We start from the raw sequence: 144,179 nt of genomic DNA on the forward strand, positions 1-144,179 counted from the left end.
TGTTGTTGAAGTACATGCATAGGCACCCATCTTTGATGAACACTGTAATTTGGTTGCCGATGTGCTTGGTGTTGAGGATTTCTTGTTTGTGTAAGCTTAGGGGACTTTGTGATGCGCTTGGGAACCCAAGCTTTGGTATTTCTTTGGTAGTACCCTTGTGCTTGCAATAGTGTTTTTGGTATCCACACTTGTTGCATTGGTGTTCTTTGAGGAACTCACATAGGCTTTTGTGGACTGTGTTGTGGAGTACTCTTCTTTTTCCTTGTCTTTCGAGTGCTTCATTGAGGAAGAGGTTTTGACTGTTGAGGCACCCAAATTTGATTGGCACCTTTATAGTAGCCTTGAGCTACAAGTAGCCGCTTCTCCACCCACATTTTGATACTATTACGATATCGAGATTGTGGGAGTCTTGGTGGAGTTTTCTTTTGGGGTGATGTGGAAGGTTTGGGGCTCTCCTTGGCTTTGGTTGGTGTCGAGGCTGCAAGTTTGAGACTCATGGGCATTGTTGATGATGATGAGGTTAGAGTCTCTTGTTGAGTGGCTGTCGATGATGACGAGGCCTTTGAGCATGTGGTTGTCTCCTTTGATGAGGTTTGTCGATGAAGATGCATAGGATCCAGGGCCTTTCCTTTGAGTTCCCTACTAGAGATAGATGGTTTGGCTGTGGGAATTTCTTCAGGAATAGATGTTGATTGCGAGGTCTTGGCATGGAACTTTGTATAGGTGAGGATGGGATTGAAGGAGTAGATGCTTTATCCGAGTCAGTCGTTGACGCAGATGGTAGGTCATTGTGTAGAGGGCCTTTTATGGAAGAGGCTTGTATCCTTTTGCGTTCAGTATCACATATATCCATTAAAGTTAGATCCTCTTCCTGGTAGTATGGTATTGTCAACTTTTTGTCGTTGATCGTCATGATGACTCTATCACTAACAAAGCACAGTGGTGCTTGGGCAGCAAACAGTCCATTTATGCCCCAAGATTAAATCTACTTCCATCACATCCTCAACCACAAAAAACTTGCAAGTAAGGGGGTTAGTTTCAATATACATTTCAATATACATTATATGTTTAAAGTACCCCATACATGGCATGTTCAAATCTTGTGTAAAGTTAATCCTTTCAAGATGTGCCGTGAGTGTTGATTGACCTAACAAATCCCATAGCTCAAGGGTCATGAGATTGTGTTCTCGTGTTGGATAAAGATGTGCTTGAGATGTGGTAATTTTATTCGCAATTTCCAATCCAACCACAATCATAGGGATCTTTTCAGTAAGATATGTTGGAAGTTCCGGCTCCTACAAGAGGTTTCTACTTCCTGTAAATAGCAATTGTACATTGCTTGCAGGAGTGTTCAAGGTGACTATTTGCCTGGATTCATCTAGTGAATACAACGATTCACTTATCCAAGGTCCACCAAAGATGACATCATACTCAAGGGAATCTAGGGTAACATGAAATGTAAATTCCATATCGCCACCCATCGGTTGTTTGAGCAGTGTATCTAAAGTAACCTGGAACTTCAATGTTTTGTTCATTGGTTCTTTTTGCAAGACTATTGCTTGTTGGGATGAGTTTAGGTTGTCCCAATGACACCCAAGTGTCTATTGTCATGATGTTATGACTTGCTCGAGGGCTAATCAATGAGCGTTTGCGCTGAACATCATTGCCTGTAGGGAAATCCAACCATACCATGATAGAATCTTCCAATGGAACCATGGGTGTTTAGGTTATTGTTTCAGCTTCAGATCATGTTTATGTTTCATATTCCCATTCACTTTCATCCTCTGTTTGGATCTGAGCTTTTTCAAGAGTACCCAATGCGTACATTGACACAGTTGGCCCTCTGACAATTCTTAATGAGGTCTGTTTGGAAACTTGTGAATCCCCACAGTCTTGGTTTATGTAGTTCGTTATGTTCTTGTATAACTCAGGTTGAGCCATTAAAGGTGCAAGTGTTGATGTGATGTTGGCTTTATTACAAGAGAAGAGCATTCCTCCGAATGAGGTTTTGAGAGATTGTTTTAATCTTGTAAGGGAATTATCGATTCCTCACGTGCTTTTTCAAGCCTATAGTTCGTACAGTCTATTTCAAATCTCTTCTGTAGAGAGTATGTCTTCCTCTTGAAAGGGGAAGTGGTACTCCTCTAGGTTTTGTATATTGGTTGCTCTTTTTGAGATTGGCATTATGAGGCTCAATCACAACCGGTGACCCTGTAAGATATTCAACCAAGCTAAGCATGCTCTCCTGAGCTTGCTTTTTGCATTCCGCATATGTCATGTGAGCATTATTATCCATTTTGGGGTGGCTGGGTGGGTTCTAGTTTCTTGATTGGTCTATGTGGTGCATTGAGCGAAGAGTAAAAACTTGCTTCATCCTCACTTAGTGATGTATTAGAACTTGTTTCAGTCTCTGATTTTCTTTGGTTTGTCGGTTTTTTCATTATGTTTACCCATGCGACGATATCGAATTTTCTTTTGGGTTTTTGTGTCCTGTGTCGCACGTATGGGTGTTGTGGTTTGCGTGGTGGTCTTTGAGGTGGATGATTCTGCATCATGTATAGCTTTTGGCTCTTTCGTGTTTATGTCCCTTTTTGGGTTTATGTCCTCTACAAGCTCCTTTTCTCTGCCTTTTAGCTCGACCTTGGTTTCGATAATTTTTTGTCCCTTGTTTTTCTTGGGTTTAGAAGGTTTTGTTTTCTCAGCTTCAATGGGTTGATCTTGAACTACTAAAGACAAAGGTTATATTTTGGTAGAACTTAGGAATTATAAACTCATAATGATGATTGATGAACTATGTTATCTATATAGGCCTGTATACGTGTGGCCCCCCCCCATGACATGACCGCAACGGTCCGTGGTCAAGTTGGTGACACCATTACTGAGTAGGCGTGACTCGTAAAGGTATACTAGAAATTTCTTTTCAAGGGGCTTTACCTCCCACGACCATGATCTTGGGCCTCGTTCGGTTCCCACAGGGCATCCAAGAGTAGAAGTATACGTACTCCATGTGTAGACTGTTATCTCAATACTATAGTAAAGTGTACCTACTCCATATGTGGATTGTTATCAGAGATAACGGTCTAGTGTAGCATACAGGCTATTTGGCAGTGTGTCAAATCTAATCCAAATCATCTCTAAACCATTTGGCCTCCTAGGCCATCTCTCAGTATGAATACGGGGATGTTGGGCACTCGGGTTACTTAACCATGACTACTTCTCATAATGGGAGTTGTACAAACATGAACTAGCCACTGGTGCCATGACAATACAATATGAGGGTGCATGGAGCATTGGTATCCAGCAGAAAAATCCAAGAGGTGGGCATGGAATGAGACGTAAGCGCATTTTTGCTGTTTGTGGGACCCATCTTAGGATCTTTGACACACAAGGTTGATCTTGAAAGGTGTTCAAAAAGGTCACCCAAGTTCATAAAAAAAACCTACAAACTATACACAACGAACCTACAACATTCCATTTGTAAATGTGAATTTTGTTTTCAAAAGATTTTTTTTCTTCTAATTCTACAAATTCTATAGAAAAATGTTTTATCCCCGAGACGTGTGAACCTACCCTAAGACAACAAACATCAAATGGAGGGAAAACCCTGAAAACCTCCTACAGCAAAGCCAAAACAGCTTCATAGCTTGAGCGGGCTTGGCTCGTGGGACGGCCATGGTTTCCCACAGGCAGCTGCTGCAGAGCGTGGAGGCCGCCCTGCTTGCCGGACCTCGACTTCCAGCCCACCAGCGCGCTGAGATCGCCCACCTCCTCCACATCTCGCTGCCGGATTTCCAGTCGTTCCTGCAGTACCCTGTAAGCTCCTCTTCCGGATTCTCCGTCAAATAACATTTTTCTTGTTGGGTGAATTTTGCGATCATCTCTCTCTCTCTCTCTCTCTCTCTCTCTCAATTTTCTTTTGAATTTGTTTAGTAGTGAACAACATTGTATAGTATTGTGGTGATTATGATGATGGTGCTCGGGCTTGGCGTGTGTTGTTTTTTGCCACTATGTCCGGTGCCAGTGGGCCAGGCTCATCTGGTGTTTTTAGGAAGCAGCCTGATTATTTTGGTCCATTTTGCCCTTTTGGAAAGTTGGAAACCCCTCCATACTGATTTTCCCCCCTTCAAATCCATTCCATGTTCTTTCATCAATGTCTCTTAAATTAAGACAATGTTTGATTGGTATAAAGTCAATTACTTTTGGATACGTCAGCTTCAGCCCCACCTCAGGCTTCCTCTTTTTAGCTATAAATTATAGTCCAGTCATAAATAGCCACATGACTCTGCTTGCTTTTCCTAATCTGAGGGCTCCCCTAATCTTGTTGGATTAGTCCCTAACCCCAAGGGCTAGCTTTTAGGTACATATCACAAATCGAACATGCCACAACAGATACACCCATGCAAACCTTGAACAGTCATCAATGAATGTGACAAAATGATGGTGTCCTCATAGAACCCGTATGTCACGGTGTATAAACTGTAATTTTTAGACAACACTCGCCAATCCATCCTTAGGAAACAGTTTCCAATGCATTTTGCCCAAAATACACCCCTCACAAACATGGCCAACTGGTGGCTCCAAATACGGCATATTTGAAACCATTTGAAAGCTTCAAACTACCAAAGTTCACATGCCCAAACCGAGCATGCCACAACTCTGCATCTTTCATTGCAAGAGTATTGGTAGTCACTTAGTATGCACTTGCCTCTCATATCTATCTAGCTAATATAGTTGATGGTATAATGTTCCAGATGTCATGATCAGATGGTCTTTCTCATGATCATTGACTGTACATTTGTCATCTTCAAAATTCACCACTAGATCTTCTCTAGCAAAGTTAGAAATAGAAAGTAGTTTCTTTTCAATTCTTGGAACATGCAACACATCATGAAGGCAAGGTCTCTCTCATTAGCAGCAATGAGTACAATCTTTATGACTCCCTTCACGAGATAAGAAGAGTTATTTGCACATGAGACTCTTTTACCATATGGTGCTGGCCTTAAGCTGATGAGCAGGTCCTCTCTGGAGATAATGTGTCTAGAGGTACCACTGTCAAAGAACCAAATAGTATCAGAATTCTTTGACGCACTAAGAGGCATGTCGTGCTTAGAGGGATCATAACTGCATATGAGAAAAGCCCAATCATCCTGCGCAAAGTTTGTAGACACCTCTTCTTTCTTGGCACTAGAATCCTCTGCAACTACATTGCCAGATGCTTCTTTTTCTCCTTTGCAAGTCTGATGTAGTGACCTCGCTTCCTTCAATAATGGCATTTGCCCTTCTTCTTGGGTTTACCTACCCAAATATGCATCTCTAGTCTCATTTATGGCATGATACACGGCGTCCAGAGTGTCCCAAGCTTGTTTGGCAGTCTTGCATGATGGAATATGTGGTATAATTGACCCCTTAATCGACAAAACTATGAGAGACATGGCTTGTGCATCCCTTGTATTCCATCTTCTTTGCTCTTGAGTCTGAGTAGGTGGTTCATGTGGTATCTGCACTTATGGAGCACGTCTCCCCTCAGCTCTTCACGGTGTTGCAAGCTATTGGGTACAACTGACGTGTATAGAAACCCTAGCTGTATGGATATAACAGTATGAACTCTATGGAGGAGGGTGAGGATGTATTGACGGGTACACACTCGCAGGTGTGTAATGACGAAATTCGGGCTGAGACAAGCCAGGTTAAACCTTGGGCTTTGATACCATTGTTGGGTATTGAGAAGGGAAAGAATGCAAACTCACACACACACAGAGTAGTCAACGTGTATGAGTTGTGGAAATGAGAGCACATTTCTTTCTTGGGATAAGGTGCAAAAATAGAAGTACACCCTAAGTACAAGAGTAGTGACGGTGGTCACACGTGTCACTATCTGAAAGTGTGTTTTCCTACAATATCATCATCCTCATCCATCCAGAATACCTAGCAGAGGTGAGTCTATGACTACTAGCTCTCCAACAATATAGAGATACTCCCACGATGAGCTATCGTGGACTTGGGGCCGTGGATATTGAGTGCGTTGTAGCTAGGTGGGTTGAGGTAAGACATGAGGCGACTAGACCTCCAGGGTAGATATGTGGGCATAGGTAACCTTTCTAGATCCTCGAATGGTGCTAGGTGATTCCAATGGGTTGAGATGGGACATGGGGACGGGTAGACCTCTAGGGTGGATCTGTGGGCATATGTACCTCTAGATTCCAATAGGTTGAGGTGGGACATGGGGGCTAGACCTCCAGGGTGGATCTGTGGGCATAGGTACCTCTCTAGATCCCCGAGTGCTGTTGCCATCCTACATTTGGAAGAAGCTAGTGATATTGTGGATGTGTAAGCTAAGGATATCTAACCAGATGATCCGATTAGTGTCTTGACGGGGTGAGGCGGATGACGGCGGCATCTAAACTAAACTAAAACGACATTAGGCGATCCATGGAGTCCTTGTGTGAGAAACCAATTAGTGACCCTCAAATACCATACGTGATCTCTGCTTGTTGTGGGGAGGACTCCCAAGCAACCCTTGATAACCTGAGTCTATCGGGGGTGTGGAGGCGATGTATGTACGTCACCATATGCAAAAGTGCATCTACCACCTAGGGGGCTTTCCCACACACTACCATAATGATAGGCTACAAGGCACATGTTGAACATTGGGTCAGTGAAAGTGACTCCTAGGTATATGTAAGGTGTGAAAATACCCCCCCTGGATCTTCTATGTAGGTGAAATGATGTCTGGATGCCACTGGGTGAGAGGTGTTAAAGATCATCACCTTGGTCTTCCCAAGGTTAACCATAAGATATAGCTGCTCACACAGAAGGTGTGCAATGCATCCAAATGCCTATAGAGTCCCTTGGTTCAATCTGAAATACACACTGTCATCTACATATAACAAGAGGGGGACCAAGCTATAACATGCGGAAGCTTACAAACGGGGAGTATAGTTTGATAAATACCTTCAGCCCTTGGTTCTTGACGATAGCACAATGTAATGATAAATGAGAGTGCAAAGAGAGAAAGAAAGAAAGTTTTATTAAACGTCTTCAAAAGACCCAATGGGTCTATGAGACCAAAAGTGATACAATAGTGTCCATGTAATCTTGTCATGATACAAAATAAGACAATGAGTAGAGCTATGAGCTGGGAATGTCAAATCCAAGCCAAATGATACAAAATGGGGTCATCATCATCATACAGCGTATGGAGCTAACCCCCCAGTATGAGGAGGGGACCATCAAGGATATCAAGCATGGGGGTAGCATGCAGAAGGCTGTGTAGATCGGCTAGGCGTGGGAAGGTGTCTCTATGCCTCTCCAAGATCTCCTTAAGCTGGGGTTGATGTTCGTGCTGTTGGCGAGGTCTAGGGAGTCTAGGACATCAGGCTCGTAGTGCCGTGGCCCGTCACACCAGAGTGGGGTTTGGTGGGAGGTTGGGCACTCAAGAATGTGTGGCTTGATGAGATTGTGGGTATGTCGTCTATGGTTGGTGTGGCGTCCTCTTATGGTTGGAAAAATTGAGTGATGGTCGCCTAGGGTTGGGGTGGATATCTCCTATGAGGTCTGAACTCCCTAATCAGTGAGTTTGTGGCGATGAAGCTCTAGTAGAAAGAGGCCTAGGCATCGTTGATCTGGATAATCCATGATCTTGGATAAGCATCCAAACCTCTCTCTCAAGAGACAGTGGAACCTCCCTTGGATCTCATAATATATGGTGCATCTGCATATGGAGTGTGCTCCTCTGATGACCTCCCTCTAGCATATAGTGCCTCCCTCTAGCATATAGTGCAAATCCTCTCCTCATGAGGTATTTGCGTGGCTTTCCCTGTTTCTATCCTTAGGCGGTGTGATGACACCCGAAGCTGGCCCAGTGTAATCCGCATGGCATGTGACATGTATGTGTCAAGTTATTTGCCCCTTAGTATGAAACCATCCTCTGTAAGCCTCATGAAAGTATCCATGTAGTACTGCCGTTTGTGTGAGTGTCTCATGTCTTGTGATCCAGGTACCTTGTTTGCATAGTCCGAATAAATCATATCTAATCACCCGATTCTTGTCATCTTGAGACATCATAATGAATGGGGAGTCTGTTCACAGTTCGGTTCATATTGGAGTGGCAGGAGGCGACCCTTGCCTCGTGAACAAGGTGCATACTCTGATAGAATGCACAGCGGAAGATGGAAACGTAGGGGGAGAGAGAGAGAGAGAGAGAGAGAGAGAGAGAGAGAGAGAGAGAGAGGAAACACAGGTGTATACCTGCTCTCAATATCACCAAACAAGAATACAAGTCCCGAGCAAGAGGGGAGAAGTTCTCGTATGTGAGGGATTGCAGCAAGCAATGCAATGCAATGAAAAAGAGTGAGGGGAGGACCGGCTATATATATGCCCATGTAGAGGCAGCCGACTAGACCTCCACGACTAGGGTAAATGCCCAAGACTCCATAAAATGGGGAAAAAAAGGTGGGAAATGATGTGAGGGGTGACCAGCCCCTCTAGCTAACATGGTCAGCCCTAAAGGCTAAAATAGGACCACACAAGAAGCCAACAGCAAGGGGATGATGATGTCTAACACCCCCTCTTAGCACCAGATGCTGAGTGAACTCCAAGAAGCCAGAGAGGTCGTCCTCGATCATAGATGAAAGACTGCAGGAATAGGTACCAAGAAGGCTCCACAAGCAATCTCCTCAGCAACTCAGCTACAAAAGCAACATAACAAGCTGCTAGGTACACCGCTCCTTTGGAAGAAAACAACCAAGTAGGCTGCAACATTCTGCTCCAAATAATGGTGCCAAACCCAAGTGTAAGAACACTCCCCGAAGTCGTATGTCGTGTTCCACCCTAGAGAAGGTATGAAAAACCTCAAAACCAACCAAGACCAGATCTTGTAGATAATCAATCCTGGGAGAAGCAGGCTACTCCTCACTGGAACCCTCTGAGTCTATCTGCGCAAACTTTGTAACAAGAGTTGCCAAATGGTGAAAAGAAGCATCCTCTGAAAAGGTCGGCATTGCAAGATGTAAAGACTCTGTAGAAAAGATGGGGTCCATTTGCTCAAACTTCGTACCATGAGTTGCCCAATGCTGTACATAAGCACACTCCATTGAGGTGGGCATCACTAGATGAAAAGACTCCACATCCCCCTCTGAAAAATGATGTCGTCGGACTTGTACAAGCCCAACCTGATTTTGATCCAAATCCAAAAAACTCTGGAAGTACCACTGTGCTCCAGGCACGGTTAGCAACCACAAATACAAAGCATCCCACCGGGTCCAAAAGTCCATCCTCCAAAACAATAAACTTGCACACCGCATCAAACCCAATGCAAAACTGGCAGCGGGAGGGGCATCCTCAGAAGCATCACAAAGAGAGGCAGAGGTAGACTCCTCGCAATGAGGAAGGGAAACAGGAATATAAAGTGCAGTGGTAACAAAGTCCTCAAAAGCATCACTGAGAGCAGAAGACTCTTCTATAAGTAGAATCAGATCCCAAGAATCAGCAACACACGGGTGATCCATGTGAAAGGATCACACCTCGTAGGCAAAACACCCTCCTTTCTCTGCAAACACTGCAAAGAACACAGGCTCGAACAAAATAAACTCTGCGCAGGATCTTTGAAAAGATCAGTACTCTCCTCCAAAATCTGTAACCTCTTGTCACAGAAGAAAGTCTCCACAGATACAAAACAGCTTCTGAAACTGATCCTCAAGTGAAGCAGCTGGAGATGGGCCCCCTCTGAGTGTAGAAAACTCCTTGGGGAAGCAAAACGCAGCCAAAACACTGTTGTCCAGCAAAAAACAGCACTCCACCGCCAACAGAAGGCAAGGAACATGAAGAAACTAGGTAATTGTGTAGGCCAGGAACAAAATGCAAGTATAGATGCTCCAAAATCAGCTGATTGAAATCAGAATTCAGTGTCCTCCTCAAGTACCACCAAAGCCACAATCCACACAAAACCCCCTCTGCATGTGATATGTGTCTATTGGAGAAGAAAACGCAGCCAACTAGAGGGCTGCAAGCCACCAACCAGGTTCCACACCTCATATGAGGAAAAAATGCTGAAGAGAAGGTACCTTCGGGTCCAACGGAAGAAGCCCAGGTGAAGGTAGAGCTACCAGCAAGATCAGGCCAGAAAAACGCAGCCACTAGGGCTGGAATTCTGAAAAAAATGCAGAGGTAAAAGGCTGTAGACAGGGCAGAATATGGAAACACAGAAGAGTATGGTACCACCAAGCCTCAGATCAGCTAATCAGCATCAAAAAACCTGTAGGAGAAAAAATGCAGCACATATGCTGCTGCTGTCCTGCACAGAACAGGCTGACGACACTACTAGGATAGATGCTGATGAAAACTGCTGCAAAACACCTATAGAAAAAAACGCAGCACACAAGGTGCTGCTGCCCTGAAACAGAGCAGCCGACAGGTGAAGAAGGGATCTCAGGGGTCAAAACCAGTAACGGATGACCTCAAGCTGCTGTGGAGAAGCGCCTGGAAGAGGCAGATTGACCAGCAGCCAGACTGAGAAGAAAAACGTAGGAGGGAGCATCCAACACTGCAAGTTACCGGCAGTTTGATACCATGATAGAATGCATAGCGGAAGATGGAAAGTGGAAACATATTAGAGAGTGAGAGAGAGAGAGAGAGAGAGAGAGAGAGGGAGAGGAAACACAGGTGTATACCTGCGCTCAATATCATCAAACAAGAATACAAGTCCCGAGCAAGAGGGGAAGAAGGCCTCGTATGTGAGGGACTGCAGCAAGCAATGCAATGCAATGTAATGAAAAAGAGTGAGGGGAGGACCGACTATATATATATTCCCATGTAGAGGTAGCCGTCTAGACCTCCACAACTAGGGTAAATGCCCAAGACTCCATAAAAAGGTGGGAAATGATGTGAGGGGTGACCAGCCCCTCTAGGTAACATGGTCAGCCCTAAAAGCTAAAATAGGACATCACATAGGAAGCCAGCAAGGGGATGATGATGTCTTAACATACTTGGCTATACCATGACTCGTGCCCATTTGCTACTAGCCGTTTGGAGGATTGTAGGGCGAGCCTCGGGAGTCTTCAAGGGGCCATGGCATTGATCGTGTGTGTCGTGTGCACACCTTAATCCGGTGCCAGGTAGACATGATTATTCCTACTGCCTTAAGGGCAAAGTTAGAGGTCTTATATGGGAAGTTTGGAGCCAATTTGGTGGCCCTATAGGTGCCCGGAGGTGCCCAGGACATGCACCAATGGTTGGGACATATTATGGGCAAAATAAGAACACATTTTATGACATTTTCGATCACTTTTTATGGAAAGTGAAAATCGACCTGATTACGACTTGCTATCACTTTCTTATATAAAGGCAGGTCATGGGTCATTCATAATCATTCAAAGACAGAGATTGTAGAGCCAAAGTCCAAGGGCATGCAGTCTAACAGTTTGGATCAGCCACGTAAATCTCCAAATCAGCGTTTTCCATTAACGCATAGTGGAGGACAGTAAGCATAAGTTCATTCATAGCATTCATAGTCTAGATCTACATTGGATCTATGACAATCATTGTAATTACTCATTCCTTCGGTAATATATAGTAGGAGTAGGGTAGGTAAAGAGTCTCTCTCTTCTCCTTCTCTCTACTTCTCTATATCATGAGCATGTGATTAGCGTTAATCTTTATTGCTTTGTGTTAATCATCATTAAGCACGCTTTCGCATAGTAGTCATGTTACAGTATTAATGTATGTGAATGTGTCTCTACTACCATAGTTGTTGCAGCAAACTTTGCCAAGATAATATCATGTCAAAACATAAACAGATTAAAAGTCGGGGTAGAATCTCCCCCCGATGTCGGTGATGTAGCTCTTGTGGTGTCGTTTCCAAGCAATGGAAGCTTGGGCCGTTGTTTTAGGCTGAGGGGCCAGAGGAGAGGACCCAAAATGACAAGTTTAAAGTAGAGGAGAGAAATCCCTAGATTTTTGTCGAAGAAGAGGCTTCATCTTGATGTTGTGGGCTTATGCTTTAGAAACCCCCAAACTTTTGGGACTCTGTGTGCTTTAGATTGATGATTTTGTCCATCTTGCAAAAACAAATCCAAAGTATGTAGGATGTAGATACATTTGATCCGATGTAGTTGACGAGTCTAGCAGAAGACCTCAAATTTGATGAGTATTGAAGTAAAAAGATTACCATATGTGTGAAAAACTGTGAAAAAAACTCCTTGTCGAATGTCGTCTTGCTGGTATGCAGCTCTTGGACTAGGGAGGCTCAGCTGTGCAGAGCTGCATAGGTGGAGGAGCTTGTGGAGAAGAGTTCCATGTGGCTGCCCTGGAGAGGCAGGTGGAGAAGAGGTGGTGTCTCAGCTTGGAGAAGAGTTCCATGTGGCTGCCCTGGAGAGGCAGGTGGAGAAGAGGTGGTGTCTCAGCTTGGAGCAGCATTAGTAACACAGGCCAAAGGCACGGCCAGCTTGGCGGCGGGAAGCAAACAGCAGGCGGGGGCAACGACTAGCATACAAGCAGTGGTGTTGCAGAGCAGTGGGGGAGGACCGCAAAAGCGTCGGCAGCGGTGGTTGTTTGGACACCCGCATTGCCCGTAAAAACTAGCGACGCCGCTAGGGGGTTGAGCTGAGGTGGTGCACCCATAGCTGTAACACGCGGAAGCTCTGGGTAGTCTTCTTTCAGCCCTAAACACTCTTGGAAACCTTCTGATGCAAAAACGCAAGTAGAGAGAGAGTAGAGAGAGAGAGTAAGAAGTGCTGGAATTTCAGTATATACTATGGTACAAAAAGGTACATATCTTGCAGCCCTTGGCTGCCTCCTTGAAAAGGTGGTAAAACACCAAAACCTGTCCCCTATGGGACCTCTAGTGATCCCAACCCCTAGTGGGTTTGAATGAATAAACCTTGAGCATGAGGCCCCTTTTTATATGGGACTTGGGACACTTTATGCTGGCCGACTGCTGGTCGGCCAGTCCCATGTCCATACAGCCCCTTTTTGGCGCTGCCCGACTGCTGGTCCTTGTCATTGATGCGCCTGCTGCCCAACCTCTTTGCTGACTTCAGCCGACAGCTCCTCTGGCAGCCAGCATCCCTTTTCTTGCAGCCGACAGCCCCTCTCCATGATCCCACTTGTCCTGCTCCATGCTCACCTCAGATGCTACACCTGAAGCTCCTACATTCTGGTTCATAGTCTTTATCTGTTTGCCTCTTCTGGATCTAGCCCTGAGAATGTCCATGGCATCTGTGATGCACATGACATCCCCCTCTGCTAAACTTGATGACGGGAATCCAACCTGCTCTTGGATGACTGTCATCATCCCAATCCTGTCCCGAAGTCCCTCTGTCATCATCCATCCCTGGCAAACCTTTTTCTCTGAAAATCCGGTCTGTTCTCCAAACCACTCTGTCTCTGATGAAGATCTATGCATCTGGTCTTCCTCTAGTCCACAATCCATTCCTGCCCTGGCTCTGAAACACCGTCGGTGTCTTCTTTCCTGGAACTGAGTCTGGCACTCTCACATCACCCTTGGAGGATCAACCTCCCTTGGGACCGTTCCCTTAGAACCTATCTGGCTCACGGAACTGCCATCCCCATCTGGCACTGTGGAACACCACCAACAAACCTCCTGGGAGTTCTTCCCGATCTGTGTTCCCGCCTTGGGCTTCGAATCCGTGTACTTTCCTGTACCTTGGACCTGTACACCATCATATGGGACTGAATCAGTGTTTAGCTTTGCTGAGCCTGATGCTCTCATACCAATGTAACACGCGGAAGCTCTGGGTAGTCTTCTTTCAGCCCTAAACACTCTTGGAAACCTTCTGATGCAAAAACGCAAGTAGAGAGAGAGTAGAGAGAGAGAGTAAGAAGTGCTGGAATTTCAGTATATACTATGGTACAAAAAGGTACATATCTTGCAGCCCTTGGCTGCCTCCTTGAAAAGGTGGTAAAACACCAAAACCTGTCCCCTATGGGACCTCTAGTGATCCCAACCCCTAGTGGGTTTGAATGAATAAACCTTGAGCATGAGGCCCCTTTTTATATGGGACTTGGGACACTTTATGCTGGCCGACTGCTGGTCGGCCAGTCCCATGTCCATACAGCCCCTTTTTGGCGCTGCCCGACTGCTGGTCCTTGTCATTGATGCGCCTGCTGCCCAACCTCTTTGCTGACTTCAGCCGACAGCTCCTCTGGCAGCCAGCATCCCTTTTCTTGCAGCCGACAGCCCCTCTCCATGATCCCACTTGTCCTGCTCCATGCTCACCTCAGATGCTACACCTGAAGCTCCTACATTCTGGTTCATAGTCTTTATCTGTTTGCCTCTTCTGGATCTAGCCCTGAGAATGTCCATGGCATCTGTGATGCACATGACAATAGCACTAGCGTCACCGGGAAAAGCCGGTAGGGGCGGTGGGGTTGCAATGCTTTCATAGGGATAGTAGGAAGAACAACTTGCTCTGATACCATTTGTGGCATCTTAAGGGTTACCAAACCGACAACTATGGAGGTTCAAACTGATACACGGTATTGTGTGTAGTAATGATAGTAATGAGAGAAGGGTAGAGAGATAAGAGAACAAAGCTCAAGAGACTTTATTGGCACATACAATGTAATGCTTGTATTGATTGATGTGAACTTTATAAGGTACAATGCTTTTATAGGCAAAATGCCATATCTTTCTCAACACTCGGCTAAATCTAGTGACACTTGGCTATACCTAGTGACATCATTGCTTATAGACACAAACACTTAAGTGGCTATAAGCCCTTGTTCACACACTTGCACACATTCACCTTTAAGAGGTGTTCACACACATACACTTTGTCACCAATTGGTCGACCATTTGGTCCATCTCCAGTTTTGTGTCTCATTCACTTGAGGCCAGGCCGGTGTCTCATGTGAAGAGGCCAGTATTCTTGCTTGACATGGACGGGAGCCAGACTGGTGCCACCCGTGTGTTAGCAGGATGGTGTCGTATGGACGGGAGCCGGACTGGTGCCACCCGTGTATGACTTGGACTGTGTTCTATCCATGGGATTGTCACGCCATGGAAGAGCCAGTATTTGTGCCGTGTCTTACCTATGGGACTGTCACTCCATAGGGAGGCTCGTGCTTGGAACTGTGTCTTACCTATGGGACTGTCACTCCATAGGAAGACCAGGATTTATATTTTACGTCGCGCCATTTTTGTGTCGACAGATATTTTGTACTTGTTCCATGAATGGGAGATATGTCCATGATACTATTTGCACATGCACTCATGTTTTGCATGTTTGAAACTGTTTTCGCATGACTTGTATTTTTGTGTTTGCCTATTTGTCGTGTCACTTACTGAGCGGGGACGCCTGCCAATGAGTCGTGAAGTTTGCTCTGTCTTCTGACGAGTTTTGTTGTATGTGAACAGGTGGTAAGTGTATTGCACATGTTGGTTTAATAGTTTATTCTCTAACCTTTCATTTTATAAGGTTGTATGTTCACACTCACTTAAAAGTGGGCACCCACTTAGGGGCCAAGGTGGGGAGCCACACTTCACTTATGTGTGTGTGGGGGTGGGTGCATGGTCACCTACCCACACCACCATGGAACTGGCCGCCCACATGCAAACATGGGGAGCTAGCCAAATCAAATGGTTTTAATCCACTCCAAACTTTACAAAAGGGAGCCACCACCTCCATCGTAGATAGACCGGCGATCGCTTCCACCATCTTTCGTAAGAGAGGATAGCCGGCGACCATCTCTGGTGCATACTCAGGTCGGCTGCAACTCCACAAGTGGCTATGTGCTTTCCCATATAGGCGGCACAGGCTGCTGTTTCTTCAGCAGGCGGAAGGCCACGCTTCTGCTCCTATCAGGCTGCAGCCAGGCGCCTCTGTTTCATACGGCTGGTGGTTGTGTTGGTTATTCAGTGGGCTGCCCACTACCACAGCAGGCGGCTGTGCGCCTGTTCTCTAGCCAGCAGCGCTCTACCCTCAGGCGACTGCACTACAGCTTGCTGTACAGCCTACCAAAGTAGCCGGCTGTGTCTCTATCACCAGCAAGCTGTGTGTGTGTGTTCTTCCCCAACAGGCTGTGCTCTGCAGCCAAGCAGTTGTCCACCACCAGCAAGCTGCGCTCCAGCTCCAGCAGGCGGCTGTCAACTGTGCGCTTCATCTCTTTTGCAGGCAGTTTCTCTTCAAAGTGGTGGCTACTACTCTTCTTTCTTCTCCATACAGGTGGCTGTACCGTCTACAAGGTGGCTGCACTTGCTCAGCAGCCAGGTTGTTACACCTCCTATCCATAGACGGCTACCGGTGGTTTTGCACCTTCTTCAAGTGGTTACGCCTCTCACAGCAAGCTGCCCTCCTCAACCTCCTCGACAGGCTGCTGTGTCTCGGTGTCCCTCTCAAGTAACTGCACACAGACACCATGAGTATTGGTCTTCAATCTACAAGTAAGTGAATTTTCAGATTTAATTAAAGTACTTTGTGATAAATCTGATAAGGGACTCTCGCCACGGCAACACCCGTTCAGTGCCGGGTAGTCCAAGCTCTTGGAGAACCACGGTCCAAAGGTGCTGAGATCGGGAGAGCCAGGCGTTAGTACGGGAGCGCCTGTTTGTGCGTGGTCCTGGAACACCAGTGGGGCGCTCTCCGCGGAGTCCAGGGAAGGCACAGGACCGTAGAGACTGGACCACGCAAGTGGTCGTTCTACTTCGAACGTCGACTTCGAGCCTTTTGTTTGGTACTGTATTCATTTGTACATGGACATCATCTGGTTCTTTGAACCCATGGAGCATTGTATTTGTTAAATACTCCCAATAAATATATCATATATTGAGGGGGGGTCGGCCCGTTCCGGCCCGAGTGCTGGTGTCCATCTATCTCATTTCATTTCATTTCAATTTCAAGTTGTTGTTAAGTTGTCCATTTCAAATTGTGATATTAAGTTGTGCTATTACGTGTGTGGGTGTCCAACGGAGTCTATTCCCACTTGACGGGATCGGTTTCATTGGTATCAGAGCACGGTTGTTTCCCTCTTCTTAGTGGGGAAACGAACCTGTGTATTGGACACTCCATTTCTAGCACACTTAATACAATGGACAGCCAAGGCAACCCTTTGGAAGTGCCTAATTCGAGGGGTCCATCTAGTGCCTCTCGTGGTTCTGATGCTTTGCGAGGAAGGCATAAGCCCCTTGAAAGGGTTAATGATAGTGAATCAAAGGGTCAACTGTCTTGAGGAAAGACAGTCATGCTAGAAGAAGAGCCTAATGCAATGAGGGCTGAAATGGAACATATGAGAAAGCTTTTGTAGGCACAAGAGCAAGAGTTTAAATTTTTGCATGAAGATCCCCATGTGCAAAGTGCCATTGAAGCTAGGAAAGTTGATGCAATGGTAGATGTAACTCTTGAGTACATGGCACGGGAAGTGGGCAAGAAGCCAAGGGAGTTGGCACTTTCCTACCTCCTCCACAAAGGTGACATCAAAGAAGGGGACGACGGAGAGCTGAAATTCAGAAATCCACCTCGTTTGAAGCATGGAGATCCTGCATCTCAAAGGTTGAGGTCTTTTATGCAAAAGGAAGAGGTGACAGCCACCTCTCGACATGCATCTTCTCCACAAGGCACAAAGCCTGACAGGTATATGGATGCTAGTGCTCATGGAGGGCATGAAGGTCACATGCATTCAAGACATGTATCCCATGGTAGGGGTGACAGGTCTGCTACTAGAAGAATTTTGCCTTCTGAGTTGTCTCATGGAGAGACAATGTCTTATGCAAGAAAGTCACATGCATCTGAGTTTCAAGTTCGTTGCCACCGTGCCTCATGAAACTTCTATGACGGCCCATGGAGCCCATGCAGATAGGGCTGCCCCGTTGGATAAGGGAAAAGAAAAAGAGAAGACCATGAGTCTCATGCTAGAAAGCTCAAGGAATTTAAAGCAGGTGACAAATCTGTTAAGTTTGATGTTTTTCATGGAGAGCATGATGCTTCCAAAGTGTTAGCATTTGTGGCACAGTTTGACATTGCCTTTAGCGATGAAGACTTCACTGAGAAGTCTAAAGTATGCCATGCTAGCATGTTTTTGAAAGGGACCGCTGCTCATTGGTGGATCACTGAAAAGATCACCAAGGATCCCATTTGCACTTGGAAGGAATTTAAGGATAGATTCTATGCTTAGTTTTTGCCACCAAATGCGGAGCAAACTCTCACTCAAAAGTGGGATAGACTTGAGCAAAGAGATAATGAAAGCGTGTAACAGTATGTCAACAAGTTTTGGAAAGTGTTGCTGGAAGTAACTCCTTTTATGCAAATCACGGAGGATGAAAGAAAGAGGAAGTTTCGCTCCGGACTGCAACCAGCATATCGTTCAGGCATTGAATTGCACCCGAAACATACTTTGCAACAGCTCACAGCTTCTGCTCTTGCTACGGAGCAATTGGTGCTTAAAATCAAGCAGGATCAAGGCGGTTCAAAGGGGAAAGACAAGGCTGTCCCAAACCTGCAAAAGGGTGGACAGCCACCTAAAAGAACTTTCGGGAGACCCACAAGGGTGGTAAAGCTGAAAATATCACTTCTAAAGATCAGGGCCCAAAGAAGAACAAATTCGGCTTGACCTCGCTATTATGGACCCTTCAAGGTGATTCAAAAGATCAATGAAGTGTCCTACAGGCTTGCTTTACCTAGTCACTGGAAGATTCACAATGCTTTTCATGTGAGTCTATTTCGGAAATATGTGGGGCTAGATCCTGACAAGCCTGTCGCAGAAGATCCGCCCGAGATTGATGAGCTTGAGGAGATCCTCCAGTGAGAATAGATTGTTTTTTACAAGGAGCGAAAGCTACCTGCAGGGAAGCTTTCTAGAAGATACCTTGTGAAGTTTAAAAATTATTTGTCTATTGATGCAAAATGGGTAAATGAGGACTATTTTGTTGATTACCCACAGTTGTTGCAGGCATATCTTGAGGCTTTTCAGTTGAGGACAACTCTTTAGAAGCCCGGGGGGATGTCACCAATTGGCCGACCATTTGGTCCATCTCTAGTTTTGTGTCTCGTTCACTTGAGGCCAGGCCGGTGTCTCATGTGAAGAGGCCAGTATTCTTGCTTGACATGGACGGGAGCCAGACTGGTGCCACCTGTGTATGACCTGGACTGTGTTCTATCCATGGGATTGTCACGCCATGGAAGAGCCAGTATTTGTGCCGTGTCTTACCTAAGGGACTGCCACTCCATAGGGAGGCTCGTGCCTGGAACCGTGTCTTACCTATGCGACTGTCACTCCGTAGGAAGACCAGGATTTATATTTTACGTCGTGCCATTTTTGTGCCGACAGATATTTTGTACTTGTTCCATGAACGGGAGATATGTCCATGATACTATTTGCACATGCACTCATGTTTTGCATGTTTGAAACTGTTTTCGCATGACTTGTATTTCTGTGTTTGCCTATTTGTCGTGTCACTTACTGAGCGGGGACGCTTGCCAATGAGTCGTAAAGTTTGCTCTGTCTTCTGACGAGTTTTGTTGTATGTGAACAGGTGGTAAGTGTATTGCACATGTTGGTTTAATAGTTTATTCTCTAACCTTTCATTTTATAAGGTTGTATGTTCACACTCACTTAAAAGTGGGCACCCACTTAGGGGCCAAGGTGGGGAGCCACACTTCACTTATGTGTGTGTGGGGGTGGGTGCATGGTCACCTACCCACACCACCATGGAACTGGCCGCCCACATGCAAACATGGGGAGCCAGCCAAATCAAATGGTTTTACTCCACTCCAAACTTTACAAAAGGGAGCCACCACCTCCATCGTAGATAGACCGGCGATCGCTTCCACCATCTTTCGTAAGAGAGGACAGCCGGCGACCATCTCTGGCGCATGCTCAGGTCGGCTGCAACTCCACAAGTGGCTATGTGCTTTCCCATATACGCGGCACAGGCTGCTGTTTCTTCAGCAGGCGGAAGGCCACGCTTCTGCTCCTATCAGGCTGCAGCCAGGCGCCTCTGTTTCAGACGGCTGGTGGCTGCGTTGGTTATTCAGTGGGCTGCCCACTACCACAGCAGGCGGCTGTGTGCCTGATCTCCAGCCAGCAGCGCTCTACCCTAAGGCGACTGCACTCGAGCTTGCTGCACAGCCTACCAAAGTAGCTGGTTGTGTGTCCATCACCAGCAGGCTGTGTGTGTGCGTTCTTCCCCAACAGGCTGTGCTCTGCAGCCAAGCAGTTGTCCACCACCAGCAAGCTGCGCTCCAGCTCCAGCAGGCGGCTGTCAACTGTGCGCTTCATCTCTTTTGCAAGCAGTTTCTCTTCAAAGTGGCGGCTACTACTCTTCTTTCTTCTCCATACAGGTGGCTGTACCATCTACAAGGTGGTTGCACTTGCTCAGCAGCCAGGTTGTTACACCTCCTATCCATAGACGGCTACCGGTGGTTTTGCACCTTCTTCAGGTGGTTACGCCTCTCACAGCAAGCTGCTCTCCTCAACCTCCTCGACAGGCTGCTGTGTCTCGGTGTCCCTCTCAAGTAACTGCACACAGACACCATGAGTATTGGTCTTCAATCTACAAGTAAGTGAATTTTCAGATTTAATTAAAGTACTTTGTGATAAATCTGATAAGGGACTCTCGCCACGGCAACACCCGTTCAGTGCCGGGTAGTCCAAGCTCTTGGAGAACCACGGTCCAAAGGTGCTGAGATCGGGAGATCCAGGCGTTAGTACGGGAGCGCCTGTTTGTGCGTGGTCCTGGAACACCAGTGGGGCGCTCTCCGCGGAGTCCAGGGAAGGCACAGGACCGTAGAGACTGGACCACGCAAGTGGTCGTTCTACTTCGAACATCGACTTCGAGCCTTTTGTTTGGTACTGTATTCATTTGTACATGGACATCATGTCACGACCCTGTGTTTTTCTCTGGACAAGATGCAGATGTGCACGGGGACATGGTGGACAGTGTGAAATGGCATCAGGTGGGAGTGAAGATGGAAGCCCATGTGTGGACAACCCCATGTGTGAAAGGGGGGCAAAGGAATTTTAGCTTAAAAGGTTTAAAAACCTTTGTAATCATTTATAAAGCTTTTCATTAAAGAAACGTGGCCCATATGCTAATTTGGGGGCCACGTGTGCTTTTTGGGAAAGAAGAGGGGCTGGCAAGCAAGGAGGCGCCTATCCCTACAGCAGGCGCATGTGCTTTTGGGGTGGCTGCGTGGAAGAGAGGAGAAAACAGGCTGGTTGGCTGCGTGGAGGACAGCGGTACCGTGCAGTAGCTGTGAAAAGGCTTGTACGGATGGGTACGGGTGCTGCAGGTTCAGGCGCCTATTGTGCAGATGCAGATCTGTACGAACAGGTACATGCAGGCGGATAGGGACAATTCTGTCCAGCAGGTACAGGCGGGTCTGAGGCTTGAGCAGCTGAATCGCTTTGGCTTGTTGGAAAGGGCAACAGGCAGGCTGTGCTTCAGAAGTTGAAGGCGCAGCTGAATATCTCCACCGGCATGCTTTTGGGAGAGTAACGGGCTGGCTGCTGTGCTGTGTTATAGAACAGAGACACAGGCCTTCCTTCTCTCTCTCTCTCTAGCTCTTGGAAGATGCGTTTCTTTCCCTCCCTTGCCTGCTATGAAACGCCCAAAAGCACTGGTGCTTTTTGGAGGGGGCGTGTTTTTGCAGAAGACAAGGGCTGGTTTTTCTTGACACAAAGGTGGACAGAGGTTGGTTTTCCATGAACATAGACATCATGTCGATGGCGTTCAACTGATGGAACTTTCAGCTTCTCTTTGCTTTTGGTTCGGGACTGTTTTGGGACAGTCTATGGGCTGTTTTTGTTTGGCTGCAAATTCAGCAAGGTACTTGGGTTTTTGGCTGCAAGTACAGGTCTTTTGGTTATATTTTTGGCATGGGAGTGATGCAAGCTCGCATGGCTGCGTGCTCATGGAGCAGATTGTTTTCTTCCTGCTAGAAAGGAACAGTGAGACCTACAGTTATGCACATCTCTATGTTGCCAGATGTTTCATGAGGGAACAGGCAACTAGATGTATGGAATCAGGACAGAAGTTTCAAAGGGAAACAGGCCTAAGGGTTTCATGTGGAAACAGGTCGTAGGTTTTCTCGAGGAAACATGTTATGTGGGTTTCTCCAGGAGATAGGTCACATGCAGGCAGAAGGTATAGGAATGGACACATGCTTGGTACAGCCTTGCTACTGATTAGACAGGGGACAGGGAATCCATGACAGAGATGGATAGTACCCTTGGAAGGTAGAGAGGGTTTGTACAGGTGTGTCAACTGTATTGTATGCTGTGCTGTGATGCGAGTTCTCTTTTGAGAGACAGTTTGGGAGTCTGTGTTGTGATGCAGAAGCACTGGATGTGTCAGGGTGTGATGCTGTTCATAGTGTGAGAGGCTATGGATGGTTGTGGCAGCCTTGATCATGGGAGAAAGCTTCTGTATGCAGACTCAATGTGAGAGAGTCTTTCGATGTGAACAATGGCTGGATTTATCTGTGGATGCCGTGTGGACAAGAAGCCAGATGCAGGTTCTTTGCAGGCTTCAGGAGTTCTACTGGGACGGCTGAATTACCAGCCTTATATTGTAATCAAAGCTCTTTTATTCAATTAAAGAAATACCGCAAGGGGCGCCACTGCGATTTGGGGCCAATCGGTGTCCGTGTACTATTTGCAGGAGCACTCTAGCTCCCCCTGTTTGTTTTCCTTTTCTAGGTCCTCAATGGTGTTGAAGTGTTTTATGTGCGAGTGTTTGTTTCACCGCCCTTTGGTTTCTGAAGGCCGGTTTACAAGGTTCCGTTTGCCGGGACACATCGTCGACTTTCTCAAGGAGGCGAGTCCGTGGTTGCTTTGGTTGGGACAATCGCCAACTTTCCTAAGGGGGCGAGCTCGTGGTTGTCTCATGAGAGTCACATCAAAAGCTTCAACATGAGGAAAGTGAAAAGGAAGTGCAGGACACAGTGCAGGATTTTGTGTCTTTGCCTATATGAGGTGAAGAGCAAGAGCTGAAGATGAAGCTCAGGAGAAAAGACACCAAGGACAAGAAGTAGTCGGCCAGGAACAAGAAGCAGTTGAAGTGTTATGGTGCAGGGGATGCGTTGAAGGCTATGGCTTTCGACAGTTTGTCACCAGTGGTATCTTCACGGAGGCTTCATGGGTTCGGAAGACAGTTTCTTTCTATGTTTAGCAGTGGTGATCTACTATGCTTCATCGAGGACTTGTGCTTATCACTTGGGTGGAGTGCAAGCAGGTTTTGGGTGCCTGAGGATGTATCAGATGAGGCTCAGACGGAAGCAGAGGAACTTGACGAGGTTCTTATTCCCGAGCAGATACTGGCACATAAGGTACAGGGTAAAGTTTCCCGTCGCTATCCTGTGAAGTCCAAGAGCTGTTCACTGATGGATACGAAGTGGATGGAGGAGGTTCACTGATGGATGCGAAGTGGATGGAGGAGGGTGACTTAGCAGATTCACCTCAGGAGTTGCAGCTTTATCTTGATGCCTATGAGTTGGAGTCGACTCTTGTTACGGCTCATTCAGGTTCAGCAGAGCATAGGTCTGGAGCATTGCCTGATGCTCAAGAGGGGGGTAGCACCTCCGCTCCCTTGTTGTTACAGACAGGCTCATTTGTTATCTAGGAGTCGCTTGGTGACATCTTTGTATTCACCCGAAGGTACTGAGGCTGACAGTACATCTGCTTATGGGACTTCTATGATCTTGTGTTCTAGACACATGAGATGGTAAAGTTGGGTATGGTTCACAGTCGCGCGCACCTGGAACTCAAACTGCAACTATGGATAACTCTATGGAGGACATAAGTCTTGTGAGCAGTCCTAGAGTTGGTTTGGTTCATGGAAATATGGATCGAACTCTATTTGTGCATGTATGCATACACTTTTTGAGGTAGAGGTATTTTTGTATTCTGGTGCCATTGGATCCTGGTACCACTGAGAATACATTGGGAAATACTCTGCATTGTGTCATCCGCTGCATGTATGTTGGTATGATACATCAAGTGCTTTATTATGTTCATGGATGCACCACTAGGTGTAACTCCTGCGGGATGGCCATGAGACATATGTGGGAAAGTACTTGGTAGATGTAGTGTTTGGATGCATTGAATGCTTTCATATGCTCATGTTTTACCATCAGTCGTGGGTCCTGCAGGATGCCCATGGGCGTAAGGCTTGCGAGCAGCCCTTAGACTGTTACTTTGGAGTAGGTAGAGCATTTTGAGGAGCATATTGTTTGCGAATGCATGTATGTGTCATGCATATGTTTGTCATATGTAGAATGATGCATGGTTTTGTTTTTGGCTAACACAATTAACGTGTTTCCATTTGGTTTTAGACTTTTGCTGTAGGTTCTGAAGGAACAAGCAAGAGGACAGTGTGGCTTATTGTGCAGGATGATTATTTTATCACCCAGATGCATTGGAGAGCCATTGTTTTTGCCATATGGGGTATCTTTGCTCATGAGATGCTTTATTGTGCCATTGAGTGCAATCGAGGACGCTTGCCATTTTTCAAGAGGGGGGTATGTCACGACCCTGTGTTTTTCTCTGGACAAGATGCAGATGTGCACGGGGACATGGTGGACAGTGTGAAATGGCATCAGGTGGGAGTGAAGATGGAAGCCCATGTGTGGACAACCCCATGTGTGAAAGGGGGGCAAAGGAATTTTAGCTTAAAAGGTTTAAAAACCTTTGTAATCATTTATAAAGCTTTTCATTAAAGAAACGTGGCCCATATGCTAATTTGGGGGCCACGTGTGCTTTTTGGGAAAGAAGAGGGGCTGGCAAGCAAGGAGGCGCCTATCCCTACAGCAGGCGCATGTGCTTTTGGGGTGGCTGCGTGGAAGAGAGGAGAAAACAGGCTGGTTGGCTGCGTGGAGGACAGCGGTACCGTGCAGTAGCTGTGAAAAGGCTTGTACGGATGGGTACGGGTGCTGCAGGTTCAGGCGCCTATTGTGCAGATGCAGATCTGTACGAACAGGTACATGCAGGCGGATAGGGACAATTCTGTCCAGCAGGTACAGGCGGGTCTGAGGCTTGAGCAGCTGAATCGCTTTGGCTTGTTGGAAAGGGCAACAGGCAGGCTGTGCTTCAGAAGTTGAAGGCGCAGCTGAATATCTCCACCGGCATGCTTTTGGGAGAGTAACGGGCTGGCTGCTGTGCTGTGTTATAGAACAGAGACACAGGCCTTCCTTCTCTCTCTCTCTCTAGCTCTTGGAAGATGCGTTTCTTTCCCTCCCTTGCCTGCTATGAAACGCCCAAAAGCACTGGTGCTTTTTGGAGGGGGCGTGTTTTTGCAGAAGACAAGGGCTGGTTTTTCTTGACACAAAGGTGGACAGAGGTTGGTTTTCCATGAACATAGACATCATGTCGATGGCGTTCAACTGATGGAACTTTCAGCTTCTCTTTGCTTTTGGTTCGGGACTGTTTTGGGACAGTCTATGGGCTGTTTTTGTTTGGCTGCAAATTCAGCAAGGTACTTGGGTTTTTGGCTGCAAGTACAGGTCTTTTGGTTATATTTTTGGCATGGGAGTGATGCAAGCTCGCATGGCTGCGTGCTCATGGAGCAGATTGTTTTCTTCCTGCTAGAAAGGAACAGTGAGACCTACAGTTATGCACATCTCTATGTTGCCAGATGTTTCATGAGGGAACAGGCAACTAGATGTATGGAATCAGGACAGAAGTTTCAAAGGGAAACAGGCCTAAGGGTTTCATGTGGAAACAGGTCGTAGGTTTTCTCGAGGAAACATGTTATGTGGGTTTCTCCAGGAGATAGGTCACATGCAGGCAGAAGGTATAGGAATGGACACATGCTTGGTACAGCCTTGCTACTGATTAGACAGGGGACAGGGAATCCATGACAGAGATGGATAGTACCCTTGGAAGGTAGAGAGGGTTTGTACAGGTGTGTCAACTGTATTGTATGCTGTGCTGTGATGCGAGTTCTCTTTTGAGAGACAGTTTGGGAGTCTGTGTTGTGATGCAGAAGCACTGGATGTGTCAGGGTGTGATGCTGTTCATAGTGTGAGAGGCTATGGATGGTTGTGGCAGCCTTGATCATGGGAGAAAGCTTCTGTATGCAGACTCAATGTGAGAGAGTCTTTCGATGTGAACAATGGCTGGATTTATCTGTGGATGCCGTGTGGACAAGAAGCCAGATGCAGGTTCTTTGCAGGCTTCAGGAGTTCTACTGGGACGGCTGAATTACCAGCCTTATATTGTAATCAAAGCTCTTTTATTCAATTAAAGAAATACCGCAAGGGGCGCCACTGCGATTTGGGGCCAATCGGTGTCCGTGTACTATTTGCAGGAGCACTCTAGCTCCCCCTGTTTGTTTTCCTTTTCTAGGTCCTCAATGGTGTTGAAGTGTTTTATGTGCGAGTGTTTGTTTCACCGCCCTTTGGTTTCTGAAGGCCGGTTTACACATCATCTGGTTCTTTGAACCCATGGAGCATTGTATTTGTCAAATACTCCCAATAAATATATCATATATTGACGAGGGGTCGGCCCGTTTCGGCCCCAGTGCTGGTGTCCATCTATCTCATTTCATTTCATTTCAATTTCAAGTTGTTGTTAAGTTGTCCATTTCAAATTGTGATATTAAGTTGTGCTATTACGCGTGTGGGTGTCCAACGGAGTCTATTCCCACTTGACGGGATCGGTTTCACACTTGTAGGGAGTGTTCACACACTGAAGCTCATAATATCCAACACATACATCAATGCCAGAGTGACCAAGGTGTCAAATAGCCACATTTTGGTCCTCGGCTCCTTTTCTTTTGGTCTTTGTTGTTATGAGCCCCCTTACTGTGGGTAGACGACTGCTGCTAAGGCTTAGGAGTAGATTGTACCAGCTTAGGCTTACCGCCGTTCAGACTTACATTTAGGAAACTTGAGCCTCAAACTTATGCACGGGCACTGACCCTTGCTCAAAATCAGGAACCACCCTGATTGAGTTTGTAAAACTCGTCCTCAAGATTGGTCATATATTGTGGTGGAAGAAAACGGGCTTTGAGGGCAGCCATGAAAGTAGCCCAATCAAATTGGAATTGGCCTGTGATGGGGTTTGTGTGAAGTTGTGACGAGTGCTGCCACCGAGTAACAACTTTCCCTGTGAGAGTTGGGGTGCTGCCGCATGGACTTTATCTTGTGGATCTGTAATTTTAGCTAAAGGGAATTGATGAATAAATTGAGAATCAACAGCATGATATCCCTTCATACTTACTAAAATTTGGAGAGATTCATATGACAGTGGTGGTAGGGGCGGTGGAGGACGAGATATTCTGAGCCGTCTTGGAGAGGGATGCTAAAATCTGTGCCATCATCTGTTGATGCTGGATTTGCATACCCTCCGGAGTCTTTGCTGGTGAAACTCTCGGTCGGCGGCTTCTCGACGGCGTCGGTCTTCCTCATATTTGCGTTCGTTTTTTCTTCTTTGTTCCGAAGAACATATGTGCCAGATCTGAGATGCCTTCTTTGGGCTTCTCTTTTTGTCTGGCAAGCTGCATCTTCAGAGTTTATTTGCTCCATCATTATTGTAAGGAGCTCTTCTGTGCTTGGCGGAAGCATACTTTCTCTTGGTGCGTCGCTTGTGGAAGCTTTGTGCCTCCATAACTTCTTGCTAGCTTTCTTCTTGATGTGATTTCTCCCGACATGGTGGAGGCTTGGGTGTTCTTTCCGGACCGCAGCTTTACCATCCACTGGATGCTCTCACTTCTTTAGGTAGCCGAGTTGGGTCACCAACCTGATGCTCTGATACCAATGTTACATGCACTGAGGTTGATCGTGGTAACGCACAATAGGGCCTTCTGTATACCTTTATGTGGTGAGATCTTTAGCATCCAATTCACATAGTAAAGAAAGAGAAGATAATAAAAGTGAAGTAGATGGCACAGTATTGGGTCCCAATTACCCACTGAAAAGCCCCCCCCCCCCATTCCCCTTCCCCTTGCAAGCAGGAGTATTTGCTTATATTAATTCTTTGGAGAATGCTGTACGATGCCTGAGAACAAGCGATATGACTGCCCAACGCAAGGACGAGGAAGACCGTATGTCGGCTGAGTATCCACCCATCCGAGGCACTGCAAAAGACTCGGGCCACTTATGGAAGTCGAGATAGCTGTAGGACTGGCACTGCAAATATGCTGGCTGAATGTTGAAGAAGTGCTCCAATGATTCCTTGGAGAGAGTAGGATGACTATCTGATGCTTGAACTGCTGATATCTTTGCTGAATTACTGAATGATTAATGAGGGATGCTTGCGCCTGTTTATATATGTTTCTGGGCTGCTGGTCGACCAGGAGAAGGCTGTCAGCCATGGCTAGAAGGGCTCATCTTGGGCTGCGTTTGGGCCCTGCAATGTTAGAACAGGGGGTCTCCAAGTGTCACCTTGGGCAAAAAATTGCCAAAACTAGCATTAAATGCTAGCGCTAACATTAAATGTTAGGCATAACATTTAATGCTGGTCGACTGAGTTCCTTTCACCCGACTTGCTGAGTTGGCCGACTGCTGCACATGTGCTTATATGCTGAAAAATAGCATTGAATACTGTTAAATGCTACGCATAACTTAGTTGCTGCCTTGCCTGCTGGCTGTTTGCACAAAACCCAAGACAGGCTGCAGACCATGTGCTATGGCTGCCCCTTTTGCTGGTCAACAAGGACATGCTGTCCTTGTATGCTGTCGGCTGCCTCATATAGAGGGTTAGGGCTGTCAACAGCCCTTGACCAAGCCTTTGATAGAGCCACCAGCCATGGGCTTGCCTTTGGCTCGGAGATTGACCTACGTAGCTCGTGCATGACTGTCCTTGGACTGAGGGCTCACAATGGGGTCACGGCGTTCGTACGACAAATATTCCTAAAGAAAAGGTACTACTTTTGTATAAAATGTTGCACTGATGATCATGCTAGTGTGTCATTGTGTACACTAGTGCAGGGTGCACGTGACAAAATATTTTATCTTGCCATCCTGTATGTACAATGGCACATTACCTATTTCCATATACCTTGGTTTTTTCCTTTTTTACATATTGCTAAACCACTCGGGTCCTCACTTTGGGATCGTGCCATGCAGATGGGACATCGTTGACATAGCTCGATCGAATTATATACTTTCTCTCATTAGATGATATTTTATCTTCATTTGCCATGTATTGAATCCATTCCTATCAAACTTATCCAAATGCATAGAATGAGATGCCATTATGAGAGTGAGGGAAGGTCTTACCACTTGGTTTGTGAACCCAAGGGTAGTGTCATATCCCTAGTACAAGAATGCTTTAATTCCCCTGACCATACATATGCATGTTTGTACTCAAGAAATTTTTAAAAAAACTAAAGATTTTGCATAATGATAATAATAAGGTTTTGATTTAGGTTTAACAATCTTCTTTTTAGGTTTAGAGATAGGCTTCACTTGCAGTTGTTCCTTTGGTGAAGCATCTTGAATCAAATAGCTCACTGGTTTGCAGAATTATACCTTGACTTGGAGAGGCTTGTTTAGGTTTAAAAAGACGAAACAATATGAGAATAACCACATATAATGATGTAGCAACTCCCAAAGGTATCCTTGATTCATTGAATCAATCAAGCAACTATCACATCATTCAATCGTGTACTTCACTCTCTCTAAGAGCTTTGTTCTCTCTCTTCTCTTTGTATCCTTCTTCACACACACACCTATGACATGAAGATCTTTCAATCACCATAGCACAGCACTGTACCTGCAAATCCTAGTTGCAGCTGCCTTCATCATTTGGTATTAGAGCATGATTAGCCTGCCTGTATGCCGGCTTCTACAGCTCATCGCTTGCAGCTACCCCGTTAGCATCGTCGTCGATTGCACATTGCTGCTGTTGGCTTGCTGCCAACACCACGCTTCTCAACTCTGTCGCCTTGCCGCGTGCATTGTCCGGTCTACGTAGCTTGACCGTGAAACTCGCGGCGGCGGGTGCCCAGGGGACTAGGGCCTTTGACACACTTGTTGATACCATCAATGCATATTAAAACACTTAAACATGGCCATAGCCTTAACACATATCCATCATCACCCTTAACACATATCCATCATCACTTTGCATAAAACATAAAAGCTGGACAAAACATCCACAAATGTTGAAAATGGAGCTTGCACACGTGACACCGCATAGAGGCCGGAATGGGCGGACCCCCCCCCCCCCCCCTTGGAGTATTTTATTACCCAAGGAGAAAATCATGTACAAGCTTTGAGGGCCTTACTCTCCCCACAGGAGATGCCGGATTATCCATATACAAATGCCATAACACAACCCAACACGAGGCAACCAAACCGGAACATAGGCTGTAGAAATAGCGAGCCAACAATATAATCCATATAGCTCCGTGTGGGTATTGATTCTTCCCCAAAAACCACGGGTCTTCATGCAATAGAAAGGGTACAACAAGTACAACTCTCCATTCAGCCGGTATAGCAAGTACAATGGTTGGTACAGCTAGTACAGTGGCTGGTACAGCAGGTATAACAAGTACAAAAGCTGGTACAGTCGGTACAATGGGTGGTACAACAAGTACAGAAGTTGGTACACTTAGTACAAGGATTGGTACAGTAGGTACATCAGGTACAGTGGTTGGTACAACCGGTACGGTGGTTGGTACAACAGGTACAGCAAGTACAAAAGCTGGTACAGCTGGTACAATGGGTGGCACAGCAAGTACAGAAGCTGGTACAGCCAATACAAAGGGATGGTACAACAAGTACAGCAAGTACAAATGCTGGTACAACAAGTACAATGGCTAGAAATTATAATAAATGATTAAATACCCTTGTCTTCAGTATTTCTTCGTGATGGAAGCCTCCAAAACAGTCCCCAACAGTGGGTATTCTTCATGGGCAGCCTTCAAGAGAGAGAGAAAGAGAGTAGCCATCATTAGGGCAGTCTATAACGGTGGTAGAGGCTAGTGTGCAGCAAGAGAGTCTCCATTAATGAAGAGAGAGGGCTCCCATGAGCTAAAATGGCAAGAGAAGGCTTCGATGACAAGTGGAGAGCCACACAATAGCTGAAGTGACAAGTGTGAGGCCACTTGTCTCACTTTGATCCACTTTCTAACAAATGTCAGGCCACTTGTCTCACTTTGGTCCACCTCCTTGCCAGATGTCCCAATCTAAGAGATGGATCCTTCCATAAACTTTATCTCTAAAAATATCCCAACTGGTAGACATTCTGTCATAGGCACTTTGCCAACTCTTGGTATCTGCTCAATTCCAGATGTAATGACGCGAACAGAATTTCCAGCGGAGTCGGGCCAAAAATAGCAACTCTCCTAATTTTAGGAGTGTCGTCCTTTGTATTGTAGGATAATCCCCCATTCCCAAAGCTTGTACTTTCCAAATATTTAAACATCCTGGAGTCCACCAGACCCCTTTCAGACTGGGAAATGTCCTGGCTGGTGACATCCTCCCCAGCTTCTTAAAAGTTGTCCGCAACTTTAAGCTTTAAGCCATATATTCAAGATATAATCATGTCCCATCGATTGGGCGAGACGAGACAGTCTTAAAAATCCAATATAACTGAAGAATCCATGTCCCAAAGAAATGGGCGAGACTAAATAAGTCTCCATAATACCAATATCAAAATCATGTCCCAAGATAAATGGGCGAGACAAAAACAGTCCCATAAGTCCAGATATCATAATCATGTCCCAAGATAAATGGGCGAGACAAATCAGTCCCATAAGTCCAGATATCATAATCCATGTCCCAAGTAAATGGGCGAGACAAAACAGTCCCATAAGTCCAGATATCATAATCCATGTCCCAAGTAAATGGGTGAGACAAAATAAGTCACATGCCAACAAGAGATCGGTCCACATGACCCTTGGCATAGACATAAGTCTCGTCATGTCCACTTTACCACTTGCACTCCGTGTTGGTACTCTGACCACACACCTTGGATGAGAGGTGGGCTCAAGTAACAAGATAAAACAATCACTCGTAGGCATAGATAACCTGGTGTTCCATAAGCATTTCTGCTACACATAGTTTATAGGCATTTCGGCTACCAACTCACAGTACCCTCTCAAGTGCCCATGTTTCCTTCCATCTGCTCTCTATTGTTCCACCCACACAAACAATCTTCAAGAGAGCACGTAGGACAAGAGAACACTACACAGGGTATGTTGTGCTTGTCACTACCCTTTGAAGTGCCCATGTTCCCTTCCATCTGCTCTCTATTGTTCCACCCTCACATGGTAGAAACAATCTTCAAGAGAGCATGTAAGACAAGAGAATACTACACAGGGTATATGAATCATGAGTTTCATAAGTCCAATGCATCCCAAATAAAGGGAGCCAAAAAGAATAATCAATCCCAGTAAAAGGGAGCCATAAACATAATCCATAAACCTGAGGATGGATCCAAATCCCTAGACAAGAAGTCCAGGAATCCATAGAGCTGTATACCATAATCCTTGTATACCATAACTCTTACCACATACTCCGTGCTATCCACACACCTTGGAGTAGAGGTGGACTTTATCCATAAAAGCATCATATCCATGAGATATCCAAAGATTTCTTCTCTATAAACTCGGACAGATTCGTCCATAGAAATTGCTTGTGAAGCCCAATATCTATATAAATCTCGTCCAAGAAAGAAATCTCCATGGATATAATCCATCCCAATAAAGGTAGCCATGAAAAGAATTCATCCCATTAAAGGGAGCCATAAACAATGTTTCCCTGAAACCATCTCAAGGCAAACAACAACACCTTTCTCCTTGCATAGTTATACAAGGGTTAGTGAACATCAAAAACACTTCATAGTAAATAGCCAAAGCACCAACTTTGCAAACTCAAAGTATACTTAGCTTTTCTTTGCGAGGTTGGTCATGAAGCCAAAAGAAATATCTCGTCACCATATCCTTAAGATTTCCTGAGATATATCTCCATATAGCTTGCCTGTAAGCTTGATAATATAATCCACAATATCCATATGGAAAGAGTGCTAAACGTGTGCACATAAAGCCAACTTCACACTTCCACGATAAAATTCTGTGAATTCATAAATCCTTAGATCAACATGCTGTCTACTGCTCATGCTCTTGCTTCATAAGCTATGAAGCGGCTGGCCATGCTTAACAGCAATGATGGTAAGTGTGGTCCCCACTTGAGATCTTTTCTCTTCCTTATTGATAGAAGGAAGCCTCCGCTTCCAAGAAAGCCTATGCTCTGATACCAATGAAACTCGCGGCGGGTGCCCAGGGGACTAGGGCCTTTGACACACTTGTTGATACCATCAATGCATATTAAAACACTTAAACATGGCCATAGCCTTAACACATATCCATCATCACCCTTAACACATCCATCATCACTTTGCATAAAACATAAAAGCTGGACAAAACATCCACAAATGTTGAAAATGGAGCTTGCACACGTGACACCGCATAGAGGCCGGAATGGGCCGACACCCCCCCCCCCCCCTTGGAGTATTTTATCACCCAAGGAGAATAATATCATGTACAAGCTTTGAGGGTCTTACTCTCCCCACAGGAGATGCCGGATTATCCATATACAAATGCCATAACACAGCCCAACACGAGGCAACCAAGCCGGAACATAGGCTGTAGAAATAGCGAGCCAACAATATAATCCATATACCTCCGTGTGGGTATTGATTCTTCCCCAAAAACCACGGGTCTTCATGCAATAGAAAGGGTACAACAAGTACAACTCTCCATTCAGCCGGTATAGCAGGTACAATGGTTGGTACAGCCGACACAGTGGCTCGTACAGTAGGTACAGCAAGTATAGAAGCTGGTACAGTCGGTACAATGGGTGGTACAACAAGTACAGAAGCTGGTACACTTAGTACAAGGACTGGTACAGTAGGTACAACAGGTACAGTAGCTGGTACAGCCGGTACGGTGGTTGGTACAGCAGGTACAGCAAGTACAAAAGCTGGTATAGCCGGTACAATGGGTGGCACAGCAAGTACAGAAGCTGGTACAGCCAGTACAAAGGGATGGTACAACAAGTACATCAAGTACAAATGTTGGTACAACAAGTACAATGGCTAGAAATCATAATAAATGATTAAATACCCTTGCCTTCAGTATTTCTTGGCGATGGAAGCCTCCAAAACAATCCCCAACAGCGGGTATTCTTCATGGGCAGCCTTCAAGAGAGAGACACGCCTCTGTACATTTAATTAATAAACAGAACAATGCTTTCATGAAAACTTTGTGTGTGTGTGTGTGTGTGTGTGAGCAGCCCCCAAGAGGGTTGATATTGTTCTGCTAGTGTGTGAGTACACTTTTATAAGTGGATAAGGTAAGTGTGTCATGTGTTATCCAATTATTCGACACACACACACACACACACACACACACACACACACACACACAAACAGGGGTTCACACGCACGAGGTGGAAACACACGAGGCTCCGAATCCCAACACCTCAAGGAGCTTAAGAATCTCCTTCATTGTGTGGAGGCCGTCATGATCATAGGTGAGCTTGGCTTTTCTGTGGCTATGTAGGAATCCATGTTGTTGTGGGCTTCCTTGAGATTTTCTTGAAATCTATTCCACTTTTCTGAGCGGGTTGTTTTTGATGAGATGTTTGTTGTAGGCTGGTTTTCTGTGAGATTGCAGGTTACCCATGGTTCCTTCCATTCGAGAGAGAGCGAGAAAAGAAAGAAAGTTATATTAATGTCTTCAAAGGCACAAAGGGTCTATGAGACCAAGGTGATGTGTACATGAGTGGTGTTAAATCTAAGTTCCATTTTTTCTCATTTTTTGCAGCCTCCAAGTGCGAGTGATCGAGCTCAGGTGCTAGCAAAGGAAGTTCGGTTGCGCGATGGTCCTCCAACACCATTAGATGACCAAGATGTGCAGATTGTAAGTATATGTGGATGGCCAATTTGATCGAATGTATTTTTTTCATCGTCAAAGACAACCTTATGCCAATGTGTGCACACATTGTAAGAACACTGTACACGTTTAGTTTTAAAATGCTTCTATTGTCAACATGTTGTCAACAGTTAAGTATTGCCATGGATACTTTTTGAGTTTATCTTGAGGATTTGTTAATATTCTTTCTCCTATTTTATTTGTTCAAGCGTGTCACTAAAGCTCGATGAAGGGCGGAGGCACCTGGGTCATGGTTCTCTAGGTATCCAATTAGTGGGAATCCTGATTTTGAGAAGCCACTCGCTTCTAATCCTTTGTGTCCCATCTTGCAAAAGATCGGATTATACTCAGCTAAGGAGTCAGGGAATCCTCCCTCAAGTAGTGACTCCTACAACATCATTTCTAGAATGGTCTTTTCACTCTACTCACACCTCTGAACATCCGTGTCTCGTAGCTCTTTCACGATTATCAAGACTAGCTTTAGGTAGGTCCTCTAACTGAATGAGTTCCTCATTTGGTTCTAGACAAATAGCTTTAGGTAGGTCCTCTAACTGAATGAGTTCCTTATTTGGCTCTTTCACGATTATCAAGACTAGCTTTAGGTAAAAGATATATTAAGCGTCTACAAAAGACCTGAAGGGCCTATGAGACCATGAATAGTATAGAGTGCCATGGAAAACTAAAAAAGAACGTGAAAACTGAAAATGGAAACTTGACTCTAAAAGTCTCCTGATGGCAAATGTGGCTATGAAGAGGGCATGTCATGTCGTTGAAGAATCTCATGGACCTCTCTCTGTGTGGTAGAGATCCTCGGTGCTTTGGGTCTGGGGCGCCTAGCACGTAGGATGGAGTAGGCATGCTGCCCACTTAGGACTCCTCTGGGACACGAATATGGCCGATGTGTACGGCTGGTAAAAGCTGATGTCAATGCGGTAGTGGCGGCACGGGTGGCTGATGTGGATGCTCGTGCCGTGAAGAAATCAGTGATGGATCTTTGGGCAACGTCTTGTATGGGTTGGCATTCTCTTAGCATGTCCTTTCAATACTCCGTCTCTATGTCGCTTAAGCTCTATCAGGTACATCCTGAGACCTCTTTGGTCCTCATACTACATCACCCATGCCAGTGGCCCAAAACCCTCTTGGAAGAGGCAGTGAAATCTCCCTATTTCTCATAATATGCTGGGCATCGAGATCTCATCTATGTAGAGTCAAAAGAGGGTCGGAGATAGTGGGCATCCTTTTTTCACTCTGATGATGCTAGAGATCTTCTCAGAGATAGAGACCTTCTCAGAGAGTCCTCCTGGGCATCTCACCTTGCCAATAAGTGACTCATATAAGGCAATGATAGCCTAGATCATGTCAGACGAGACCTCGAGATGTTGTAAGCACTATAGGAGACGGGCCCGAGACACTGTATTAGAAGCTTTGTGGAGGGCCACAAAGCAGCAACATGGTCGGTAGCGGCCATCTGCTTTGGCCTGCTCGATGATAGCCCGAAGCGTAAATATGTGATCCAGCATCATGTTGCCGGAGAATCTCATGGATCTGTCTCTGTGTGGTGGAGATCCTTGGTGCTCTGGGTTGGGGGCGCCTCCCATGCAGGATGAAGTAAGCCTTGCCCATAGGACTCCTTTGGGATTTGGCCCATGTATACGGCTGGTATGAGCTGATATTGACGTGGCAATGTCGGTGCGGGTGACTGATGTGGATGCTCATGCCATGAAGAAATTAGTGATGGACCTTTGGGCAACGTCTTGTATGGGCTAGCATTGTCTCTTAGCATGTCCTCTCAATACTCTGTCCCTATGTCGTCTAATCTATATCAGGTACATCCCGAGACATCTCTGGTCCTCAGATGCATCACCTATGTTAGTAGCCCGAAACGCTCGTGGGGGAAGAGGCAGCAAAATCTCCCCCATATCTCATAATACGTGACGGGGGACAAGGTAGACCTAATCTACTGGATATTCCAAAACATGAATATGTACGATAATCTTGCATTTTGACCTAGATCCGGTTCATGTGTGCTAATCTACGTGTATACAAAAGCTTGTTGATTTCACAGCTTGGTCATGCTCTCTAGATGCTCGTCTTTGTGCCTAAAGCTTCCTCGGGCTGCCTTTATGCGGGGGTTCTTGCCAACACCTAAAAAATGCTTGAGAGATTTGTAAGATATCTGCCTTTCCATGCCCTTTGACCTTCCTTATATAGGAAGAGAATGGAAAGTCGTCTTCAGGTGGGTTTGAACATAATAATGTCCAAAAAGTCATATTTGGCTTCCAAACTGTGCCCAAAAGGTGTCCTATCCATGGGCCTATTGTGTGGGGCCCGGGCACTTCTGGGTGCTTGTAGGGCCTTAAAATCAGGTCCAAATCTACCCCTAAATCTGCCCATATACCTACTAGCAAGGATAATCATGTCCATGAGCATCGGGATCGACGGATGCACATGACATATGCTGGGCATCTGAACATATAGTGAGCCTTGTCCTCTACCTTCCCTATGGTGCATACTTCACATATCCGCTCCTTTCGTGGGATGTTCTCAGCTCTCCCAGTCTCTACTCGGACTCCGGAGAGGTGGTGGGAGGATACTTTGAGGTGACCAATCGGGATGTGCATAGCATGTGACATGTGGATCTGCTGCGTGCATCTTGGGATCTCAAAGAATCCATCCTTGCTGAGTCTCCCTGTAGAACTCACATTTCGTCCCTATCTCTGATGATGTGGGGGCTCTAGGTTGTACTAAAATGGGGGGAGATGATCCATCTACAATCCATGTGCATGAAACCGTTCAACCACCTGTCAATACCATACTTGCTTTGGCAAGGGTGGTGGCTGTCTTCTCCGCAAGACGGAGGGCAGTGTGGCCTCTCTCTCCTGCTCCCTTTCCCTCTCCCTCTCATGATGCAACTGCATAGAAGACTCTAGTGTTAGCCGAGGGAGACGGCGCTAGGCCGTGATGGGCAGGCAAGCAAGTGCGCAAGGAACCAAGGTGGGCATGTGCATTGTAACTTCCGGGGTGCCTCGGGGTTTTGCAAAACACTTGACCATTAATGCAATTAAACACTGAAATCAGCCACAACCTTAACACATATCCATCATCACTTTGCATAAAACATAAAAGCTAGACAAAACATCCACAAATGCTGAAAATGGAGCTTGCACATGTGACACCGCATAGAGGCCGGATTGGGCCGACCCTCCCCTTGGAGTATTTACCCAAGGAGAAAATATCATGTACAAGCTTTGAGGGCTTTACTCTCCCCACAAGAGATGCCGGATTATCCATATACAAATGCCATAATATAGCCCAACACGAGGCAACCATAAAATTCAGCCGGCACATAGCTGTAGAAATGCTGAGCCAACAATATAAACCATATACCTCCGTGTGGGTACTGATTCTTTCCCAAAAACCACGGGTCTTCATGCAATAGAGTTGGTATAGCAAGTACAACTCTCCATTCAGCTGGTACAAGAAGTACAATGGTTGGTACAGCATGTGCAATGGCTCGTACAGTATGTGCAATGGGTGGTATAGCAAGTACAAGGGTTGGTACAGTAGGTATAGTGGTTGGTACATTAGGTACAGTAAGTACAAGGGCTAGTACAACAGGTACAGTGGTTGGTACAATAGTTACAAGTACAAGGGCTGGTACAACAAGTACAGTGGCTAGAAATTATAATAAAATGATTAAATACCCTTGCCTTCAATGGAAGCCTCCAAAACAATCCCCAACAACCGGTATTCTTCATGGGCAGCCTTCAAGAGAGAGAGTAGCCATCATTAGGGCAGGCTGTAACGGTGGTAGAGGCTAGTGTATAACAAGAGAGCCTCCTTCAAATGAAGAGAGAGGGCTCCAATTTATAGATTTGGGCCTCCCATGAGCTAAAATGGCAAGAGAAGGCTATAATGACGTGTGAGGCCACTTGTCTCACTTTGATCCACTTTCTTGCCACATGTCCCAATCTAAGAGATGGGTTCTCCCATTATCTTTATCTCTAAAAAATATCCCAACTGGTAGACTATTTGTCATAGGTACTTTGGCAACTCTTGGTATCTGCTCAATTCCAGACGTAATGACACGAACAAAATTTCCATCAGAGTCGGGTCAAAAGTAGCAACTCTCCTAAATTTTAGGAGTGTGATCCTTTGTATTCAAAGATAATCCCCCATTCCCAAAGCTTGTTCTTTTCGAATATTTGGACGTCCTGGAGTCCATAGGATCCCTTTCATACTGGGAAACATCTAGGTTGGTGACATCTTCCTGACCTTTTTCAACTGTTGATGGCTTTTTCAACTGTTATAGCTCCCTTGTGGAAAAGCAAGGTTGTTCTCATCCAAAAGGATGAACCCAGATCTAGTCAAACTAGAGTCCTCAAATGAAGGCCATTTAGCCTTAAACAATGACTATATACCAATTAACTCCCAGGTGGACATCTATCGCACTATGCAGAGAAAGAGCTGGACTCAAGTCACATGTCAAAGTTATTGATCATATTAGTACTCACTAGTCACATCAATGAAGGATAACATTGGTTGTGGACCCTCTCGGAGTATTATCCAATCTCACGCAAGCCTTGCTTGAGTGGAACTCTCAGGTCAATATCCAGTCTCACAACCCCCTTCGCAAGAGAAATAGTATAACAAATACTGTAGATATAGCCAAGGTATGAGAAAGATAACTGAGTCAAAACAAATCCATTGCATAAAACAGCTCCACTTGGCCATATAGAGAATCCTTGATATTGAAAATTCATTTGGATAGAACATTCTTCCAATAGAATAATGCATAACATGTTGAATAATACTTTAGGATTTGGCTTTAAGCCCTTGTGATAACATTAATTCTGCATAGACATGCACAAGGAAAATAGCCAAAAAGATTATTCATTTATTGATTGGTCACACTAGTTGGTTATCCAAAACCAAAGATTTAAGCTACTTTCTAGACTACTAGATGAAGCTGAAAATTTTAAAAAGGATACAATATCTTGGATTTTATCTAAACCCATGTAGACATCCTCTCCAACTTCTTGAAAGTTGTCCGCAACTTTAAGTTTCGAGCCATATATCCGAGATATAAGCATGTCCCATCAAGTGGGAAGACGAGATAGTCTCAAAAATCTAATATAACTAAAAGAATCTATGTCCCAAATAAATGGGCGAGACTAAATAAGTCTCCATAATACCAATATCAAAATCATGTCCCAAAATAAATGGGCGAGACAAAATAGGCTCCCTAAGTCCAGATCATAATCATGTTTCTCTGACCATACTCTAAATCGAATCCAACTCCAAGGAGCAGTTACTCGTTCCCCAATCCCCGGTGACGTCAAACGCATGTTACTCTCCATTGGATTCCATGCAAACAAGGTGTCAGTCACATGACCCTTGGCGTAGACATAAGTCCCTTGCCAACCAGGCATCATGTCCACTCTACCACTTGCACTCCTTGTTGGTGCTCTGACCACACACCTTGGAGGAGAGGTGAGCTCAAGATCATGTTGGTCATGACCACTCCCGGCTAGTTCAGGTGTGAAGACAGCTTACTCACGGGCACTTTTTCCTTGTGACTGGACACAGGTTTTTTTTCCCGTGTGAACACACTTATGTGTGTTGGGCACTTTGCCCTAGGCTACTTTATGTTCTCACATTGTACTTTCATTATCATTATTGAGTACATCTTTTCTAGCACTCTTGAGCTTCACTTGTTTTCTCTCTCTTGCAGCTCCGTGTGTGTGTCTGTGTGCAGGCTTCTTCCCCCATACCCAACATTGGTATCAGATCATTAGGGTTAGGGTTTCTGAGCATTAGGGTTAGGGTTTCTTCCTGCATCCGCTTAGATCTGTCGCCACTCCTTCGCCTTGTCTGCTGGCCTGACTGCTCAATCTCTGGTCGAAAGAAGTCTGTAATCTGCCTCTGTAGGTGTCTCTCCCTCGCTGATCCCCTCCCTCTCAAGAGACTCTCTCTATGTCTACGTAGCTCCAGCAAGTATAATCCAAGGCATCTCTGATCCTGGTATCTCATGACTCTAGAAAGTGGTCCGAAACCCTCTCTGAACAGGCAGTGAAAGCGGCCTCGTATCTCGTGATATATTGGACAGTGACATGTGTAATGTAACTCTGTCTCTGGCTCCATCTGGCACAACTGACAAATCTTGGCCTCAGTTGGTACTCCTCTGAATCTGCCAGTCTCAATCTCTAGCTGGTGTGAGAATGTGCGCATCTGACCTATAGCACACCGTACCCCATGAGAAAGATGAGTATCCATGTAGCTGGGTCTAATCACAAACCCATCCTCCGTGAGTTGGAGAAGATGATCTCTATAGAAAGCCATCTTCGTACCAAGCTCGTGTGTCGGCTGTATCCATGTCCTCCTAGTGTCCAGCTGAGTCAAGTCCAACCTGATAAGTCTGGTAATCTTTGCCCGTGAGAGAGAGAGGGAGGGTGCATCCAGGGAGTACTGAAATGGAGATAGCCTGTCCATACTAAAGCCATATAGTTGGAACCAAGCTGTCATCTGTGCATACCAACATGATCCGTCTCCCTGTGATGCCAACTGTCGTGAAGACTCCAGGGCTAAGCTGTCAGAATACGCAGCGGAGATGATGACCAGATCTGGGAACACAAGAGCAAAAAACGCATGCAGAAAAAATACAGCACAAGAGAGAGAGAGAGATAGGCGTGTAACTCTGCTCTGATATACACAAGAAGATCCCGATATGATACAAATAGTGGTATGGGGTTGGGGGCCTATATATATGCCCCCACATCAGCAGTCGGCCTGCTGTAGGGCAGTCGACTGGACACAGGAACCTCCACGACTGGATAAACACAGTCGGCCAGCATCTGAATGGGTCGGCCAGCACTAGTAGAGACCCACGACTCATGCACTGCAGTCGGCCATGTCACAGATGCAATCGGCCAGGCTCAGGGTCCTCCTGCCACTACTAGACTGCCTCCCATGCCACAGAAAAATGGGAAAAATACGGGGAGTGAGGAAAAATGATAAAACATCTGATAAGGGCGGGCACACCCACAACAAAGGCCCTGGTGTATAAATCTAGACAGGAGATGACTTCTAACACCCCCTCTCAGCTCCTGGCTGTGTAACCAACCACAGGGAGCTGGGGTGCCGCTTGAGCAAATCCTGAGATAGCGACTTCGTGAAGAGGTCCACCGTAATATTCTCCGTGGAACAGAACTCCAGCAAGATGTCATCAGCAACGATCTGTTCACGAACAAAGTGCCACTGGATGACCATGGGTTCCTCCAGTGGAAGCCCAAACCTGCCATGCAACCTCTGCATCTTCACCACCTCACAAACAGCATCACAAACAGCCCGGTACTCTGCCTCTGTTCTCGACAAGGCAAAAGATGACTGTCTCCAACTGCTCCGTAAAACTGCTCCTGGGCCTGAAGTAGATCCCCTCTTGTCCGGATCTCCTCCCCAAACTGAGTCACTCCAATCGTGGAGCCGGACTCCATCCAACAATCCCCCTCTTGTGTACAAGAGTCCCTGATCCTTCGCATGCCGCAGAAACCACAAGAAACGCAATCCTGCCTCCCAAAGAGTCATCCGTAACCATGAGCTCAACCGCCTCAGGAAGCTCCCGTCCAATCTGGTGTCCATCAACCAGATCAATGAACCATACAGCTTCTGAGTCAAAAAGGCATCACACTGCTCACAAGGATCAACACCTGTTACGGTGCACAAACAAGTCCTGGAAACCTGATGAAACCTGTCAACCACCCCCTCTGACTCCGGAACCACAAAGCCTGGAGAAACCACCTCCTTCTGCAAGTAATCACCTGCCACCTGCCTGGCTTTCCGAAAGGTCCCCGTGGAAGGAACATCCTCAACTACTGGAAGTTCTATGTCCCGAATACTACGAGACATCAGAGCATAAGTGACCTGTTCAGCTTCCTCTGACTCACGAACACAAGAACTACCAACATCAGTACTGGAAAGTTCCTGCCAACTGCTGCCATCTACTGGCAAGCTATCCACCACCTGGTCTCGGAAAGCCCGCACCTGCAGCGTATCCACACTTAAGTGGCCATTACCAGACTGCCACTCATCACAATCCTGAGGACCTGGGAGAGAGAGTGCTTAAAGCCTGTAAACCCCATTCTCCACTCCACCTTCCCAAACCACTTGGCCTGTTGCTTTGTCTCGGAGAGCAACAAAATGCTCATCAAACTCCACCCGTACGCCAGTCTTGCAAACCTGATGCACTGACAACAGATGAAAACCAAGTGCCAAAACATACAACACCTGGGAGGAATGCTTCCCCCCTCTGCCATCGGGAACTATCTCCATCCTGCCCTCACTGTGAACTGGGATAGTGGACGTATCCCCAGTAAGAATACGACCAGAAAACCTGCAGAGATCCTGTGCCTGGAAGCACCACTATCGAGAATCCACTCCCGAGTATCCGTTGCGGAGAGTCCTCCAATCTCCTCCCTACCTAAAGAAAATGAAGCATCGGTGTCCATCACCTCCAGGTGCACAAAAGCCGGAGTCTTCATGATTGCTGCTGAGGAATCTTCACCCTTCTCGGTCTTCCGCTTGGGACACTGTCTCCAATAGTGGCCTTTCTCGCCACAATCATTACAGGTCCTCTCTGCCTTCAGTTTCTCGCGGTCAGCGTCGGACTTCTTCTCAGGAGACTTCTCCGATGAAGCCTTCCCTTTGCCCGAGTTATGGCCTTTCGACCGTTGGCCAGTTAAGGCCTCCGAACCTCCACCCCGAGGAGGGTTCGTGAATCGTTCCTCCTGGTCCAGGACCATGGGCACAAGCTCCTCTCACGTGATGGTGCTGAGCCTGCCACTGGTAATCAAAGAGGAGTAAAATGCTAAGTACGAAGAGGGCAAGTGTGACAGCAACGTGATGGCCATATCCTCTGATGATATCTCCTTCCCAGCTTGAAGAACTTCCTGCTGAAGAGCCTGCAGCTTGTTAATATGCTCCCGCATCGTCGACGACTTTGCAGGGCTCATAACCCGCATCTGTACTTCCAAGGAAATCCTCTTCATGGGCGATACCCTGTTGTAAAGTGAGGCCAAATGCTGCCATATACCTCTGGCTAGCGTCATGTGCTTTACATGATTGATTACCTGTGGTGTGCAGTTGAGGAAAATAAACGAACGGACCCTGGCGTTGACACGATCCCACATCTGTGTCTGGGCCTCCCGGTCCTTTCGGATCGACGGTAACTCCCCTTCCTCTACTTCCGGTCGTGGAACACCAACGACGAAATCGGCGAGGTCGTAAGACTCCAGAACGGATTCCATCATCACCTTCCATATGCCGTAGTTGCTCCCGTCCAACTGACGGTCCACCGGGAACATGGGGAGTGTAGGGATCTTCACATGTCTCTCGGCCATCTCAAACAGATCTGCCATAGCGGGGATGCACTCTGAAAAGGGTGGGTGGGTGGGAACAAAGAAGAACGAAAACCTGCAAGTGGCTGTCCAGCAAATCAGCCCGCCTTCCTCTTGCACCTTCTCTTCCCGATCAGCCCAAAACAGTCCACCAATCAGCCACAAAACAGTCCCCTCTTGCTCACACAAATCCCAAGACCTAACTAGAGCCTAGGGCTCTGATACCATGTCAGAATACGCAGCGCAGATGATGACCAGATCTGGGAACACAAGAGCAAAAAACGCATGTAGAAAAAATACAGCACAAGAGAGAGAGAGATATAGGCGTGTAACTCTGCTCTGATATACACAAGAAGATCCCGGTATGATACAAATAGTGGTATGGGGCTGGGGGCCTATATATATGCCCCCACATCAGCAGTCGGCCTGCTGTGGGGCAGCCGACTGGACACAGGAACCTCCACGACTGGATAAACACAGTCGGCCAGCATCTGAATGGGTCGGCCAGCACCAGTAGAGACCCACGACTCATGCACTGCAGTCGGCCATGTGACAGATGCAGTCGGCCAGGCTCAGGGTCCTCCTGCCACTACTAGACTGCCTCCCATGCTACAGAAAAATGGGAAAAATACGGGGAGCGAGGAAAAATGATAAAACACCTGTTAAGGGCGGGCACACCCACAACAAAGGCCCTGGTGTATAAATCTAGACAGGAGATGACTTCTAACATAAGCGAGCATATCTGTCTCTAGGGAGAGCCCAAGTGCTATGTATAAAGGAGACCTCGAGAAGAGAGAAATGAAATGAAATGTTATATTAACGTCTTCAAAAGGCCAAAGTGACCTATGAGACCAAAGTTACAACCATGTGACATCTGATACACTATCTGGAAAAGAAAAGAAAGGACTGAAGGTAAGTATCTAGCCCTACAATACATCAGTAGGGAGCATTCGGAAGCAACAACTAGGGAGAGTGGGAAGGTAATGCTACTAGTCAAAATGGGGTACATGAGTACATGGATACATGAATACATGAATATGGGGGAGTACAAAAGTGACAGTGAGTACAACAGTATATGGTTGGAGTGGTAATCATCCTAGGAGCTCTAGCATGGGTCTCTGCCGGATGGCCTGGATATCTGCCATAGTGAGATGCCTGGTCGGACGAGCCCGATGCCTTGCAATGATGCTCTGAATCCTCCGGTGTAGGCACCGTCTCTGATGTAAGGATCCGCGAACCCTCGGGCGTCTGGATCTGCCCAACTGGATAGCTTTCTCAACTAGAGTCCCATGGGGTGCCCACTGTTGGGCTGTCGACTGTGTGTCCTCCCGGGTAGTCCCTCTAAAGAAGTCAGTAATCTGTCTCTGTGTGGACTCCCTGCCAGTTGGGCGTCTGCTCCTCATAATGGACTCTTTGAGCTTGCGGATCTCCAGGAGATAAAAACCCAAGCATCGCTGATCACAATAGTCCATGACTCTAGCCAGTGATCCAAATCCCTCTCTGAAAAGGCAATGGTAGTGCCCTCGAATCTCATAATATGTTGTGCAGCGACAGATGTGCTGCTCCTCCGTCTCTGGCTCTATCCAACAAATCTGACATATCCTGTCCCCTGAAGGTATGCCTCTAAATGTTTGTCTCTATCTCTAACTGATGTGAAGAGGTGCGGATCTGCCCAATGGCGCACCTCAATCCATGAGACAAATGGGTATCCATGTAGCTCGGTCTAAGTATAAAGCCATCCTCAGTGGTGCGGAGAAGATGGTCTCTATAGAAAGCCATCTTCGTCCCTAACTCCTGTGAGGGCTCTAGCCATGTCCTCCTAGTGTCAAATTGAATGAGGTCCTGTCTGATGACTCTACTAATCTCAGAATGTGTCAAGGTGAGAGAGGGTGCCTCTAGAGAGTACTGGAAGGGTGGAAGTCTGTCTAAGCTGAACCCGTGGAGCTCAAACCAGGATGCTATCTGCGCATACCAACATGAAGTGTCTCCCTCCATGGCTAGCGGATGAGAGGACTCTAAAGCAAGTCGTGCATACTGGTGTCGGGGAAGCTCCCAGGTGCTATGAATGAAATGGGAGAATTAGGGTTAGGTTAATTCATGTGGGAGACATACACAGAGAGAACAAGGGGGAGAGAGAGAGAGAGAGAGAGTTGTGGGGATAAGTCAACTCATGAAGATATGAGTGTGTGACTCCCCTATCACACATGTATATTGCACTAGTACACATAGTGCACTTAGTACATAAAAAGTACTAAGTGTACTATGTACTATAACTTATGGGCTTGTACACACTATAAGGGTGGGCATAGGCCTTTACCCCAACAACCTCCCACTTAAAGGCAAAGTGCCCTTAAATGAAGGAAAAGAAAAATCAGCATGTACATGATAATATACAAGGCCATATCAAGGTTGAAACTGGCCTCATCCAATGCCCATCAAGTGTCTGCAATGAGCAAACCGCTCCGGAGGCAAACTCTTTGTCAACAGATCAGCCGGGTTGTCATCCGTATGAATCTTAACAAGCTGAATTTGCTTGTTCTCTATCACCTCTCTGATGAAGTGATACTTCACATCCACATGCTTCGTCTTTGCATGAAAGACAAGATTCTTTGCCAACTGGATGGCACTCTGACTATCACAATGCAACAATGGAATATCCCCTGTATAGCCCAAATCAACCACTAACCGAGATAGCCATAATGCCTCCTTGCAAGCCTCTGTGGCTGCAATATACTCGGCCTTTGTAGTAGATAAGGCAGTGCACTTCTGCATCCTGGATATCCATGACACAGCACCTCCTGTGAATGTAAACACATAACCGGTAGTACACTTCCGGTTATCTGGATGATCGGCATAATCCGAATCCGTATAACCATGCACTAATGCATCCTGTTTGCCAAAACATATGCACATATCCTGTGTGCCCTTCAGGTATCTCATGACACCTTTCACTGCTTCCCAATGCTTCTTGCCAGGGTTGGCCATGTATCTAGAAACCACTCCCACTGCAAATGCAATGTCCGGCCTAGTAGCAACCATGGCATACATGAGACTGCCACAAGCTGAAGCATACGGAATCTTGGCCATTTCAGCCCTGCCACTATCTGACTGTGGGCTGTCCATAGCACTGAGTTTCACATATGGAGGCAAAGGAGTACTAGTCTTCTTCCCCCCGTCCATATTGAACCTCTGCAAGACTTTGCCAATGTATTCCTTCTGAGACAAATACAACACATGCTGATTTCTGTCCCGAAGTATCCGCATACCCAAGATGTGATTTGCATCACCCAAATCCTTCATATCAAAGGTTTAATGCAGCCTCTGCTTCAAGGTATCCATCTCCTTACGAGATTTCCCGGCAATCAACATATCATCAACATACAAGATGAGGATCAATAGACTGCCATCCAAAGCTTTCTTGGTGTACAAGCAGTGATCTATGTCACTTCTCCTGAATTTCTGGGATTTCATGAATGTATCAAATTTATGATACCATTCCCTTGGTGCCTGTTTGAGCCCATAAAGACTCTTTTTCAGCTTGCATACAAGCTTCTCCTTTCCACTCACTGCATAACCCTCTGGCTGCTGCATATATATCTCCTCATGGAGATCACCGTGAAGAAAAGCAGTCTTCACATCCATCTGAATCAAATCCAGATCATCATGCGCAACCAAAGCTAACACAGCTCTAAGTGTGGTCATTTTGACCACTGGAGAGAAGTCTCATCAAAGTCCACACCATATTCCTGCTTGAAGCCCTTAGCCACTAACCTGGCTTTGTATCTTGGCTTTGCATCAGGTGCAACTTTGAGCCTGTAAACCCACTTGCATGGCAAAACCTTCTTGCCTGCAGGCAAATGCACCAACTTCCAAGTTCCATTTTTATGCAGAGAATCCATCTCTGACTTCATGGCACGCTCCCAAAGAGCCTTGTCTGCCCTCTGTAAGGCCTCCTTATAACATGAGGGCTCCCCACAGTCAGTGAGCATCAAGTAGTCAACCCCTAGAACAAACCTGTTAGGGGCTCTGGAGGGTCTAGTGGACCTCCGTACCCAATGACCATCATTTGCAGGTTGCTGTCCAGCCTGCATATCACCCATTGGTGGCTCCTGTTCCATGCCATAAGGCTGAAAAATCATGCCTGGTATCTCCTCTAACTGTGGTATATCCATAGGGATATCTTCTGCCATCTCTGGCTGTCCATTTGGACCATTTGCAGCACCATTTAAGGGCTGGTTTTCCTGCTGTAATGGCTGGTTTACAGCCCTTTGTTGTTGTCCATGATGTCCATCATCATCAAAGATGACTCTGCCAGGCTCCTGTTGCCTTGCAGGCTCCTTATACATGCATGTTTCATCAAAAATGACATCATTGCTGCGTATGATCTTTCTATTCATGGGATCCCAAAGTCTATACCCCATTTCACCTCTGTCACCATATCCTAGGAATATGCATTTGTGAGACTTAGGATCAAGTTTGGTGCGCATTTCCCTGCGTATGTGCACGTACGCAACGCAACCAAACACTCTCAAGTGCTTGTATGACGGAGGCTTCCCTGTCCATACTTCCTCTGGCACTTTCCCACCAAGCCTCGTGTTAGGTGACCTATTTATAAGGTGAACGGCTGTCATAACAGCTTCAGCCCAAAAACCATGAGGTAATGCAGCATGTGACAACATAGAACGGACCTTCTCCTGAATGGTCCTGTTCATCCTCTCTGCTGTCCCGTTTTGTGGAGGATCATAAGGAGTAGAGAGCTCCCTCTTGATGCCTTTAGCATCACAAAAGTCCTGAAACTGTTTGGACATGTACTCTCCACCATTGTCGGAACGCAAAGCTTTCAGTGTTTTGCCAGTTTGATTCTCAACAAGAGCAACAAACTTCTCAAACACTGAGAATGTATCACTCTTCAAACGAAGAGGATAAACCCACACCTTGCGTGTGGCATCATCTATAAAAGACACAAAGTATTTTGCCCCTCCCAAAGAAAGCTGAGGCATCTCACATACATCTGTATGCACAAGCTCTAACTGAGCATCTTTCTGTCCAAGAGCTTTCTTGTGGGGGCACTGTAGTTGCCTACCATATATACAATGCTCACAAAACTGAAAACTTGAAAGCTTTAGAGAAGGCAAGTAACCCAAACGAGACAATTGCTCCATTCCCTTGACACTCATGTGTCCCAACCGGCTATGCCACACAGAAATTTCCGGCAGCTCGGTTGCATTTACATTAGCATAATGACAAACACCTGCATGCATGAAATAAAGAGTGTCCACCTTAGAGCCTCTGGCAACAACCAGTGAGCCCTTACAAATCTTCCACTTTCCACGACCAAATGTGGTAACATAATCAGCATCATCAAGCTGTCCCGTAGAAAGCAGATTCTTCTTGATCTCAGGCACATGCCTGACATCATGGAGCATAAGCTGTGAGCCATCTGAAAACACAAGCCTCACATCACCTCTGCCAAGAATCTTGCATGCATGGTTATCACCCAAATAAACCACTCCTTCATTGCCAGCAGTATACTTGACAAACAAGTCTCTGCAACCTGTGACATGAAAGGAGGCACCTGAATCAATGATCCATGAGTGTATACCATGACCACCTGTAAGAAGTGAATGGGCATCAAGTGAAGACGTAAATAGGACCTCATCCTCACTGCCACCCACATGTGACACATTGATTTCTTCAATCTTGACTCCACTTTTGCTCTTTGGCTTTACATCTTTGGCTTCATCTTTCTCTTTGTCTTTGCCTTTTCCCTTTTCCTTTTGATCATTTTTCTATTTGTAGCATTGCTTTTTAATGTGTCCCTTCTTGCCACAATAATGGCATTCCAAATCCTTTTTGGAGCGAGACTTGCTCCTTTCCCTTTCTTGGCTTTTTCCCCTTTGCTGGGATCTCCCACGTGCATTCATTGCATTGGACTTTCCAACAGAGTTGTTTTTCCTGTTCATCTCTTCTTGAAGAAGAGCACCCTCAACATCTGCATATGACAGCATAGCATGCGAATTGCTAGTGGCTGTCCTGAATGTGTCCCAACTCTCTGGCAAAGTGCATAACAGAAAAGTGGCTTTGAACTCATCGTCCATTGCCAACTTTTGATTAATGACCTGGCTGACAATACCATTAAACTCATTTAGATGGGCTGTCATAGACGCCCCTTCCTTCATCTGAAGACCTATGAGTTTCTTCAACCAATACACTTTGCTTGAGGCACTTTGTTGGGCATACAAGTCCTGCAATCTCTGCCACATTCCCCAAGCTGTCTTCTCTTCACGAATGCTGAAAAGTAAAGAGTCTGACACAGACAACATGATAGTAGATCTTGCCAGCTCATCCATATCTTCCCACTCTTCAGCAGTAAGAGAAGCGGGCATTACACCCCTTTCTTTGATAGGCTTGTGCTACTTCTTTTGGAGCAACACATTATAGCACTGGGTTTGCCAAATATCATAGTTATGTGAGCCTTCAAGCTTTTTGATGTGAAGCAATGAAGAGCTCTCACCTGTGGTTGCCATAGCAATATGCAACCTGTCAATGCCTGACTCCCTGCAAACTGTGCAAACACTGCACCAAAAGCACACAAAGTGCTCACAGTTGTTCTCCCAAGCTTTATCTCCCACTGCGGAAGCAAGAATGCAACTTTTCTCCCACTTTATGTGATGAAATCACCAAAATCTGGTTGCTGCAGATTTAGGACAGCACCTTAAATGTGCTTTGTTGCCCTTCCAAAGTACTGTACAGCAGTACTAAATGCTCACCAATAATGTACCAAACCTGTACCGGCAAGTACAGCAGCTGAAATTGAGCCTTTTGGTCACTCAAAACAGTGTACAGCCATGCCAAAACTTGCACAAAGCTGTGCCAAATCTGTACCAGCAGGTACAATAGCAATAAATGCTCTCCTGGCTGTCCAAAAGAGTGAAAATCAGACTTTTACAGTCTCGTACACTGCATACAATAGTCCCGAATAGAAATTGGGCAAAAGCCCCTTGACTGCAAGCTGATTTTTGTGAGGATTCAAGGCATAAATGTCTTGCCTGCTGCTTTGCCAAGCTCAACAAGCATACGAACTTGAAAAGCCCCTTGAATTCAGATCAATTGCTGATCATACATGGTACATTGACGTACATGAAGGCATCCAAAGTCTTCGCGATGCTTCCCCCTGGCCACATATACATCCAATACATGAAAGCCCCTTGATTTACAGGCACATTGAGTGCTTGTAAGGCATCAACACATTATCCACAGCATCAAATGCGAGTGCCTGCATGCAAATCAATCCAATCGGCACAAAAGCCCCTTGATTTGCACTGCAATTTGCTGCAATTTTGCCCAAATGTGCGATTTCTCACATCATATAGCATGTATGAGTGCTTAATTGCACAATTACATCAAAAGCCCTAAATTTCGACATCCAATTTCCTGCAAATTGATCCTGATTGTGACCAATGTCACCCAATTTTGCCAATTTTGCTCAGAAATTGAGCAATTCGGCACCTGTACCTTCTCAATTGATGATTGTACTTGCTCAATTGCAAATCCCAAAAAAGATTGAAGCAGAATACCTTGATTTCTGATTTTTTGTTGCAGGAAAGGGGGGTGATGAATTTGGTGCTGCTGTATAGATGATGCTGCTGCTGGTGATGTTTGATTGCAGGTGCTCGTTGCTGATTGCAGACACGTTGATTGTGCTGTTGACGGCGCCACTGGTTGCTGTGCTACACAGTAGACGGCGCCTTAGAGAAGGTGACGTCTCACGGCTAGTGACACGCTTGCCCACGTTCGCCAACGTCTTCGCCCAACGCTCATGGGTTTTCGCTCGCCTGCCTTTGCCTAGCTGCCGCCGACTCAAGTAGCATAACCAAGGGACACGTAGGCACCAGTGACGAGGAGCGAAACCCACACGCGATGAGGTCCGCCCGCCAGCCGACGACCAAAGCCTTCGCCTTGCGTGTCTTCCCTTGTGGCCAGGCGCCTCGCCTTTAACGCTGCCTGGTTCTGGTACACAGCCTGTGTTCGCCTTTGCCTGCACTTCGCTGCCTTATGGTAGGTTCTCGCCTTCGCCGAGTAGCAGCGCTACAGCATCTGTGCAAGCAAATTGGGCGCCCACTACCTCATTCTGCCTCAGCAGTAAGTGCTGTCTCCGTTTCTCACAGGATCGGCCTCACTCACTCACTCCACGCCTTACAGAAATCTGATACAAAAAAGGGGAGGGAGGCGCTTCTTGCTCTGATACCAGTTGAAATGGGAGAATTAGGGTTAGGTTAATTCATGTGGGAGACATACACAGAGAGAACAAGGGAGAGAGAGAGAGAGAGAGTTGTGGGGATAAGTCAACTCATGAAGATATGAGTGTGTGACTCCCCTATCACACATGTATATTGCACTAGTACACATAGTGCACTTAGTACATTAAAAGTACTAAGTGTACTATGTACTATAACTTATGGGCTTGTACACACTATAAGGGTGGGCATTACGCCTTTACCCCAACAATGAATGAAGGACACTGATCTGGCAAGAGCCTCGACTACGATCGGTGGTGCTCCCATATCGGCTCGGATAATCTCATGGGGTACCGAGGCCTTAGCCCGAATCATCCTGGAGATCATGGACACAAGTGGTCTCTCCATCGATCTCCATCCATCGTATGTGCGTCCTGATCGACTGTGACTATCTAGGCTAGGCTCCCAGATCTGTACTCCATATAGCATAGCCGATGTGACCAGCGTGTCAAAAAGTCACAGCTTAGTGCGTGGCTCCTGAAACTGTACCTGTGAGCACATCCTCTCTAGACCTCCTAGTGCTGCATATCCTCTAGTCAATCTGGCCTCTGCTGCCCCCCTCATGGAAAATGTGGGCCCAGTGAACACCACTCCAAGATATGTGTATGAGTCAACATACTCCACTGTCTCCTGCCCATAAGTGAAAATAGGCGCTGATCTCCAGACCCAATGAGCTGTAGTGTTAAACACCATAACCTTGATCTTACCAAGGTTAACTGAGAGCCCACTGTCCTGTGCATAAGCATGTAAAGTATCCAAGTGCCTCTGCATACCCTCTGGTGAGTCTGCTATAAGCACAATATCATCAGCATATAAGAGCAGAGGTATCCAAGTGCCAGCTAACTGGGCTCCTCTGTCTCCTCGTGTCCCAATATAATCAAAGATCTCATCAATGTATAGTCCAAATAGAGTCAGAGAGAGCGGGCAGCCCTGTTTCACCCCTATAGTGGAGTGTACTGGCTGGGAGAGTCCCTCTGAAGTGCGCACCTGCCCAACTACTACTGTCTCATAAAGTGCCGTAATACCCCAAATGAGCTCACATGGAACCCCCAAGTCTTGCAGCCTGCGCATCAGTCTAGCTCTGGGCAGTGTGTCAAAGGCCTTGCGGAAATCCACAAAGCCACAGTAGATCCTCCTCCCATGTGCTCTGCCCTCCTCAATGATAGCCTTGAGGGTAAAGATATGATCCAAAGTAGAGAATCTCCTCCTGAAACCGGCTTGTCCCTGAGCTCGGACCCCTTGTCTCTCTGCCCATCTGCTCAACTCATGCTCAAGAGTAGAGGCATATAGCCTGGCCAGCAAGTGACCAATCATAATGGTGCGGTAGTTAGTCGGCAGGCTCGGATCTCCAGACTTGAGTACCGGCACAATCGTGGAAGTACTCCAAGTCCCAGGAAACCCCTCACACATGGCTCTATTAAACATGAGAGCTAGCAAGTCTGCAATCATATCTCTAGCATGTATGAAATGCTCGACAATGCCCTCATGATGCTGTGCCCTCCCTGTATGCAATCTGTTGATGGTCCTCTTCTCCATCTCTGCTGTGAAGAAGGTAGAAGTGGGTGGACAAGGCTCTGGAGGGTTCAGTAGTGGTGGCTGCTCTGGTACTGTGTAGAGGGAGGCTGCATACTCGCCCCATGTATCTGGAGAGGTAATGGCCAGAGGCGGGGGGTGCACTCTAAGCAATCTCTAGGCCTCCCCAGAATCCTGACTCAAAAACAACTGATAGATGTCTCTCTCCAGCCGAGCTAAGAATGCTCTCTTCTTCCGCCGAATGAGGGATCGGAAGATGATGGGTGACTGCCTATATGTAGTAACACCTGTGGCCACCTCTCTCTGTAGCCGGGCTCTGAGCTCCCTATAGTCATCATCATACCAACTATTCTGGGGCATGCTCCCAGGATGTGGTCGTACTGTGGGCTGCGTGTGTGGGAAGGCCGTCGCTGCAGCTGTATGTAAAGCCTCTGTCAGGATCTGTGTGAGCTCTGCTAATGGCCTCTGTGGATCCTCTGCACTCAACAAGCTGTAGATCTCTGCGGTGTATACTCCATTAGTCTCTCTACAGAAGGTATATCTCGGGTGATAGGAGGACTGCCCAACCTGGCGGGTACTGTAGTGGAAATCCACCGTAAAGGAGAGAAGTGCATGATCCACCGTAACTCCGATGGGCCTGGGGCCAATCGCAAAATCCTGGATACTCGGGATGAAGGTTGGCGAGGCTAAAACGTAATCCATTGTGCTGGCCCCATGTCTGTGTGGAAAGCAAGTAAAGCCACTGGCAAGTGGATACCTCTCTAGGCCATTTAAAATGGCCAGCCCATGTGCAGTCCCCATCTCCAAGAGGTATCTCCCATACTCAGTACACTCCACCTCATCCTGTGATCTCCGGGTCAAACACATCTCCTCCACATCTCTCTCTCTCAACATCTCCTCCGAAGTGTCAAAGAAGGAGGTCTGGTACTGAGCCTTTCGAGCATTAAAGTCCCGAGAGAGAGAGAGAGAGAGAGAGAGAGAGAGAGAGAGAGAGAGAGAGAGACGTCTACAAGAGGCCAAAGTGGCCTATGAGACAAAAGTACCAATACATCCAAAACTCAAGAAAACTAAATGTCCCGAGTAGAAAATGAAAAGCATAAACTGAAAAATAACTAGCTATAACATGTGGCCAAAGAGGAACCAGTGGCGTGATACAATTGCCAGAAAAAGGCATATCTAATAAAAGTGTGGAACTAAAAAAATGGTAGGCTATGGGAAGCAGCTGAAATAGACTCATCCCATAATGTCTTGCACAGGTTGATCTAGCATAGGCAGGTTGAAGCGCCACACGACGTCGTGCCAATATCGCCTGTATCCTTTGATAATGTCTCGGTTGGGGCCATGGCCCAGTGGGTCATGGATTCCGTGCTCTACATAGCTCTCCAGCTCTTTCCAGGGTGACTCCTTGAGGTGGCTGTGCGGGCCCAGTCGACTCGTGGTCAACGGTGTGTGGGGTCGTTGCTATGAAGAAGTCGTTAAGGGTGCGCTGGCCTGGCTCTCGAACATGCCCCCCCCCCCCCCCCGTCTGGAGCATAGGATGTGGTCTCGGTGTCTGCGTAGGTCGAGGAGAAAAAGCCCAAGGCAACGTTGGTCCGAGTAGTCCATCACTCTGGACAATGGCCCAAATCCATCTCGGAAGAGGCAATGAAAGTGCCCTCGGATCTCGTAGTACATTGGGCACTGACATATGTAGTGCTCCTCAGTCTTTGGCTCCAGCTGACAGAGCTGGCAAATCCGATCCTCAGGGGCAAGGGAGACTTCTCCATATCGACCGGTCTCTATCCTCAGCTGATGTGAAGACGTGCGGATCTGGCCAATAGCACATTTGACTCCATGAGAGAGGTGAATGCCCATGTACCTCGGGCGGACAACAAAACCATCAGGGGATAAGTGGAGAAGATGCTCTCGGTAGAAAGCCATCTTCGTCCCTAGTGGCTCGGCCGGTGTGATCCATTTGCATGCTATGTGTAGCTGAATGATATCCATCCTGATGATCTTATTGAGCTCACTCCGGCTCAACTCCAGGAAGGGGGAGTCCAGACTGTACTGTAAAGGTGGAAGGTGGTCCATATGCATACCATGTAGCTGTAACCATGTGCTAGTCTGGGCATACTAGCACTCTGTGTCGCCCTGTGATGCGAGCTGTCTGGATGACTCTAGTGCGAGTCTAGATTATCTGTGCCTGGGGAGGCTCCATAGCCTATGTATGAAAGTGACCGTCTAGAAGAGGGCCTCAACTACGATTGGTGGGGCTCCCATCCCTTCCTAGACTATCTCATGTGGTACTGATGATTTACTCCTGACATGCGGGAGATCATTATCACTAGTGGTCTCTCCATCTACTCCCACCCATCATAAAACTCCCTTCCACTCGAGGCTGGCTGCTTTGCTGTAGATCCACTCCTCCGCCTGTGATAGAGACTGATGGGAGCACTGTACAAAAGCACTGGTGTAACCAATGTGTCAAATAACCAGAGCTTCGTTCGAGGCTCATGAAATTGGATGTGTGCACACTGGCTCTCCAAGGCTCCGAGTGCAGCATATCCTTTAATCAATCTGTCCTCCGCCACCCTCCTCATGGTAAAGCGCGGTCTAGCAAAAGTGACCCCCAGGTAGACATATCTCCTGACTCTTTGTACTGTCTCCCCACCATAGGTGAACTCAGGCAACCGGTTGGCCCGCTATTGAGAGGTGTTAAACACCATTACCTTGGTCTTCCCAAGGTTCATTGTATATTCCCTATCTTGGCAGAAGGTCCGTAATGCATCCAGGTGTCTCTGCAGCCCTTTTGTGTACCTGAGATAAGTACAATGTTCTCAGCACAGAGCAATATAGGGATCAACACTCCTCCCAATCTAGCTCTAGGTCCTCCTAGTCTGTCAATGTAGTTGGAGATCTCATCAATGTATAGCCCAAAGAGTGTGAGTGATAGTGGGCAACCTTGCTTCACCCCAATAGTGCAGGTGATCTTCTTTGACATCCCTCCTGGAGCCCGGACCCGGCCTTTGACTAACTCATACAATGCTAAGACTCCCCATCTCATCTCAACGGGCACCCCCATGTCTCGTAGCCTCTGCATTAGCCTCCGTCGTGGTACTGTGTCAAAGGCCATGCGGAAATCCACAAAGCAACAATATACTCTCCTCCCATGAGCTCTGTCGTCCTCGACGATGGCCCGAAGCATGAAGATGTGATCTAGGGTAGAGTATCCCCTCCTGAACCCCGCCTGTCCATGTGCCCGATGCTGATGTGTCTGCCCATTTACTCAACTCATGCTCTAGTACCGATCCATAGAGCTTGGCTAGCACGTTGCCAACCATAATGGTCCTATAGTTACTCGGAACCGTAGGATCACTTGCTTTCAAGATCGTCACTATAGTATTTGTTGACCAACTGGCAGGGAAACCTTCGCAAAGGGCCCGATTGAACAGGTGGGCTTAGAGTGGTGTGAGCACATCCCTCGCATGCAAAAGGTGCTCTGCCGCCACTAATCCATCATGATCCTGGGATTGGCCATTCTGCAACTTGTCAATGGTGTCGTGGATCATGCAAATGGAGAAGAAGGTGGACGAGGCGAGTCGGCTCTCTGGTGGTCGGGGGAGAGGTGGCTGTCCGGGTATCTGGTAGAGCGAGGTAGCAGAAGCATTCCATGTCTCCGGTGATGTAATAGGTGTTTGGGCTCTGGGTGTTTGGAAAATTCGCCACGCCTCCTTGCTGTCCTGTCCCAAGAAAAGATGGTACAACTCAAGCTCCAACTTCACCAGGTAGGCTCGCTTCTTCCTCCGCATGAGGCTGCGAAAGATCACGTGCGCTTGGCGATGTGTACAGATCCCTTGTGCTTCCTCTCGGATGAGGCAGACACAGGTTTCATGGCATTCATTCATCATCGTACCAGCCTTTCTGTGTGGGACATTCTTGCTCGGAGGTGTGACGAATGGCCAAGTGTGAGGGAAGTACATGGCAGCTGGCGTGTGGAGTGTCGAGGCGAACTGTGTCGTGAAAAGAAAGAAAAGATATATTAACGTCTACGGAAGGCCAGATTGGCCTATGAGCCAAATCTGTATACAACAAGTCCATGTCTTGAGTATCATGGAAAGAATAACTGAAATGAAAAGCTAATCCTAGTCGTATTCAGCTCACTATGCAGGCACTGTCTAGCATGCTATAGATGTACACTCATGATAGGTGGTATACTACTAATTCCACCCGGAGATGGTGGCATGTAGTACATCATACATGGGGCATGGGGCGAGGAGGACTCTCACATCTGTTGTGCGCTGGTGTAGCCTCTGGACTCTCTCCTCCATAGCTCTACGGTATCGTGCCCATGTCGAGCCCATGTGCTGAGAACCACTCATCTACTGCAGCATTCCATGATGGGTGATGGCCCTCTGTGGCAATACTGTGTGAGGACTCCATGGCCAAGCGGGGTAGTCTCTCGGGATCCGTGCCTCTGATGCGTTTGATGTAGGCTATGGTCTGAAATAGAGCCTCTACCATCATGGGGGATAGAGAAGAAAGAAAGTTATATTAACGTCTTCAAAAGACCCAAAGGGTCTATGAGACCAAAATGATGTAAACATAGTGTCCATGAAATCTCGTCATGGTTGAAATAAGAAAAAGCAACCGTAAAATAAAACTGAAAACTGATAGCTAAGATCTCTGACTTTGAGATTATACAAGATGAAAAATCTAGATCCTTCTATGCCAGGTATAGGGTACAATGAGTGATGGGGATATGTAAGAGAGAGAGAGAGAGAGAGAGAGAGAGAGAGAGAGAGAGAGATGAATAACAACTCCATGAGCTAACCAATCTACCACACTTGGGTGATAGAATGGTTAGCCCATTTTGTTTATTTATGCACACACCTGATGAGAGAAGCTTATTTAAGAGAGTTTCGTGAAGGTGACTGTGGTACTGAAAGGGTTTCAGTATAAATTTTGTTGTATTTGCAGGCTCTGAAATTGAGTGATGATCTTCACCTGAATGAGATTGAGTGTGTTAGTCTTCTCGTTGCTGCTCATCAAGAGGTAGGATTTGTAGTGTATTGAGCTGAAATTAGGTTACATGCTTTTAGTTGTTATGCTGAATGTGCTTGTTACAATTTTTACAGTGGAGTCTACTTGGTCGTGAACCTTTAGAAATTTTGAGGCTTTCTTTAGGTCTCTGGTTCACAGAAAGGAGGGCTTTGATCACAACATTACAGCTACTTCTTCGGGTGAGTGTTACTTAAAATGGTATCTTTAAGCGTTGAAGTCTAAAAGTTATTGACCTTCCTTGGGATTGGGGAAAGGGGCTTATCAGCTTCACTCTAAATGTGGAACTTAATGAATTGTCGGGATGACAGGCTGTGGTATTAGATGAGGAGCTTGATGCAGACCTTGTGGTTGATATCCAACAATATTTGGAAGGGTTATTAAAGTCTGGACTTAGGCAAAGACTAATTACACTCATCAAGGTAGAGAAGTATTTCAACTCAAAGTACTCTTCCTATTTCGAGGCCACTATTTTGAAAGTGGACTTGAGGCTTTTTGTGCTGTCATTTTTGGCAATATTGCGCACCATTTAATTGGTTTTTACAACTCATTATACAATGGATCGCTTTTAAGTGTTTCTCTATGCACATGGTGTGGATCTTTATAAATGAGATGAGTGTTTCTTTGAGCAGTCTGGGTTTGGAAATGTCTGGATCTATTTATGTGGAGGCATGCCTATTTAAATTGTCCTCTTGGTGCATCAACTGAAAGAGGGTGGACCTCTTTATGTACTCGTTTTCATTGTGTATCCATCTTTACATGCAAGGGACATTGGAGGCAGAAAAAAGGTTACTATGGCTGCTTCTATCTCCATGGGTGACCCCGAGTATTGTTATGCACGGACCAATGACAATTATTGCCTTTCCAATACAGACAATCACAAGCAGCCATACCGTGATCTTTGGCATCTTTAGTTCCTCAGGACATGGCCCTGACATACATATATGCATACATGTGCATGCACATTTGTGTGAAGTAATAGAAGTGATCCATACATATATTTGTGTAAGATGTGAACTTAAGGAAATAAGTGGAAGTGTATTTTGAAAAGTTTGCAATTTCAATAAAAACACATCAATTTAGTTCATGATTGTCTGTAGTTGTAATCAACTTTTTTGGATATGAAGGATTTGAATCGCGAGGAACCTGCTGGCTGTGGTGGTCCTGGGGTGGAACAATTCATGGTGGATTCAAGAGGCACTCTTGTAAGGAGGAGTAACGTGGCTCTGAGAGAACGGCTAAGCTTATGCCAATGCTTAGTTTTCTCATGCTTGATCATCCGTATGGGTAAGCCTTATTTGACAACACTCTCTGAGGTCTCTAGTATTTGAGTGTCAAGGAGCTTTTGTACAAAAGCTGATTACTAGATTTGTGGAAAATTCCATAAGTTTCCTGTTTGTTGACCTGAAGTGTAACTGCATGTCAATACTTTCTTTTTGACCCGGTTAAGTTTCACAGCTATTTATAGCTTCAATTCAGCAAGAGCGTGCCTTTAAAGGTTCAAACCGTTTTTTCAAGGCTGGAATAGTTTTTAGAGGCTTGATATTTGGGTGGAGATGTAGGTGTAATGAGTTTCAGAGATAATGCCAAATTACTTTTGAGTCATGTCATTAATTGACGTGTATCATATGCCATGGTGTAGAGCTTGTTGAAAACTTTGTATTGGTATCCAACACCTCAGCTTGTCACGATTGGATTTGCTTAGTTGTCATGCAACATTAATGTGTAGGAGTATTGTGAGAGTGTGGAGTATGTAGACAACACTCGTAAGAAATAGGATCTTTCACAACACAAAACTTTACTGCACAATAAGATAGATAGAGAACAATATTATATTACTGATTTGAGGTTGATCCGGAATTGCTGAGATAGAGGCTGAATGCTAATGGAAGCTAGGGTTTAAACTCCTTGTGATGACTGATGAATGATATGGAGAAAGGGCTGATAGTGTCTCTATAAAGGCCTGGAGACACGAGGGGCCATGACTAGACCCCGTTGGTTTTCAGTTTTAGTACCACTGTCCGTGTGAACTGGTCCATAAAGGGACCACCAAAATCGGTTCTTTATAGTTGCACGTCCCGTGCCCATCTGGGTTCATCTTGGGGCTTGTTTGGGTCCCAGAAACTTTGAACAGGGTATCAAAGAGTAAAGTCTACCTACCCCATGTGTATACCATTATATGGAATAGCGGTTCACTCTAGCATTTAGCCTGTTTGGCAATGCACCAAATCTTATCTAAGTGGTTTCTACACCATCTTGCTTCCTGGACAACCATCTTGTGTGAATATGGGAATGTTGGGGATGCCAAGGCTGCTGCCCAACCATATCTACTTCTCAGTAAGTCACACAAATATGAGCTAGCAGGTCCTTAGACATTACAATATGAGAGTGGTGCATTGATATGCCCTCACCCGAGGATGAACTACCTTTGTGATCTAATGCCAAGTAGATGAAGATGCTGCAACATGTGGTTCGTGCGAAGAGTCTTCGTGAACATGTTTACACAATTCTTTATCGTCGGACAATAGACCATCTTGATCTCTTTGAACATGATGAACTTGTAGTGTGATGGAGTCATATTTTGTTGATGCAGAGTTAATTGAAGCTAGGACAAAGCCAAACATGCAAGTTATAGAAAGCCCAAAGTATGACATGGATTTGGTGGGACCCATTGTTCCCTTGTACAATGCTTTGATTTCCACGGATATTGGCACCTATGAAGATTAGGTGGTGCTTGATGCAATCAATAAAAAGTCCATGTTTGACGTGCAAGAGACGACATCACCAACAAGAACCCTCACAGCCATAAGGAGAAAAAAGCAACTGGTGCTAGAACTACAAACCCTAAGTATGTTCTTGAATAGGATATGTGCATACTATAAAAAAGCCTTCAATTGTGGGGTTTCTGTGTTTTTCATGGAGAGGGTCCCCATAGACAAAGATAACAAGAGATGGTTCAATATCATCTTTCAAGGTAACAAATAACCCTTTGATTGCTCATAGGGTTAGGTGTCTCTAGTCTAGAATTAAAAGTCAAGTGATGCATTGACTAGTCAAGAGAACAATGTGGTTAAAGCCACCTATAGAGAGGAGGTAAGGTTTAAAAGAAAGTTCTCTCTCTTTTATTGTCTTGTTCAATTAATGCAAGTCTGGTTCTCATGACGCTCGTGTATCTTGTGTCCCAGAAACTGATTCCACCAGTAGATGCTGTAAATCTTGTATATAATTTTGATGTGTAGCCTATCCATGCACCTTGTTTTCTAGTCATATCAGAGGGATTCGTGCTTAGAAGTATTATAAACCATGCATGTAGCCTAAGCTCTTTCTTAGTAACCCCTTGTATGTAATTTTGGCATGTAACCTAAGCATGCACCTTGTTTTCTAGTCATATCAGAGGGATTCGTGCTTAGTAGTATTATAAACCATACATGCATCTTGAACTTTTTCTTATTATAAACCATACATGCATCTTGAACTTTTTTTGAGTAACCTTAAATTCAGCTTTCTTCTTTTGTGTTCTAGCGGGTGATCTTGTGTGACAAAAAACTCTGCATAGTTTGTTCTTCAATCTTCCACATAGCTCTAGGGAGCTCATGATTGACAATGCAAATCAGGCCTCTCGAGTAGTCTACGACATCAAGTTTTTTGCTCACTTCACAACATTGTTAATAGGGCAAGTTGGTGAATCTCTGTGAATTCTTGCAACAAGTATCACTTGGCCTAGTAGCCCTTGGGTTCAAGTCATTTGTGTCGTCCATAAAACCCTAGATGTTGATCTTAAAAGAAGCTCTAAGAATTTTGTGCCCTCCATGATGTATTTACGGCGTGGAAGAGCACCATGTATCAATTGCTGAGAAACTGGATATATGGATACCTCTAGGCTCTCCGAGGAGAGCTGATTGCAAGAGGCTGCGAATCTAGCCTCGAGCTAGATGAATGTCGACATATTTGCACACCAGTGTACATGCTTCGAGTGAAGTCAAGAGCTGGAGTTCCGTTTCCGGAAAAGAACAGTTGAGGGTGACCTTGGGCGGGGATGGTGGAATGGCTGCCATGGAGGAGTCCTAATTGGTAAAGTCAAAAGATAACCCTCAATTGAATGTACTCAACTTGGGATGAGCAACAATGGGAGTAGCAGGGGGGACAAAGGGGAGGGCGGGGTATATAGGGGGGAAAAAGAAGGGAGGGGGGTGTGTGTGTTTGTTGGGGGAGGGCGGGAGGGGAAGGCTGGAGGAAGGTGGGGGAGGAGGGTGCACTATGCAACGAGGAGACGGTGGCACAGAGGAGAGTGGGAGGATGGATGTGTGCAAAAGAAGGAGGGGACAGGGGTCTGTTAAAGTGCGCACACAGGGAGATGTGGACTGGAGTAATGTTAGTCATAATCTCTATGGGGACGCCCATTATTTTATTTCGGGATTTTTTTTTTTGGATGCGCTTTTTATTGATATCATTTACTAAGATTAATGTGTTTAATTAAGCTGTGTGCTTTGGTATGATATGGTTAGAATTAATGTGTTTAATCAATTGTGTACATTGACTAATATTATTTTCGATGTGTCGTCCATAAAACCCTAGATGTTGATCTTAAAAGAAGCTGTAAGAATTTTGTGCCCTCCATGATGTATTTACGGCGTGGAAGAGCACCATGTATCAATTGCTGAGAAACTGGATATATGGATACCTCTAGGCTCTCCGAGGAGAGCTGATTGCAAGAGGCTGCGAATCTAGCCTCGAGCTAGATGAATGTCGACATATTTGCACACCAGTGTACATGCTTCGAGTGAAGTCAAGAGCTGGAGTTCCGTTTCCGAAAAAGAACAATTGAGGGTGACCTTGGGCGGGGATAATGGAATGGCTGCCATGGAGGAGTCCTAATTGGTAAAGTCAAAAGATAACCCTCAATTGAATGTACTCAACTTGGGATGAGCAACAATGGGAGTAGCAGGGGGACAAAGGAGAGGGCGGGGTATATAGGGGCGAAAAAGAAGGGAGGGGGGTGTGTGTGTTTGTTGGGGGAGGGCGGGAGGGGAAGGCTGGAGGAAGGTGGGGGAGGAGGGTGCACTATGCAACGAGGAGACGGTGGCACAGAGGAGAGTGGGAGGATGGATGTGTGCAAAAGAAGGAGGGGACAAGGGTCTGCTAAAGTGCGCACACAGGGAGATGTGGACTGGAGTAATGTTAGTCATAATCTCTATGGGGACGCCCATTATTTTATTTCGGGATTTTTTTTTGGATGCGCTTTTTATTGATATCATTTACTTAGATTAATGTGTTTAATCAAGCTGTGTGCTTTGGTATGATATGGTTAGAATTAATGTGTTTAATCAATTGTGTACACTGACTAATATTATTTTCGATGTAGGCGAAGAACGAGTGGCGGATTATGTGTTAATCACGGGTGGAACATGTGTTGGATCACTATGAGATATTTTGGAAGACGTGTGAACATCTTTTATGGTTTTTTATATTTAGGCATCTATATTTTTGTAAGGCTAAGGTCTTATACTAGAATAGAGTAGAGGTCACCGTTGACACATGAATGGGTCGAATCTCCCTTGGGTAGAGTGTGGCCTTTGTACCACTCACCCGTATTTATATGTTTAAAAAAAAGCGCCTGCTTTCAGCATTAATATAAAGTCTTGGACTTACGAAAAGTATAAAATATTGTTTTCTTGTTTATTTTATTTGGTTTTTTAAGGTTTATGCTTTTAATTTATGCAAGTATATGTTATGCTCTAATTTTTGTATTGAGAAATTAGAGTTTTCTTCTCCAAGTGTCTTAAGGTCTTGACAAATAAGGTGGGGAAGGAGGGTGCGAAGGGGAGAGAGTGTATAGAAGCAAGAGGGAGGTGCATGAATGAAGGAGGGCACGGGGGGCTGCTGAAGCATGAGCACAAGGAGGGGGGGAGAGGGGGCTCCTAGCTCCGATGACGTGATATTGGGATTGCAGGTTTGTGCCTTAAAAAGGTGAGAAGTTGTGGGAAGCTTTGTAAAATCAAGACCAAGGTGTTGCTTGAGATTGTTGGCATCCTTCTTGCAAAAGCTAGAGCTTGAGAAGACAGAAGCTGTGATGCATGATTATTGCAAAGAGATCCAGCATAAAAGAAGCCTTTCTATGCAACTCTTTTCAATCCCTCACTTGTACTCATATTCTTGGCTTAGTAATGCGAGTCTAGTTTTTCGAGAGTTATGAAATTGAAATTGGTTCTTCTCTAGAACCTATGCATGTGGTAAAAAAAGAAAATGGAAACACCTTGTCATTCTAACATGTACAAGGTGATGGCATATGAACACATCATATTTGAAGATGTGTTAGCCAAGATAGGGTTTAACTCATGGCATTTTCCTTAACGATGTTGAAAATAGGGCTCAATGGGGTTTCCAATATGAAAGTGCAGTTGTCTTGCAACCATCAGGTCTCATGTCGGTCAGGTGTATCTCGTGTATGTGGAACTCGTTTTATTGTAAGCTACTGCATTTTCTTTTGTAATCTTGTTTGTATTCTTCACTTCTACTGAACTATATCTATCTTTGAGAATCTCTCATTTTTTTCTTTGTCTTTGTTATCGTCCATGCAAGGGAAAGTTTGTGTATGCCGAAAATGGTTCTTATTCTCTGACTATTAGGCAGGGGTGCACATGGGACCCAACTTTGGTCCCTAGTGTCACATCATTTCTCTGACTGACTCTCAGCTGCTTTGTATAGTGCATCTCATACTTGGGTATCATCATTTTTCTAACTGACTCTTGTTTGCTCTTTTTGAACGCTCTCAGCTAATTACAGTGCATCTCATACTTGAGTTTGTGGAGTTTTGCACTGAAGTATTCTGACATTCAGGTTTCTTTGATTCAGGACCTCAAGAAATGAAGGAGCTTTATTCTCTGCTGAAAGACTGCTCGCATGCCTTGAAGAGTTCTCAGGAAAATGTGAAGCTTCAGGTGTGCTGTTAGTCTTTTTTAGCTGTTTAGGTGCTCTTTTGCTATAAATATTGTATCTTTCTGGTAGTTGCTCCAATGACTGGTTAAAAGTTTCTTACCGATGATGCATGCAGCATGCCTGTTATTTTTTTGAACTTAAAAGATGCAACTGCATGGCCATATAGAGCAGCATCTACATTACAAGTTTTGGTAATTACTACCCTGGAATTTATGTTGTACGTTTGTTTTTGCAGATTGCTTACACCGTTCTCTTTGTGATTCTTATATCACTTATTTCTGATGCCCTCAGTGGGACTGCAGAGATGCCATCTGTTCTCTCAACGGATTCGGCATTCCACAAGGAATTTCAAGAGCAGGTAGTTTAAACTAGTTGAACTGGTAGCAGTTTGATATGGGTGAGAGCAGTAATTAATCATACCCATGTCTGAGTCTCGTTGTGGGCATTAATCAACACTCCGTGTATGGCAGAAAGCACCCTATTTTATGTAGCAGATTGGGTTATTCTGGCTTACCTGCCTGCCTTTGCAATTCAGCAAAAGAAAAGACCGTGTTGGCTTATTATACTTTTGTGGACGTGTGTCAGATCCTGGAGAGTGGAGGAGATGAATTGGTGGAAGGTTTTAGTAGCATTGTTCGCCTAGCATGGGTGATTTTTTTGATGCTTATTTCAAGCTCTGGAGTTACTGTCGTACCGCTATCAAGTTCTACATCTTCTAACATTCGCAACATCTCCCTGGTGCTGGATCAAGCTTGTGATTGCAATGCGTTCAAATTTCTTGTGGGAAAGATTGTAAGAACACCTGCTTTTCAGGTGATCACAGCACAACTATCTGCAGGACTTTAATCTTTTCAGAAGAGTACTTGGTTGTTTTGAAAAAAGCGACACAAGAATTTTTTAGATGGAGTGATATATCTAGATATGGTTGTGCTGTCTGTGGAATGGGATTTTGGGCCAAGTAACCACCATGCATATATCCTCGTCAATATAATTGCACTTACTACCATATCAAGACGAAACTTACAAATGGCAGTATGAAAAATATGAATGGAAGGTTGCTACATGGAAACCTATAAGACATAAGGTGAGGTTATAATAACATATGGTGGGAGAGTAGAGATAAAGAAAGATATATTAAGGTCTATGAAAGACCCAAATGGTCTATGAGACCAAGAAAGTGAAAAAAAAGTTCCATGAAGTGACTAGATTGTGGAAAAAGAAAACAAACTAGCTACCTATACAAAAGCATCGTGTGAGGATAGAGTGAAAAGTTAACCACGTGGCTGAAACATATGAGGTGATAATCCATCCTACAGCGCCATTGCTACCACTTCCCCCCTTCGCTTCCTTAACTTTCCAGTTATTTGCAGCTTTTGCGTGCCATTGCTACCTCTTTCCTTCTTCGCCCAACCATCACTACCCTTACCTGCAAACTCATGTGTGAAAAACACCAGAAAATCAGAAAAATAAACAGTTATTTGGCCCTCCACCTCAATTTCCATTTTTCCCCTTTCAATTTTTAATTCTACAGAAAGTTCAAACAAAAAAACTAGAAAAATCCGAACCTAATCTTGATTTTCTTTCCACTTTTCCTCCAAAACCCTAAAGAAATCAGAACATTAAAAAAAAGGAGTGTCTAGGAAGACGTGCTCAAGGTACAATTTCAAACGCCTAGCCGAAGTCCACAAAGCAGCAATAGACCTTCTGCCCCTTTGATTTGGCCTCCCCAATGGCTCTCAATGTAAAAATATGATCCAAGGGGGAATAGTGTTGGCCCAGGGGAGCTAGGGTTACACACAGAAGCAAGCACATACACAATACATAGAGATGGTGATAGATAGAGAGATGCAAAGCTGTGGATTGCATTGGAATGTGTGGAGCTTAGAAGTCAACACACATATATTATCAAAGTACAACAATAATGAAAAAGGCGGGTGTCCTTTCAGAGCATGTGTGCTATGGGGAACATATATCCCAACATCTGTCTGTGCAAATTTTATACCCAAATAGTAATGCAACATCCCCAAATCTGTCGTCTCAAATGAGGTTTTCAATTCAGCTTAGAAGGCTGAAATTTTTTCCTCATCATTCCCAATTAGCAACATGTCATCCACATATAGAATGGGCATTATCAAAGTGCCATGATCCTCTTTCACATAGAGGGTGCTCTCTGTTGGACTATTCCGAAATCCTTGGCTAGTCAAATAAGTAAGTATCTTCTCCTACCAAGCTTGGGGAGCCTGTTTGAGACCGTAAAGTGCTTTTCGAAGCTTGCATACTTTGCTTTCATGACTAGGCATCTCAACACCAATGGGTTGATTTACTTGAACCTCTTCTCCATTGAGAAAAGCCTATTTAATGTCCAATTGATGCACTTTCCATCCATGATGTACAGCCAATGCAACAACACCTCTAACTGTGGCTATACGAGAAGTAGGTGTGAAAGTCTCATCATAATCAATGCCCTTTTTCTAGGCATACCCTCTGGCCACAAGCCTGGCCTTGTACTTGTTAATGGTACCGTTAGACTTTCTTTTCAACTTATACACCCACTTTGTGCCAATTGACTTCTTGCTAGGAGGCAAGTCTTACCAAGTCCCATGTGTTGTTTTTGTGGATAGTATCCATCTCATTTTGCATGGCTTGCATCCAATGCTCATCCTCACGAGTCTCTTCAAATGAATCTGGCTCATCTGCGTCACAAAGAGTACTCATGCAAGTAATATCTGAATGTTCTCTTGCATTACGTGAACTAGCCTGTGCCTTGCTACCAAGTGGGGCTGAAAGTTTGCTCTCCTGTAAGATACGGAGCAACCAATGAGGCACAACTCTAGCCTCTTCCATTGCTGTCCGCTCTTCCTCCACTGCTTTCTCTACATTTTACGGTGTAATGGGCTGATTTTGAGCACCCATATGTTCTCCATTAGGCAAAGTTGATGGCTGATCTGTTGTGCCATCAATTCCCAATGGGAGTAGTCCTTCAAACATGTCATGTGTGCCTTTAGGTGGCTCTTTAGAAAATTCAGTCGATGGCTGGTCTGAATTTTCAGCAAACACGTCGTTTCTGCTGTCCAAAATCCTTTGTGTGGAAGGATTATAGAGACAATATCCTTTACTCCATTGCTGTAACCCACAAATATGCACTTAGTAGCTTTGTCATCAAGCTTACCTCACAATTGCTGAGGTACATGTGCATAAGCAGCACAACCGAAAACTCTAAAGTGATCAACTTAGGTTTTCTCTCGTGCCAGGCCTTCTATGGTGTTATGGTTTTCAATGCTTTGGTAGGGCTTCTTTTCAAAACATGTGTAGCACACATGATCCATCTATAATTTTTGAGGCAAGCCTTTCCCTATGTGCATTGATGCTTTATGTCCTTTTTTGCCAAAAAAGCTTTGAAAGCAATAGACATGTATTCTCTCCCTCGATCTGTACGGAGGGTCTGCACTTTGCAACCTGTTTGATTTTCAGCCTGTGTCACATGATGCTGAAAACATGCAAATACATCAGATTTTACTTTCAGTGGATATACCCAAGGAAATTCGGAGTAGTCATTAATAAAGGTTACAAAGTATACATGCTTCCCAATAGATGGTATCCCCATAGGACCACAGGTATCATTGTGCACAAGCTGTAATTTCCAGATAGTCCTTGTTGATCCATCTTTTGGGAATGCATGTCTGTGCACAAGCTGTAATTTCCAGATAGTCCTTGTTGATCCATCTTTTGGGAATGCATGTCTGTGCATTTTACCCAATATACACCCTTCATATTACATGTTTTGGTGGCAGCTCTACACGAGGCATGTTGTGCACCATTTGATGCTTTTGCAATAGCATTAGATTGCCATAATTCACATGCCCAAACCTGGCATGCCACAATTTTGTCTCTTGCATGGTAGATGTTAAGTGGAAACCACATGAGCATCATGCCCTCTCTTGTCAAACCTATCAAGCTGGCATAACCCATGTTACAATGTCCCGGTTGTGACTAATCTCACAGTCTCTGATTGTGCACTTGTTGTCCTCAAAGTTCACTGCATATGCTCTTTTAGCAAAAGAGGAGACGGACATTAAATTCTTCTTTATCTCAGGCACATACAATACATTTGGAAGACATAAGTCTACACCATCTGCCGTTGTGAGAATCACCTCACCAACTCCCTTGACTTAGTAAGAAGAATTGTTTGCACATGTTAAGCTTCTTAAAAAAATTCCATTCTGAGGTTGTGTTTCAAAGCACCACTATCAAAGTACCATGTGTCGAGTCTTTCATTGACACCTAGAGACATATGCTCTAATGATGCATCATAACTGCAAACAAGAAAAGTCCACTCATCTTGCACAAGATTTATTGACGCATCATCCTTCACTGCAGGTGATGAAGAATCTACAGCCATGTCGCTTTCCTTTTTCTTTTTCTTTGCAAGCTGCTTTTTGCACTCATGTACATAGTGACCTGGCTTTTTGCAGTAGTGACATTGCCCTTTTTCTTGGGCTTGCATGAATCATTCTTAGCCTTTTGTGAAGGCTGTCCCAAATCTGTCCTTGGCTGAAAATTACTTTTGGCTTTTCCTTTGCCCTTGCCTTGGGCAACAAAAGCCCCATCATTGCCATGCATGATGAAAAATTTGTTCTTCCGATTCTGCTTGTCCCCTGCGCAACAAACCAACCAGCTCTTCAAACAAGATTGGTTCCGGGTTTCTCCGCATAGACGGAGTGAGCAATGTGGAAATTCAGGTAAGTCTCTGGAGGTGATGATAGTGTCCTTGAGACCAACTCCCTTTCAAGAATGATCTCCTCATTGTTTAGCAACTGCTCTCGAAGATCTTGGATCTTCGTAATATGATCGGGCATGTCCTCTCCATCTTCCATGGACACATTTCCCAACTCCTTTTTAAGAAAGGCAACTCGGGCCTCATTCTTAGCCTGGTACATGGTCTCCCAGTACATCCCATGCTTGCCGCCGTGAGGTCCTACAAGACCTGATATACGGTATAATTGATTGCTTTATTGACAAAGCAATCAAAGCCATCGCTTGGGCATCACGAGTATCCCATCTCTTCTCCTCGTGTGTGGGAGGAGCAGGTGTTGCAGCTTACTGAGCACCATGGTGAGGTGTGTTAGGTGCTATGTGTGTAGAGCGTACATAATCATCTGATGCATAACCCCATAAACCTTTGGCCACAAGAAGGTTTCGGACTATGAAACTCCATAGGGAGTAATTACTCCATCCAGTTTGTCCTATTGGGACAAAACCCTGAATATATCAGTTGCATTCCTAGCCATAATGTTGAAATCTCTTTGCTAAGAGATATGCAAACACTTGCAATGAAGTGTGTTGTAAAAAACACCAGCAGGCAAAATCCCAATGCACCGGAGTGCTATGCCAAGCAATCACAAGATCCCGAGCAAACTTTTTGTCCGAAATACAAGGCTGCGATATGTGTTTGGAGTGTCCTGACGACACTTGCAATGCAAATCCCATGCACATTCATTGCATAAATATCCAAGAAGGCCTCTAAAACAAAAAGGCCCAAATTTCTGTGCATCAATGGGCTATATGATGTGCCAATTGCACATAAACGTGAAAAGCCCCAAATTGTTATGCACCAATGGGCTCAATTTTGTGCCAGTTGCACATAAATCACAAAAGTCCTAAAATTCAGTGTACCCTATAGCTGTAATTGTGCAATTAAGCACGAATTTCAGAAAAGCCACAAATTTTACTGAATCTTGCACCTTGAATTTTGCACTGAAGCATGTAATTCACAAAAGCCCCAAAAACAGAAATCCAAAATTACCTCTGAGATGTTGGACTTTGAACCTTTGATTTTGTGTCTCTGTAGTAGTCCCCAAAAACAGAAATCCAAAATTATCTCTGAGATGTTGGACTTTGAACCTTTGATTTTGTGTCTCTGTAGTAGTTCTGCAAGCAGGTTGCTTGCAGCTGGATTCTTTGAGCAGAATACCCTCTTCAAACAAAAGGGGGGACGGGAGCCCGACTGCCTCAGCAGATCTCAGCAGGGAAGCAACGATGGCAAGGGTCCGGGCCTGAAGTGTGGGCGTAGGACCACCAGGAGACGCCTGACGGAGAGGCATCGCCCACGTGCTGGAGAGGCCGGTCTGGCAGGGAAGTGACGGGGGACTCAGAATGGCAGTGGACTGACGGCGAAAATGCCTGGCAAGGTAACGAGCGTCACTGCCCACCTTCTTGCCCCCCCGGGGGCTGAGTGGGGCAGTGGTGACAGGTGTCAGCCTGATGGCGTGAGTGCAGGGCTTACTACCACCACTGGTGTCTCCACCCGCGACATGGATGGAACGATGGCGACATGAATGGACTTTGGGCAAGAGAGATGGCCCAGACTTTGGGCAGGTCCATCATCTGCACTTCGTGCTGCTCCACTGTCGGGTGCTACTTGGCACAACCAGTGCGCCCCGTATCCCGTCGGCTGCTACTTAACATGGGCGATGCCGAACTAGAGCTCACGGATCAATCGCGGGGTGCAGTAAATGGCCACAGACAGCTGCGTGGACAAGACGTGACAGGGCAGGGCTCTAATACCACTCTTGGCCCATGGGAGCTAGGGTTACACATAGAAGTAAGCACATACACAGTACATAGAGATGATGATAGATAGAGAGATGCAAAGCTGTGGATTGCATTGGAATGTTTGGAGTTGAGAAGTCAACGCACATATAATATCAAAATACAACAATAATGAAAAGGTGGGTGTCCTTTCACACCATGTGTGCTAGGGGAAAAACCCAAAGGGAAAAAGTGCCCCTAGTTATGCCCTGTTCACATGTGGCACTACAACCATTCAATATATGCCAATAAATAGGTCCTTTGGAAACTTGCTTGTCCTCTAGCACTATGCTTATGCCTCTGCTGAGGCGCCGATCAGGGATTCAGGCACTGACCCGCAAAGATTGGCCAATGTGTGGCCAATCACGATGGTGCTGTTGTTATTTGGATCTAGTGGCTTCCCGGAATTATGGATCAGCACAATGGTGTTACTAGAGCGTGATGGTGGAAAGGTTTGGAAAACGGCTATATTGATTCAGCTCTTTAAGTCGCATTATTAGCATGTCAATTGATGGCAGTTGCTCGATTACTGCATCACTTGCAGAAGAAGAAGAAGAAGAAGAAGAAGAAGAAGAAGAAGAATATATTATCGTCCTTGGGAGGCCGAAAAATGGCCCATGGGACCCCCACGAAGTAAGTACAAAAGCTGTAAACAAAGCCTCCTCCTTTCATGGGAGGGAACTAGTGTGTGGCCAATTGCGTTACAAGATAGTCACGGTGCTTGAGAATTTTGATGAAGTATATGCCAAGGGCAGCAAGTTGGCCATGCGAGAGCAAATTCACTAAGTCGGTGTATCCTTCTAAGGTGGTGCTGAAATCTCTCCTTATGTGCTGATATTGTGGGCATGTTAAAAGAACATGCTCCTCTGTCTCCACTGCTCCCAGACTACATAGCCGGCATAATCTTTTCTCTCTCGAGACACCGCTCCATGCTCCTCTCTCAATCTCGAGAGTGTGTGACCGGGTGCGGATGAGCGCAAGACCTCGCCTGGCATTAGCAGGAATGGGTGTGCTTATGTATTTCTGAGCATTATCTTCTTCTTGTGAGTATGTGACCTAGTGGTTTGGATTAATGTGCGAACAGTAGTATTCATATTTAGCCCTTTTTTCTGCTGATTGCCATTGGCAATGAAGTGCTTCCAATAATGCTTGGTGGAATGCTATCTCGTCTACTTTGTCTGGTGATGTATCTAGGTACGAGGCTACACCCCATCTTTGGAACCAGCCCTTGATGTCATGCATCCATCCTGATGATAGCATCTTACTTTTGTTTGTCTTTTGTGGTCTCTTACTTGCTTCCCATGCTTTCCTCGGTAGTCTCTCTACCTTCATGGATTTGACCTTCCTTATGTACTTAAAAACCCTTTCAAGTGCTCGGAGCTCAATGGGTCTGCTGCCTGTTTCAAGGAGTAATATAGAGTAAGGAGTGGTAATTTTGACTCCCAAGTGTCTTCTAAGGAATGCCTTTTGCATTTTCTCAATGTCATTCCATGTTGATGGAGAGATACTGCCACCCCATACCTCGACTCCATAGAGCACCGTTTGTAAGACATATGCGCCTAATGTGCCATCTCTTGGTGTTACTGCTGCTGCAATCATTCTCAAAGTGGTAATATTTCCCCCACCCAGCATCAATCCTTCTTTGTACACACTGATTCCACCTGTGATTTGCCGGGACATCAACTCCCAGATACTTGAATGACTGCACCATCTCAATTTGCTGTCCATTATACAGAATGCATGGATAGTTGGTAGGCTGAATTGTTTTCACTACCATCATTTTAGTTTTGGTGACATTGACTGCTAGGCCACTTTCCTTACAAAACTCATGGAGCATGTGCATCATCCGTTGCAGAGAGAGAGTAGCTAGAGATGAAGAGATGATTCATGCCGAGTGCATGTACATACACAGCAGCAGGCCTTACAGACAGAAAAATGGATGGTCCATGACATAAAAGAAATGGGTATCAATAAAAAGAATTGGACAAGGATAGAGAGACAAAAAACGTACAGATTTATTCAAACAAAGCAAAGTAAATGAATAAAGATCTTTGTTTGATTGAAATATACCATTCAGAACAGCAAGTTTGTCATGTTTTGTCTAGAACAAAGTATGGTTTTATAATCCACTTGCCTTTGGTAATACAAGAGGACAAGGCCACAGACGCCTAGCTTTTCAAATTGATGAATTGTGGCTTGCCACATCTTGATACTAGCAAATGAGTTCACAGAATAAACATTATGATGTTTGTGCTTCTGGGCCTAATAAGCTAAACTGTGTTCAGTTTTTAATATGGGTTCTTTTCGAGTCAAACTTACTTAGGTGAAATTTTTTCCTGCAAGCGGATAGCTAGTGATTTGAGAGATCGCTATATGCTGAAGGGGTAGTACAAGCATGCTATGCAGATCTATGTCTAACTCCATCCAGTGCCATAAGAGGGATATAAGATATCATACATCGCCGATGCTGAGGCTGTGAGTGGCGTGAACATGTACCCTGAGTCTGAATGAAAGTGAGCTAGCCTCTCCTGTGTCTCCATCTCCATCTCGTGTCTCATCCGGATAGCTGCTATCTCTCGGTGACGGAGTTGGGGTGCTCTGTGTCCAGTCTGTCTAGGTCTCCGCCTGGCTCTCAATTCCTCTGCTCTCTGTGCGGTCACCCCACGTGGTACATCAGCTGGCACTGGCATAGCTCTCTGGAAGAAATCTGTGAGCTGGGACTGTCTCCCACCCCTAGTGGGAGCGGGTGTCTGGAGGAGTCTCTCTCGAGAACTATGAAGCTCTAGTAGTAGTCTGCCAAGCTGTCGCTGGTCCGAGGCCTCCATCAACTGATGTAGTGAAGAGTGCTCCTCAAACAATCCTGCATATCTATCTCTGACCCCCTGGTGGGCTCTACATCTACATACAAAGTGATCCTCAGTCTCCACCTCCTCGCGGCACAATCTGCATATCCGCTCGCCAATGCTAGAGGCAAGCAGACACTTGAAACACCTGTGTATACTAATTTAGAGAAACTGTAATGAGTCTGCCACATGAGATGTATGGTGATGTACAAGACTTGACAACCATAGAGAGGGTTTGTATGATCCCTATGCAATGCAGTACATGATCATCTACAGGTACTTTAAAGGAATACATTTATATGGCTGCAAATTAACTGCTGCTTGAGTCTTATAGAAAAGTGACGGTAAACTGTAACAGCGGTCCTGGGTTTATTTTTCTTTCTACAGTGTTACAAATTCTTCAATTTAGCAGCACTATATCAGCTACATGCTACAGATTATAGCAATTAATCAAAGTACTTTATCTTAGGAGATTGGATTATATATATGTGTGTGTGTGTGTGTGTATACACACATATACATAAAGGTTCGCATGGGTGTGCTGGTTTTCCTATAGCTATACCTCTATAATCTGCACTGATAGCTTCTTTCTTGTACAGAATGATGATGATGATATGAAATTTATGTACTGTGCCTATCTGCACAAATTGCTCACAAGCCTGCTTTCACAACCTCTAGGACGGGATAAGGTACTCTGTTTATCAATCTAGCTTCTTGTTCTTGTTTTGGAAAGCTTGATTTCCTAGACAATATGCTATATGATTTCTTTCTCAAGGAGACTGTACAGTGTTTGAAAGTTTTGAAACATGAGCATATGAGAAAGAATTTGGCTTGCGTTACATATAGGTAAAAGGACTGCGGGACTCGGCAATGGTTTCTCTAGAATCCCATTACTATGACTCAACATATAGCTCAATGAATGATGATGAACGGGCACAGCAGCAAAGAGCCCAAGCACAAGCTCAACCGTTCTTATCAATGTTGGAGCTGATAACAGAGGTCTATCAGGTTCAGTCTTGCATGCCTTGATTTGATATGCTTTCCCCCCATGATTTTTTGTCTTTCTTGCTTCTTTTTGCACACCTAACCAGTGGCTTCTTCCACACCTTACACAGTAAAATGGTAATATTGCTAGGTTAGATTTATTGGGGTAGGGCAGGTTGGATGGTACAGGTGGTGTGTGCGTGTGTGTGTGTGTGTGTGGTGTAAACCTTGTCATACACTTCGCAGAGAGACTCGTAAATATTTTAAGACCCATATGGTTGCAGTTTTGTAAGGAGTTGTCTGTGACCTTGCCATGGTGTTGAAATGATCTCAATGCAGGTCTGTTTTGAGTCTGCCTGATGCGCAGTTTCGTGTACTCTGTTGTGTTGCAGTATGAGCCAGATCTTACTTTGGAGAATGACACACTGTGGAACTTTGCTCGCTTTGCCAGTGAGAATCACACAAGTCATGTGACCTTGGTGGCATTTTTGACGATGCTTACTGCATTGGTAGGTGATCACATTCTCTTGGGATGTAATGGCATATGCAGTTGTGTAAATAATGTGGTAGAAACAATTTTTGTTTCTCAAATTTTGGCACTAAATTTCACATTCCTTTAGGGAGTGATGTTTTGCCTGTGCTAATATGTGTAGAAGCAAGTGGCCTGCTTTTCGTAGGGTCCAGTTGGGCTGCAGATCTTGCCATGAGCTCTTTGTTGGTTGCTGCATTGACAAGTACTATATCTAAAGGTCCCAGCTGTCAGTCTCTGGATCTGGCTATATCACACGTGTGCAACAGCCTAGAGCCATTCAGCAGCACAGATCAGTCAGCATCTTCCAATTTTTCACATTCGATTTGATTTATGCTCTTTCCCACACTTGGCAAAGATGTACAGCCATTTTTTTCCCCGGTCTGCAGCCCCAGATTGACTGTACAGTGAGATTCTGTAGTGGTTCCAGCACCTTCTTTGCTCCTCACAATCGCAAATTCAATGGTGTGGATAGCCCTGGATGGCGTGGTGGTTTTGGAGCAGTAAAGGTAGATGCATGCATGTTGGACAATCTTTTTGTAGAGATGGTTCACTCCACACTCTCCACACATGCGTTCGCACTGCACTTGTTGCACCTTGTTCAGACATTCGGTGTGATCTCCACACCCACACCACTCTGTTGGCTTCTTTGGTGCGTATCCTGCAAAGACTGGACAACTCCCTTTTTCGTCTTCCATGTAATACAGGATTCTACCTTATCGTCCTTGATCTTCAAAGCTACCACCACCCAGTTCTCCTGCCATGCTAGCCATTGGTGTGGCTTTGGATTGTTGACGAAGAATCAGTAGCAGAGTTGGTGCTCTATGAGCTCCCATCTCTGGCTCACTCCAATCTTAGGGGTCCACTGGTCGATGGGGAACGACGATGCGGAAATAGCCGAGATCCAAAAATGTGTGAGCTGCAAGGCGGTGCCTGGTGCCATCCTCTTCATACTGCTGTGCTTGCCACCGTGTAGGCCGGACCAGACTTTAAGCAACTTCGTTTTCTTTTCTGGGAAAGAGATCCTTCTATTAGTTACCGAGCAAAACAGCCATAATGGCTAAGTACAAACTCAGCTCCAAATAATGATGTGGGAATCAGGATAGTATGTGAGGTGTAGCATGTGAGGCAGGGTTGTGGAGTTTATACAGGCGAACTTGTTGGAGTCGCTAGACTATAGAGCAAGGAACTTACAGGTTGATATGAGGAATTGGGGGTTATCTATCAAGTGGAGTGTGATTGTAAACTTAGGGTAATGGGTGTGAAGGCCCTTAAAGCCATTACATAGTGGCTCATGTATGTTTATTGCTGTTGGAGTAAGTTGAATGAGGCTTTGCTCTTTAGTGCTAGCTTATCTATATATTTAGCTGTTCACTAATGTGGACAGTTCTGTTTTACAGCTTTCACTAGGCACTCCGTTCATTTCTGTTTGGTTTTGGCTCTGTTCCATTTCCCTATTTCCCATAGGTATGTTCTAGCCTTCATTTTGGCTGAGTCTTCCCTTTACCTCCAGCAAAGTGATGTATTCTTTTTTTCCTAAACCTGCAGCTTTCACTAGGCACTCTGTTCATTTCTGTTTGGTTTTGGCTCTGTTCGATTTCCCTATTTCCCATAGGTATGTTCTAGCCTTCATCATGGCTGAGTCTACCTCCAACAAAGTGATAGTATGGTTTTATAGATTGGCTGGAGAGAAAGCTGAAGGGGGAGGTCAGGGTTGAGTACGAGGAGTACCTGGAGAGCTAGGAACAGCCCCAGGAGCAGCCAATGCAGCCTAAACAAATGCAGCAGCTTGATGTTGATGGGATACATGAGGATTTAGACATGATACCAGGTGTGATGGTTGAAAATATGTTCAAGAAAAGTGCTTGAACCAAAAGCAATGTTACTGACAAAATGAAAGAAAATGCATCCATGGAGGATTACTCTCGTCTTTGATGTTAGTAATGTGATGCAGCCCTTCGATGTGAAAGACGATTTGAGCAGGGAGATTTTGGTATATTACTCACTCAGAGCCTGAATACTTTTGATGGCACTGTGGTTATTACTTAGGATATGAGGCAGGTTATGAAACGGATGTCGTGCAGGGTATGATTTTTGATGGTGGTGGATAGAGAACTGGCTTCTGAAGAGAGTACATGTATGTATGTAGCAGGTGTGATATGTGTATGATGTGGAAGTGGTGTTGACAGTCATGTGTTGTTTGCAATCGGGAGGTATGTGCTGCATACCTAGCAGCTGGGGGGAAGATGTTACAAGATAATTATATTCAAGTCGTTGTGGGGGTGTTTGGTTAGTTGCAGTGTCTGCGCAGTTATGGGTTTTTAATATGTATCAGGTCATGTTCCTAGGGAGAGAGAGGGGGGTTCAAGCGATATATTTCGCAAATAGGTTTGGGTGTAAATGGGTATGTGGAAAGGTCTAGAGGCCTGAAGGTTGGCCACCTTGTATGTAGCCTTTTTTTTTTTTGGAAGAGATGGAACAAGTCTACTCTTTTTCTCTTTTGACCATAGTAATTTTAAAGAAATGTGATTCTCAATCATGATGAAACATGAATATGTTGTGTTTTCTAAGGTGTAAGCTTTAGAGTCGTAATTTTTACCGAGTTTCAATTGCATGGTTATGCGTTATGCATAGAGTTGAAGGGGAAATGCTATCACAAGAATTTTGGGCACTTATTTCAGATACTGCCTGTTCAGAAGATTGAAGAGTTTTTCTTTTTGTTGGGGATGTTGAAATAGCTCAAAGTTTCTAACTTTTGAACATCTCATTCTGATAATGTTCCTCTTGAAATGTGCCCAATTCAGGCTTCAGGTGAAGAAGGGGCTAGAAAGGTGTATTTGCTTCTGCAGAGCAAGACATCTTGGTCAGTAGGTTGGTACACACTTTTCAACTCACTCAATGTGTATGAACAGCACTTTAAGCAGAGCCTCCAAACTACTGGGGCGCTTCCACCCTTTCAAGAAGGAGATGCCAAAGCTTTGGAAGCATATTTGCGGGTTTTGAAAAAGGTGTGTTTTTGAGATTTTCCTTAACTTTTTATAGTTATAGCGATTGCCATCAAAACAACAAGCAGATTCTGAACTTTGGCAATATGAGCTTGTTGTTGGTTGTTGATGAACTGGGGAAGCTGTTACCCTCTCCTGTGTTACTGTTTTGTATAAACTTTAGTCAAGAAGAAAAGTAAATAAAAAAAATTATCTATGTCTTATGAAAGACCAGGAGGATCTTTGAGGACATGACAGTACATTGAAAGCTCAACTTATTACGCACATTGGCATGCAAAAAAAATGTATTGGTGTAGGAAAGTGGATGTGAGGTCAAAAATATAAGGGAAGAAATGTTGTATGGTTCTATTGGAAGCCTTGTTCGTATGCCTATGCATTTAAGGATCTCTTGGTGTAGCATTGTCTGAGGTTCAGTGGGCTGTTTCATTGTTGGCGATTTTTTGTTCTAAGGTCTGGAACATCTGAATTGATCACTCTTGCAGCAGCATTGATTGTGATTCTATTCTGTGGTCTTGGAGTACACTTTCATAGTGTGTTTGAAATATCTAAAGCCAAGTGCTTATGGGTGGAGTATGCTCTTCCCCTATCTCCTTCTGCTACCTTCTTTGAAATGGATCAAGGAACAAAAAGGCTGAGACATGTCTGAAAAGATTTTCCCAGGAACTGAGATTGGGGTCCGATTCTCCTTTGACCTGTCCCAGGATGCGCTGGTTGATAGGATATTGAAGAGTGTGCTCCTCACTCTCAAGCTTACTCATCTCCATATAGCTGAAAGGCATTACCAGGTTTTCTTATTTGTCTCGTCTTTCCCCTAGAGTGGTGGAATTTAACTCTTATACGTTAAATGGCTATCCTCACACGATGGGACATATGTCCCCAAAGGTACCCCTGTCTACTAATTTCCACATTCTTAATAACCCTTGTCCAGGGGTGGCACACACAAACTGCATTTAAAAAAAAGTCAAAGAAAGCAGTGTAGTGTGCTGGAGTTTTCACTGAAAGGAGCTTCTACACGATACACCCTTACGCCCATGCCTATGCATGACACCTGCAATATACACGAGCTCTGCATATAATAGATACATAGGCACCACTCTTTGCAAAACCTACATTAAGCCTCATCATCAACAGCCTTACGCCCATGCCTATGCACGACACCTGCAATATACATGAGCTCTGCATATAATAGATACATAGGCACCACTCTTTGCAAAACCTACATTAAGCCTCATCATCAACAGCCATCCAGATACATTTTTGGATGGGGAGACCATTGCAGACGCAAGTCTGACCCATGGTACGACCCATTGCCTAGACCCCCATTATTAGGAGGAACCTTCACGTACCCTCCTCTTTGATCCCACCACCCATTGATCCACACCACCTCTATCCCGAGTACTCAATAACATCGAGCCCTAGAGACCACCCAGCTCCATTGTAGCTATGGTTTGAATCCATCTAGGAGAAAGAAGTGGTACTGTCCTAGGGTCTCATAGTGGGTATTTGAAGAGATAGTGCTCGTGGATAGGGTATTTGAAGAGATAGTGCTTGTCACTCTCCATGTCATTGATCTCCATGTTTTTTCTGCCTTCACTCTAAGGTGGTATGATTTGTCCTGTGACTATCCTCATAGTATGGAATATACTTTCTGAAATTATCTCAGTTGCTGAAGGTAATAAAAAAATCTTTGTGGGAAGCTGTGCATCTAGTCTGGTAAATGTGCATTGGAATGCGGGCCCTGCGTAGAGTGAGTGTGTGAAGCACGAGCGACGCGGCAGTGACGTGATGGAAGAAACCCAGGGGGCATTATATTCATGCAGATCTAAAGCAGCGAAAACCCTTGTGTAACTCCTTAGTACTGGCCTCTCCAAGTCTCGTCACATAGAAGCACAATGCTAGGTAGCGGGTTGGCAACATGGCTCTGGATACAATGGAAGTATGTGAGGTGCATTAGCCTCTAGAGGCAGGGTTGTGAATTTGACAAGGAGAGTCTCGCGTTGATTGCTCCTAATAAATCCTTGGTGAGGTTCATGTTGCATGAGTAGAATCTTCAGCTCTGGATCTTGGAAGTGGGCTATTGTTGCATCATCCTGACAAATAATCCTTGCTAAATTCGGTGTCTGCTGTGGGTCTCATAGTGAATTTTGTTGACGAGAAAAGAATCACCAGAGTCTCCATAGGTTCCCCTTTGTATATCTGTGTGGCATTCTAGGAAATGTATAGGGCTTCCATCTGTGTATCTTATATATTCTAGGATATGTGGAAGATCTTACTGTGGGTTTTACCTAAGTTACAATCCACTCTCTTCTGGCATCCTGACTCGTCTTGTCACACTTGCTCATATGAAGCCATTGCTTTTCATACTATCTTTTGTGTATTCTAGCTTCTAAATTCTAGTAACCTTGTAAGCAAAGAATTCTGTTTGTCCTCCCTCATGATCCTTAGCTCTATGGCGACACAGTCTTAGGATTGCATCTCAATTTTGTGAGCTCAAAAAGTATCATGGGTCTCTATCAAAGCAAGTTGATGGACAAGTTTGAAGTATCAGGGGCCCTTGATATGGTAGCTGGACAGATGGCTAGAATGAGAGTACAAAGTAGCATTGGTCATGCTCCAATTTGTTTTGAACTACAAGTGGGGTCATTCCATATAAAAGCATCCTTATTGTAAAAGTCATAATGACCTATGTTTACACTGGCTAAGTCTACAAACCCCTTAAAACTACATCATTTAGCCACCCCATGAGAGCCGTTAAATAGATCATTACAGAAGGAGAAGCTATGGATTGCCAGGGTATGCAGATAATGTGGCACGTGTAGAGGCATTATAGTGGACATTGCACAACTTTATCTGCACACCGATACACAAGTGCCTCTAGCTTAGATAGTTATCAACTTCATTTGTGAGCGTAAGCTGGGGTGAGACTTCTGTGAAGTGTAAGACATGTGTCGATAAACATTCTGACTGTTTCTGGGGTCATTTTCAGTTTCAGGATTTTTCTTTCTTGTGTGTTTTTAGGCTGCGCTGTGGTTTTCATCGTGTCTTGCTGCATGAGTGGCATGCCTTTTCCCCACAGTGAGTGAAATGGGATATTTGCTTCCCGATATTGCGTTTTAAGTTTAACTCATGGTCCAGGTGCTACAGCAGCAAATACTCTCTCCTTTCGGGGCAGAATGGCTACTGGGTATCCGAACTCTTTCCTTTCAATCATCCATCTCACCGGGACAATTAACTTTCTGAGTGGCATGTAGAGAGATGAGGAGGAGGGGGGGGGTGTGCTTGGTATCTTTGCATCACTAGAGAACACATTCCCCTTATTCCTGCCAAGGTTCTAAATCCTCTGGCATGTGGCCAGAGTATCATTAACGTTTGCTTGTGAGAGCGTTCAAGTTGCAGTGCAATGTATTGCCTGAAAATGTGCATATATTGGCCATCAAAAATAGGAAGCAAGGAACTGTCTATCAGTGTTAGGCTTCTGCTGGCCTTCACATACTTGAGCACTCACCTCTTTGTCTAATATTGTTTGAGGTTATAGTAGTTTTTTGTATGGTAATCTACTATTTTACTTTGTGAGCAATAGGAGTAACTGCTGATGCCCTATTAAATAACACAACTCTTTTTTCTTGGATGAATAACTCACTTGCACTTTAGGTGATGGAAAACGGAAACAAACTTGAGAAGACTCAGTGGTTCCCAGACATCGAACCGTTGTTTAAGCTTCTTTCATATGAGAATGTTCCACCATATCTGAAGGTATCTTCTACAGGACTGAAACTTTCTTGTTTAAAAGAATAATCAGAGATACTAACATTCTCTAATCAACTCTTATCTCTTTGTGGTTGGATGTTAGGGAGCCCTTAGAGATGCTATAGCTACCTTTGTTGGTGTGACACCTGTCATGAAGGACAAGGTATGGGCTTTGCTGGAGCAGTATGATCTTCCTATGGTAGTTGGGTCTGCAGCAACTGGATATAGCATGGAACCACATCCAGCTCAAGTATGCCCTGTTTTGATATGGAGTAATGTGCTAGGATGATCTTTTGTTGTATTTTGTACATGCATGCAAAAATTGCGTAAGTGATCCTCACAGATTTACAATGCAATACTGGCAGGTATACGATATGGCTTTTGAATTAAATGAGGTGGAAGCTAGGCGTGAAGAATACCCGTCAACACTTTCTTACATCAGACTACTAAATTTCCTCATTTCATGTGAGACAGATGCTCCTGATAAAGGCACAAGGTAAGAATTGATCACTTTTCATAGCTGCAAAGTGTAAGATGTGGAAAGCAAAGCTGTTCGTATGTGTGGAAATGGACAAAGCTCCTTGTCTCACATGCTTTTTTTTAAATGTTTGAGTGATCCATTCTTGGGGCAAACGACTGAAGTAGTTTCTTTGGTTGGAGATGAGGATTCAGGTTCCTTGGAATTTTCAGATTTGTGCGGGATCATATATTTGCTACATATTCACAAAGAGCTTATTCCGATGCCAAGGAGAAATGGCAACTGGTTGTGGCTTGCCTAAAACATTTCCATATGTGGGTACTGGAAACTGTTCAATCTATCTGGAATGCAAGTAGTTCAGTTTTAATGTTATGTGAAGGTATGTTTGACAAATTGGAAGACTCGTGGTCCAGGATGCTGGGCTTGTTCAGTCCTACTGATGAGGACATTCGAAGTCAGGTTGATTACTTACCAGGGCTTCAGATTGCGACAACTAATGAATCACGGGCTTCTTCAACTGTTGGACAAGTCGCAGAACTGCCAACCATTGAAGTGATGAAGGTAGCTGTCCCACACACCTTCTTTCGTACTGATTACTCGTCTGTTGATGTGTTTTGTGAGGGTGTCAAAGGCACTTGTGTCAGAATTTTCTTACTTTAAGGATGTAGCACTTGTAGCTCTCTTTATGTCCTGATATTTTTAAGCGGGCCCTTGGTGATGAGCACCCTTGAGCAGAGTCAAATAATGTGGAATATGTTGAAATAGCAATGTGTAAGGGTACAATATGAGTAGAGCAAGGGGGAGAGCATGCACATTAGAAAGGAGAAAAGACTAAGGATCCTAACTCAAAGGTTGATTTGTATGGTCACTTGTAATTGGTGAAGTCAATGATAAAAAAAGTAGCACACGAAAAGCACAAGGACGCTCATGAAGTGTGAGCATTTGTTGACACATAGATGGCACAAGGATGCATATATCTTGTGGATGAGAGCTCGTTGAGAGCTATAAAATCATGTGATTGGGTTCTCTCACCAGAGAGCTAATTTGCAATGAGATTAGTGCCAATATTTGTATCCTAATTTAGCATTCTTTAAACATTAAGTCTTTTACTTAGTCTTTAATCATGGAGGTAATTGCTTGCTATGATCCACCTAGTCCCACATATTTCAACTTGATATCAGAGCCTCCTAGGGCTGGATCTTAACAAGTTAATTAGGGTCTCATTGCCTACCATTAGATCTAGGTTCCTTACAAGAGGGAGTGTAATTTGCAGGGTGCTTCTGGTTTGGTTATTGTGGGTTCAAGGGCTGATATTGATAGTAATCTATCCCTTTACTTGGTTGGTTAATAAGCTTCAACATAGCCAGCAGCTAAAGACAAAGAGAAGAGAGAGCATAGATCAGTGCCTCTCCAGATGATGGCACTCTGTAGAAAGATATAGCAAGAGAAAGATATAGTAAGCGTCTACTAAAAATGGGCCTATGAGACCAAAGCGATACAATAATGTCCATGGTATATCTCATCATGGGATGTAAAAAAATTGAATGGGTCATTAGATCACTGAATGCTGGGACTGTAATCTAATAATTTGTTTGTGCCCTGCAGGACTTAATGAGTGGGAAGACAATTTTCAGAAATCTGATGAGTATTCTAATGCTAGGGGTGAATGCCGTTATGGAAGAACGTATCAATCAGTCTCATGGTCCCTACCTTGAAGAGGCTGTACACCTTTCTTTGGAACTTTTGCTTCTTGCGATGAATAAAGATACCGCTTATGCAGATGCCTGGCGGCCTGTGTACCAGGCATGATCTTTGATTTTGTTGTCTTTGTTTTTTGTACACATGCATAAGAAGCTTTCTGAATTAAGCCCGGTTGTTGGTCTTTGTTTATGGAGTGTAGAGTTGATGACTTGCATCTCTTTCATGCAGCCTGTGGATGCAGTCCTGGCTCATGACAATCGGCAGATAGTTATATTGCTGGAATACATTCGTTATGATGCATTACAGGCTATACAGCAGTGTTCGATAAATGTAATGAGCATTCTCAGGTAAAGTTCAGTAACTTTTGGGGCAAATTAAAAGTAAGACCATGCCTTTCGAAACAAGATAATTTTGATCTGCTGCTTAAAAAAAGGAGTATTATTGGCTTCAAGGGATTCAGGATCCTAGCATATTGCAGATTTTGAAATCAGTTAGAAAAGTAGGTCCATAGTTGTCAACATGGTGTGGCCATTATCTGTTTGTTTCAGTGCTCGATTGCCACAGCTGGTATCTATTGTATTGGAGGCTGGTGTTGCTGATAATCTTACAGAAGACTATGCAGCTTGCCTCGAAGCTCGTAGTCAAGATGTTCAAGCACCTGAAAGCACCAAGGAGGATACAGGTTTTCTTATCTTGCAGGTGGATAGGCTGGTCCCAATAATAAATGTAGTAGGTCGATGCTGGGAGTAGTGTCAACTTGTTTGCTATTACATGGTTATATTTGGTGTATGCTTATTGTGTTTATGATATGACTCTTGTCAATGTGCAGCTCCTGATTAGTAATCTAAGTCGGCCTGCACCCAATATCACGCACTTGCTTTTAAAGTTTGATGTTGATCTTCCAGTGGAGAGGACAGTTCTTCAACCCAAACGGCACTACAGGTACAGTGGACACTTGCAAGTAGAGACTGTTATTCTGGTTATCTCATGAGAAACAAGACTAACAATAGAATATCCGAGAATTTTACTTTTTGGAAGAAAGTTCAATCCTGGATGCTTAAATAGTCAGATCGATAACATGCCTAAAGCAAAATCTAATCGCTTTGATTCGTTTTTCCAGAAATGGAATTATATCAAGTAGAACAGATAGCACAAGAATTGGTATCTACCCCAAGAGGGGTGTCTTTGAAAGGCATTTGAACAATGCGATCACACACATTGGAACCAACCGATCATTGCATGATGCCAAGGAAATTTAATATGAGTAGAGGGGAAATGGGCTGCCTCTTCAAGTTTCCACGAAAGCTTTTCTCACGAACTCTTCTGAGCTCCACCATCTTGAAACTATTTTGTATCCTGTTCCAATGAACAAACAAGGTGTGGGTAACATTAGTCCAATTGCTAGATTATGACTGTGCAGGAAAGGTAGGCAGACTCTCAATAATAGTCTTGGTGGATTTGGTTCTTCAGGCATGTCGGGTTGTCAGGTTAGCAATGATCTCCCAATTTGAGTCAACCAAGGAGTGGTGTAAAATGTGCTGAGAGTGAGGCACCTGATATAGGATCGTTACCTACATTGTGGCATGAGGAATGTGTGGAACACAATCCAAAAGCATGTTCTGATACAATAGCTGGGTCCCTGTTTCCACCAACCAAGGAACTGAACCCCTTTTGAAATACTATGGCTTCCATGGTACACAAATCTCGAGTGAGAAATGTTAAGCCATACTGTTGGGCCTCTTTAACTCCAAATGCAAATGCATTGATGAATAGGCTGTTTAGGATCATTGTGTCTTCTCCCAAAGAAGATCTATAACCTGTAGGATAGCTCCACTGTTGAAAATACCCAGTAAAATGCTTCCTAACCTCAGATCACCTATTATGCATGCTGATGGGGTGGCTGTATCTATCTGATAACCGTCATTTATTCAGCTCCGCAGTCCTTGGTCACATTAGAGTTCACATTTAACCTTGTGCATGTGCCCAATCTCTCCAAGATGATAGCAGCCCATGCCTCAGTTGCTTGTGTAAGTGGTGTGGACCCTTCAAAATTAGGTAGAGGGTAGAAGTGGTCTACACCCTGTGATTAGTGGAATGACCATGAAATGTTTTGCATGGGTAGATGGCGGTCCAAGACCTCTTAGTGCGACTGGAGAGTATGCTTGGATCTCACAGCGTGATGCTTAGAGATTAGGCTTGCTTTGTGTTGTGAATACGTCGGCCAAGGCGAGGTCGTATTGGTGTTGAATTGGTGTTGAATTGGAGTCAAAGGTAGAGGTTGCATGCATTGAAGCTCTTTGAAGGTACTTGCAAGATCGAGGGTTCTCTAGGTGATGAGTCGTACTATAGGCCAAGCTTGCGTCTACCATGGTCCCCCCATCCAGAGATGTATCTAGAGGGTTGGTGTTGACGAAGTTTGTTGTAGGTGCATGTGTGCGTGCAAACCGTGAGATGCGAGATGTGAAAGAAATTCTGATGCCTGTGTGAAACATGGAGGTGACGTGCATGGGCAATGGATGAAGGTGTGGCTGTGTGTGTGCACTTCTCTAACACAAAGACTTCACCAAGTCAACTGCTTTCTTCGAGTCTCTTTGTTGCTTTCTTTGACACTTACTTGACATCCCTTTTTTTTGTGGGGGAGGTGAGATCATTAGATTAGTGATGTAGGAAAGCTTGCATTGAGTGAGAATTGCCAACCCACATTGGTACCAAAGATACTGCCGATCTCATAGAAAGACGTGATGAAGGGCTTGCAAGAAAGCCATAGTTTGGATATGCGCATGATCTCAAAGAGTTAACCCGGTATCTAGCATGTCTTAAAAAATGACCAATTTGTGGCCGTGGAAGTATTTGACCATGTTGTAAATATCTATCCGATGGTGGAAGTTGGGACCTTCATTGGGATAGAAGAACAGCCACTCTTTGCTTGTCCATTGGTTCTTGGACACCTCCTCAAGGATGAGGATGATGAGCTAGAAGAACCAGCATGTGGCGACTATAGTGTACTTTAATTTTCTAATTATTGCGAAGGACAAGAATTTTCTATGGAATTTATAGCTAGTATAGATAGTATGATGGGACAATCCTCAAAGGATATATATAGGTATATCCTTGTAAGTCCTTTTTAAGGCAGTAATAATTGGTCGATACAACGTTAGATATACACCTACCTCTAGACTGGCGTATTGCATCTCATATTGCAGACTCACGTGTCTAGACTCACATCTCACGTGTCTAGGCTCACATCTCACGTGTCCAGGCTCACGTCTCATGTCTCTAAGCTCACGTGTCCAGACTCGCGTCTTGTTGCACGGGACTATGGGTTCGTGTCTCCAACTCGAGATGTTATGCAAGTAAATAAGTATTTTTAATTGTTTTTTTAAAAGATTTGCATGCTTCTAAGCTACCAATTGAATAATGCATGAATACAATTAACTATCACATTCTAATCCACACCTAATGGAACTTAATGCTCATGTTTTCGTAGTTGATTCCACTCCTAATTACAATTACTAAACTATTCCTTGGCTTAATGCAATGAAATCTAAGCCTTTTGGACTCCAAAATCATGCAAAGCACCAAGAAACTAGGGTTTTCTTCTTCCAAGATATGAAAATATAATGCCCTAATGCAAATAAACTTCAAATCAAAATAAAAAACAAGAATCTCAACACATCCAAGACTCCAAAACCATATGTTTTTCGGGGTGTGACCTCCTAATCAACATCGGGCAATATTGGTAATCCCAATAGCTTGGAATGTGCCTTGCCTTAGAGTGGCAATTGCAACTTCCCTATGTGGGTGCGCCGGAATGCTCCTTGTCGTTGGGAAAAAGGGAGAGCTCTCTTCGCCTAGATGGAGGCAAACAGAGATGGTTCTCTCTCACAAAAGGTGGGGGAAGAAGAGGAAGCTAATGCAAAGAGAAAACCTACAACCAACCCTATCTGGTAGCAAGCATCCATCAAACATGCAAGATTCAATAGAGCACAAGTGAGCAAGAGTAGAGAAGAAGGGGAGCGCATAAGTATTCTATTGCAAGGGAGTAATTGTGTCTTGCTTATTGTCAAAAAATGACTTATATACAAGAGACTAGTTTTCACACTAGGCCTGAAATAGTTCTTATATTAGTTAAAGGAAAAACTGCCAACAGGCTACAGTATATGCTCGGAGTCTCAAAAGAGGAAAAAAACAATAGAGTGCGGGACCTCACTGCCACATAGGCACGTGTCCCCCAAGTGATGATGCGAGATCGAAGAATCGTTAGCCAACCTGCCGTGCTTTGGGTCCTCTATTACAAGTCTTAAGTAAGTATTATACGGAGTTTATGGACTTTCCCTATTTGACATTAAGCACAAGGTAAGGCCGATTTATATGTTCTAGTGCGATCTTAAAAAAGATGAGTGCTTGTTCGAGTGGGTAAGAGGGCAAAGCGCCGTACGATAGGTCAGGTGGATGGAACCATGTTAACTTACGAAGTGGTTAATACCATTGATATTATGGTTGTATGGTTGATATTCTTTTAGAGATATCTTCATTGGGATCTTGGTCTCACAAGACTCTCTTGGCACCTTTGTGTCTCATATTGGTTGAGATCACCGTACATTTTGGGATGAGGTCCGGCTTCCAACTGTGATTTTGTATGGTCTATTTATACTTAACAGAAGTCTCCTTAAATTAAAAAAACCATTGATGAATTTGTGAAATTGCAACTGGTTTTGAAAAGTTTCGTATGATGTGAGATGGGTCTTGATATGAAACTATTGTTGTACGCTAGGTGTAACTAATCTCGGGCTCCAGATACAACTATTAATGTGATTAACTGCCACGCTTTTTACTTCACATGCTTTTCTTAATTTTCTAGGGTAAGGTCAATGGCCTTATAGTGCGCAATGTCCAAGGACACGAGAGCCCAAAAATAATACAAAAGTGTGAATGCCTTCACTCACGGGGAGCCCAAAACATAGCAAAGTCCAACCTTTGGTAATAAATAGGTCCATCATTAAAAATAATGATGTGAATGCACATAAATATCATGTTTTTTTACACAGCCCATCTTGGCAAGACCTGTTAGGATATCACGGAAAAAGTAATGGTTATCCAGGTTCTTTCCAGTGGATGCAGGTTCCCTGCCTGTGCACCACGCAACAGAGGACAGAGCAACTTTGTAGAAAAGGAGGAGAATAGAGAAGTAGAAACTACTACCAAAAAGAAACCTTAAGGTTATACTAATAATGAGATGCTTCAAAGTCATCATGTCAAGAAGTTCAATTTCACCTAGTGGACTTGGCCAGCAAAGCCAACTCAAGGTCTGTTCTTTATATTTGACGCAGTTTGTTGAAAGTTGTTATGCACTTTATTATAGCGATCTACGTCTAGCTATTCGTTATAGCTACGTTTTACCTGCCTATTTTCGACCTTGCTTTTTCTGTAACATATTTTGTAGGATACCTTGGGTTTTCTGTAACACAAAGAGTTCTCTGTATCTTGGTTTTGGACTTGAATGCCCTTTGGAGGTTCTGTTGGTAATGGTAGACAAGCATTAAACCGTGTATAAATCATGTAATCTTTGACTTGCAGCTGTTTACGTGTCCTGTTGAATGTGTTGGATACGCTTAGCCGGCCTGATGTAAATGCTGTTCTTCACGAATTTGGACTTCAGGTCAGATTTCCTTGATTGGGATCATTTGTGTTGTAATGGTCGAGAATCAACTGCTTTCTAACTTCCAGTTCTATGTTCACAAGATGGTGTGGTCGTAATGGCAGTTGTTTTACGCGCTCTCTGTGGACTGTCTCACCAGTGCAGCAACAATCGAGCTTCTGCAATCTGAGAAGTACATGTTTTTTTCAAAGGTAGGTTCTGTAAGACTAGGGATCAGTCACCAGACTACAATTCTCTTGTAAGATTGAAGCAAAGTAGTTTTCTGCCTTGAAATGCAGCACTTGGATAGCTTTGCTTGTGAGCCACTTCCAAAGCGCAAGACCAATCAAGTGTTACGAACAAGCAACCTTCACCAGGTATGAAAAATATGATGCATTGTAAGTATGTGGTTTCTACAAATATGCTTGTTGATATTTTAGGGTTTACAGCAGATTACTTGTTACTTTTCGTTCATGAGGACACTTTTTAAGAGAATTAATGTGCAATTTGAGATTTAAAACTGGATAGCTAACCAGGCAGTGATATGGATTATGCTAATTTATTTTGATATGCTGATTTGTAAAGGATTGTGGCTATGCATGCTGTTGGTTTTTGCAGAGAGCCTGGTTGTTGAAGCTGCTTGCTGTGGAGCTACATGTCAGTGACATGGATATTATCACTCAACGCGAAAACTGTCAACAACTATTGTCCCAGTTGTTTACAGAAGAGACAGGAAATTGGGATGAAAGCAGCAATGCTTTGGTTATCTTTAATGTGCCACAGTTGGCAAATGCTCCCTCTTCAGGTCTGCATAGAATGAAGGTATCTCTACGTGTGATGTGGTTGGTAGCTGTGCATTTCAGTATTTGTGATTGGTGCTACTCATAAATATTGAATCTAATTTTTAGTATTCTTATTCTTAGTGAAATACAGCCGTTTAAATTGCTTAAATCTTGGGTGTAAACATTTAAATTGCTAAAGATTAATAGAGTTAAACTGGAAGGTATAGTATTCTTTAGGCCCAAGAGCTTCTTAATTTTTATTGCTTCCTCCAGGCCTTAGAGCTTCTTGATGCTGTACAATTCCAACCTCCTGAAATCGAGTCAGAGCTTCCATGGGAGTTGCAAGGTGTCAAGGATGACTTGATGGTAAATCTGCAACGAAGATTTTTTTTTCTCGTCCAACTACCCTTCTCTTACGGTTGTTTTTTTAAATCTCAGTGTGTTTTGGACCTGTCATTGCCTTCTGCAGGTGAGTGATATCCTTGGAAGATCTACCACTGTGGACGAAGGTGGTGTTTATTATTTTTCAGAGCGCGGGGATCGCCTGATAGAACTAACAGCTTTCAGAGATAGGCTTTGGCAGGTGGTTCTCTCCACAATCTCTAGCGACAAATTTGAATGAAGAATTGATAAGGCTTTTAATGTTATCTTTGCTTCCACTTTGTCTTGATGTCTATAAACACTTGTGCAGGAATACAAGCGTCTCGAATTGCAACAAAACATTTCTTTCAATGAGCAAAGACAGATTGTGTTAAGGGATGCTGTGCAGCATTTGCTAAGATGGGGTTGGAAGTTCAATAAGAACGTTGAAGAGCAAGCGGCCCAGCTGCATATGCTGGTGGGATGGTCACAACTTGTAGAGGTACATGGTCTGGAGAAAACTCCGTTATTTCTGTAAAAACAATGGACTTTTATATCCTGAAAGCTTACAAGCTGCCTTACATCATTTTGATTTTTCATTTGTTGTTTCAGGTTGGAATATCTAGACGGTTTGAGCTCCTGGATTTCCGTTTGCATATTTTGTTGGAGTAAGGATCTGAATAAATGAAGTTTGCTTTTCATGCTTTTTTAGTATTCGCTCTTGATTCAAAGATCTAAGCCTGTTATTCGTGTGCTTTTGGTAAACCCCAGGATTCTTGATGCCTCACTAATGGCAAGCATCTCACAGGATTGCTCTCTTAAGATGGCAATTTCACTGAGTCATGTAAGATCTTTCACCTTGATGAGGCCTTATCACCTACCAAAGATTTGCCTCTGCAATGAAAGTTTAAAAATGGGATTGTATTGCTTTTGTGTTTTTAAATAACACATAAATATCTTAACATGGCAGGAAATAATGTATTCGTGAACATCTCAACAAATTGTTATGGTTTTTTTGTAACAGGTGGTCATGACATGCATGGCCAAATTACAAGAATTGAGCTTGACGTGTCCTGCTGGTGAAAGTACAGATGATGTAACCTACGTAGACTTGCTCTTTTCGAGACGTTTGTCAAATAGTGCATGTCAAACAATCCTGTCAAAGCTGGTGGCATCAATTTTACGTGCAGAGACTTCGGAGACACTGCGGCGCAGGTACAATGGGACCAATCTGTCTAGTTACATTTTAAAAAAAGGTTGGAGAAGAAGTATGTCTCTCTTCTGACAGCAGGCGATTAAACTGCCTCTTTAGAGAATGCCCATTTTGCCAATTGAAATCCTTAATAATGGGTCAGTGACTTTACATAGTTTGTATGAAATGAGTATAAGCTCTGTGAGTTAGGACAATAGATTATGTACAAGTCATATCTCCATGTAAGTGGTTTTAATTTATAAAAATTGCATGGTTTTGGTTAATGGTGGACCATGGAGCCTGTGTTGTTTTCCTCAAGTCACCTTGTGTTCCAGATGATCCAACAAAGACTTGATATGAGGACATGACATGCTCAGCATATTGAGAGAAATATCTTCAAAAGTTTGTTTTGAAAGAGAAAAAGGCTACATAATTTATGTTAATGGGGTTCGCTAAGGGTGGATACAGGAGATACTACAAATCTATGAGAGTTCTTGTGGCTCGGAGAATTGGTTGAGCCCCCATATGAAGACACAAAGCTCAGGATTGGGCCCAAGTACTTGTAAGGAAACTATTAACTGAGGGAGCATTTATCAGAGTTTGAAGCGTAATAATGAACTCTGCATAGAACCACTGGGCAAGCATCTGGTGTTAGTGATTATGGGCTGCAAAGGTTTCTGTAGGATATGGGTGCATGAAACCATGCACCTTGAAACCTAGCCGCAAGGTTAGTTATGGGAAAATAGGTAAGTAATTGACCCATTTTCGTTGTTTCTTTTAACTATGATGTCATGTGAGCTGAAGCCATGGCTAGGATGTGAAGAAGGAAGAAACCCCTCTTGTATGCTTTACAACCAGGTTATGTCTTCTATAATTGCAAAGTGAGCATGAATTACAACAAGGATGAGCTTTTAGAAGAGTCCAGGTGTCTTTGAGTGGGGCCGACATTTGCTCTCAATTGTCTTACTGAGCTCAATTATGAGGCAATAACTGTAATTAAAACTTTTCCAGGCTCACTCTTTATACAGATTGATATATTGACATGTTTCCCTCTTTCCTAACATTCAAGTTGGATGATTTGCTGAATCTTTAAACCTCCCAACTTTAGCATATGAAAGTTCATTCTGGGATGTTTGAATCCCCTGGTGTGATTGCCATCTCTTTTCCATTGAAGATTTCTGCATCAGTGTGCATAGAAGTGCAGTTAAAGGCTTTGATAATCAACAGACGTTTAGGGCAAACACTTTCTGTTGATGCCTTTAGTTGTCTATTGTAAGCTATATCTGGATTTGCTAGGTTTGATGCATGGTTCTCTACCTACTTGTTGGAAATTGTTTGATTGTGTGTTTTTTGCAGGCAGTATACAACTTTAATATGCTATCTGCATTACTGCCAAGGAACTATTGATCCTGACCTATCTTTGCCAGTCGTGCGATCACTTCTGTTGGAAGGTCATGATGGAGAAGAAGACAGAGATCTTGAAAAGGTAGAACAAGATACTATAAGGTTGAGGTACCTTGATTATACGTGAGGATTTCTCATGCAGAAAGTGTTTTGCAGCTTGACAAGGAACAAGCAGAATTACTCCAGATAAACCTTTCAGTTATCAAAAGTGATGCTGTGGCTCTTATCAATGTGGTACAGACTCTGAAAGATGTTCTCTTTGTTGTTTCAATTTGGCACACTTAGCAGAAGTAGACCTCATAAAACTTGTTTTAAGGGTTTTTCTTCCTGTAATCTGTGCTTCTCCATTGCGGTCTGATACTTCTGTTTTAAGGTTATTAAACTCTTCAAGGATAGCAGCACCAGTTTAGAAAGTAAATACTATTGCTTGATACAGTTAGCAAAGGATGTCACACAAGGAAGTGAGATGGGAAAGGCGATGGCCTTTTATGCATTAGATGCCTTGCTCGGATTGGGTGGTGATCAAGTTATCCTTAGTCAGCTACAAAGTAGGGGTTTGCTGCAGGCATGTCTACTGGATATCAGCACCAACTCGTATCAGGTTAGAGGCATCCTGAAATCCATAAGACAATTTTTAGAAACTTGTGTACTTTTATGTGTGTTTTGACCTTTGGAGATAAGTATTTGCCTCGTTTTGTCAGGCTGTGTTACTCCCATCTCCAGTGTCTGTACGCCGTCTCTACACACTTGAGGCCGAGCTAGCCCTGTTGCTTCGGGTTGGGTATCAGAACAAGAAACGAGGAGCACAAGCTTTATTTGCTATGGGTGCACTGCAGCATCTGACCTCTTGTAGAGCCATTGATGTACAACTTTCGGTATGTCTCTCAGGCTACAGCATGTGTCCTGCCGAAGATCAGATTTCATACATCAACCTGTCATTAAGCAATTTATTTTCCAGGAAGATGCGCGATGGGAGCAAGTGCTAAAGTTAGGAACAGGGCTGCCATCACAGCATGATAGGCATCACCAAATTGTCTCACCAGTACTACGAGTAGTGTTGTGTTTGACTACGCTGGTTGAAAGTGAGAACTCATTGGAAAAGGTTTGTGTATTCTGTTCTCTATAATTTTTGCCTCTTTTGGTTGCAAAAATTAGTGTAAGCTAAGAAGGCACGTGCCTGTGCCTGCTTTTATCGTTGAAGACTAAGCTGAGCCAATGGAAGACCTTTGGTCAAGGATCCAAATGTCTAAGTACATTGCCCAGCTCATAAAATGTTTTCTTTGATTGTTCAAAAGTTTCCCAGACTTAAGTTTTCAATGAAAGACCGTTGCTCTTCTTCATGTGATTCAGGTCTCTTGCAGTTACAACCAACTTTAATTGTATCATTCTTTTTTTATAAACCAGGACGGCAATGAAGTGGCCTCAGAAATCCTTGAATTCATCAAAGGGCATCAGGGGCTCTTTGCTCGTATTTTGAGAGATGATAAAACTGGAGTTCAGCTGGAAGACTTAGAAGAGCTTGACCTTGTTACTTCAATACTCAGCAAGGTAGTACTTTTCTGAAATTGAGACAGCAGGGCTTTACATTTTGGAATACCTGATGGCCAGCATGTGATTATGCCTTGCATTTTTAAGAGTTTGTAGGCCATACATTTAGCCGGAGAGGACTTCTGATGACTTCCTACTATCTGGAGTCCATCCCTTGTCCCTTTCATAGTATTGGTTGCATATGCTGTATTTTTCCATTATTGTATTCAGTTTTTGTACCTATTCCATACTCTATGTACAGTACCATGTGTTCAATTCGATGCTGGTAAAAAAGATGTACTGACTTGGAGATCATTGGATTCATTATTTCATTTTTCTTCATTTTCCACCGATTGGGGGTTTTTTTTTTGGAGAATTTATCAATATAGAGTAAGAATATAAGCACAAAGGTATGTGTGTTTTTGTGTAGTAAAGAAGAGTAGTTTTTTTTATAACCCAATCGGTAATGTCAGGATTCGTATGGTTGTAGTTAAGGTCTTTAACCATTACAGATGCTTTACCTGCTACAATTTGGAATTTACTAGGTTGACCTGCTTTACTTGTGTTTATTGTGTTCCTTACAGGTTTGGCACCTAGTCACAACAGATGAGTGGGGCTTTAACCAGGCTCTTTACAATCTAGCCTCTGTATACTTTCCTCAAGATGGAGATTCTAAGAACAGATACGTCCTTTGTGTTGGAGAAGCAAAACGCCTACCTGGCCTTGCACCGGGAGCGCATGAGGTGTCTGAACCATTTGTGCTCTATCAGCTTGTCTGGAGCTTCTCATTTTTTTCATTTTGTCCCTGTGATGATGAAATTAGTATTAATTGAACTTTGACTTTTGTCAGATTGCTAGAAGGCTGGAACTCCTCCTTGCACGTGTGCGCTGCAACCTGATATCTTATCTTTTTAGTATGGTTGCAAAGCGGGGATTACGGTTTCATTTCTCAAACCCTAGTGTGAGTGATGCAGTCCCCTGTTCAAAGCTCCTAACATCTGGCAGAAAATCTAGCCTGGTTGAAATTTTCATTGGTGTGCGCCCAAAATGTTGAAAATGTCAGCGTTTTATGGGTTTGTTACCAAATGAGAGAAGACCACAGCCTGCAGAGAAATTATGAGGTTTGATATAGAATGTTTCCCGCCTTGGATGGGCAAAGATTTTCCGTCTATGATGGGTGGTCATTATAGGCTTCCTGCTTTAGGGGTGGCCATGTTCTGTAATGGGCCCAAATTGTGTGTGATGTTAGGTTTCTTTTCCAGACCTGTACAAGCTTTTGGCGCCTTCTGTACAAGAATACCTGGGTTTGATGGTGTTTCCCATGTGCATGTTGCAGATTACACCTGAAACTCTTTCAACTGGCCAGTTTACTCTGGGAAGGCATAGACAGCCTACCTTAAATCTTGTAGCTAGCCTTTTGGACCAGGCTGTGTCAGATTTGGAAGCAGCCATTGAGGAGAGGTCATTGCTCTTGGCCAAGGTAAAGCTCCCAATCAACAGCGAAGGTTTCAGATTTCAAACCCCCCCTCCCCCCCCTCCCCCCCCCCCCCCCCGGTCAAGACATTCTGACATCTTTTGTGAATGGGTGAAGGTGCAAGATGTAAATGAACTATCTAGACACGAGGTTGACGATATAATAAAAGCTTATAGCAGAGTTGAGCAAACTGGTGAAACCGACGGCATCAGGAAAAGGTGAGGGCTTTGAGATATTGCAGGTTTTCATTATGTTGCTTGTCATCTAGAAGTCAAAATGATCTCAAATTGTGCTGTTTGTCTTGCCAGGAGATATATTGCCATGGTTGAAATGTGTAGTGCAGCAGGGAATAGGGAGTCCATAACTGCTCTTCATTACTACATCATTGAGCATGCTCTTAACATTCTCTTCATACATTATGAAAAAGAGTGAGTATGCTTTGTAATTTCTTGTTAATTGAATGTAACCTCAAGGTGTTTACACCTAAGAGTTTCCTGTCTTTTGGCAGACTTCAATTACCTGAACAGTTGAGAAGTGCAGTTGAAAGCATTGATCAAACTGATCCGTACTTTGGAACCAACGAGGAGCTCCACGCATTGAATGAGAAGCTGCTGCCTACGCTTCAGCAGCTTGAAAGAATAAATGAGGTAGTTTTTTTCTTGTATTTTCTTATGACCGAAGTAATAATGATGTGTTTTCTTATGCCTGAAGTATTGATGAGACTGGTGGTTTCTGTCTCCATTGGGCTTAAGCTGTCTTCGATGCATACATACACACAAGGTTACCATGTAGAGTAGTTCAATCTCTCTCTCTCTCTCTCTCTCTCTCTCATATTTGCAGGCCAGTGTGTTATCTCTTCTGCCAAAATTTTGACTGCCTCCATATTTGCAGGAGAAGGTAGCTCATACTGATAAACAAATACAGAGGCTGGTCCGATCTTTGAAATCTCACGTAGTACTGGGTCTCCAATAGACTACGCCCGATCTACAAAAAAGTATGAAAGAGAGAAAACCTTGCCAAACAACCACCACCACCCGTCCCCTTGATCATGGAAGATGTAAACTATCATTTGAGCAGGACAGAGTTGCACCCCTTTTCTTGATTATATTTTTCAATGTTCAAGTTGTTAAACACCCCATGTTACCTTGTCACCTTCAAGCCTGTATTTCTTAGCCATCTCTTTAGTCAAATGTTCCTAATCCTTTATAGTACCCTTACGTAGCTGATAGGTCAAGTAAAGGCAACACCCCATTCACATGGTATTCTGAATGCATCATGTTTCCCTCCAATAAATCTAGACTAGTTCTTGTTATGAATGCTAGGTCTGTGCGACCAAGCAGGTAGTACAATCTATAGAGTGAGGGGTGGTGAACAATGGAAGGTGAATATGCATTTATTGCATGCTGGTTTTCTGAAGTGTGCAAATACACTAATGTATACCTTTACCATTTTGCGTAATGGTTGTTGATGTTTTTCCTTCCCAACCCAAAAGGAAGGTAATATCACAAAATGTCATCAATTTCTGATTCTTCTTAGTAGCTCTTGAAACTAGATTGCCTTGTACGCATGGGAGCTTTTTGTTTTGAAAATCATTGCATTGGTGTTTGTCAATTGACTAAGAGTTTGAACTACGAATGCCATGTTTGAATCTATTGACTGAAAGCGTTGGGATTTATGCAATGTTTTGTTACATCACCCCTATATGTGAAGTGTCTCACAAACCTCGCTTACATCACCCCCATATGTGCAGTCCCACAAATCTTCACTCACTGTTTCATTAGCTCAGAATGGAACACTCTTCCTCTCTTAGATGAGATGTCTTAAGAGCTCTAGTGAGGTGAGTAGCTATTCTTTGGAGAAGTTATGAATTAACATCTACTACCATGAGTATATAACATGCGTGTTCCTAAAAGGTGAATTTGGGCATGTTCTTGGATTCATCTAGGTATATGAATTGACATCTACTGCTAATAATTTCGATGCTATAATCGATTTGGGGTCTTGCTATGGGTAAATGTCTCCTATTCTACTAAAACTCACCGTTGTTGTTGCTTTAGGGTTACATTTGTCTCTGATTTTGTTACATCTTGTCCTAGTGTAACATCTTCCAAGCCTCAATGGAAAGGTTTTGCTATAAGGGGTTCACCCTCCAAAACTAGGGTAAAAGGGAATTTTGAATGAAAAAGAACAAGGTAGAGAAAAAATAGATGATTTGCTTTTTATAGGACATGAATTTATATTGCCAAATTGCAAGCTTATGCATTAAAAAAAAAAAGTCTAAGCTACCAAAAAATCTTTGGCTCAAGCCTTTACATTAAAAAATGATAGTTGTTTTGAAATTCTAACTCACATGGTATATATGCTCACGATTGAAGTGGATGAGAGCCCTCTACCACAAAGATGAGGTATTCTTAGCAATTCTATTCATAAACATAAAGCAAATGGATTAATGGTTAGCATGTGTAAACACAAGTGAAACAAATATAGATGAGGCTTGAGACATGTACTCTACAAACTGGGCATAAAACTCCAATCATTATAAGTTACAAAGAAGGTACATTGATATATTGGCTCCCAAAACTCTCCCATGACCCAAGTGAGGGTGCAAGGCATGCTACCTAGCCCTATCTAGATCTTACCTAGGTTAACTCTCCTTTGGTAATTGGCCATTCATACAAGGTAATAATCTTAGACTTCATATCGTTATGAAATGTTAAGGCCTATTGTGACCTAGGCTAGTGCATATGCATACATGGATTCTAGATCACATAGATTTGACCAAGGATTTCTTCCTTCATCATGATGTCTTAGTGGGCATGATCCCATGCACAATTCTCTACTTCCCCTTTGTGTGCTTCTTCATCAACATGACATGGGTGGCAAAATGTCATGAAGGTTCTATGTGTGTCCTTCATTGACTTCGTGTATAATTGATCTACTATGGTGACGGGCAAGGATGCTCCTAAGAAGAGTAAATTTCAATTGCAACAAGATCTTACCTTTGGTAAACTTTGCAATACACCTAATCAAGCAATGGTTATACCTCGTGTTGTATTCCCTACCTTTCGCATTCCTTCTATGTAAAGGAAGAGATTTGTTGTCATCCAAACTAAACTACATTGTTCGATGTAATAGTTATATTTATGTTCTTGACTCACGTGTCCAAGGGTGAGAAAATTAACGATGAGATAAGAACACTAAGAAGTTACCCACCAAGGATGTGTGCCTCCATTTGACTCAAAGGGGACAACATACATTGAGGTCCCACAAAGCTTTGCACAAAGGTTGATGTCCATAAAGTAGAGCTTACAAGAGAGCAATCAAATGCACACTCAGAAGTCAAAAGTACCATGTCTTCACAAAGACATGAAGATGACAAGAGTACCTCCATCTCACGCATGGAATATAGGTCACCATTTGAACTTGCAAAGATTTGGGTCAAGGATGGCATTACAATGTAGATATCACTAAGGAGTTAACAAAGTGATTTAATCTAACACACAAAAATAGGGAAGAAACCTTCAGAAATGTTTATAAAACCTTATGATTGTGATATGGTTACGGTAACACGGTATATGCTTCGAGATGCTACAATGCATGCACATGTGTTGGATGAGAATCCCTTCAATGTAGGGTATTCAGAGTTTCACATGTATGTGATCGTCTCGTATGTGTACTCGTTTGTGTCCATGTGTTTACCCACATGTGTCCGTGTGTGTAATGTCCCTGCAAGAATAAATGTATGTGTATCTACCCTATGTGTAATATTAGTCATATATATGTGTGTGTGAAACCCTACCTAGGTGTGAACACCCCCTATATCTGGATAAGATACGTGTGCCGTATGTTTGTGTGATTCGATATGGGTCAAAAGACAAGGCTTAAAGTTTGCGAAGGTTTCAAACTACTAATACAATCATTAATTGTGTCGTGTAATATTATTGTTCACTCTCTCTTGAGCTTTATTCCCTCTCTACCTCCCTCCTGTGCACGGGTCGTCCCTTGAAATAGATTTTTAATAAGTGTTCGTCATGCATATTAGTTTTTTGTGTTTCTATCGCCATGTTCTATAAAAGGCTCCATTATCTTAATCATCCTTGTTTAGAGTTGGGGAGGGGGGGGGGTAATTTTTTAGTAGACTGTTGTAAGTAAAGGTCATGAGTGGTCAAATGTTTTGGCACTTATTTCCTAGACCTTTGATTCGCTGCATGTCCATGCTTGTTAAGCCTTTGATTGTTGAGTCTCCGAGCCTTTTGTGCAAAGCTCATTGGTCTCTGAACCAAGTTTTTTATCCTATGAGTGTGTAGCAAGGAACATGTATTAAATGGAGCATTAGAATGCAATACTGATTCCAAATCACAATGGCTATTGTGTATATTCCCATGCAAAGATGATGCGTGCCGAATCATTGCTGTCCACATAAAGTAGCAGTTACCCGCTTGCAGTTTAGAATAGATTTTCTATTGTTTATTTCTCCCGCATTGTTGACCTGTTGTACTCAGAGGAAATCTCTATTGACACAAAGGAGACCAACTCCACTACTCAAAGATCAACCACTCTGTAGGTTAACATAGTTTCACCCAGCCAACCTACCATAAGGCGTTTTGCCATCGTAAACTAACACTTATCTTTTCACAAGTTGGCATCGAAACATTTAAAGTAACTTTTCCATGTGCTTAATACAAGTAGGCAAAGTCTACAGACTCGTGTACATAGTTTCTTATTAAGACTAGTAATAGAGGCTCAACTATTTTTAAGTTTGGTCGGCCTAGTGTGAGAACTAGTTATTTGTATATAAGTCATTTTTTAACAATAAGCAATAGACAATCATTTCCTTGCAATAGTTTACTTGTGAGCTCGTCTCTTTCCTCTATTTGCTTGCTTGTATGATGTAACTGAATCTTTCTTGCTTGCATGGTAGATAGATTTGATTAGAGTTTATCTTGTATTTGCTTCCTCTTCATTCTGATGCGATCTTAGCCATTTACATATATTGATTGAGATACGTGGCAATGATCTTTGTCGTTCATGTATCTCGATTGAGATACATGGATGTATTTAGAGCCGTTTGTGTATCTCGATTGAGATATTTTTAACAAATCTAAGTTGGTTATTTTGCTGACCATAAAACCATGTGTAAATTTGGGTTGTTTATTTTAGGAACCCTAAAATTTAGGCCATGTGACCATGAACAAGATTATAAAAGGTGTAGTATTTTTTCCTCCCTTATTCTCTTACATGGTTTTCACTTTTTCACTCTTCCTTCGTATTCTCTTAGATTAAAGCAGCATTAGTGGTCTTTTAGAGCTTCATTAGTGCTAGATTAGTGTTTCTTAGCACGAGTCATTGGGCCTTTCACATTGGCATGCATGTTTGTGTTAGGCTTAGGGTCTAGTATGGAGTCACATAAGGAGGACCGTTCTTCTATTGGGCCTCATCACTGTGCCAAGGAGATAAACCATGAGTTAGTGACTATCCGTAGGAGTGCTAGAGACAAACTATCTACTTTATATATTGTGTCAGAGTTGTAGTTTGTGTAGATGAGTGGATAGCACATCATTGTATTGCTCTTATATCACATGGCTTAATATATCGTCAGGTGTGTGAGCTTAGACCTATTAGAGATGGATCATACTTGGACCTTTTTCTTGATAGAGCCATGGGGAGGTAGGGATGCTCCTTACTATTTCACAGTGTTTGCATCCTTGTATGGTGACATATATCTATAGTCGATATGTTTTCGCATATGTGAGGATGTCACAATAACCACCAAATTGTCATCTACTTTGCGAAGCAATTATATGAAGAGTTTTTTTAAAAATATGTTGAGTACAACAACCACCATCAACCCGACGGTGGTGCTGGTCGAGGTCACCTCCAAGACCAAGGGAGGTGGCCTCCGCCACTAACCCCTACATGTTATAGACCCAACATTTATACCTTTTTCTAATTTTGAGGCACGAGGTGAATTAAGAGACGAGATGTCTACTTTAAAGATGGGGATTGGATATATCTCTGGATAATGAAGCAAGTGGGCAACATTGTGTAAAACTCTCCTTTCGAAGCTTCGAACACTTTCTTATCATTAAAAAGATAAATGATGTCTTTATGAAGCTTAAGCTTCCAGATAGTTAGACTGTTCATCATGTTTTCCATTTTTCTTGGTTGAAGCCCTGGATATTGCAAAAGATCAGCAATAACCAGATGTGGCAAACGAACTAGTGGTTGTCCTAGCCAACAAAAAATTCAAGCTCTCCATGATAGCTGTGTGAAGACTTGTGGAGCCTTGTGGGGTTGATGTATGTTTGATTGGACTAGAGAAGGACTGCATTGGCAAGCTATTGAGATAGTTTTGGACAAGTGAGATAGATTTGCAGGCAACTTATACATTGCATTGAAGCTATAGAAGCACCACCACTTCTTTTTTAGAAATCTTCATGGCACATGTTTGATTGACAAAGTTTGGTATAGCTTGCACCAAGGTAGCCCAATCCCTTCCTAGGATAAAATCTTCTTCCAACATGGGTCTAGCACACAAATCTTACATTTTAAGGGGTTAGAACTACACATAAACTGTGTATTCAAAAGATCCTAGACATAGCATGGCTTTAGTGTCATTCCACGGAATCCATTCATGAGCCTGCAAGCTTGGCTTGCCTATACAATGCCATAGTTCGTATGAGATTGGATGTTTTTCACTCCTAAGCTTGTTTCAAAGTTGATTTCTATCCTAGGAATCCATTGGAATGGTTGAGGTTCTAGAGAGATTGGATGTTTTTGACTCCCAAGCTTGTTTCAAAGTTGATTTCTATCCTAGGAATCCATTGGAATGGTTGAGGTTCTAGAGTCTTAGGTTCTAAAGCTTCAAGTTGTTGAGCCAGCTATTTTAGCTTTGGCAAGATGTGTTCAGACTCTATAGCCTTACTTTCAGGCAAGGAATCCATTGGAATGGTTCAGGTTCTAGAGTCTTAGGTTCTAAAGCTTCAAGTTGTTGAGCCAAGTGTTTTAGCTTTGGCAAGATGTGTTTAGACTCCATAGTCTCACTTTCAGGCAAGGGCTTCTTTGGTCATAAGAGTAATGTGAAGATGTTTCAGGGGTTTCCAAGAAGATGGTTTGCTTTCTTTCATCAATGGAGTACCAAGTGTTGACCATCCAATCACCACCAAGGACAATCTCTTTTAATTCCTGAGGGGTGATTTGAATTTCACATTCGATGTTATCATCCTTAATAAGAATTATGTGTGAGAAATATCTGAGACTTCGAGGTATTGGCCATTAGCACATCTAGCACATTAATTTGCTTAGGAGTGAGCATGGGCTGGCCTAAAGATTCCCAAATCCTTCTTAAAACAATATTGTGATGAGTAACATTGAGGCTAATCTCGCTGCTTGTTTTTGTTTGATTTTTTTTGCTCACTAGAAAATCTAGCAAAATGTTGACATAGATCTTCAAAAGGTAGCATAGATGTTTCAATTAGTGATTCCCATTCACTTCCAAAATTACCCATTTGCTCTTCAGCCCCCTTAGCTCATATTCTCCTATGGCACTTTCAAGTCTACAATTATTCGTGAGAGGTGGATCAAGAGTTTGAAAGTCATTACCTTGGTCCCAAACACTAAATGTGTACAAAGACACATTCAGTTATTTACCCCTTCCCATTGGTTATGTTGACATTTGTATCTCATTTGCATGGACACTTTTGGTTTCATTTGCTTTTATCTTATCATTGTAATAAGCCCCAGTGACATCATTTTACCTCCATATAACACATTAAGGTGGATCAAGAGTTTGAAAGATGAATTCACTTGTTTACCCCTTTTCATTGGTTATGTTGACATTTGTGTCTCATTTGCATGGACACTTTCGGTTTCATTTGTGTCTAGCTTATCATTGCAATAAGCCCCAATGACATCATTTTGCATCCATACAACACATTGAGTTCTCTCCAGCCACCTTGTCTTAGAGGTTGAGTTTCATTTGGTAAATCTGGCTCATTTTGAAAGGAAAATTGATAATCCAATAACCTTGTCTCAAAGGTTGAGTTTCATTTGGCAAATCTGGCTCATTTTGAAAGGGAAATTAAGAATCCTCGAGTTGGTCTCATTTCTCTTACATGAACATTTGGGTAGTTGATGGGGAGGAGTCAACGGGGTGACTCGGTCCCAACTTGCTCTCCCATGTTTCACTCTTGAATTATCAGTTGGAGTCAACATGCTCTCCCATGTTTCACCCTTGGAATTATCAGTTGGAGTCAATTTCTCTTCATTTGGTTGGAAGGGTGGAGGAAGGGTGTACGTACTTCTAATCCCTTGTTTTCCCATGTGGTGGCACAGGAGAAAGTTGTCTTTTGGGTTTTTGTTGGTGTCCCTCCGTATAGCACTTGTATCCAAGTCTTTTTGTATGTTAACAAAAAAGGAACGTGCCTTTTGCCATCAACATCCATAGTTTCCCATGCGAGTTTTGATGTTTCCACATCGAGAGTTGACTTAAGTCCATTTGGTAAGACTGTTTTGATTTTCTTTCCCTCATCTGAGCTCGTTTTGACCTTTACCTTTTGATTTTCTTTGGTCTTGTTTGGTTTCTAACGTTCCATATCCCTTTTCTTTGGTTGAGCTTTTGGTTGGGTCAAGGATTGTTTTCTTTCATTGGGTCTCCAATTTTGTTTGTGGAATTAGCTTTGGATCCTCACTAGTTTGATGTGTTATAACATTTCCTCGACCCATTTTCAAGTTCCAATGTTGGGAAAATTTATTTTGGTCTACACCCCTATGATGACTAGTGAGCTTTGAGAGTCCCTATCTGATTTATTTTAATCCTTTTTGCTACATTTGGTGTGGTGCTTTTCTACTAGACTAACATTCCCATTGTTCCTCTCTTGGACACTGGCACTTAATTTCATGTTTGAATTCACCATGTCCTTTCTATCACTCTCTATTTGGTTGACGAGTTGAAATGTGGCTATCAAATATATCCTTAACATTTAGGGGTTCAATGAAGGCTTTGTATTTTTGACACATGTGTGCTTTTGTTATCGTTGTAGTACATTTCCTTCTTATGCGGAGGTCTAAGGCTAAAAGAATGGTTGCTGACAAGAATTATGAAAGGATGACATGAGCACGTCATTAATAGTCATGCTTTTATGTGGATGATGAGTGTGAGGAGGGTTAGATAAGAAAGGGTTCATTGCTTTGTCTTGCATTGACTTTATTTTTGTGCTTCGAGTAAGTTGTGTGATTCACCATTTAGGGTTGCATGTTGAATTGAGAAGACTAAAATGATTTTGAAATATATTGTGAAGACTAAAATGAGAACACTAAAATGAATTTAAAAAATATTACAAAGACTAAAATTAGGGTTTTTGCCGTTGCTCGATTTTGGGGCTTGCTTGATTTTGCACGGTGCATTATATGCCTCGAACAAGATCAAAAGAAGGTAGATGAAGCCTAAAATAGAAAAAGGGAGAGGGGAGAAGATTTTGAGAAGCCAGGAGCTTGCACTTTGGCTCAAGAATCCCAACATGTCTAAAAACTTTCACAAGGCCTTATTTTGCACCCCAGAATTCCATTTTTTGTCATCTAAGAGTCCAAATTGACTGCCTCGACAAGTGCTACACTTCTAAATGGCTTATGTTTTCTATGAAATATTAATACAAGTTTAAGTCACCTGGAGGTTTCTAGAAGGCATGCATGACTTTCAGACTAATGGGTCCCATATACTTGAAACCTAAGAGAAAAGGGAGCTCCTTAGCCAAGAGGCTTACAAGAACAAGATCAAAAGAGGAAAGAATGTCTAGTCTAGGAGGTCAAAGCTCACCCCTACATAGTCTAATTTAGATCTTAAAGCCAGCCTTAGGCAACCATTGAGACTTATGCCCCATACATTGAGGCTTGACACTATACCCACATTGGACATACACTGTACACATGAGTGCTCCACCGGATTTCACCAAACCTGTATAGTAACCCCAATTTTTCCAATCTCAAGTCCCTTACACAATGCTAATTTCAACCCAATCACTTCTCAACCTCCTTTATCCATTAGTGAACAAACTCTTCCCACGTTAAGAGCTCTAGGAAGGGGGTGGCACAAGGGTTGTCACACACATTGAAACCTTTCTAAGCCAACCAAGATATACTTCAATGGAAATTTCCAAGCTTATGTGGATAAGTTTTATGGGAGTGGAATCCTTTTTAGTATCTCCAACTATTTGACAAAATTTGTGAAGCTTTTGGAAATCCTAATTGTCCCACTAAGGTGCTAGCCTTAAATTTATGCCTAGAAGGCAAAGCAAGACAGTGGCTTCAAACTCTAAGGCTAGAGATAAAGATTAATTTTAGAACCCTAAAAGAGGACTTTAGTCATAGGTTCTCAAGGCAAGGCCACTGGTGGTGGTGTGTATCAAGTGAACTTTACTCAATTGAGCAAAAAACTAATGAAACCATATGAGATTTTATCCTCCGGATAAAAACTCTGGATCCATGGTGTGAACTGTGGGAAAAATTGAATGATACTCAGTTGAAAAGATGTTTTATGATGGGGATAAAGGAAAATGGCTTGACAATTTAATCCTTGTATCAAATCCTAAGACCTTTGACCAATGTTGCAAAGAGGCTATCTAGTTGGATGATAATATGTTGGATGACAACTTGGAGAAAGGAAATCTTTCATCCAAACAAGGAGGTGTTAATGATTTGAATTCAGAGTTCACCACTTAACAGCTTTATGTTTCCCTAATGGAAAACTTGGAGAAAGGCAGCTAAACGATAACAAAATCTGAAGCCTTTTCCACTTGGGGGTTTGAAACCAGTGTTTTTTGTGTTGTTGTAATCATTACAAACCACCTTGATGTGGTCCACCCCATGGATTAATGAAGGCACCGCAGTGCTGCTTTGTGTCTTGCAGAAATCCAAAGCATGTAACTTTAGACTTAGGTTCTGTCTGTCTTATCCCCCATAGTGTTTTCACTAGTTTCTTCTCTTGAATGTTGGGCACCATGGATTTCAGAGGTGTCGGAATAACTGGTCCTCTTTTGTTAACTTTCATAGCAGTCACGTACTCTGGCCTATGGCTATCATTCTCTAGCACAACACATGGAGATGCCAAGATTGGTCTTTTACGTCGCACAGATTTCTGCTCCTGGGCTACCTAGATTAGCCTCTACCATTGCACTATGGGTCAAGTCAATTAGTCTTTTTCTCCAACATTCCTTGAAAGGAAGCGCTCCTTGATTTCTTGCAGTCCCGGTCCAGTCCTAGTATAAACACCCACCAAGTATGCATTACTGTGTGCACTCTGCAACATAGCCAGGGAAAGGTCAAATGTAGTAGCCTCATACAAAGACAATTGCTTCTTATAGCCAACAGCTGCTCGCATGCTTGAGTGCTTGTTCTCAAAAAGGTTTGTGGTCGGCATGAAAGGACCGTCTTTGTCTTGTGCCAAAAAAACCAAGAACTCCAATGTAGTGCACGCACTTCCCACCATGCAAGCCATGTTTCCATCCTCCACAACATGTTCATTTCTCCACCACTACTGTAAATCTTGTTTATAATTTATCGCTGCAACATCTGAGCTTGCATTCTTCCACTTTCTACACAAGACCTTGTGCTCCTCATGGAAAGGTGGTCTAATACACCTTTTTTATATGATTCACCATGCTCTGCTCCCAAATGAAAATAACATGATCATTCTTTTTCTGGGTTACGCTTCCTAGAAAAATAAACAAACACACTGCAATCCAATTTGCACCGGCCTCATCAGCCCATAAACCCCTTGAACTCAGGTTTAGCATAACCACATTCCTGCACAACAACATTCAACATTTTCCAAAATTCTTTCTGAGGATATCTATCCTCCACCTTAAATTTACATGTAGCAATTATTAGAAATTCCTTGAGGAAAGGATCGCAAACAAAAGCCCCTTTTGTAGACCAACCATGAGCACGATGCACGTGATCAAAATGCACCCACATCTCCTACAAGTTACCACCCGATCTCATTCTGTTCACCAAGTCTACTCCACTCCCAGGATCGATTTGACATTTTGAAAACATGTGGTTGCATGTCCGAACCCAACTGCCTTGGGAAAAGAATGCTATGCAAAAATGGATAACCAATCTTGCTTTTCAAATCCAGAATGGCTTCGAGTCCTCTCGGGCCACACACATTGCTCCCTTTTTCTTCTTGAATACATCTCTGAATTCTCTTCTTATCCGACAACAGAGTCATAGTCTTAAGTAGGCCATTCAGCTCCTTGTCACCAAAATCTCATTCTTTTCCTTCACATTCTTTAATCAAACTTGGGCCACATGCACTTCACCGTTGCTTAGGTGTTGCATGCAAGTATACTTTGTCTGCATTGATCTCATCCTCCAAGTGCTCATCCACTATCATCCTCGAAGAAGAACTTGCACCCGTGTAGCTGCGTTAGTATAGATCTACATGGCTAGAGATGATGGCATCATCTATGTCCAATGAAACACATCATCTCCTTGAACAGAGGCATGCCTTCAGAGAGTGGGTGTTGTGCCACACCCTAACTCCAAGACAATACCCCATGGATGACATAGCAGTTTCAAGAAGCATAACAGAAATGTATGGCTCATCTCTAGCCCACCTCGAAGCTCCAATCCTCCACCAATGACAGTGCACTCACTCACTGGCAGGTAATGCATAACACATGAGTCCATGGCTCCCATGCCCAAAGCCTCAAATAATGGTCTGCTGGCTGGAGAGAAAGTGGGTGCAAACATTCCCCTTTTGCAAACCAGGTACATCATAGAAGTACGAAACTGTGTTTTCAACAAGTATAAACTCAACCATGTAGTATAATCCAATTACTTAACACTATAGAAACATCGACGCAACTGACAAAGGGCATTGAAAGGGCAAGTCACATCACCTCTATGATGCTGCCCTCTTGTTCGATGTAACCATATGCAGAGTGATGGAATACCACAATCCATCGCCAAATCTCTAAGTCATATACTTGTGAGTAGCGGTCAATCCACCCCATTCTATCTCCTACTCAAAAATCTTGACTAGGTTGGATCCTATAACAAGTAATCGAAGAACATAAAATTGATTTCAAAGGAAGCTTAAACCTGCCGCCATGTAGGACACCACCAACCAACCAACCACTATCAGAAAGAGTAGCAGCCCATCAAAGATAGGCCATAACAGGCATGGTCCTTTGTAAGCACATTCCATGGAGGCCTCTATGCACTCCCATGCTGCAGACTTCCTCCAAATGGGAGGTCCAACAAAATAAAGTCAATTGCCCATGCGACCTGCCTACCTTTCTGGAGTAAATCCTATAGTGAATAATCGGATGATGGCAACACAATGCCCTCTAGAATGGACACATAAGCTGCCAAAATCTCAAGAGCACGTTTCTAGATTTTGTCCAGAACAAGCTCCCTTGGGAGCCACCTAAAGATACCACACCAAAACACATGAAACCAAGACGGAACAACAAATCATGAAAAGACACCATTCATATAGCCATTGCAGTTGTTGGAAGATCACATTCTGTACCCGTGGTCACCTTTTAGAAGAGAAAACATAGCTTTTGTAGTCTTACATGCTTCAAAAAGTGCAAGCCATCACAACCTCACATTCGTCAGGATCACATCACACAAAGCAAGTAAATTAAACTTCTCCAATGAAACATAACTATCTTCACTCCATTTCAAAGAGAGCACTGCCTTCTTCCATTCATTACCCAACTTTGAATCCAAAATATTCAAGATCTGCCAAGCCCAAAACAATCTTCAACTCCAGGGTAGAAGAAAATGAATACACTAATGCTACACATTGCCTATTTTGCCCGAATACTTTTAAGACATACATTGCATGGTAGAAGCCAATGAATACACCAATGCTATACCTTGCCTATTCTGTCTGAGTACTTTTGAGTAAGGTTTTCAATTTCTTTCTTCTCCATCTTAGCAAACTCCTCATTGGACAATTGACCTTTGAGAGGACCAAGGCTCTTTTCTAGTGCATTTTGAAATTGTACCTACACAAACCACATTGTATAAACTTTAAAAAAAGTACAACACTACATTAGCTAACCAACACGTGCATGGAAACCTACATTATAAACAAGCTTTCCAAGGTATCCCTATGTCAAGGGGAACCATGGCTTGACTCCCTTGGTGTTTCTCTCGACGGATGGCATCTATTGTCTTCACATCCAAGTCGGGAAGCTCTTTCAAAAAATCTTGAGAGTTAGCTCAGTAAATATTCGTAGTGTTGATAACAATCTCGTCTCTGAGTGAGGGCACCACAAGGGCATGCACTGAGAGACTACATATAAAAACAAACATGAGGTTAAATTTTTGACAAGCATCCCAATCACACACCAAACTCTAAAAATATTACACAACCAAAAAATATTAGGCTGAGAGACTTACATATTCATTCTTTGAAGTCTTGTCAACAATAAAGCAATCTCACTCACCTTCCTATAGGATCAATGACTGTGCAAAACACTCTCATATGTTGACTCTTTGTGTCAGAGAGCTTGTCTTTTATGATTGATGACCATGCCACTGTCCTATGATTTCCCTCCCAAACATAAAACATATGTCCGGAGATATGTGGATCTCATTTTCAAACTTTGTATTGATAGCCCTCTAGTGCTTATCCCAACTCTGCTCAATGTCATCAGTGACCATGCTCTCCTCCCCAAATGATGTACATAAGGACACTATAAAAAAACCCTTTCTCCTCCATGTAACCCTCATGTTGAAAGGCTGCCTTTAGAGAAGAAACATCATCTCGCAATCCACAAACTTTGGCATGCAGAATCAAGTGACATAAAGGAATAGGTGGACATACTGTAGAGCCCATAATCTTTGTCCTCCTGATGATGTCCTCACCATGAATCATGGTCATGTCACCTTCCTCACTGGCCCCTGCCTCATTCTCAGAGGTGGACACATATGGCACGATTTGAAGGGAAGCCTCCATTGCAATTTGAGTCTCATCCAATTGCTCTCTCTCTCTCTCTCTCTCTCTCTCTCTCTCTCTCTCTCTCTCTCCCGCTTCATCCATCCCACTACCATCTCTAGAAGCCTCTTTCAACTCATGAATAGCGGGAGGACTAACTTTCTCCACTATTTCTTTGTTGCTTTACTGTAAGAACACTTGATTGCTCTTTCTTTTCGTCGTTTGTTTTTGTTTCCTACCAGTTTTCCTCTCCATCTTGTGAACACAAAACAAACACACAATAAATTAGTCCTTCTGCATTAAAACAACTAGAACATCAAAACTCCTAAGAGAATCCATACAATAAAAAGGCTCATGTCATAACACTTCGAATTAGCATGCATTAGGGAATAAGCCAAGCTCAAGACAACCATGATTACCAACCTAAAACCATGAATGAGACAAGCCATTTGTTGCTTCATTGGTCCTTTATGAAGCCATGCAGCCCCATCTCTTGCATAAAGACGGTGATCATACTCCAATGCAACAACATTAAATTAATGAAGTTTGTTTACCACAAATTGGAACCACCCCAGAGAACTACCACCGAGACATAACCCCAGCCTTCTGTAATGTATGTGTACATGGTGGCATGCTCTTTGATTTTGTAGAACCAAACTATCTGAAAGTCAAGGCCACAACGATTGGGAAGTAGCCCGGTCGATGCGGGCTGCTTCCTAATGGTTTTGGCCTTGGCACACAGATGGCCTTAATGCTACAAACATTAATGCTACTACAAACAATATGCTACAAACCTTAATGCTAATTGCATGCAAAATGAAGACATTGGGAACTAGATTAGCTTTGCAAGAAGTGAGCCTCCTTGGCCTCTGAATAGCACTTCTACAGCTACCATCTTAAAATTAATGAGATCATCTATGTTAAGAAGCAATGGTGCTATGTATCTGCTCCTGTGAAGGTCCTTCAATTAAGAAAACTTCACATGTGACCTACCTATCCATTTTCAAAGCAACTGACACGTAGCTCCTCTAGCAAGTCAACAACTGACGTGGTGGGAATGTTTCAAAGGCTTTACAAAACTCTAGAAAGCAGCAATATAATCTAAGACGACTTACCAATGGCCAAAACCATTGGGAAGCAGTTTGTGTCAACGCGAGCTGCTTCCCAATGGTTTTGGCCATTGGTAAGTCTCATTAATTCATCATCGTCACATCATCATTACCAATATCATTAGCCCTGATCTTGTGATTATGGTGCTGTTAATGCCACCTTGCTTTTCTTATACTCTTCGACATGCGCACTATCGATATCATGCAGCGATTTCTAGAGTGAGTGTCACTAGCAGCATAGGTGGTGGAGATGCAGCTGTGTATAATATTTTTTTCTGAACACCACATATCAATGGCTCAACCAAACACTCGACCACGTTGCACCTGAGGTAATTATTACATTAATCACTCTGCTTAATCGTTCCTTAATCTAACATATTATTATTAGTGGCTCATTGGATGTTATGCTAATTACCGCTCTAGTTTAATTTGCTTTATTCTATAATTTGCTTTATTCTATAATTAGCTAAATAAATATGCCAGCAAATATTGACAATTTCTCATGGATTTTCATGAGCACGTTTATAGAAACGAAGACTAAATGTTGAATTAAATTTTATGATTATAATTATAAATTTCTAATACAGTTTATATAGTGATTAGTTTACATTAATTTGGTTTGTTATTTTTGTTGATTACATTTCAAAGCTCCAATTTCACAAGGCTTTCCCAAATTCTCACAGAGGTACTATGAGTTCTTGGACTATTTTGATGCACCCCATGGCCCCATCTTCCTCACCATTTGTGGAGAGAGCACATGAGGTGGCATTTACAATGACTAAATAGGAGTATGGATATACTTAATACTCTGAGATCATGCATGCAGTTACATATACATGGTTGCATATGAACATAAATAAACATTGCTTAATGTTAATGTGTATGTATATATGAGCATACATATACATAACTGAATGCACCTACAAGAACTATATTCCAAGACCATAAGCATATGTACATATAAGCCTATCATACATATATGATGGCTGAATGCAGCTATATTTTAAGCTCAAAAGCATATACGTATGAACACAACCACCATATACAAGCATATATAAAATGCACCTATATTCCAAGATCATAAACATATACATTTAATGTGCTTACCAATGGTTTTGGCCGTGGCCTCCATATGGTGGTTTGTTGGCTTTGAATTTACCCTTCGCCTACACATGGCTTGACCACCCTTTGTTTTGGCCTGCTTAGCATCCAACCAACCAAGACTTGCAATAAAATGGACTGATCCTCGCAAAGGCATACATGACTTCACATCTGGTGGCATAGGCATGCCTCTAATCAACTCCTCCCCACCATCCAGCAAGCATGCCTATCCATCCCATCCATGACAACTTCCTATTGGGTTGCCAAGCCATTTGAAGGCCAAGGCTACAACCATTGGGAAGCAGCTCGACGCGGGTTGCTTCCCAATGGTTGTGGACTTGGCCTTCAAATGGCTTGGCAACCCAATGGGTAGCTATAGATTTGAAGTCAGGTTGTCCTTGGATTAGGAAGCATGAATGTCTGTTGGACATACCTAGGGGGTGTCTCTACTTTGGTCATGGATATGAGAAAGTTAGAGTTGATGCATATCCTAGTTTATCAGAGGCTAAGAGAGATGTAGCCTCATATCTGAGGATAGTGAAGATGATGACAATGATTCTATAATCCATGACATGGTTTATTCACAATCCACTTAGGTAACCTTTTATAGTGAGGAGGAGAAATAACCACTTATTAGATAGGTTGACACTATAAAGTTTCCAATCAAGATTCTTAACAAGACTATCTCACTTGGCATGTCCCTCAACTACATCAAGAGATTGTTGATCTACTTATGAAATACATGATATCTTTGTATGGGATTACTCTAACTTAAAGGGATTGCATCTGAGCTAGTTGTGCATAGAATACCTCTAGAACTAGAAACCAAGCCAAACCAGAAACCATGAATAGAATATCCATGGTAGCTAAGCCAAGTGTAGGCCAAGGCCACACCATTGGGAAGCACCATGGCTACACTTGGCTTAGCTACCAAGTGTAGGCCAAGGCCACACCATTGGCACATCCCTCAATTGCATCAAGAGATGGTTGATCTACGTATTGATGCATGATATTTTTGCACGGGATTGCTTTAGCTTAAAGGGATTGCATTTGAGCTAGTTGTGCATAGAATACCTCTATAACCAAAAACCAAACCAAACCAAAAACCATGCATAGAATATCCATGGTAGCCAAGCCAAGTGTAGGCCAAGGCCACACCATTGGGAAGCAGCCCATGCCTTTAAGCTAGAGTAACATAAGTGGTAGAAGCAAATGAGAGACACATGGTAGCCCATCCTTGCCTATGTCCATGATGGAAGCCAAGCCAAGTGTAGGCCAAGGCCACACCATGGGGAAGCAACCCGTGTCGACACGGGTTGCTTTCCAATGGTGTGGCCTTGGCTACCATGGACATAGGCAAGGATGGGCTACCATGTGTCTCTCATTTGCTTCTACCACTTATGTTACTCTAGCTTAAAGGGATAGAGTCACCCACCAATGCATCTTTAGGATATGTTAGCTTGCCTCTTGCAGCGCTTCCATAATCATGTGGAACTATATCTTGCTATAGGAGTAGATAACAGTTCATAAACATCTTCTTCAGTCAATTGGAAATAGTTCAACCAACAACCCTGTTGGACTATATAGACATGCACATAGACATGGCTTGGCTACCATGATTCCATATCATGTGCAACATAGACATGCACATAGATATGGCTTGGCTACCATGATTCCATATCATGTGCAACATAAACCACGTAGCATAAACCCCATGATTCCATACCATGTGTAGCATAAACTCATGATTCCATATCATATCAGAAGTAGAAACCATGCAGCATAAAAAAAACATTTTGTATATACATAAGGCAATATTTGATTGCAAAAACAATTTAACAAACATGTAAAAAAAGGGGTTGGAAGAGCAAGGAGCTTCTGATTCCATGCAAGCAAAGAGAAGGTTTAGTGCATGCAAGGAGCACCTCCCTTTTTTCACAAAAATAGGAGATTTTAATGAAAAGGGGAGGTTAAGAAAATACCTAATGGTAGAGAATACTAGTTAGGAATGCAGGGTCATCATAACTCTTGGGCGGCCTGGTGGTGTCTACATAACTTTTTGGCGACCGTTTAATGTCATCATAACTATTGGCCGAAAGTGTCTGCATATCTTTTGGGCGGCCGTCGCACTCATTCTTGGGAGTTTTTGTACGTTATTTCTTGTAAGATTTTGTATATTGTGGCCATGTTCTCTTTGTAATAACTGGATCATTCTTGAGATACTACAAAAAAAACCCAGCTTGATATTTAAATATTCTTGCTTTGGGTATGATTATATTTTTGATTTGATTATTTTTCGATTGTGTTGATATAATTTAATTATACATGAATAATGTAAGAGCATAAATGAATAAATATGATTCCACATATATATTGAGTACATTAATTTAATGTAGTTATTTAAATACATATTTTTAGGTTCATATATTGAACAAACTTAATACCTTTAAATTGAATATATAAATAAATAATATTGAACAAACTTAATACCTTTAAATTGAATATATAAATAAATAATATTGAACAAACTTAATACCTTTAAATTGAATATATAAATAAATAATACATTGATATTATATTATTTAATATCAAAAAGAGGTATTTTTGTAATAAACAATATTATCTTTATTGACACATATCATAATAAATTGTTTGTTGTCGTTTGCCTTGAAAATCAAGAATTGTCTTGTGAGCTCAGGTATACACACTATATATTGGTTTACATGCATTTTCTTGGTCACGTATACAAGTCATCCAGCCATTTTCTTTCTTGCAATGGCTCGATGTGTGACAATCTATGGTCCTGAGGTGGGAACAAAGCTTGTTATATGTTCTAGCCAAAGATACAATGAGATATCTCTATTGGAAATACAAGAACACTTTGCGCTCTCTCTAGCAAGAGGTTCACTCTGCACCCAATGACTTTGGGTGCAGAAAGTACAAAGATTGAAGCTTTGACACTTGTTGATGGGACAGAGGGATATCTGTTGGATGTAGATGTTCAAGCAATTTATAAGGTTAGGTTACATACTGTCAATTTGGTGGTGCTTGATGAAGAGGAAATAATGCAAAAATATAATGTGGTAGATCAAAGATCCTCTTTGCATTACTCGAGTGTTTTTGATCTGATTTGTGCTCAGTCTAAAGGGAGCAGTATACATGTCGCCTTTGAAAGTGTGCATTAAATAGTGTCTGTTGATGATGAGCTTATTGTGTCCTATGATGGATATATTGCTTGCGAGCTCCCTTCTTCTTGGCGTAAATCTTCAATGCACGGAATGGATCATAAACATGATGGTCATGTATGGAAAGGCTATGTAACTTGTTCAAGTGATTGCTTTGCAAGTACAGAGCAACTGAGAGGTGTGAAGGTCACCTATGTTGCTACAATCTAGAGTGCCCGCACATTGTGGTAGCTTCAGTTGTGAATGAGACTCACTAGATTGGGAGAGTACGGAAGGTGCCTCAAGTTGGGAGACTAGGAGAAGATAGTGGAACTATTGTGTGTAGTCATTGTAGACCTTCACCACACCAGAGTGTGTGAGGTAGTGCCCTGCTATCATATATTATTGTGTTCCAAAAGATCAAGAGAATTATACAAGATGTGCAATGCATTTGGGTTACCACGACCATCCATGTGTAGAGGGTATTAGTAGGGTGCAAAAGAGAATAATTAAAGACAAAGTATACTTGCATGCAACACCTAAGCAACGGTGAAGTGCATGTGGCCCAAGAGCTAGTCCTAGACATTTTGATTAAAGAATGTGAAGGAAAAGAATGAGATTTTGGTGACAAGGAGCTGAATGGCCTACTTAAGACTATGACTCTGTTGTCGGATAAGAAGAGAATTCAGAGATGTATTCAAGAAGAAAAAGGGAGCAGTGTGTGTGGCCCGAGAGGACTTGAAGCCATTCTGGATTTGAAAAGCAAGATTGGTTATCCATTTTTGCATAGCATTCTTTTCCCAAGGCAGTTGGGTTCGGACATGCAACCACATGTTTTCAAAATGTCAAATCGATCCTGGGAGTGGAGTAGACTTGGTGAACAGAATGAGATCGGGTGGTAACTTGTAGGAGATGTGGGTGCATTTTGATCACGTGCATCGTGCTCATGGTTGGTCTACAGAAGGGGCTTTTGTTTGCGAATAAACAAGATTTACAGTAGTGGTGGAGAAATGGACATGGTGTGGAGGATGGAAACATGGCTTGCATGGTGGGAAGTGCGTGCACTGCATTGGAGTTCTTGGTTTTTTTGGCACAAGACAAAGATGGTCCTTTCATGCCGACCACAAACCTTTTTGAGAACAAGCACTCAAGCATGCGAGCAGCTGTTGGCTATAAGAAGCAATTGTCTTTGTATGAGGCTACTACATTTGACCTTTCCCTGGCTATGTTGCAGAGTGCACACAGTAATGCATACTTGGTGGGTGTTTATACTAGGACTGGACCGGGACTGCAAGAAATCAAGGAGCGCTTCCTTTCAAGGAATGTTGGAGCGTCAATGAGAAAAAGACTAATTGACTTGACCCATAGTGCAATGGTAGAGGCTAATCTAGGTAGACCAGGAGCAGAAATCTGTGCGACGTAAAAGACCAATCTTGGCATCTCCATGTGTTGTGCTAGAGAATGATAGCCATAAGCCAGAGTACATGACTGCTATGAAAGTTAACAAAAGAGGACCAGTTATTCCGACACCTCTGAAATCCATGGTGCCCAACATTCAAGAGAAGAAACTAGTGAAAACACTATGGGGGATAAGACAGACAGAACCTAAGTCTAAAGTTACATGCTTTGGATTTCTGCAAGACACAAAGCAGCACTGCGGTGCCTTCATTAATCCACGGGGTGGACCACATCAAGGTGGTGTGCCTGTGCCTTGTTTTTGGGGACGTCGTACTTACCCGAGACATGATGGTTCCTCGAGTGGCATTCGGGAGGGATTTGTATGGTTCTGTGCTAATGTGAATACACATTGCTGGCACGTGGACACCAAGTGGGTCATTGCACCACCGGGACCCATTCCAGGTGTTTGGCTAGTTTGCAAAAGGTACAAACCTTACAACAGAGGAGGTGGCTGATCTGGACAAAGCAGGGTTTCTGTTGGAGACGGATAGCACCATCCCATAGAATCCAAATTCGATAGTAGGGTTAGAGGCCCCCACCAATACATGCAAGTGCAGGCCTAAGTATCGGGCCAGTAAGGTTGTGTGTTGGTGCAAGAGGCTCACTAAAGAATTCCAAGCGAATTTACAAAAAGGTCGTTCGAGAAGACGTCATCTGTAATGAATTGCACATGTTTTATGTGAGCAAAGAGGGGTTGCGTGCTGCTAGAGTGAATTATGTGGTGAATGTGTCTGAGTACCCAAGCTACTCTTGTCCAGATTTCCAAAAGAGGGAAGCAAAGCATGAGATGTACCACCCTTGCAAACATATGTATTATGTTTTTTTACAGGTGCTGAATCTTGATGTGGTTGTGCATGAGTTTATGCACTAGCAGGCTTTGACAAAAGTGGAGTTGTTTCAGGCATTGTCTGGTCGTCACTACCATGCAAATGTTGCAGAGCCATAGGGCATTGTTGGATGTCCAAATATGCATTGACAAATTTTGGGATGCTAACTACAAATGCATGGCAAATGTTGCTAGTCACCTATTTTTTGGTCTTGGGAGGAGAATATGCATAGCATTTACTGTTGGTGTTTTGTTTTTTGGGTTTCTTGGTTTAAGGTTTCTTGTTTTCTTCAGAATTATTTCTTCAATAGAAGTTATGATTCACTGTTTGAGGTTTCCTTTTGTGGTCGAGCTTTTTTTCCCTTCATAAAATTAAGTTTGTGGTTGGACGATCCAACACTGATATATTCATATAAAAAAGTACAACATGTGTCTTCATGTTCATTGCAAATCAATGCCCTGCTGCTCGGAATGCGCTCTCGCTCATTCCTTCTTGCTTGTAAAATGGCCATCCTCATCTTCTTGTTCTTACACTATGATTTTGCAGATTTGAGTTTTCACCTATCGTGATTCTACAAGTTTGCTCGTACACCATGATTCTAGTTGTACATCATGATTAAGCGATGACTGTAGAATCACGTCAATTTTTATCCAATTATAGAATCATATCGATTTTTATCATGACTTTAGAATCACGCTAATTTTTACTACCATGACTGTAGAACCACATTGCTCGTACATCGTGATTTGTTTGTTGATGTCGTGATTCTTGATCACATCCATTTTGCCCCCATGACTATAGAATCACGCTGATTTTTTAACGTGATTGTAGAATCACGTTAATCTTTACCATAACTGTAGAATCATGTCGCTCGTACACATCGTGATTTGTCCATACGTCGAGATTCTTGATCATGTCAATTTCGCCATGGATTGCAAAATCACACCAATTTTTTTCATGATTGCAGAATCACGTCGATCAAGATAAGATAAGGTTTACTATTTTTGGCCTCGTAATCTCGAAAATCATGGTAAAATTTTTGGGAAAGTAATCATAGGTGTGATCATCATCATTTTGTAGGCTTTACCTAAAAATGTGATTTTGTAAAAAAGATTAAAACTTGATTTTTGGCAAGTTTTTGATGGGTCTCCTAAGCATGAAGATTAAGATTATGTGTTCGATGGAGCCCAATCAACCCTCTAAACTCTTTTTTTTTGTGATATTTATCGGGGGATTTTTTTGGCAAGCAATTACGGGCGAGCATAAACCCAGTAATTTTTTAATAATGGGGCTCTCTCTCTCTCTCTCTCTCTCTCTCTCTCTCTCTCTCTCTCTCTATTGCACACTTTTGTGAGATATTGATAATAGTCACTTCCATACCTGAGACATTGAATACAAAATCTGTCTCTCTCACTTTCTCTCTCTCTCTCTCTCTCTCTCTCTCTCTCTCTCTCTCTCTATCGCTCTCTCTCTCTCTCTCTCTCTCTCTCTCTCTCTCTCTCTCTCTCTCTTATCTATCTCTCTCAATCTCTGTCAATAGCAAAATAAAATTACTCCAATAAAATGATACATCCCAATAAAATAATACAAGCTCAAATAAAATTACTCCATTGAAATTGTTCCAATAAAATGATACCCTGAAATATTTTTGCACATTCCATACATCTCTAAAGTTAAATTAGGAACATGAGTTATCCACTAAACCAATTCAAGGTAGGTTTGTTCTCTGCATAGACATTTGGTTACTTCCCTTTCTGTTAAAATTGGTTGGTGACTAAACATATTTTCATTTTGGCTCAATCCAATGACTCTCATGTACACAAAGTACAAGTGCTTTAATGCTAAGTGGAGTTTTGCTGGTTGACCCTTCCCAAAAATCTGGACACATGAGCATGATGGATGCCTTTTGATATATGCACATCATAACTTCCCACATGAGAACCTTCTCCAAAAGTCTCAATGGTGAAAGCCTCATGTTTGGAAGATTGAAACACCTGCACTTGTGTAACGTGTACATTTATGTCTAGTGCTTTCTTGATCCTTTTTATGGCTTCTTCTGAAATGTCTGTTCTGTATCTTGTGCGACGACCATCTCTAAACATATTTTCATTTTTTAATGTGTTTGTCTCTCCTCTAGGCGCTTCTAGTTGACTTGAGCTCAATGGAGTTTGTTGCTCCCTCCCCAATTATAGTAGGCACATTGTGTGGGGGATGGTCAATGTTCTTGTCCACAACCCATGTATGCATGATGTCATTGCAAAACCACATTATTTGATTAGTTTTCCTAGTAGCATAGGACCTTGTTAAAAAAAATGATGGTGTAGGTACTCCTTTTGCATATCCTACAATCATGCAACCACACTTACTACTACCTATATAACTGAAACACTTTACTCTGCTACCCTTTGGAGTTCTCTTAATTACTACCCAAAATGCCTTGTGTATGGGTGCTTCATTTATGATTTTGTCACTCGATTCATTTCTTGTGTTCACATCTTCATCCATGAAGGGTATTTTCTTGTGACGTCCCCAATAGATTTCTTATCTCTCACGTGCACGTTGTACTCAGGTCTATAACTAGCATCATCATCCACATCAATTACATTACATTGTTGTCTCTTGTGTTGGGCTGATTCCTGATCACCTGCCAAAGGAGTTGGGGCCTTGTACATAGGTGTGCCTATAGTATTACTCTTTACTGTCCTTACAACTTGTGTTGAGCTTGGACTCGTATGCGCATTTTTCCTCTCAATGAGCTTTTCAAGACTTGGACTTGCTCTAATATGCTTTCCCATCATGTATGAATTTTTCTTTGCACTCTGTAATAAAGCATTAACTATGTCTGATACATATGCATTATAGAGTGTTATTTTTTGTTTGAAACCCTCCCCAGCTAACCAGTTTCCATGTTTAGACTCTGACAAGTTTGTTCGTGGTGTACATGACTGATCACCACTCTTCTCCACCTATGCAATAGTTAGAGACATATAGTAAGAGACATATTGGAATTAAGAGCTTGTTAAGGGTACATGTGTTCTTGCCAATGAGTTCTTAAGAGAGGGTGGAACTTTTTTAAGCACTTGCATCAGTGATCATTTTGGTGATGTAGTGGAGACAGCCAGAGCACACGATCTTGCTCTACAACACACTTTATATCTTGAGTTGCAAGAGAGCTACCGTCGCTCTGATGAAATAGATTTTGAAGAGGTGGAGGTAATAATGTTGATTGTTGGGGTGTTTATTCGACACACCCACTAAGCATCCGCCGACCTCTAACATATATGAGAGTGAATGGTAAGGATGCATCTACTATACGACCTCTTCTGGGTTTACACACTACACTGACCTCCTGAGTGAGTCACTCCACCTAAAAGGAAGGCATGCCACTCATATTAGGGGGACAGATAATCAACCACTACCGGGTGCAACTGAGCGACCCATTGAGACTGCAAGGTATAGAATAAAAACTACACATTTTTTATTGGTAATGATTTGATATACAATGTAATACATTGATCTTAAGTTTTTCTTCATCGACATTGTATAAGAATAGAAAATGATTGGTTGTGCTATAATTAAGAGTTGGCCCATTTGCAAGATGTGCCCATAGACCTGGGTTCCACGTGGTTTCAAGGTAAAGAATCCAAGAAAATTATTCAAGCAAGCACACAACCTCAAATTTCGTTGGAGGAACCCTGGCGTGGATAACCCCAATGGTTGCCAGGGCATGCTTCATATGTACCACGTGGTTCTACTTCTACATCTCGGTAACTTTCTTACTATCCACCACCACCAGGAGTAGAAATGATGCCATACCATTATGGTATACCACAACTTAATATAACCAACCCATATCAATATCCGAATTGGGCGGGACCTCCATGACCTAACATAAACCAGCAAGATCATGCAACTTCAAGTAGTGCTGGTGCCTCACGTGGAATATGAGTCATAGAGATGACCATGTCATTGGTTGCTAAAAACATTTATTGTTGTTTTCCATGGATTTTGTATTCATTGTCTCATGTATGGAAGTGACTTTTATCAATATCTTGCAAAAGTTTGAAATGTGTTGGTGTGTAAATGTGTCAATATCGAAAGAGAGAGAGAAACAGAGAGAGAGAGAGAGAGAGAGAGAGGGAGGGAGGGAGAGAGAGAGAGAGAGAGAAATGTCCTATGTGTTACGATTTCAACCAAGCACACTTATTGGTGTTTTCCATGGAATTTTTATTCAATGTCTCCTGTATGGAAGCGACTTTTATCGATATCTTGAAAAGAGAGTTTACATGTGAATTGTGTGTGCATGTGAGAGAGAGAGAGAGAGAGAGAGAGAGAGAGAGAGAGAGTGAGTGAGTGAAAGAGAGTAGGGAACAAGAGGTACCCATGTGTTACGATTTCAACCGCTCACCAATTTTGCAAGACTGCTCGCCCGTAATTGCTCGCCAAAAAAGCACCCATATTTGTCTCTTGACTTCACTGATCAAAAAACCAGTGTATTAGTGAAAATTAGCAAAAATCAAGAGTTTTATTTTATTTTTAATGATTTTTTTGGTTGATTATGCTACTAGGATGAATGCTAGCATGCTAATGTAATTAATTGTAATAAAAACCTTGTTACTCTATCTCTCTCTCTCTCTCTCTCTCTCTCGTGCACGCTTCTAGTGAATCGTGCATGCTGTTGTTGTTGTGATGCATGCTACTCTCTCTCTCTCTCTCTCTCTCTCTCTCTCTCTCTCTCTCTCTCTCTCTCTCTCTCTCTCTCTTGTGCGCGCTCGGTGTATCATGCATGCTGCTGTTGTGATGCATGCTACTCTCTCTCTCTCTCTCTCTCTCTCTCTCTCTCTCTCTCTCTCTCTCTCTCTCTCTCTCTCTTCTCTCTCTCTCGTGCGTGCTTTCGGTGTATCATGCATGCTGCTGTTTTGATGCATGCTGCTCTCTCTCTCTCTCTCTCTCTCTCTCTCTCTCTCTCTCTCTCTCTCTCTCTCTCTCTCTCTCTCTCTCTCTCTCTCTCTCTCTCGTGCGTGCTTCTACAGAATCATGCATGCTCTCGCTTCCTGTAAATAATGCATGCTTTTTTTTTTTTTGCAGGTTGTTTGAACAGAGAGCCCCGGACTTACCTCAGAAAAGAGATAGGGGCAAACAACCGAGCAGACTATAAGAAGCGGATGCGAGGGCCAACCGAACACAACCAAGGAAAGGCGAGGCAAATAACTGATCTCAAGGAGAGGGCAACCAAAGGCATGGCAAACAACCTAGAACCGAGGAGGGGAGGCCGTAAAGAAGACGTCTCTGCTCGAATTGAAGGAGGCGGCTCTGCATGGAGCGGTGGTGGCGGGCCTGCAACCTGCAAGAGATATTGCATGGAGTGAAGGAGGTAGTGCGCCCTCAAAAACTTCTGGCACGTGGCAGGGGGTTTTTAGCCGTGTTAAAGATTAATAGATTCTTCAAGGTTTTAAAACTATAACCTCTCAATATTTTAAAAAAAATTAAACATTACAACAATACTTTTGGAGGTATTGTTTAACTATAAGAGTTGAAAATTTAGTAAACCTCTATTTTTCAAATATAAAATTGGTACATGTGACAAGTAAGACCCCTACCTAGGACAAAAATGGTAGATGTAACAAGTAAGACCCCTTGCCTTGCCTAGGAGTTATTTGAGATTGGGAAAGCAAACACCACTCAAGGCCTAAGAATTAAATCTAGACATTCAACACATCATACTTCATGCATGAGTTTTGGTCATGGGCCTCTATGACACAATGATCCCACTATAGGTGAAATTGTGGAAGAGCAAAAATGTGAAGTCATTTGCCAGAAATACAACCTTGAATCATACTCAAAAGAAACATAAAACTCTTTTTTGTTGTCTGATTTTGATAATAATTGTTGGAAACATGGATCCTCCCACTTCCTGAGAGGTCACCCATCCCAGTTGTATTAAATCTAGACATTCAACACATCATACTTCATGCATGAGTTTTGGTCATGGGCCTCTATGACACAAAGATCCCACTATAGGTGAAATTGTGGAAGAGCAAAAATGTGAAGTCATTTGCCAGAAATACAACCTTGAATCATACTCAAAAGAAACATAAAACTCTTTTCTGTTGTCTGATTTTGATAATAATTGTTGGAAACATGGATCCTCCCACTTCCAGGGAGGTCACCCATCCCAGTTGTGTTCATGCGCAAGCGCGCTTAACTGAGGTGTTCCACAAATTGGTCTAGCCATCTTGACCCCAAAACCTTAAGGTTTTAGGTAACCTCCGGTAATCCAATTTGTAGAAACCTCAACTTGCCAAGATTCAAACCCAGTCTCACCACCTGAGCTGGTTCTCTCTAGTGTGGATTGCATCTCCAACACCCCCCCCTCAAGCCACACTTTGGTTGAGGTCTTAGCTTCCAGCATCACAACCTGGGCTTTGTACCATGTTGGAAACATGGATCCTCCCACTTCCTGGGAGGTCACCCATCCCAGTTGTGTTCTTGGCGGCAAGTACACAACTGAGGTGTTCCACAAATTGGTCTAGCCATCCAGACCCCAAAACCTTAAGGTCTTAGGTGACCTCCCGATAATCTAATTTGTAGAAACCTCAACTTGCCAAGATTCAAATCCAGTCTCACCACGTGTGAGCTGGTTCTCTCTAGAAGTGTGGATTGCATCTCCAATGATAACTCATCAATGTTGTGTCATTTTTGCTAATAATTCAATGAATATCTCCCAACTAGTTATAAATTTACTTGTACTTGACTCAAAGAAGGTGTACAAACATAACAAATTTTAATGTATAGTACCCTATAAGGGTGGATACACAATAGAAAACATAATATTCATCATCTACACACAAAAGATTGTCACCTATCGCAGACTTGCAATTATTAGCATTTTTTTCTTAGTTTACTCTCCAAATTATTTCTCTTTATTTGTATTGAGTTAGAGTTGCATGTGCAAGGATTTAAGCATGTGGCCTAGTTCATAAATTGAGGTGTCAAAAACCCTCCCACTCAAAGCCCCTGACATATTATATCATCCCCCCCCCCTCTCTCTCTCTCTCTCTCTCTCTCTCTCTCTCTCTGCATTCATTATAACAAAATCTATTTCATTCCCTAATATTCAAAGAAATGTGATATAGCAAAAATCATGTAGAGATGACCTTATTTTGCATCTAATTGAGTAAGGTTGAAAGTGATTCCACACCATGTCCACGGTTGGCATAGCCTACAATTAGCATAGTCTGCGTCTACATCTCAAACTAGATGCTTATCAAACATTTCATGTGCTTTTACAAGCAAACCACATTTTAGCACACATATTGGTCAATGTGGTGCTAATAAGAAGATATCTTTCCAAGTCATATTACCATGTTTTTCTCAGCCTTGTTTTATAGCTCCTATATTGGCACAATGCTCGACTTTGAAACAACTAATAAAACGTATGGAGTAACATCCTCACATTCCATCCTTTAAAAAAAAAATCAATACTTCCTTACTAAGCTCATTTTTGCCCAGAGTAGCATGCATCACAACAGCAGCATGCATGATTCACCAGAAGCGTGCATGAGAGAGAGAGAGAGAGATAGAGATAGATACATAGATAGAGAGAGAGAGAGAGAGAGAGAGAGAGAGAGAGAGAGAGAGAGAGATTTCTGTGGTTTGCTTCTCAGGTGAGCTCCTGTATTCCATCTGCTCCCCCGAGTTCTGCATGCGTCCTAGGTAAGCCTGAGTTCTGATGAGTCCCTTGCTCTATCTGGTTCTATGTAGTAATTGATTGGGGGAGAGAGAGAGAGAGAGAGAGAGAGAGAGAGAGAGAGAGAGAGAGAGAGAGAGAGAGAGAGAGAGAGAGCCCGATGCGCATACAGTCCCCGAGTCCCCTACGTGTGTGTAGGTGGGTGTGTGTGTGTGTGTGTGTGTGAGTGTGAGTGAGAGAGAGAGAGAGAGAGCGAGAGAGAGCCCGATGCACATGCTACCCCCGAGTCCCCTGTGTTTGTTTTTCGTGCAGTAAATCGCCTGATATATATATATATATATATATATATATATATATATATAATCTTATATATATATATATATATAAGATAATTATATATCATATATATAATTATCTTACATATATATATATATATATATATATATATATATATATATATATATATATATATATATATATATATATGTGATATATAAGATAATTATATATCATATTATATAATTATCATTATATAATATATACATATATATATACATACATATATATATATAATTTGTGTGTGTAATAATGATATATATCATTTATGTATTTTATAAAATAAAAAAATAAAATTTTAAAAATTTTGAAACGGCATGTGTGTGTGTGTGTGTGTGTGTGTGTGTGTGTGTGTGAGAGAGAGAGAGAGAGAGAGAGAGAGAGAGAGAGAGAGAGAGAGAGAGAGTATTTTGAATAGTTTTTTTAATTTTAAAAGTTAGTGAATAGTGTGTGTGTGTGTGTGTATGTGTGTCGTTTGAGGGTTTAGGAAATATAGTGTGTGTGTGTGTGTGTATGAGAGAGAGAGAGAGAGAGAGAGAGAGAGAGAGAGAGTGTGTGTGTGTGTGTGTGTGTGAGAGAGAGAGAGAGAGAGAGAGAGGGAGGGAGAGTGTGTGTATTTTGAATAGTTTTTTTAATTCTAAAAGTTAGTGAATAGTGTGTGTGTGAGATAGAGATAGAGAGAGAGTGTGTGTGTCTTTTGTGGGTGTGCATGTGTGTTTTTAAATATGTTCAAAGTGTTATAAATGATTTAGCTTTGTGAATAGTTTGAGGGTTTTTGAAATAGTGTGTGTGTGTGTGTGTGTGTGTGTGTGTGTGTGTGAGAGAGAGAGAGAGAGAGAGAGAGAGAGTATTTTGAATGGTTTTACTACGTTTAAAAGTTAGTGAAGTGTGTGTGTGTGTGTGTGCATGTGAGAGAGAGAGAGAGAGAGAGAGAGTATTTTGTGGGTGTGCGTGTGTGTTTTTAAATATGTTGAAAGTGTTTTTAAAAGTGTTATGAATGATTTAGCTTTGTGAATAGTTTGAGGGTTTTTGAAATAGTGTGTGTGTGTGTGTGTGTGTGTGTGTGAGAGAGAGAGAGAGAGAGAGAGAGAGAGAGTGTGTATTTTGTGGGTGTGCGTGTGTGTTTTTAAATATGTTGAAAGTGTTTTTAAAAGTGTTATGAATGATTTAGCTTTGTGAATAGTTTGAGGGTTTTTGAAATAGTGTGTGCGTGTGTGTGGGTGTGTGTGTGTGTACGTGTGTGCGTGTGTGCGTGAGAGAGAGAGAGAGAGAGAGAGAGAGAGAGAGAGAGAGAGAGAGAGAGAGAGAGTATTTTGAATAGTTTTACTAATTTTAAAAGTTAGTGAATAGTGTGTGTGTGTGTGTGTGTATGTGTATGTGTGTGTCGTTTGAGGGTTTAGGAAACAGTGTGTGTGTGTGTGTGTGTGTGTGTGTGTGTGTGAGAGAGAGAGAGAGAGAGAGAGAGAGAGAGAGAGAGTTTTGTGGGTGTGCGCGTGTGTTTTTAAATATGTTGAAAGTGTTTTTAAAAGTGTTATGGCTGATTTAGCTTTGTGAATAGTTTGAGGGTTTTTGAAATAGTGTGTGTGTGTGTTTTTGAGATTGTTGTGTGTGTGTGTGTGTGAGAGAGAGAGAGACAGCAAGTGAGAGAGAGAGAAAGAGAGTTTATTTTGAAAGTTTTATTAATTTTTAAAGTTAGTGAATAGAGAGTGTGTGTGTGTGTGTGTTTGTGTGTGTGTGTGAGAGAGAGAGAGAGAGAGAGAGAGAGAAAGAGAGAGAGAAAGTGTGCACTTCATAAGAGTGCATGCATGTACTCACACACAAACACACAAACACACACCCAAACGTGACGTGCACATGTGTGTTTTTAAATATGTTGAAAGTGTTTTTAAAAGTGTTATGAATGATTTAGCTTTGTGATGAATAGTTTGAGGGTTTTTGAAATAGTGTGTGTGTGTGTGTGTGTGTTTTTGAAATTGTAAGTGTGTGTGTGTGTGTGTGTGTGTGTGTGAGAGAGAGAGAGAGAGAGAGAGAGAGAGAGAGCGAGTGAGAGAGAGAGTTTATTTTGAAAGTTTTATTAATTTTTAAAGTTAGTGAATAGAGTGTGTGTGTGTGTGAGAGAGAGAGAGAGAGAGGAAGAGAGAGGAAGAGAGAGAGAAAGTGAGAGAAAGTGTGTATTCTACACTTCATAAGAGCGCATGCATGTACTCACACACAAACACACAAACACACACCCAAACGTGATGTGCACATGTGTACATACACAAACACCCAAACGTGATGTGCACATGTGTACATACACAAGCACACATGTGCATATATTGCGGACACATACATGCATATGTGCACACACCCACATACACACACACTCACACCCACATGTTTACGTGCACATGTGTACATACACATGTGCACATGTGTACATACACATGAGAGTAGGCAAGCTGGGGTAAGGATATGTATGTGTATATATACAAAAAAACTCCTCCTACTCATGGTGATAATGTTCATCATGTGTATCAACAAACACATTATTATCCTTTTCATGCATCAGCTTAGCAAAGGTCCATTGTCTTCTTCTCTAAATCTTGCATTATATTTATCTTTTATGTGTATGTATTGATATATATTTATGTTTATATGTATATGTATTTATGTACATTTGTATATATGTATTTATGTTTATATATATATGTATTTATGTACATTTGTATATATGTATATATACATACATATGCATATATGTGTATACATATGTATATATGTATATATACATACATATGCATATATGTGTATATATATGTATATATACACTCATATATATATGTTATATTTATGTAATTATATTTATCTTTTATATGTGTGTGTGTAGTAATTATATATATATATATATATATATATATATATATATATATAGTTATCTTATGTGTGTGTATAATATAGATACGTGCACATTCTTGTGTACATACACAAGAACACATGTGTGTGTATAATATAGATACGTGCACATGTGTACATACACAAGAACACATGTGCCTATATATGCACACACAACAACACATGTGCCTATATATGCACACACATACATGCATTTATGCACACACCCACATACACACACATACACATACACACACCCACACGTTCACGTTCACATTCACGTGCACATGTGTACATACACATGAGAGTCAACCATGATCTCCTCCTAATCAATAAACACAGTATTATCTTTTTTATGCATCATCTTAGCAAAGGTCCATTGTCTTCTTCTCCGATTCTTGCATTATATTTATCTTTTATGTGTATGTGTTAATATATATATATATATATATATATATATATATATATATATATATAATTATCTTATGTATATTTGTGTATTTTATAAAATAATTTTTTTAAAAATTTGGAAACGGCATGTGTGTGTGTGTGTGTGTGAGAGAGAGAGAGAGAGAGAGGAGAGAGAGAGAGAGAGAGAGAGAGAGATTATTTTGAAAGTTTTATTAATTTTTAAAGTTAGTGAATAGAGAGTGTGTGTATGTGTGTGTGTGTTTGAGGGTTTTTGAATAATATATGTGTGTGTATAATATATGTATGTTTGTGTTATTTATTTGTGTGTGTACATAAACACACACATAAATACACACACACACCCAAATGTGACGTGCACATGTGTACATACACAAGCACACATGTGCATATATATGCGGACACATACATGCATATGTGTACACACCCACATACACACACACACTCACACCCACACGTTTACGTGCACATGCGTACATACACATGAGAGTAGGCAAGCTGGGGTAAGGATATGTATGTGTATATATACAAAAAAACTCCTCCTACACTCATGGTGATAATGTTCATCATGTGTATCGATAAACACATTATTATCCTTTTCATGCATCAGCCTAGCAAAGGTCCATTGTCTTCGTCTCTAAATCTTGCATTATATTTATCTTTTATGTGTATGTGTTGATATATATTTATGTTTATATATATATATATATATGTATATGTATGTATTTATGTACATTTGTATGTATGTGTATATACATACATATACATATATGTTTATATATATGTATATATACACTCATATATATATATATGTTATATTTATGTAATTATATTTATCTTGTATGTGTGTGTGTGTGTAGTAATTATATATATATATATATATATATACATATATAGTTATCTTATGTGTGTGTATAATATATGTATGTGTGTGTATAAGATAGATAGATATATATATATATATATATATATAATTATCTTATATATATATGTGTGTGTGTGTAATAATCATATATATATTTATGTATGTGTGAGTGTGTGTGTGTTTGTGTGTGAGTGTGTGGTTGTTGTTGTTGTTGTTGTTGTTGTTATGTGTGTGTGTGTGTGTGTGTGTGTGTGAGTAAAACACACATGTACACACACAAAGGTTAAGCACCCAAATGTATAGGTCCAAACATCCATGTACACACACAATGTATTCACATTAGTATATCTGACACACCTCGACGTATATAGTATTCATGCTTCTACTTACTTATATAATTGTATGTATGATTGACAGATGGAAGAGGTGACTAGCATTTTTTTTAGTACATGAGAAGCACTCTTTCCTTTGAGGAAAGGGTGAATTTGGTTGCCGAGTTTGAGCGTCGTTATTTCCATGTTCTAAGTTGGTCTGGGCCATGGCCGGTTTATACTGTTAATTGGAACGATGTTTTCCAAATTACTATACGATTAGATTCAGATAAATTAGATGAAAATATTGTGCTCATGATTATTCAAGAAAACCTGGGCTTGATTGATCGTTATGAAATAGACTATAATGTCCATGGTGATAGAGATCAAGCACGACAAGTATTCGATGAGGTCATCAAACGTGTCCCAAAGCAAAAGCTTCGTCGAAAATAAACATGGTTGTGTTATTATTTAGTACCCCCATTGGTGGTAGATTGTATAAGTATTTTTTATTGTTTCTTATTATCTCTAAGTATAAAAAAGATCATGATTATTATTAATATATAGCTTGATTATGTTTCATGCAAAGAAATGTCATTAAATATCTTGAAGTTGAACTATGATAATAACAAATTGTTGGATACGATCTTTTTTGAGGAGATGCCACAATTGGGCTTTTTTGGATATCATTGTAGCCCAAAATGGGAAGTTCTTGGCTTTGCTGGGTGGGATGATATTAATCCTCGATATATTTATATAGTCTTAGGTCCTTACAGGCTAGATGACAATCTTAAACTTCTTTTAATCAAAGAGGCATTGGGATTATTAGATGGCTTCTACATTGTGGGTAGTAGATGCAGGAGCTCCGAGGAAAAGTGCTTCATTTTTAGGGAAATATTGAAATGCATTCCATTGAAAAGGTTGGTAAAGATAATGTAATAAGATTTAAGATTATTGATGGATGGGTCTTCTCTCTCTCTCTCTCTCTCTCTCTCTCTCTTTTGTATGTTTGATTGTTTGTTTGTCTCTGCCTCTCTCTAAACCAATACTTATTATTGCGCTTTATTTTTTATTTGGTGTGAAATATAGTTAGGAGAGGGTGAAAAAAATAGAGAGATCATACGTTTGTTATTTTATGTGTCTTTGAATGTGTAGAAGCAAGCACAAGGACGATTGAATCAAAGTTGGTGCTTTGGAGTATATTTCTCTCTTCAACTTGAGGTTAGTTCTTTTGATGCCATCACTATCTCTCTCAAATTTTGTGTTAAAAAGAGATACATAGAGTGAGGATTACCGAGAGAGAGAGAGAGAGAGAGAGAGAGAGAGAGAGAGAGAGAGAGAGAGAGAGAGAGTGGCGGAGAGAGGATTGTGTACATCAAGATACTTTTTTTATCTCTTTCTATCTTATGAGTGTTTTGTCGATAATCTGATTGCAAATATTAGTGTAATATTGATATGTTAGAAACCATTTTTGGACTTCTGCATTTGAGATTATTCAGAATACATAATATACACATTGTTGTAGCCTTGGAGAATATATGCATTTAGTATCTTTTATTAATTGATAAACATTCTTAAAAAAGAAAAAAAAACCTTTCATAGACAAATATATGTATCACTGTGTTCTTCTTTTTGTTGCGGTATACATGTAGGTTACTAGGGTTTGGTTTATGTTGACAAAGATACATAGAGATAATTGTAGATCCTTAAGATATTAATTTTGGATTTCAGCAAATGGAGCTTCAAAATGATAACAACCGCTTCAAAGATGTAGTGGCTGTGGATGATTCTCCGTCTGGACAAACAAGCTCTAAACGTCTTCAAACTATTGCGGATACATGCAAAATTCGGTTGCTTGCAAGGAGTACTTAGATGCCCTTTGGGATGAGATTTATGGAAGTGACAGCCAAAGGGGAGATGCATTGAGAGATGAGTTGACTCATCATCTCCATCGCATCCATGACAGTAGTGGTTGCATGGAGGCAAACCAACTAGACATGATGTCTTTCATGGAGAACATGCATGTTCAAATTGGGGAATATCTACGTGGATGTAATTGGCAATGTAAAGAACACGTAGATTCTCTAAAAAAGATCAAGTGCATGCATTAGGCATGGAGGTATTGACTCGAAAGATATCTGTTAATCGACTCATGCAATTATAAAAAAAGATGTGCCGTGTTTTAGAAGCCATGGTAGTTGCTTAGAGATTTTATGAGAGGGATGATATTTTTTGATCAAGGGTCAAATTGTGTTCCAACTTTTAGATTTGGCTCTTCATTTTGGCGATATATATGAAATTTCTATTTTTCCAAATTTAATACTTCTCTCTTCCATCTCTCAACATGTTTCAACTCTGCCTTCCTTTATCTCAATTTTTGAATCCATGGTACCACCTATCATTGTGTTGGTTCTGTCATACCTAATGAAACCCGAGTTGCGGCTCCTCGATTAGCTCAGCTTTATGTGTATGATACAAAGCATGAATTAGAGAATAGACTTCATGGGATGCCCTCTTTAAATCACAACATTGTCGAAAGGTTGCAAACAATGATGTATGTACATAATCCATACGCCCGTGCACTTTGTTCAATAAGAGAAATGTTGTTGTCAAGTCCACATGCAAATTTGAGAATGGTCATCACACTGAAGCTCGATCAACCTCACGACAATACTTGGTCCCTACAGGAAGTGAGGTAGCAGCTATCATGCCGGGTCAAGGAGTTGATTTTCATGTGGGGCATAGAGACATTCAAATAATGTCGTGCATAGGTGCTATAAAAACAAAATCTAACTTACATCGCTCATATATATGCCTCTATTATATGTTCTTCTATTTCCTCAAGGAGAGAATGGTTGGCATGTTGGAATTCTACTCAATGATAGGAATAGAGAAGGCTCAAATGAGGATACAAAGACCGTAACTCAACGACAATATTATGCTTATAGACTACATATTAGGGAAGGTACAAATGCATGCCTTCGACGCGGTGGTCGCCTTTTGCAACAGTACATTATTGATGTATATAGTAGCATGGAAGAATCTAGATTAGTATGGATATGCAATAACCAGAAAGCATTGCGTGCTCAAGTATACCAGGGTCTTGCAGATATGGTTAATTTAAGCGATGGGGTTAATAGAGTCTCTGCAGGCATTGCTAGACACAGGGTGGTACTACCATCTACATATATTGGGGGGCCTAGATATATGCATCAATTGTACCAAGATTCAATGGCTATTGTTAGAAAGATGGGTAAACCTGACCTGTTTATCACCTTTACTTGCAATTCTAAGTGGCATGAAATAACCAATGCTTTATTGTCGGGTCAGGTTGCCCAAGATCGACTTGACTTGACTGCACGGGTCTTTTATGAGAAGCATAAGGACATGATACACTTATTGGTGAAAAAATCAATATTTGGAACGGTATTGGGATTTATTTCTATTATTGAGTTTAAAAAAAGAGGCTTGCCACATGCACATATATTATTGATTTTGGAAAGTGGATGTAAACCGATCGAGATCCGTCACTATGATATGTTGGTGTGTGCTGATGAACTTCCTGACAAGGTGATGTTTCCAAAGTTGCACAGCATAATTATTCATTGCGATGTCCATGGACCATGTGGTGAATTGAATATGCACTCTCCTTGCATGGTTAATGGGAGTTTCAAACATCGGTATCCTCGGAATTTTTGCGAGAGTACTAGAGTTGATGACAATGGGTATCCAACTTACATGCGACGAGATGATGGTAGTTTTATCCAGGTAAAGGATCATAGGGTGGATAGTCGATGGGCTGTTCCATATAACCCTTTTCTCTCTTTGAGGTACAAAGTCCATATTAACATAGAAGTATGCTCTACCATTATAGCTGTAAAATATTTATATAAGTATGTATACAAAGGACATGATAGAGCTACTATATAGAGTTGCAAGGTAGAAATGGGATTATTGACGAGGTTAGTCAATATCTGGATGCACGGTACATTTCTGCTTTAGAGGCATGTTGGCGCATATATCAATATGATTTGCACGATGAAAAGCCCGATATACAAAGGTTACATGTTCATCTCCCAATGCACAATAATGTGCTTTTCAGTGACCAGGATGACTTGCGTGATGTGATTAGTTGTGACAGAAACCAAAGAACATCTCTCACTCTGAATGATTCAAAGCCAATCAATTGTATGCAGATGCAAATAGCTTACTATATGTTGATTTCCCTTACAAGTGGGTGTGGAATTCAGCTCTTCGCTCATGGACTAAAAGGAAAATGGAAAATATGATGGGATGTATGTATAATGTTAGTCCGAGTGCAGGTGAGCAATATTACTTATTTTACGGATGCTACTCACAGTGTGCAAAGGGTGCAAATCTTTTTAGGATTTGCGAACAGTGAATGGACATTTGTATCCATGTCTTGAAGCTGCAATTCAGAATACATGATTTCAGTTGCGTCAATTATTTGTCATTATAATGGTTTTTTGTGAGCCTATATATCCTGAGCAGCTTTGGGACAAATTCTCCGCCGAAATTTCAAAAGATTTTTTCCATTCATTGCAGCAGAGAGGGTGTGTCGATGTTGGTGTTTGTCATTCTATAGTAAAGAATCAGGCTTTGTTGCACATACAAGATCTCTTACACCAGTATGAAAAGCGGTTAGCTAATTTTGAAGGGTTGCCTACTCCAGATAGATCAAGTATTGCCACTATCAACAATGGTTTGTTGATGGGAAGAGATGATGTTTGAGTCAGCAGGCTGATTTGTTTGTTTCCATGGAAAGGAGTCTTAATAGTTGTCAATTAAGAGCATTTGATACTATCCATAGAGCCGTTTCTTTGAACCAGGGTGGTGTTTTTTTCCTTGATGGACCAGGTGGATCAGACAAAACTTATCTTTACAATGCCTTGCTATCTCGATTGCGTGGAGAGAAACACATTGCCTTGGCATGTGCATCCTCTGGAATAGCTGCATTGTTACTCTCGAATGATCGTACAGCTCACTCATGTTTCAAAATCCCATTGATACTCAATGCTTCTAGTACATGTGGAATCAAAGCTAATAGCCCATTGGCCGAGGTGTTGAATGCAAGGTTAATCATTTGGGACGAGGATCCAATGATGCATAGGTATGCATATGAAGCAATGGACATGACATTGAAGGACATCATGCAAAGTGATACAGTGTTTGGTGGAAAAGTTATGCTCTTTGGTGGTGACTTTGGGCAAATCTTACTGGTTGTGCCAAAGGGATCACACGAAGACATTGTTGATGCAATGTTATGCTGGTCACATATTTGGAGATATGTGAGTGTTTTAAAGCTCACCCAAAACATGCGGGTTAGACAGAGTGCTTGTAGTGGTATAGAACATGAATTTGTCAAATGGACATTACAAATTGGGGATGGCACTATAGGTCAGCCAAACAATGAATGCAGAGTAGTAATTCCATTCTCGCAAATATTGATCCATGGCAACTCTGATTTGAGTTTGGTAGAATGGGTATACAAAGATCTTCATAGAGTTGAGGATTATGCATGCTGCTTCTTCAAAGACCGTGCTATTCTTGCACCACGAAATTTAGAGGTTGATGAGATCAATGAACTAGCCTTGAGCTCATTGCTGGTCTTGAAGAAAGAGAATACCTTAGTGAAGATTCTGTTGTTTCTTGCGAGAATGACGCAATACTATATCCAATTGAGTACTTGAACAATTTGAACTTAGGTGGTAGTTATCCTCCTCACCGCTTACTTCTAAAGATTCATTAGAAAAAAAGGGAGCTCATTTTGGGGCCTTTTAGAAGAGAGAGAAAATAGGCTCTCAACCAATCAAGAGTGGGCCAACGTTACGTTGAAAATTCAACAAAAGAAGATGAAAATAAGAAAAAGAAATAGTACTGTATATTCGTAGAAGCGTGTCACATTAATAAGGTGATCCAATTTGAATCTTTAAAAAAATTATTTTTTGTGCAGAATTTGGTGATTTTGACATCGCAGACGCGTCCGGAACGGCCCAAAACCCCAAAAACGGCACTGGAAACGCTGGAATCGGACATCCGGAGGCCCGAAAACAGCCAAAAAAGGCTCCAAAAGTGGATTTGCAGATAAACGCGATTTGCAGACGCGCCCAGAATGGCCCAAAACCCCAAAAACGGCACTGGAAACGCTGGAATCGGACATCCGGAGGCCCGGAAACGGCCAAAAAAGGTCCCAAAAGTGGATTTGCTGGGCCTCCGGATGTCCGATTCCAGCGTTTCCAGTGCCGTTTTTGGGGTTTTGGTCCGTTCCGGACGCGTCTGCGGTGTCAAAATCACCAAATTCTGCACAGAAAAGTGTTGCTCTTATATGAACATTGAATGTAAAGCATGTGAAAGAATATATTTATTCCTTTTCACACTGACATTTCTGACGCAAGTATCCATATTTTCTTGCTTTTGTAGAGAGAGAAAAGAGAAAATAGTGAATTTCTTACAGGGCCCCAAAATGAGCTCCCTTTTTTCCTAATGAATACGCCTATCATTTTGCTTCGCAATTTGGACCCTTGAAGGGGACTTTGCAATGGTACCAGATTGATATGCAAGTAATTTAACTCAAAGGTGATAGAAGTAGAAATCATTACAGGTACAAACATTGGAGACAGAGTCTTTATTCCCAGGATAACATTTGTGCCTGCTATGCTTCAATTGCCATTTGAGATGAGAAGGAGGCAATTTCCTGTCAGGTTAGCTTTTGGTATGTCAATAAATAAGTCCCAAGGACAAACATTGAGAGTATTGGGGCTTTATCTCGCCACACAAGTATTCACACATGGACAACTGTACGTTGCTATGTCACGTGGTGTTAGATCATCCGATGCAGTGAAAGTGCGTGTAAAGCATATTGTGGAATATGAAAGTGGCACAACAGGTTCAAATGAAGTCTTCACAACCAATGTTGTCTACAAGGAGGTTTTGCAAATGGCATGCCGAAGAATTTAAATGTAAATGGCAGCTTACAAATGTTAGAGAGTACATTTATACATATCTTTGTGCAATGAAGTAAGCATTTGATTGGAGAATGTTCTGAAGATGTGCAATTGCAGTCTTTGTTTACTTTTGGATTGCTTTTATATACAGTGCCCTTATATTATTCGTTGTTGCTTGGCTCAAGCTATCGAGCACGCACACACACACACACACACACACATACACACACAACCATATATATATATGTGTGTGTGTGTGTGTGTGTGTGTGTGTGTGTGTGTGTGTATATATATATATATATATATATATATATATATATATATATATAGAGAGAGAGAGAGAGAGAGAGAGAGAGAGAGAGAGAGAGAGAGTGTTATATTTGATATTAGAGATATATTGCTTAGGAGAGAGAGAGAGAGAGAGAGTGTTATATTTGATATTAGGGATATATTGCTTAGGATGGATGTGGCAAGGAGGTCATTTTCGTTTGTTTATGGTGATGGACAAGATATTGAAGGTAAATGTTTTAGACGCTTGCTATAATTTAGGTATTATTATTTTTCAAGATCTATTTAATATTCATGGCTGAATTGTAGACCCTCCATTTTGGGAAGGCCAAGCAACAGCTTCTCTAATTATCTAACTATTAGAGAGCACTGGTGTTTTACGGTATATATACAAACTTCCTTTTTATGTAGCTTTTGTGTTTTGTTTGATTAATTTATATTTTTATTGAAACATTCTTTTTGCAATAGGGAATATCTTCACTTTTTAGAACCCAGATTATTGTTAGGTTTGTATGGTCAAGACAGTATGACGAGAGCTTTGGGCTCCTAGTAGGAATTTACAATCTACGATTGCGGGAGGTTGCAGATCAATTTTATGTATGTGTAATGTTTGTGGATTATGAAAAGCCTGATAAGTTAGATTTTCAGTACATAGGCACTGGACAATATAGAATTTTTCAATTTGCTGTTTACAAGCTTGTTCAAACGTTGTTCGCCTCAAATATTGATCCACCAAATGAGTTTTGAAAGCTTTTATTCTTATCCAACTTTTTTCAATGAGAGTTATATTTTCAATGCTTATATTTTTTATGGCATACATTTTGCCGGATGGAGGCGCGGGGTATAGGCTACCAAGGAGAGATAATCCAGTTGTCCGAAGATTGTTTTAAGGCCGTGTTCAGGTGTGTTAAGATAGTCATCATTTTATGGGTTTGTAATGCTAGATGTATATTTATATACCAAGTTTGGTGCTTTAGAAGCTTCTATATGGATATATATGGAAATCATGATGTGTTTATATATGTAAGGTTGGCAAGTTGAGGGCGATGTATATGTATATGTATGAGTGTGACCAGTATCTATGGATATTATGGGTGCGTGCGCATACACAGACACATATTTACACGTGTATGTGACATGCACACATGCATTCATAGGCGCGCACACACTTACACATATCTTCCAGTTGTGGCATGTATGGTTTCAATGGATTTCACGTACACGTACACATACGAACATGTACATACATACATACATCTTTATGTGTGTTTGTGTGTAACTCGATGTGCCTAGCTTCTAAAAAGAAAGGAAGGGTGATTTTACACATATTTCTTTTGCATGTACCTACATGGAAAATGCTTCCTTGAAAATGCAAAATGCTTCTTGCCCGTCGGAGATGGGTCGCGACACTGGTCCCTTTAAAAAAGACGGGTACTGAAATTACATTACATGCCATCACTCTCCACTATGAGCAGGGGTAGATTTGGACCCTATGAAGGCAATTTTCGAAAAGGCACTACTTAGGATAGGCAAAAATCCTAAATGTTAGCTTAAGATATGAATGTTTATTACCATTGTTGGTGGAAGCTTTTTGTTTTTCCCAATAGCTTCTAAGCCCTCTTGATTTTTGGTGGCACCCTTGCCCTTCAAAATTGACTGTTTTTTTTTTTGGGATCTTTGTGCTCGTGTGAGTGTGTGCTTTTTCTACATGGGACTTCAACACCATAAGGCTGTGTCTCCATTGGTCAAAATTGACTGGTTTAATGAAATATAACAAGTTTTTTTTGTATTTTACTGTATTTTTTGACGGGCATTTTTAAAAAAATCAAGTATTTTATGGTCAAAATGCAAAAAAAACGGACATAACGCCTCGGGGTCGGAGCTAGAGGCCGCTAGCAATGGGCGGCTGCCCATTGCCCAAGTTCGATGTAATGTCTAAACTTTAGAGTTTAATAATGCCTGCGGGGCCGGGCTCTTTGCCACAATTGGGCAAGGAATTCCCTAGGGGGGGGCGCCCAGGCTCTAGCCGCTGCTGCTGGCTGTGCAAAGCGTGTGAATATATATATATATATATATGCAGAGAGAGTGCCGTTGAGGGAAGAAAGAGGACATGGGGAGCATTAAAGGCGTAGACAGGGTGCACACATGTGGCTAGACTCACGTGGGCGTGCGTCGCGCCATGCCAAATGGCTGGGAATGCGAGCCAGGTTGGCCAGTTTTTTGGGATAGAAATACACTATTCTCTCTACGAAGGTAGGTACACTACGATACTACGATGTACATCGTAGGGTGCAGACTGGTAGCCGTTGCTAGAAGCACCTTCATAAGAGGCCGCCCTCACTCTGCTCTCTCACCGCCCCTCCGCCGTGCTCTCTCTACGTTTGCCAGCCCCCAGAGTTGAATCCTCGTATTTGTTCACCATCGCTAGCTAGCTAGCTGTCTTGGAAGTTGGGTGCTGCTCGTGTTTCATTGAATTTTTGAGCCTTCGCCCACTTGTGTGGGACAACTGAGCTTTGCGCGCATTGCAGCTGGCTGGGTAGCAAGAGAGACGTAGATTACTAGATCACTCTCACTCTTCAGTCTTCACCTCCCTTTATAGCACTCCCCTCCCTCCTTGCCCCATTCCTCTCTACCTTGTCCACGCTCATCCAGACCACCATCCTCATCGGCTATGGATTCCCTTCGCTTCAAGCTCTCCAGCCTCTGGCTCCTCGTCATCTGCATTGCCCTCAATGCCTCTCTGACTCCCGCCCTAACCCCTGCTCCTGCCCCTGATTGCATCACTGCCCTTGTTCCCCTCTTGCCATGCCTCGATTTTGTGCAAGGCAATGCCTCCACCCCTCCCCAGAACTGTTGTGTTGGGCTGGCCAGCGTTGTGGAAACCAGCCCCAGTTGCCTCTGCACTCTCTTCAACTCCAGCTCTCTTGGCATCCCTGTTAACACAACCCTCGCTCTCCAGCTCCCTGCTCTCTGCAAGGTCTCGACCCCTCCCCCTAGCCAATGTGCAGGTAAAATGTCTCTCTGTCGTTCAATCCTACTGTTCTGTGCAGCAGTTAATCATAGTAACACTGTTTTCAGAAGCTGTTTTCCCGCTTTAACAGTTTTAACCAATTTGTACCAAGATTTACTTATTAATGCTCTAAGCATTTCTTTAAATCGTTTGGCCTGATGTTTTTATTAGCTGTTGGCGTCCCTGTTCCTGCTGCTTCACCCCCTGGTAAGGTTGCTGCTTCGAGTGTTCTCCGATGGTGCTTTATTTATGATATGATGGGTTTGCTCAGTCTTGTACTTGTTGCTACCTTACAGTTACCCCTCCTACTGCATCAGCGCCCCCTCCAACTGCATCAGCGCCCCCTCCTACTGCTTCAGCGCCCCCTCCAACTGCTTCAGCGCCCTCCAAAAAGCCTGCCAGCCCCCCTTCAGTAGCACCGTCTTCAAGTAAGCCCTTTGTCTTGAGATTACCTCTTTCGTCTTCCTGTTTTGTGGATATATTTTGTAAACGGTTTCGGCTGTGCAGCTTCACGTACC

General features: G+C 42.9%; 2 protein-coding genes across 3 annotated transcripts in view; both read left to right on the plus strand.

The window, feature by feature from the left end:
* Window positions 1–3,567: 3,567 nt before the first annotated feature.
* EMB3142 (nuclear pore complex protein (DUF3414)) lies at window positions 3,568–99,809 on the plus strand. 2 transcript variants are annotated; one of them, XM_086783137.1, is made up of 45 exons: window positions 3,568–3,813; window positions 34,727–34,822; window positions 59,013–59,087; window positions 59,171–59,275; window positions 59,405–59,515; window positions 60,221–60,380; window positions 65,946–66,031; window positions 66,265–66,387; window positions 66,615–66,842; window positions 76,060–76,149; window positions 76,307–76,468; window positions 76,837–76,953; window positions 79,778–79,981; window positions 83,630–83,731; window positions 83,829–83,975; window positions 84,091–84,221; window positions 84,398–84,517; window positions 84,617–84,764; window positions 85,809–86,006; window positions 86,133–86,251; window positions 86,453–86,603; window positions 86,734–86,846; window positions 91,482–91,563; window positions 91,668–91,754; window positions 91,842–91,919; window positions 92,161–92,364; window positions 92,598–92,690; window positions 92,794–92,907; window positions 93,016–93,186; window positions 93,297–93,352; window positions 93,456–93,528; window positions 93,709–93,899; window positions 95,233–95,362; window positions 95,437–95,514; window positions 95,717–95,881; window positions 95,982–96,155; window positions 96,239–96,382; window positions 96,685–96,828; window positions 97,392–97,550; window positions 97,658–97,768; window positions 98,144–98,287; window positions 98,399–98,499; window positions 98,590–98,709; window positions 98,790–98,928; window positions 99,173–99,809. In XM_086783137.1, the coding sequence occupies exons 1-45, from the start codon at window positions 3,673–3,675 to the stop codon at window positions 99,251–99,253; spliced, it is 5,766 nt and encodes a 1,921-aa protein (XP_086639263.1). In that variant the 5' UTR covers window positions 3,568–3,672; the 3' UTR covers window positions 99,254–99,809. The 2 variants fall into 2 exon arrangements, with proteins under 2 accessions (XP_086639263.1, XP_086639264.1); XM_086783138.1 differs by lacking the exons at window positions 3,568–3,813; window positions 34,727–34,822; window positions 59,013–59,087; ... (1 more) ...; window positions 59,405–59,515; window positions 60,221–60,380 and adding an exon at window positions 66,145–66,220 and having other exon boundaries at window positions 65,945–66,031; window positions 66,321–66,387.
* Window positions 99,810–143,050: 43,241 nt separating this feature from the next.
* The window catches only part of LOC147612512 (uncharacterized), a 1,952-nt gene continuing 823 nt past the window's right edge, over window positions 143,051–144,179 (plus strand). The window contains exons 1-4 of the mRNA XM_086782808.1: window positions 143,051–143,659; window positions 143,833–143,868; window positions 143,958–144,089; window positions 144,169–144,179. The exon at window positions 144,169–144,179 is cut by the window's right edge and continues 97 nt beyond it. Coding sequence (XP_086638934.1) covers window positions 143,323–143,659; window positions 143,833–143,868; window positions 143,958–144,089; window positions 144,169–144,179 — 516 coding nt within the window. The 5' untranslated portion in view covers window positions 143,051–143,322. The remainder of the gene's footprint in view (window positions 143,660–143,832; window positions 143,869–143,957; window positions 144,090–144,168) is intronic.

The sequence above is a fragment of the Cibotium barometz genome, chromosome 45 (genome assembly GCF_041138505.1).
Source record: "Cibotium barometz isolate CiBa-2024 chromosome 45, ASM4113850v1, whole genome shotgun sequence".
NCBI lineage: Eukaryota > Viridiplantae > Streptophyta > Polypodiopsida > Cyatheales > Cibotiaceae > Cibotium > Cibotium barometz.

Coding starts and splice junctions, on each gene's coding strand:
- EMB3142 (XM_086783137.1), top strand. CDS start 3,673: ATGGTTTCCCACAGGCAGCTGCTGCAGAGCGTGGAGGCCGCCCTGCTT. Junction 92,365..92,597: donor CAGGTCTGCATAGAATGAAG/GTATCTCTACGT, acceptor TGCTTCCTCCAG/GCCTTAGAGCTTCTTGATGC. Junction 93,529..93,708: donor TGGCAATTTCACTGAGTCAT/GTAAGATCTTTC, acceptor TTTTTGTAACAG/GTGGTCATGACATGCATGGC.